Here is a 144,179-nt window from a genome sequence, read left to right as displayed (position 1 = left end):
CCCTGTTAATTTCATTAACATAGTTATAAGAGTTATAATTCGATAACATACAAAATATAAGAAAATGAGGATCTCACTCAGAGCGCAAGTGGGTCCGGTGTAGTCTCCAAAACAGGAACAAGAAAAATCATTCAACCCATCAGTACATATTCCTCCGTTTCGGCATGGCTGGTTGGCACACTCATTGATATCTAGAGAATTAAAAAATATGAAGGCACTGGATGATTTTCAATTAACCCGAAAAGATAGTGATTCAGTCCAGAATTTTCTGAAGGAACGACTTTCATTTTTCTCCTCAGACCATCCGTAGTGTCACAAAATCCCCGATTAATTTGTGTCCCAACCTAACGAAGAAGTTTCGTTGCAAAAGATTAGGTACGTACACTGTCAACTCTTCTGAGAAGTACCGTAAAAGTTATCAATCTTTCTTTACCGAAATCAATGGTCTGTCCAATACAAATGTGCAATGTAAAGGCATGGTGACTTGCATAATTTGATCATCCCTTGTGAAGCCAAAAATATATCTTAGTATATGCCATCATTTTTTCTTATCATTTTTGCTGCAGATTACTTGACTTTTATACGCCCTCTGAAGAATATAAAAATTCAGAATAAACCGCATTGAATGGTAACATCAACATGCACCACAAAACAGGGGCTAGTAGTCCTTGGTGACATACAAGTGCTTCTTTAATGGTTTCAAAATTTGTTACATTTTGTGTGCTATAATCAAAAACAAAAACAAAACCAGCACTGATGGAAATTGATCCTTCATCGTTCCAAGTAAAAGGTATGAAGGCTGATATTACTATCAATACAACGGTCTCCAGTCAGTCCGTCTATACAAGTGCATCTGTAGCCGTCCACCTCGTCAGTACAGGTTCCTCCACTAGCACAGGGGTTCGACGCACACTCGTTGATATCTTCCGACGGCATGGAAGAAAGCAGTTTTAAAGAGTGACTCGTTTAGATAAAAACTAGTTTCACTGTAATACTGACCTACAGGTAACCCAACGCTCTTCCGAGTTCTTTTGTTGCTGTTGTTTTGCAGTGTACTTCGTGACTCTGAATAAAGTTCGAATTTATGCAGGGGTGACATCCAAATACCATTCAGAAAGTAGAATCTGCGCACTACAATACATTTTCCTTGCAGATTTGTTAACATGAGTTTTCTTTGATAATACGAAAACTTGTGTACATTGTATAAAAAATGAAACTAAGACTGTTTCACATGATTTCAACAGCACTGTCCATCTTCAGGTTTCATGTGTATTTTCAACTTTCTTTGTTATTTGTTTTTTTTTTTTATCTATTACTTCTGCGTCCATACCTGAAATCTCCAACAGTTGAACAAGCTTCTTTTCATATATCCCCATTGAATGTTTTGTTTCTTTCCGATCCCAATATTATTGATCGATCATTTCTGTAACTTTTTGTTCTTCTTTGTAGTAAATGTTTGTTTGTATTTTTTTATCTTATAAATGTTATATCTGGAAGCATGAAAATAAATGAAAAAAAAAATATTTATTCTCCATGAGCATGATTGCCATGGCACCTTTTCTTTGTTTGATAAAAACAGCCAGATTGCGAATAACGTTCTATCCCTTGTATTATACGTAACGGAATTGTCCTTAGCTTTACGCTGTCAGCCTTGAGGGGGATATGAATATACAATAGAATATTTCATAATAATTTACATTCATGTGCCGTTTTACCAAAAATTGTGACTACACGAAATTGATCATTCCCGCCGGCTTCAATAATTCATGATACCCTGACCTGAGAATAACTCAAAATGTTACCTTCATTGCACGTTGCTCCGTCATAGCCAGACGCGCAAGTGCATGTGAATGAATCGACGCCGTCGCTACACGTGCCACCATTCAGACACGGATTGTTGGCGCACTCGTCAGTATCTGCGAGGTAAATAGAATAGGATACATTTTACGTTTTGTTTTGTCTAATAGGGTTCTGGGTTCCTCGTGCTAATATGAATATATTCCTCTGTTAGACGTTTATACACAGGCAAAAATTGTCGCTTCTTGTACATCAAGGCAAGATTAAAAACATCAGTAATACCTCTCAGGGTTCATGGAAGTCTGGGTCTCTTTAAAAGCTATAAAATGACATATGGATTTGGAAAAATGCTTTCCCTTTTAAGCAGGTAAAGCGCTGCAGTTCAAACCTGCCAATATTGACAACATTTAAGCGACTATGTCTCCGTCCATTCAATTGTAACTCGTATATGTACGTTTACCTTTTAATACACTAATAACAAACTCACACTCCCGTGCTATCTGAATGACTGTGTGTTGTTGTTCACTTTTAACGCTAGTTAACAAACTTACAGGTTGAATATCCATTTCGCAAACGTCATGAAATTTTGCATGGTTTAAGAATAATGTCTCGTAATATTGTGAATAAAACCTTACGGTAATAAAAATCAGAGTTTTAGCAAACGAAATGAAACCTGCCCCGTGACACTCGAGAACACGCTATACTTACGTACCAAGAATAACGGTGGGATTTTTTCGAGGTTGAAATATAATTTACTGGAAATCTAAAGTATTTGTTCCCAAGCAATCACAACCAGAAAACAAAGGTGCCAGTTTCTGTATTCTGAGTAAACATGGTAAAGGTCTGAATTACCTACCTGTACAATTTACCACCTTATTAAAGAAATCTAATTGTCAGGGCTGCAAGAGGGAAACACGAGCTTTAAGGGTAGCCATTGGTAGCTGTGAATTTGATATAGACTTCGTAACTAGCTTAGTCAGTGAGGTGTTATACTCATGAAGTCAATTTATCAATAGTCTGATGTCTAGTTGCCTACATTCCTGGTTTGCATAAGAAATGACAGCAGGTTGGGTTCTTTGAGAAAAATTCACAAACCCTTTTTCAGGAACGACTTAAGAGTTTTGATATTAGGTGATCAGAGTCGTCGATGATGGAGTACAAGGAAGAAAAAGAAAAAAAAAATCAGCGTGAGAATTTTTTAGTCTATTTCCGATGAGTAGAATCAGTTGAGTTTTACCTTATATCTAATACTAGAGGGAACGGGAAGGAGGAGGAGGAAAGGAGGAGAGAAAATAGGATAATAAGAAAACGGATAAAAGAAAATGTCTTTTGACTGAGATTTAACCCACTGACAATTCAACAACCTTAATTGCCATGGCAACAAAGTAGAAAATGGACACTGACGCTTTGTATTCCTAACATATTGACAGGTGATTGATCTACTCTTTTATTTTCAGTTTGCGTGGTTCTTTAGAAAAGTTTTTAAAAGGTATCTTTCTTTAGATACTTGTTCCACAGTTGTCGCCACTGAAACCAGCAGCACAGGTGCACATGTAAGCGTCCCTGATGTTTGGATCTGTTGTACAAGTAGCGCCGAACAAACACGGAGAACTTTGACATTCATCTATATCTGAATGTAGAGAAAAGAAATGGGAAACCAACATTACCACATGTTTAAGGACAGCATTGACACTCACCATGCTCACACGCACACTATCCCATGTAATACACGCACAGACTCTCATATTATACACGCAGAATGTGCACAACATTACATAATTTCTAGAAAACAAATGAACAATGTTATACAAATGAATGTTAACTCAATAACACTATGGGTCTAACACTTCACTAACACTGAAACACAATGGAATCTCTAGCGCGTTTTGGAATAGGTAAATAGCTATACCTTTTGTAAAAGGTAGCAGCATCATGATCATAGAATAATTCCATTTCACTTCGTAAATGTTCCGATTGTTCAAATACTATTGGGTAAACGGAAACCAACAACTCTCTGTCAAACATTGATAAGGCTATGAATTATCGGAAATAAAACAAGACATAGACCCGTAGAAACACACACACACACACACACACATACATACATACATACATACATGCACATGTGCGCATGCTTTAAAAATGTTCTGCAGTCCTTTCTTTCTTCTGTTTAAAGTTTGGTGCAAGTGAACCAAAAAAAAAAAGAAAAAAGAGAGAGAAACTCGTGTCTAGTGTTTTGATTCGATGAAAGAGTTTCCTCCACTGTGCACCAGTATCGGTATGGCGTCGAAAGTTTTAAGCAGAATGATGAAAATAATCGAACCCGTTTCACAGTTGGTCCCCTGTACGCCAGCTGGGCAGTTGCATTCGTAGGCGTTAACTAGATCCACGCATGTACCGCCATTCTGACACGGATCATTACTGCAGTCATCAACGTCTGTCAAGAGAAAAATCGGTCTGCTGTGTAAAATGGTGCCAATTCCGTTTTTTTTTTAAAGCTGTCTTCGCTAGTAAGATCTTGATTTTGATTAGAAGGTGTCATATCTTATCAGATGTAAATCTTATTGTGGTATTGATTGATTATTGTCACTTTTATGCTTTACACCGCACAGTAATTTGTTGGAAACTATGTCTATGATATGCGTTTAACTCGTTATACCACTAATTCTTATCCTACAGTCAACTACAGTGTATTCCAGACCATTTATAATTTTCGTATATGTTCTTCGGAAAAACGAAAAATGAAATAGATGAATTAAATTGAATAATGATATCATATCCACGTTATTACTTTTGGTATTATTTTCTTTTTCTTAAGAATTACAATGTTCTGCGAAAATATATTGGACTTAATACTGATAAGTGATGCTTGTGAAACTGTTCGCCCTTCGAGAAAAAAAAAAATTAAGACACTACGAAATATAGCAGTTCTGAACAAGAAAAGAAAGAACAAAATTGAAATGAAAAATAAAAGAAAGTAGAGAGAGTACAAACTTACTTGTTTCGCAGTTGACTCCGGCAAAGCCCGTTACACACTCGCATGTGTAAGACCCCACACTTTGCTGGCAAGTACCACCGTTCTGGCACGTGCTGTCTGTACACTGGTTGATTTCTTCTCCAGAAAGAAAAGTATAACATCCTTAATTGATGCAGACATGAAGATGAGCTCATGTTCTTTAGCATGTCACGTTAATCTCAATGTGTATGCCACCATAGCTTCAATTATCAAATGTGCATTTCTTGTTTATAGATATACTATGTGATTTTATAAAAATGTATGAATATTATATAAACAAGCTAATTCTGTTCTGTAACTCTGAAATATCTGCGATTGAACCTGCATAAAAACAAAGAAAATATTCAGAAAATATCAAATATATTTCTTGTCATAAAGGGATGGTACAGTATTGGTGGAGATGAGAATTGGGCTTTTAACTTTTTGCGAGATATAAAACACGTATGATATAATACAGAGCATACCATTTTAAAAGGAATTCAAACTGTATTTGATGAAAATTGGGTTCGGAATGATTGAAACATCCAAAAACAAAGTAAAACAAAGCGATCGTAATAATGTGTGGGTCCCACACTTTATTAGAAGAGCTTTTTTTTTTTTGCATATCAGCCATTTCAAAACCGATTTTCATCAAATAAACGTTGAATTCCTCATAGAATTACATGCTCTTTCATATTTCAAAAGAGGTTTCTCATTATCTTACCAAAAAATGTTAGAAACCTGAAATTAGGTCTCAACCAAAACTATACGATCCCTATAAGTTGAAGAATACTCCTTATGATACAATATAGCGATACAATATGATACAATATATCATTGGGAAGGTTTCTACCTGTTGATGAACTTCTTTAAGATGTTTAGAAATAGCACTTTACCCGCTTCTTGATCAACTCTTCTTTCATGTTGAATATTATATGTATAATAATATTATATACAGTTTCAGGGAAAAGAATATTTGGGTAAATTTATTCTGTAGAACACTAACTCAAGCCATCTATTTAACTGGAAAGATGAGAAGTAAAAACTACAATCAGACAGAAATATCATGATGCAACTTCTACTGCCTAGGGAGTGAAATGACTTCTCCTCATTTGTTCTACCCATTAAAAAGTATCCACATCAGCAGTCACCGACTGGCAATTATATAATGGCCTTGTACGCCCCCACGTGCACTGTGAAATAATATTTTGTTATGACCTTTATGAAAGGGTTACAGACCTCTATCCCAAAGTCACGCACACACTAGATTTTGACTCAGAGGAGGAGAGGAAACTACATCTTTTAAAAAGTCTATCCCCGACATTCTCCGGTGTCCGTCACTTCACCATCCTCCCCCCCCCCCCCCCCCCCCCCCCGTCCCGCCATCCCACTCCGGGCGCGTGGATTTAACAGGAGGTTTTAGGAAGAGGATGTCACAGAAAGTTCTCACCGTCTTCACACTGATCACCAGTATATAGACTCTGACACCGGCAGGTAACTCCGTTTGCATTGTCCGCCAAATCCAGACAAGTGCCACGATTGTTGCAAGACGAGCTGGTGCAGGGCGAACCTGTTAGGGTAAAAAAAAAAAGACAAACATAAAGAAATAAATGCCATCACTTTCCATGTTTTGTAGTGCTCGTTAGGGTCCCATGACGTGACATCCCTTACATGTTGACGTGTTACATGTCTATACAGATAACAAATTTACACAGTTTTTATACCAAAATGTGTAACGCAATTTTTTTAAAGATTTTATTTTTCTTCTTTTCTGCACCCAGCAAGCTATTATTTTGAAGGGTGGAGTAGTAATAATGTGTGCAGATAATACAGAAGTGCAAAATTGACATTATTGATAAACATATTATGAACATGCAATTAAACAGTGCCTTAATCATGGACACATTATTTGAATTCATTTAATTTGATTCATATGTCCCTGCGGTATCGTCGTACATGCACATCATACGTGTACATGTGTACTACACACATTGTTGGTGTCATATATATATATATATATATATATTATTTACACAAATTTATTTACAAAAAAAAGAACTTTTGTATCCACTGGCTTTACAATGTGTACAGCAAAATATTGATATCAGCGATACGGCAAATAATGCAGAAGGGCTACATGTAGCTTAATTTGCCTGCAACCCACGCACTCCTTGCACATAATACATAGAGAAAATTAAATAGAAGGGAGGAGAGACATGCGTAGAAATAGGATTGCAATAACAAAAAAGGAAAAGGGAAAGGAGAAGTATGTTGCTTTCATAAAGGTTTACACAAAGTTATACTAACTGGATAACTGATCAGCAAGGCATCGGATTAATTAAAACTTGATGCAAGGAGGCCTTTAAATTCATTTTGAGGGATGCTTTGCGCAAGTATCAAACTACTAAAAACGGGGGCATTCTAGAGCCAAAAAAAAAAATGACTTTGTTTTTTAATGACTGCCACTTATATCTCTTAAAACATCAAAATGAATAAAATTGAAAGTCACACATTTTGACAGTGCCAACATTTTGTGACTGAGTCGTCAAAGAGTACAGTCATATTTTAGTTATTCCTTTGCTTATAAAATCAGTTTTCTCGCTTTACCATTATCATTATTGTTATCTCTATCTTCACAAGATATCTCTTGGAGATTAATATCACGGCAAGTTCCATCCTGGAACCTTAGACTTCCAGTACTTTTCTCAGGATTCGTGCCGTCCCCAGCAATGCTGCTTTTTGGAGCGTTTGCACTCGATCGGGCACACCAAAGTCAGCCGAGTGCCATTGCAGCTGCTTTGGCGTCGTTCCGAGTGCTCCAACGACAATAGGGATCACCTTTGTTCTCATATTCCACGGGCGGCGAAGCTCTCTGGCAAGGTCTTGGTACTTCTCTATCTTTTCCTTCTCCTTTTCGGCTACTCTGTTGTCTCCCGGTACCGCGACATCGACGATTGTGCACATCTGTCAAGCCCTTTCTACGACGATGATATCCGGACGCCTGTGCTGGATGACATTGTCAGTTTGAACATCGAAATCCCACAGGATTTTAACTTGATCATTTTCAGAAACTTTCTGTGGTTCGTGCATATGCCATTTGCTCTCACATGGTATTTCATGTTTTCTGCAAAGCTCCCAGTGAACGACTTGTGCCAGTTTGTGATGTCGTCTTTTGTATTCTTTTTGCGCCAGTTTACTACAGCCACATACGATATGTTGCACTGTCTCGTCTCTTTCTCAACACATTTTGCATGCGGCATCCACATCTCTCTTCTATATCTTGGCTTTCAGAGCATTTGTTGACAGTGCTTGCTCTTGGGCAGCGATGATCAGTCCTTCTGTCTCCTTCTTCAGTTCTCCTTTCTTCAGCCATAACCATGTGTCATATCTGCTGATGTTCTCCGTCTCTCTGCAAAACTGCCCGTGCAGCTGCTTTTCTCTCCACTTTGCGGATCTGTCTGTTCGTTTCTGGTTTTTGAAAGTAAGTGGATCAATGACGTTTACATTATTTCCACTTTCAACCAGAACGGCTCGAAGGAGTTTTTCCTCTCTGCTGTTTATGTAATTGTTGAGGCTCATTTGCTCTATTTCGACGCAATCTGATGCACTCACGAGCCCTCGGCCTCCTTCTTTCCTTGGCAAGTGCAACCTGTCGACATCAGCAATCATTTGGTGGGTTTTGAAGATCGAGAGCATCTTTCTTGTCTGCCGATCCATAGCAGCCAGTTCCGCCTTCGTCCATTCGACCACTCCTCCTGTGTATCTCAAAACTGCTACCGCCCAGGTGGTTAGACCTGTGATCACGTGTCCGCCATTTAAGTGTGATTTTAGCACACTTTTCACACGTGAGAAGTACTCCCTTGTCACAGACACTTTGATAGCATCGTTCGAGACATCATCAGATTCCAACACTCCGAGGTACTTGTAATTCTCTCCTTCCTCCAAACTCTCTAGTATTCTTCCATCAGGGAGTGATATTCCTGCACTCTTCACTCGTCTCCCTCTCTTCATAACCAGGGTAGCGCACTTGTTGATTCCGAAGTCCATGCCGATGTCTTTGCTGACCAGACGAACCGTTTGAACTAGCTTGTCGCACTGCTTCTCGTCTTTGCAAGAGTCCATGAACAGCAGATGATTGAGAGAGCCATGATTTCCTCCGAGGTCATAACCGGCCGATACATTTCGCAGAACGCTTGTAAGTGGGATGAGTGATAAAACCTCACCAAGATCTTTGCCATTCGATGTGAGGGTTTTGCACCATGCCTTCATAGAATTTATTAGTAGAGCTCGGATATTATCTGCAAGTACGAACATTTGCAAGCAGCCGTCGATCCACGAATGAGGCACCATATCATAAGCCTCCTTATAATCGATCCAGGCTACACACAGGTTGGTCCTCCTTCTCTTGGAATTTCTCATCACCATTTTGTCAATTAGTAGTTGGTCTTTAGTTCCTCAGCACCCTCGCCGCCCATCTTTTTGCTCGACAGGGAATAAGTCCTTCCCTTCAATGAAGCTATACATCTCATTCGTTACGATGCCAGTCATTAACTTCCATATCATGTTTAAGCAAGTTATGGGTCTGTAATTTGAGGCAACATTACCTTTGGATTTGTCCTTCATGATGAGGACCGTCCTGCCTGCGGTCATTATTATCATTATAATTATCATTATTATTATTATTATTATTATTATTATTATTATTATTATTATTTTGGATTTTGTAGTACCCGGTCGAAAATCCTCAAACGATTGTACGGTTATGGCAAGCTAAATGTCCCATAAAGGCGTTAAATTCTGTTTATTGGTCGATAAACTTAGTTTAAAGAGAAACTTTGTATATTGAGGAAAAACTATTAAGTTCATAGGTAAAGTCTGTTTATTGAGTGACTAAAATAGATTTCTCAAGTGAGAAACAAGGTTTATTAGTAAACTCTGTTTATCAAGCCTCCCCCCCCCCCCAAAAAAAAGTGTATCTTGACAGACCTATTTTATCACCGAAAACTTAGTTTATCGACTGATAAAGTGAAGTTTATCGCCTTTATGGGACATTTGGCTTGCCATATCGGTTGGAAATGCAATCAATGAAACATACTTGCTTTTAGCAACTTTCCCCAGTCGCATAGACGTGTTTGAATATGCAAATATGCAAATCAATGTTGGGCCTATTAATGAGTTTGTTGGAGGAAATCTGCATCGATAGATTGAGAGATCGCACACATGGTCAGCGATGGTGATGGTTGATGGTGATGCAGCCTTTAGTGTCCTGTCCCAGAAATGACGCGTGTGCTGTGGCTTTATTCCACGGTCTCTTCCTCTAGGCTATATAACATACGAAATTGCTATTCAGTACATTGTCTACAAAAACGAATACAGAGAGTGGCGTGCACATCATGTGAGTCATGTGCACACTGCATAAACTTACCGGACGCGGTGTTTTCGATGGCGACGAAGTTTAGATCCACACCACTGTTCGACAGGACCTGGTTGTTTTGGAGGATAGGCGGCAGGGAAATCCTCAATCGTGTCTCCCCCGTCACTTTGGAAATGAAATTGAAGAAGTGGACGATGAAATAGACTATCACACTGCCGGACCTGCAAAACAAATCATAAGGAGGTAGATAACAGGGGTGCACATCAGGAGCTCGAAACCCACGAGTCATAGTATTACAGCCCATGAGTTATACAGTCCATGAGTGCACGAATCCTATAAACTGCCAACGAGTCATACAGCCCATATGAGTCATGCAGCCCACGAGTTCTGTATACTGCCCACGAGTCATACAGTCAACCAATTTTAGCTCAAGTTCGTGGGCCTTATTTGCCAAATGTCCAGTTCGTGGGCCTGCTTTATCGGTTGGTGTCTATACTGAGTATCTCGCGGGCCGTATGACTCGTGGGTGTCTAGCTCGTGGGATGACCCAAATATGAACTGGGTGGTGATTAGAAGAGCAACAGGAACGGAAGAGAAACGGGAAAAAACACGTTTCTCCACCCCTGCCCTCTTGTGTGGAGTAATGAGCAATGGCTCATGGCTAATTTGAATATTGTTAGATTAAAATGATGATAGGCCTTTCAAATGAGGGTGGCTTCAAAAGAGATGAGGATGGACACGTTATTTCACACTTACTCGAAACCCGTCACTTGAACTCCACTGTAGTCTGTGGTACTCGAGAGCCCAGAATTCAGCTGAAATAGAACAAATAATGTTGAGTAATTATCACTGTATGCTGCCATTTAAAACACCGCTGATATCCCGTTCAAATCAAAGGAAAAGTTTTACAAAAATTAATGATTTCGGTTAGAAGTGCCCTCGCCTGCGTCATTGTTACTTCAAATGAGTTGATTGGTGTTTTCTACTTTGTTCCGTTTTTGAAGGAGATATTTTGAAATATTTCATAATACAAACTTTACCGCGATTTAGTCTATATCATCCATAAGCAAGGAGTCGGTTGAGTCGTAAATTCTAAGTGTGAATGCATTGCATAATGATGCTGTCAATATTATGATAATATGAATGCAAAATGAATGCCGGACAAATGCAACGTTATGCGCTTCACAAGGAAGTCTCGACCCATTCATCACACGTCCACCTTATCCGCTCACCAGTTAGAAACAGTGTCCAGTCACAAATACCTAGGAGTTGTCTTATCAGAAAACTTAAAATGGAATAGACATATTGATATAACTACAGCCAGAGCAAGCAGCATGATTGGCTTTCTTCATCGTAATCTACATAATGCACCGAGAAATGTTAAATTACAAGCATTTAAGAGCCTAGTGCGTCCCCAATTGGAGTATTGCTGTACAGTATGGGACCCCTTCAGTCAACGTAACATCTCTAAGATTCAAGCAGTACAAAATAGAGCAGCCAGATTCATCTATAATGATTACAAGTGGCAATCTTCTGTCTCCGGAATGATAAAGGATCTCAAACTTCATCCACTCCCAGAACGACGCAAGCTTTTAAGGCTATCAACATTTCATAAAATAAAGCACGGTAATATTGATTATAAAGCTTGAGGATTATATCAACCCCGCTCAACCACCGAGAGGTATGACAACCCGAAGTTATCATCCTGATAATTACTCTTCTTCATACGGTTCTTCAACTGCTCTCGCCAACTCCTTCTTCCATAGAACAGCGAAGGATTGGAATAATCTGCCTAGTAATATAAAGCAGATTCATAAATTTGACACATTCAAAGAAGCGCTCCAGCGTCACCTCCGTTGTGATTAGCTGCACATCACACCACAGTGCTGAGTGATACTCTATCCAGAGTTTTTCAGCGTATTCATCCAGATCCAGATCCAGACTACTTTTTTTATTTCATTCTTGCCTAGTACAGAGTATTACGTTGTTTAATTTCAGTTTGTGTCAACACAGTATTCCCTTTAGTAATAAAGACACACTAGTGATATATCATTTTTGCTGTAGAGTGGAGAATGGTGAAAATTTCCACGTTTCCTGCATCCCGGATATTAACATTTAAACGACAGAACAAAAAGGAATGTAACCTGGGGTTTTTTTCCTCTTGCAGACGTTCGTTGTAAACGGGTCCGCTTCATGTCTGAAATTCGACTGAGGTCAAAGGACATCTCTTTGTTATTAAAGCGAATCAGAATTGACTTGAAAATTTTACCTCGCGCTCGATTTCTGAAGAGAGGTTCTGGTAAGCTGCACTTGAAGGATCCATCAAATCTTGGGTGAAAGTCTCCCCATTCAGGCGTATGGCAGCATTAACGGTGACAGTGTTTGCTGTTCAAAGATATGAAAGTTGGGGAAAATTTCCTCTTAATCTCTTATTCTCTTTTAATTTCTTGAATTATAATCACTGAAACCGGTTTTCATATTCAACTGATGTTTTTTTTTTTCTTGAACAAATAGCTGTGCTGGCTTTGACAGTCCGTCCTCGTCTTGTTTGCAGATCTGTACAATTCAAATCAATTCAAGTTTAATTTTCGTTATTTGACCAAACATGATAAGCGTTTGGCTCTCTTTATTTGAACAAATGAATGATATAGACGTCACGTTGTTGAATTAACAAATACAACACCAGCGAAATATTCTCGTAACACAACATTTAAAGTCATCGAAGCTAGCAATGTGTAAGGTGCAAAAAAAAGAGGAAATAATCAGTGAGTAGACGCCATAAACTTGGTGTTGTTTGTAGAGTGTGATACAACATTAGAAGCTTTGATGAAGGCCTAATGCCTTAATTAGAAGGTAACGATTAAAGCTGAGACCTTATGATAAAAAGCTACAACACATCACGGTCATTACTCGAATAATTGTCTATTATCTGATCACTGGATAAATGTTTGAATTTGAATGGCACGAGTGCCAATTTGACTGTTTGAACGCTTTATTTTCAATCGAGTAGCACCAACGATTGGCCAAAATGATGACAAGAAATGCCGATAAAGTCGTTTTTTGCACTCAAGTCGACCTACGTGTATCGCAGGTATCTCCCGTGAAGCCAAGGGCACACTGACAGGCGTTATTTTCACACGTGGCGCCGTTCAGACAGTTGGTTACTTCGCAGAAATCTGTGAAAGTAAATAGGATGTTTAATACAATGGCGTCATCATGCGACACAATTCACCCACTTATACATTTCAACTAGTCCGGTATTCTCTGAAGTGATACATTTTAAAAGACACGACATAGTGTTTTTTTTTCTTTTGATTTGTACTTGGTGCAACGAAATGTAACGATGAAAGACATCGTTTTCTCCGTAAACAAAATCGTTCTCTAGTAACCTAAGTATGCAAGATTCTATTCGATATAGGGGTCATGATAGCAACACGTTATTTCAGATTTGTTTAGTCTAGATTGCAGTCTGTCATGACAGTTTCTGGGGAACATACAGAAAATTAAGGGTAATGCCACAAGGATTGAATAATTGTAATGAGACTTCGGTATTGATACAATGATTGCAAGAAACTGAAAAACAATCCCTTACTTTGCGTAATTATGCAGATGGCGAACATGACCGTTTTAAAAACAATATTAAAAAAATGCTGAAATTGTTGAGATGAATAGGCTTAGAGATCAAAGTTTTGGTTGTTTCTGAAAATATCAGTTAGGAAGTTGAGTAAGATAATCGTCATATTTATCGGGTAAGCTTGAGGTATATATGTATTTTTCTTTCATCTATTTGTTTCGTTATACCGATTATTGTCTATGTATTATCCTATACGTTGATTGTACCACATTATGTTTTTGTTTTGTTTTTTTGTACAGTGTATATCATACGGACTTGCTGAAAAACAGCCTAACGGCTGAGTGCAAGTATTTTTACCCATGTTTAAATAAAACAAACAAACAAACAAACAAAAAACTTTTAAACTGAATACATCTCCAAAACATTTCTTGATATACGTGATGTCGATTCCATGCAGGCTAATTATGATTACCTAGTTATGTCAGATCATTTATTATTAAAAAAAAAAAGTGTTTTTCCAAGTGAAGAGTGAAAAATTTGAGCGTGAAGTTATTATGAATCTGAAAATGTAAAGAAAAAATTAGTCATTTATTCATTACAAACTGATCTTATCATGCCAAGACAATAAAACTTTGAAAGCAGGAAAATATTTACAGAGGAATTTATCCAAATAGTCAGATTTTATCTCAATGATATGAAAGTGAGAGCAGGGTAAGATCTTTAAAATATCACCCCTTTTCTCATATCGGAATAGTTCATTTTCCATTGAACACCAAAAGCATCAAGGTAGCAAAATTACTCACTTGAGTCATTGCTAGAATTCTGTCTCGGAACTGGTACGTGGAAAGGAGAGAGAGAGAGAGAGAGAGATGTGATAGAACAATTAAGATGAATTAAAGGTCTTTCGATCGACTTTATACAGAATATCTCAAAAAGTAAACTGCTGTAGGAAGATATCTGAATGACAACTTACAGTAAAGTTGTATCATCATGGTAGAGTAATTTTTAATCTTTACACGAATCAAAATATACATTCACTTTTTTAATTGGTTATTTGTATAGAACGCTAAAATGAATTAAAGCGTCTCCTAGAGAACTTGTATTATTGTAAATAAATATAGCGAGACATAGCTGCACAAAAATTGAATTTTATCAACATTTATTCAGGTTATTGTACATGGATTAGGCATATATCTCACTGCACTAACAGTGGCACAATGATTGAGCAAATCACATATATGCCGTTGAAGGCAACATCCCAGCTATTTTGCGCGGTCGTTAAAGATAATGAAACCTGATAGAGAAAATAGAACTAATTGCCATTACAGTCATTTTGGTCTTCGATACCAACGTCAGGCTCTTCATTTTAAGCTTTACGCTCCCCTATTGCCCAGATAAAATTATCTTCCCAAGTATTACTACCAGGCAACCACTTATACCACCAAGTACAGCCAATTAATGGGTTAAAGGGGTGGTCTAGATTTGTTGGACATAGTAATTCAAGTTGTAACTTTCTGCGAGATAATGAGAAACATCTTATGAAATATGAAAGAGCAGTTCAAGAAGAATTCAAAATTTATTTGATGAAAATCGGTTTTGAAATGGGAGAGATATCAAAAGATAAAATAAAACATGTCTTAGTTATCGTGATAAAAGGTAGGTCTCACCTTTTATGAGGACCTCTTTGTTTTTCGATATCTCAGCCATTTCGAACCAATTTTCTTTGGATAAACTTTGCACTCCTCTTAGAACTGGATGCTCCTTTGTATTTCATGAGAGGTTTTTAATTATCTCGCAAAAAGTTACAACTTAAATCCCTATTTCAACCAAAACTAGACCATCCCTTTTAACAACGATGTGTGCATCAGGTAAGATTGAAAACTCAGGCTTTCCTTGTGAGAGCCCAAAGCCACAAGGAATATACCTGAATTGAGCAGTCAATGAAAATTTCCCAACAGGGCCTGCGACTTTGAAGAAGAAATCCATTAAAAAAATTGTATATCATTAATGTCATAAGAAACGGGAAAAGTCCCTGCAGAATAGTGTAAAAATAATCGAAATCAGAGAAGAAATAAGGGAGTTATGACATTCTGTAATCTATTTTTTTTTTTGTCATACAGTTCTTCACCAGTCGTTATGAATATTCAAATGAGCAAGTAGATGATGTGATGCTCTCACAATTTTATACTCACTTCATATACAGAAATGACAAAAATCTCTTAAATTAGCTGTTTGATATAAAACACAAAAAATAAAGAAAGAACGAATACTACTATATGTTTTTCATGTAGGACCCTTATTATCTGAAATAATTTTTTTTTCCAAACTTCATTTTGTATCATACGTGAAATAATTGTGAAGGCGTGACATCATTAACTCGTTCAATTGAATATTCATAAGGACTGGTCAAGAAATGTTTTCCGAAAAAAAAAGACATTTTAATGTGTTAGACCTTCCTTATTTCTTATCCAATTTTGGTTATTTTTGGAACCTTCTGTAAGGCATTTTTCTATTTCCTTTGGAGTTTATTTATTTTTAGGGTGGATTTAGTCTTTAAGTTCATTCCAAAGGACTATGCATTGAGGATAAAACGCCCTGCGTATAGGCCCCCAATAGGCGTGCTCAACTTTAAGTGTAAAGCTTGTGAACCTGTTTTATTTGGTGTCTAGCTCATGGGCTGTATATGACTCCTGGGCAGTTACTGTATGTCTCGTAAGTGTCTAGCTCGTGGGATGTTAACAACTTACTGTATATGGCCAGAAGCACGGCTGCGACGACCATGAGAATGAGGAGGAGAAAGGCAATGGTAGATGCAACGAAACACAGCATCCGCGTCTTGCGTAATCCGTCCATGCGCCTCTCCGTGCCGTACATGTGGTATCCTCGGTGGTCATATCCATCGAAGCTGCCATTGTGGCCCCTCCGGAACAGTCGATCGTCGCCGTTTTGGTCGCTGTGGAAACCATCGTGCACCACGCCGAAGAACATATCCTGCCGCGCGCTTGGGGGTCGTTTCGTCAGAGGTTGACGTGGGGTGGAGCCGTTCCTCCGCGATTCGTGATAGCTGGATCCATTGTACAGATCCCGAGCAACCTATCAACATTTCAGACACATTTTTAAACATTCACATACACTATTATTTTAGGGAACATTTGTTATTGTTTTTTCTACCAGGCATGACGTGTAACGCCACAAACTATTTTGAAGTTAAAAGGTCTCAACAAGCAAATACGTACGCATTTTAATTGTAAACGTCTAGCCGTTTGGGACATATGCGACATGCACTGGTGATGTTCGTTTTTCGAAAGGTTTGCTTATCAGGAAATAAGGTTCTTTATTCCCACGGTTAGTTATCTCAAAACACAGAAATTACTCATATCTGGAAAATTGTTAATCCGAAAAAATGGAAAATTGTTAATCCGAAAATGAAAAAAAAAAGTTCTGTAGTCCAAACACTTGAGGCATTATTCCGAAGGTTCGTCATTCCGAAGGTTCGTAATTCCGAAAACGAAATAAAATTCGTTGATCCGAAAATGACTTAAGGTACGCTGTTCCGAAGTTTCGTTAATTCGAAAATGATAATATAATGTTCGGTTTTTCCAAAACTTCGTTGACATAAGGTTCGTTGACATAAGGTTCGTTGATCTGAAGATATAAAAACATTGCGTAAAAATGAACCTCCGGCATATCATTTATGTCCGGAATTCGAACCTCCGAAATTCCGAAAACAAAATAAAATTCGTTGATCCGAAAATGACTTAAGGTACGCCGTTCCGAAGTTTCGTTAATTCGAAAATGATAATATAATGTTCGGTTTTTCCAAAACTTCGTTGACATAAGGTTCGTTGACATAAGGTTCGTTGATCTGAAGATGTAAAAACATTGCGTAAGAATGAACCTCCGGCATATCATTTATGTCCGGAATTCGAACCTCATTTCGTTATCGGATTAACGAACCTTCTGAATGAACAAGCTTTATCTCTTTTTCGGATTAACGATCCTTGGGAATAACGGACCTTACTTTATTGTCAGAATGACGAACTTTCCGAATAACGAACCTTTGCAATAACGCCACAAATGTTCGGATTAACGATACTTGTTTCATTTTCTGATCAACAAACATTCGAAAAAGCGAGCCTTTGGAAAAAAAGCCAGAAATGTTCGGATGAACGAACCCTTTTCATTTTCGAACGAACTGTAACCGTCATTCAGCACATTGCTCTATTCAAAGGGAAGACACAACTCTTATCATTCTAAGTAAATTGCTGGATAACACTTTCAGTCTTTTGATGAATCGGAGTAATTGTGTACAAAGGTTTTTAAGAAAGAGGGAACTTAAATTTGTTTCCAAAGTAAAGCGATTACAAGAGGGTGAAAATCTTTTTTTTTTTTGTATTGTGTTGTGCATAACCATCGATTAATATGAAGCTCAAAATTTTATAACATTGAATTTTAATACTCTGACTCACATGCTTTCACAGCCATGCTTCGGAGTAATAGTGATAATAATAATAATAATAATTCAAAGTTATAACGCGCATAACAATTATCATTAATTCTCTGTGCGCTCGACATAACATATACATTCATTAATTTCTTAAACATATATATGTAATGATATGTCAACAAGAATAATGTGGGCATGCATTTCCGCAATTTAAGAGGGCATATCAGATACATCTCATTCACAATAAAGTTGAAAAAAGGGGTATTAACTAGTCATGGAAAGTTGTCGACGACTAACTCTTCCCTATTTGTCACCAGATATCTATAAAAACAAACTATTCATTGCGCAATATTTGGTTCAAACATTCTCAAATTGATATTATACAGATTTTGCAAACCTTATGCTACAGTCAACGCGGCATATGGAAGTTTCTCCCCGTGGCAACATACGGCATGCAAATCGATCCGTCTTTATATCGTGACATTATGAGATTCAAGGTAAGCAGACTTGATAGTGCCAATACTAACTGTCGTAACAGGAATTTAGTGTATTGCAAAATTCACATTTTAGTGTGTGACCTTCTAGGTTAATTTCGATGCATATTCATCAGATTGTAGAATCAGATTGTAGAATAACTATCGCTACTGGTCAACTTAGAAAACGTCTCCTCAAGAAAGAAAAGTTCCTGCACCGACAGTTTTTACTCCTCAGGTAACCTATGGTGAACACAACTGGGTTTTTGTCACATTTTCAACATCTTTAAAGAATATTTCGCTTTTATTGTTTATGCTGTGTTTCCTCTACAGTGGTAATCAGGAGAAGGCTGTTTACATAATCATTGTGCATTGTTGTAGTAGCTTATTGTCTTTATTCAATTTTCAAACGCGTTTTGTGAATCTCCGTATGTATTTGTGAAGGGCGTTCCACAGCTGAACTTTTCAGCTAAAGAGACATTACAATGGTGCTAACCAGATAGCTATAGAGTCATGGGTTCGTAGTTATTTTCATCAAACAACGTCATTGTGCTACATTTGCAGTGTGATCTTAAGCGCGACACTTCACGGACCTAGGCTGACCCCAAAACAGTCTGTATTGCAAGCCTCTATAACCTTAGGCTTCTACAGAAAGTCCAATTACCAACACACACACACGAGCAAAATGGTACAAATTTCATTAAATATCGATGGAAATTTAGGCGTTTTCGCAATGAAGAGGTGTTGGTCGCAATCACATGTGCAAATTAGCTATGTAAAGATGTCATTAACTCACAACTCTTCTAAATTGAAATATAAGCTTTTTGGGTCAATAATTTAGCACTAAAACAACCCTTCCTTCTTACAAGTCCCTATTGTTAGTTTACCACAACGTAACTCAGATTTTAGGCGAATGATTCTATTTATGTTTTAATTCTATGTCAATGTCAACAAAGCCAATAAGAGACTAATCAGGGTGTAATGTCATTACCTTATCTTATCTAAACTTTGATTGTTCTTAATTTCATTATTTCGCGAACATGTGTACAACTGCTCGATTCCAAACTTCTTAGAAAGTATGTAAAGCTTCGGTTGTTTTGTTGTTGTTCTTTTCTTCTTCTTTTTTTGAAGGTACTACAGTCCATCCTCTCCTATCCGGACATGTCGGGACCGGCGCTCATCCGGATAAGGGATTTGGCAACCCAATGTTAGTTGAGATATACCGGCACATGTATCAATTTTGCATGAACGTGTCACGTCGTCGTAAGCTGGTCTGCATTCAGAATTCTCCAATAGTTTGCTCAATGAACGATCGCCTGAACCGTGCCCTGATTTTTAGTAATAATGAACAGTTTTCTGTTCATGTTCTTGCGGTGATATTTGGGTAGTGATAGAATGCATGATTGTTATGTAGATGAAAATTAGATGTGAATGTAATGGACGCCTTATCACTAACGGAGCAGAGCGGAGCAGAAAACCTGACGTAAAATTTCAGCTTTACGCAACTACCTAGTATTTTGCTGCCGACTAAAGCAAGTGTATATCATTGGATCTGTCATTGACGTCAGGATAATTCTGGTGCCAGAGGAAAATATTGAATAATTTTTTGGATTTTCTGTGTTCAAAGTAATGTACTGGACCATCTTACTTGGAATGATATACCCTGCCCAGTCCCACATGTACTCTTCATCTGGACATGAAACCCCAAGGTACGTGGGAAGTGAGATTGATATGGACGTTGCATGATACTTCTCTCGATAAATAAATAGACGGTGTATACCGCAGTAAATTTGTTGTCGACATACTCTTGCTCATACTCATGCTTCTCATACTTTTGCCACCACAATGTGAAGTTAATTCTTTAAATACTACTCTTCGCGGATTTTCAACAGCTATTATACCTCCAAAACCATGCTTCCATCCTAGAGACTAAGACCCCGTTTACAGTGCGAGGCTCGGCCGCGGCCGAGCCGCGGCCGAGCCGCGGCCGAGCCGCGGCCGAGCCCAGCCCCGCTTCAGTGTAAACGCGCAAGAGGCCAAATGCGAGGCCAAAATTGGCCTCGCATTTGGCCTCGCTCTGGAGGTGGTCTCGGCCGCGGCCGAGCCGCGGCCGAGCCCTGCCTCTTCTTGGTGTAAACGCAAACTGGGCCAAATGCGCGGCCAATTGCGCGGCCAATTTTAGTCTGGCTTCCAAACCCTCTGCCTGTATCTTTCGCTATTCAGGATATTAACCCCCTCAACGTCGAAAACTAGTATATTTTAAGGTGGTTTTGTCCTGCAAAGGATTTTTCCTTCGGCAAAGGCCTTTGCCCGAACGGCGACTTCGTCGCCAATGAATATTTGGCAAAGGGTCTGAAAACCAGACAATACCAAATTGCGTTTGTTTACAAGCATGCGCCACTACGACAAAATATTGAAAGGTTTGAATCAAAAGCGCGGCCGAGCCCAGCAGTGTAAACGGACAAAATTGCGAGGCTCGGCCGCGCAATTGAGGCCGGACTCGGCCGCGGCCGAGCCGCGGCCGAGCCCGGCCCCGCACTGTAAACGGGGTCTTAAGCTGTACAAACATATCTTTTCCGGATGCCGAACGTTCGCAATTTTTAAGGAAATTCTGCCATATGATTAATCTTCTGTCACTCTAAAACGAATTTTATCATCATCTGTCACATCCAGTCTGTGCATGACTCTGAAACATTGATACTTTGTACATTGTGAACTCAACGTCATTTTCATCGTTTTGGCGCAATTGAAAGAAAAATGGCGCCAGTTCCCAGAACAGTTGACGAGGCCATTAACAAAATAATGAGCAGTGAACGCTTGACCGAAGCTATTCGACAAGCAGTCAAAGAAGCTGCGAGCCAAGCATTCGCTGAATCGATGGACCAGCTTGAAAAGCAAGAGAGCAGAATAATGGACTTGGAATCGGTTCAACAGTCCCATAAAAAAGAAATTGCGAAGCTAAACGGGTTAGTCGAAGGGTATGAATCCCGCATCTCCCGCCTGTAATGACACAAACAATCTCGAACAATATTCGAAACGAAACTGCATTCTTTTCATCGGGGTTCCCGAAACAAAAGAGGAAGACACAACTCAGCTGGTCTGTAAAATAGCGCGGGAGAAACTGCGAATCGACTTACAACCTTCTGCCATTGACAGATCGCATCGGCTTTAACGACGTAACCAAGGCAACGACGCGAACGATGCGCCACCTAGCGACCGAAGGCAGACAAGGAGCGGGCAACGAGATGGAAGCAGTCAAGGCAGCTCCCCGTCTAGAGCACCGCGACCACTATTGGTAAAGTTCGTGTCCTACCAAAGCAGACAGCTTGCTGGTCATCAAAAATCGCAAGCTCCTGAAAGGCTCACGGATGTCAATACAAGAACATCTAACGAGAAAAAATCAGGACCTACTCGCGAAAACGAGAGCGAATCCGTCAGTGAAGGAGGCTTGGACATCAGACGGCAGAATTGTTGCGCTAGTTCGAGCAACGGGTGGAAAATACATCACTCGTTGGATCCGCGGAGTAAAGGATCTCCCTACAAGCTAACTTTGAAGAAAAATAATAAAGGTTGACTGCGATATTCTGATGTTGAACACTTCTGTGTGATCTGGATATTTCAATGTTTGTTGTTTTTGTTTTTGTTTTTGCTTCTGCTTTGTAAATTAGTTTAATGATAATCAGGATTGTGTGTGTGTGTGTGTGTGTGTGTGTGTGTGTGTTAATCCGGGAATAAGGTAACGAGGGATTTTTTTTTTCTGGATAATGTTGATATCATACCCATGTGTCATATGCCAAAAGTCCGTTAAAAGAAATCAAAGAGCATTACTGTGTGTAAATTGTCATCTTTGGTGCCACTTCAGATGCACGTCTGTGTCTGAAGCTGTCTGGCTCAGATGTTGATTGGACATGTGATCCATGTCTTCTATCAGAACTTCCGTTCAGTATATGCTCAGACGAGTCTGAATATGAGCGAAATTAGTCAATTAACCATCCTTCTTTGTTACATGTAAATGTAAACGATGAAATTGATCTGCATCCCCCTGAACGCAGTGAGGTAGATGAAAAACTTCAATTTTTATCCTCAAGTAAAGTTCTTGTTATTTCACATCTAAATGTCTGTTCACTTACTAAGCATTTTGATGAGACAAAACTGTTATTATTATATTCTAAAATAGGTATTTTCACTTTAAGTGAAACTCATTTATTTGATTTGATCGGTAATAATGAGCTTAACATAAAGATATATAATTTAGAAAGATTAGATAGGAATCGGTCAGGTGGAGGCATTGCATTGTATATCAATGACAACATCAATTATCGTATGAGATATGACCTAATGCATGATAATTTGGAATGTATGGTAGCTGAAATATGCTTAGAAAGACAAAAGTCATTTCTAGTTGTAATCTTATATCGATCACCGAATGCAAGATCAGAAGTGTTTAACCTCATACAAGAATGTTTTGAAGTTCTGGAAGACACAGGCTATGAATATATTATCCTTGGAGACTTTAATTGTGACATGCTGTCGAGTCCTAAGAAGTGGCAGGCAGAAAAATTATCCGATATTGTTAATGATTTTAATTGTCAACAAATAATAAAAGATCCGACTAGAGTAACAAATTTATCTCAAACATTAATTGATATGATTATAACAAATGATTGTTCAAAAATACAAGATTCGGGGATTGTGCAATTAACAATCAGTGATCATTATATGGTTTATTACGTCAGAGGAAGGCAAAAAGAAAATCCACAAAAGCATAAGTTTAAGTATTTTCTAAATTGGAAAAAAAAAAGTGAATTGGGATGTTGTAAAACAAGAGTTTAATGAACTGAAGTAGGAGAATGTTTTGAAATGTTCTGATTGCCAGATTTCTTGTGACAATTTATATCAAGCCATTACAGATAAAATTGAAAAGCATGCTCCCCCAAAGAAATGCCGAATAACAAATTAAATTTCTCCCTGGATGACATCTGAAATGCTGGGTCTGATACGAGAGAGGGACGAAAAAAGGTGAAAGCAAAAAATTCCTGTTCAGAAAAGGATTGGTGTGAATACAAATCGCTCAGAAACAAAATCACGTCAATCATTCGCAAACGAAAACGTGAATTCATTGCATCATGTATCAAGTAATAATGGAGATCGAAATTCGATGTGGGCGTCACTCAAGCATTTACTACCAAACAAAATAACGCACTCTCTGGTCAATTCAGTCAAACTAGGTGATGGTCACTACGTCACAAACCCCTAAAAAATTGTGAATGCATTTAATACCCACTTTGTTAATGTAGGTAAGAACGTTCAGAATGAAATACCTCACGCGGAAAAGTCTGCATTGGATTTCCTTACTCAATTAGAAGATTCATTTCAGTTTCATGAGGTTTCAGTTCAGAAGGTCACTGATCTGTTGAAAAGTCTCCCCAAGGGTAAAGGTTGTGGACCAGATAATATATCAGACGAATTAATTCATGAAATATTACCATGCATAGTTGTACCTCTTCATCATATCATAAATTTATCTTTGAAGAGTGGGGATGTACCAGAAAAATGGAAAATTTCAAAAGTAACTCCCATATTTAAAAAAAGGTAGCAGAGATGTTATGGACAATTACAGACCAATTTCCCTTATGTCTGTATTAGCTAAAGTTATTGAGAAGATAACATTTGAACAAATATATAAATATGTCACGGACAAAAAAAAAAAAAAAAATCTTAATCGAAAACCAATCGGGTTTCCGACCACATCACTCCACTTACTCTGCAGTTTTGAATACAACAGAAGATGTTTTAAATAATGTGAATGAAGGATTGCTTACTGGCATGGTAATGTTAGATTTAAAACAAGTTTTTGATAGTATAGTTCATCAGATTCTTCTGGATAAACTCCATTTCATTGGCATACGGGGTACTACCCACAAGTGGTTTAAGTCATGATAATTTGTCATCTCGTTCTCAGTATGTTTACATGAATGGAATACGATCGGAGCAAGCTACAGTTGAATGTGGTATACCACAAGGGTCTGTACTCGGCCCGTTACTGTTTTCATTATACATTAATGATCTCGGTAAAGTAGTCCAAAAATCTAAATTATCATTGTATGCTGATGATACTTGCATATATTACAGTTCCAAAAATGTACCTGAAATTAAGTCAACTCTCGAAAGTGACTTACAAGCTATATCGAAATGGCTTGCTTGCAATAAACTTAAGTTGAATTTAGTAAAATGTGAATTTTTATCAATTGGTAAACGAAATCGCCTTAAGAAGGTAGATAAAACAATCACAATATCATTAGATGGTGACGTGATTAAGGGAGTAAAAACTACAAAATATCTCGGCATTGTTATCGATGAATATTTGGAATGGGGAGCACATGTCAAACACATGAAGTCCAAGATTATCAAATAATGTGTATACCTTTTAAAGAGGATTCGACCTTGTATATCTCAGAATGAAGCGCTGATACTGTATAAAACTTTGATACAATGTCATTTGGATTATTGTGATGGAGTTTGGGGAAACACTGGAAAGGGGTACATTGAACAGTTAAGCCTATTACAAAAACGAGCACTTAAGATTGTGCTTATGGTGAATAAAAGATATCCAACTGAACAACTTTTCCACCAACTCAAGATTAATAAAGTCACAGAAAGGATTAATGAAAGAATGATACTCTTCATGCATGCAATTTTACACGGGGTGGTTGCTGATTATATAAGTCGCAGATTTATTTTTCAAAATCCTCATTATGTTACACGGAAGTCAGAATATAGCATCTGTGTTCCTCGAGTCAAAACAAACTATGGGAAAAGACGATTAGGATACAGGGGAGCAGTGGCCTGGAATAATCTAACCACTGATCTCAAAAGTATAAGATTCATATCTAGTTTCAAGAAAACATTAAAAAATTATTTAGAATGGCATGACAGATAAGTCATATATATAATTTTTTGAAGTATTGATTGTAATTTTATATTGATATTTTAATGGATTTTTAGGTATAAATGGTAAATGTTTTTGGATGTCTGGAGGGGGAGTATATACATGATCTGGGATGGTAGGACGGTGATATCTTCGTTATATCTATGTTCATTCTGTGATTATTGCGTAGATTTGTGTTATGAAAATCATCATGTTAAACCTTACTTTTGTGGATGTAGTGCAACAAATGTCGATGTTTTTTGTTTGTTTTTACTTAAATCATTTCTTATCATGTTAATATGATTTTTGTACACTGATTCACGGCCCCATTGAAAAACAGCATATTTGCTGATTGGGCTTTTTATCCGTGGTAAAATAAAATGAATGAAATGAAATGAACTGAAATGTATGATAATTATGTTGGGAATAATGTGTAATTCATGTGAGTTTGTGCAGAAATTTTGTTTGAAATTGAAATCCCCGTTTCCCCGTAATTATTACATTTAAAAAACAAACAAACAAACACGCTGAGATCGTATCCGGATAAGAGAGAGATCCGGATAAAGGGAGGCCGGATATGAGAGGCCGGAATGTATTCACTTTGTTTGCTTTTACAGTGCACCCCGTCTCTCATAACCAAACTGAACGTGAAGTATTTTTTTTTTTTTGCACTTTGATCTGTTGAGTACGAGTGCGAATGAAATTCTTCTCAGAGACACGCAGGGCTCCCTTGTAAAGCAGGCCTTTGTGGCACTGAATGGGACTACCCTGCTTTTAAAGAAGACTTAATAAAATAATAAATAATAAACGCAGGGGATACCCTGAATTTTTGCACCTCCGCTCCATCAAGTTAACTCCACACAACAAAGAGAGCGGCCATGTCAGTTCTACTTCGGAGTCATCGTAGTGTCAAATAACAAAGGAGAGGCATGTTGGCTCTGTTGGTATAGGGCTCACACCTGTACATAAAATGGACTGTCCCAGACCCCTTCACAAATTCGTACCAAAGATACCAAAATAAATGAAGAAAAAAAAATTAATTAAAAATCATGCAATGATGTAGTTTGGCAAAAAAAAACTGAATAGCTGTAGATACTGAGTATGAATTAGTCTACAAACTACATATTGGTTGGAAGATGAAAGCTTCTCTGATGGAATTTGAGGGGATTATATTTCATTGGGTACGTGTACGGAAAATAGGTGTTTTTTTTTTTTTTTGAGTGACAAGAACTCGTAGTCTTGTCAGAATTTGAGCAGAAGAACCCACCCTGGAAATTTGATGGATGAAAGGGTATATCTCACTTATCCAGGTTAGTGAAGATGAAACACCTCATTTCTCCCAGCTATTTTACAGAATTTTTTTTAAATTTGAATTTTAGCACACGTCTCTATGGGGAATTATTTACCCGTGTGAGCCCTATAGAGAATGCACGCAATGCATACAAGTCTATGGGAAGTATTCATACCATACAAGCTCTGTATGTATGTTGGGTTCGGTTTCGGTTTCGGGTCCGGGTTCGTGCTCGGGTTCGAATCCCAGTGAGGTTTGTTTGTTTGTTTGTTTTGTGTGTGTGGTTTTTTTTTTTGTTTTTTTTTTTGTTTTTTTTTTATACTGAGCAATGCTGTAGGTTGTCATGCCGTGCCCTCTAGTATATAGAGGCAAAACTTATGTCCTCGCATGGGACATAAAATTGAGATTCCGTATGCGAGAAAGTTACAACCCACGCACGGAAATCATTCCTCTTTATTTATCGCAAACATCAGGGTATGTAACCTAGTCATGTGGTAAGCCTTTGACGCCCTAAGTTCATATATGGACTTCATGGAAGACCAGCTAGTGCAGCTGAATATGGGCCATCTAGCCATCTTGTCAAATGGAAAATACAAACAAACTAGGTTTGCGGTAAAGGTGTCCCAAATATCCTTGTGGAGAAGGCCATCATAGGCGAGACACAATCCTTAACACTGTAGTTGTCACTGGTAAAATATTATTTTATCGTGTAAGTAATATGTTTACCCTGATAGCAGACTGACGTCTTACAGACATCATAAGATGGTCATAAACTGGTCAATTCGTCATACTTCATGTCGATGACAACGTTATGACGTCAATATGCTCTTTATAAAACCAGTGTTTCCTCGTTATACACATGATAACAATATGACGTAATAGACGAAAATAAGATGTATTTCTTACGTCACCTTTTTCCATATGAGTTCTTTATATGACCAATCTTAACTCGTTATTTGATGACCATAATATGACATAAAATTGACTTTTAATATTTAATATATTTATTATTTCGAATTAAGACCAGAATAAGACGTCATTTTTACGTCTTATTTTTTCCACTTCTTTCATTCAAGAAGTCCATAATATGACGTGTTTTTATGTCTATTCCCACATGGCAGACTCATGTTTTTAGACGTTTTAAGTTGGTTAAAAACTGGTAAACTCGGTATACCTCATGTAGGTGACGATTTTATCACTTTCATATGGGGTCTTAAAAGGAACAATATTTTCTCGTTATTTTGATAACCATGACATACGTTAATGTCGATTACTAGTATTTAACTAGTTATATAGATACGTGTTATTAGAACCAGAATAAAACATGTTTTTTGGTCCAATATTCCACTTCTTACGTTTTTAAGTCCATAATATGTGAAGTGTTTTTACTTGAATATCCACAGAGCACACTAATGTTTTTAATACACCTAAAGCTGGTCATGAACTTGTCAACTCATTATAATTCATATAGGTGATAACTTTATTACATATTATGATATGGGGTCTTTATATGACTATTTATTTTGGTTATTTTATGACCATAATAATCATGACGTGACAGTAACGGTAAGAATTAAACAAATTAATTTCGTCTGATCGTGACAAGAGCATAGTTTTTCTACACCTTCATAATGTTTTAACGATAGGATAACGTCTTAAAACATCAAACTAGTTAACCAGTCATAGATCACGATAAATATACAAATTTCATGACGTTAACACGACAATACTTCACCCCAGTTTTCCCGTTGTTTTTTTTTGTCCTAAATATGACTTGAATTTCAAGAAAATATTTCATATTTTTGAAGACCAGAATGTATGGTTTTGTGTCAGTTATTTCATGATATAGCGTTAACGTTTCTGACGTCAATTTTCCTAAAGTAGACTTATATCTTAGCTGTCTTAGAATAGTCAATAAAAAAATAGTTAAGTAAGCTATTTGTGACGTTGATATGGCGTTTTTTTATGAATAAAATGTTCTCGTTTTTTCATGACCATAATATGACATACGTTTTTGGTAAATTATTAAGCCATACAAATAAGACGTGTAGGCCTACGTGTTTCAGGTCACTTTTGCTCCACTTGCTCCTAGTTGCTTTTCCAAAGTAGACAATAGCTTTTACGTTGCATCAACGTTCGGGTCGAAAAGCAGTTGAAATTTTAACTGGTATCAGCTGGCATCAACTGGTCACACGCCTTATATACATGACTTTAAAAAGACGGAAATATATGACGTCAATATGACGTCGACACGACTTTGAAAAGACGTAAAAATTACATATTTTTTTACCGGTCTGAATACTTGTTTTTGGTCATAGGGACGTCATAAAGATGTCATTTTTAACCTATAAGACGTGTAAAAGACGTCAAAATACAACGTCTTAATGTTTACGACATACGCTGGTGCAAACTGTAGTCTTAAAGACGTAAATATATGACGTCAATGTGACGTCCGACACGAAAAAAAAAAGACAAAAACAGGAAGTACTTTTTTACTAGTCTCCGCTACCAGGGTGTGTGTCAGTTTCAGGAAGATTACAGACTGCTACGCTTAGCTACAGGGCGCAGATTGCTTCCCCACATTAACCATATATGTGCATACATGTAGCTCGATCATATGACTGAAAAGGGGGAAATAGAATGTCCTTCCAAAATAATATGAATCGTTCTCGAGCTATTTTGCAAATTCCTGAATAGCCATTAGTTTTTACTTCACAGATTTCTTCGTTTTCAATACGCGCTTCTCACAGTGACAAACATGGCAAAGACAATAAAAGTCTTCACTGAATTTCTTTCAAATACATTAGATATGAATGGAAATTATGCTTTGTACGCAATTGACTTTGATAACTTAAAGGCACAATAATCTTATTTACCATTTGCAGATGAAACAAAAACCCCGCATTAGTGCTTTAAAATAGTTCTAAAATGTGAGTTAGGGATAGAAACAACCACTGTAAAAATTTGAATCAGTATAATTAATGTTAAGTATTGTTTAATACACAAAATGTGAACAACAATCATAATAAACATGTTTCCAGACTAAACCATCTACAGTTATGGTTTATTGAGAAAATACTGATATCTCCTTATATTTTAGGCTTTATTGCGAAAATTTTGTACGGTAGGATGTTTTGTGATACAACTGACCTACACATATGCATCAAATGAGATATCTTGAACATTCTTAAAATCACTGCTCCCAAAGGTAAACAGGACCTTTAACGAGGACACTAATACAGTGTCATTTCCAGGAAAATAAAGAAGGTAAACCATTAAAATTCCCTAATTTGAATTTATTCCATTCCGTTTATGAAGATTTTTGATTTCATACTCATATGCTCTTTATCAAAGAATGGAGGCGCACGTCGAAGGATTTTGTTCATTTTGTCCTGAAGCAAAATGTCAGAGAGTGTTCCAGCCCAGAATGAAATCTACATGACATCAACGGATATGCCACTAAAAATACAGGAACGAGTTCTTTACAAAATGCACGCACAGTGCCCATTCAGCGTACAATCACCATGATCACCGCACAACCAAAGGACGCATTTTGTTCGATTTGGTCCTTTCAAAGATTTGTGCAGGCACTTGACTTTTCCGCTATGTATACAGTGAAAGAATGTTACCTGCGAGGAAAGGAGTTGCGGAACGAGAAAAGGCCAAGACATTCATGTGAACCGAGGCGAACGAACCGAACATTATTCTCCCTTGGACGTCAATTAACAGTATCTGGCAAGATGCCACCAATATGGTCGATTTAGAACTGAGGTATTTTCTTTGCAGTCAAGCTCTGCACACGACGCTGTCGTTCTATACATCTGTCTCACCATGAAGGGAGAACAATTTATGTAACTGTATCTTGTGATATAAACTGATGAAAATTACAGCATATAAGGCCCTTGTTACATGGACCCTCAGATTAATCCCATAAACCCCAACCCCATACGCCACCAGCCTCCAAAAAGAAAAATAAAACCGCAAGTACTCGTATATCTTATATGACATAGCAACACAGCTTTTGTCAGCGTGTACAGTGTGTATAATAGGTAAGCACCCCAGCTGTGCGCCACACCCATGCATACCGAAATGTAAGGGATGGGATAAATCAGTGTTCATACTGATTCCGAACATCAGCGTCACTATTTTAGGCACAACAAATTAGGCCCATGTCATTACCATCCTTGTTGAACATTCATTGATCTTACTTGGATTACTTGGATAAGATACCGAGGGCAGTGACATTATTGGTGAACAGCTCTGTTACACATTTGAAAAGCAGGTTAACTACCGTGAGCTTCTGCGCATTGTTGGCAAAAAAAAAGAAAAAAAGATGATACAATTTACAAACTTATACGTATGAGGAGAAACAAACTTGAATTGTTATCCCTTACGGATCTCGGGTCCCTCCTGTAGTCCATTCTGCTATATCCCTGGTGTCTTCAAGTGTATTCAGGAAATTTCCGCGCTCTTACAAATCCAGACGTAGAATTCAGAGAGGGCGCATAAAGCGCTAGTCACGTTTAGGGAGAGAAATGCGAACTGTTATTAGCGAAATATCCAGCAATTTCACCACATAAAGAAGCGGCAGTGAACTACCACGGTTGCCGAAGCACTACATATGGAGGAAAACGGAGAAAAATAAACGCACACAACTTCAACTCTTTGCATGAATGACTCCATTCATGTCTCACTCTTTGGGGGTTTGTCATGCTGACAATCACCGCGGAATAAAGAAATGAATGAATGAATGAATGAATGAATGAATGAATGAATGAATGAATGAATGAATGAATGAATGAATGAATGAATGAAAAATTTGTGTGAGAAATTAATGGATATACAGCATAATATACCGCTGCATAATTGAAAAAGAGAGAGGGGGGGCAGAGAGACAGTGAGAGAGTCAAAGACTGCATGAGTTAGATTGAAACTTGATCTTGATAATAAATTAAATGCCCTATAGGATGCTGAGAATTAAACCTAAAGGCCCGAATTCACGAAGGTGGTACAAATGAAACCATGGTTTAAACCATGGACAAAAACCATGGAGCGCCAAGTGTCGCACGGAATATTTCTTTACGAAATTGGTCATTTCGTCGACAAAATGACCGTTTCGTTAACAAAATTATCATTTCGTGGACGAAATGTTCATTTAGTTACAAAATGTTGTCATTTCGTTACAAAATAATCATTTCATCGACGAAATGACTGATTTCTTAACGAAATATTCCATGCGACACTTTGCGCTTCATGGTTTTTGTCCATGGTTTAAACCATGGTTTCATTTGTACCACCTTCGTGAATTCGGGCCAAAATGTTAAGAGTTTGTAAACTACGCACGGTGCTTTAATGATTGTTTATTAGGATGTCTCTGAGAGCACCAACGTGGATGCAATTTAGCAGTAGGAATTTCAAAATGATGTTTTTCACTTTCTATACACGAATGAACTTAACCTCAAATATATTAAAAAGCAACCTCTTGTGAAATTCGTTTATTTCTCTGTTTGTTTTATTTTGATGTTATAGGGTTTATTTCCTGTCATTTAGTGTTTTCCCGTGTGTGTTCTTATCATCAATCTACTGATAATGTGAAATCATACTGTTATTAGAAGAACCATGAAAGATCTTTTTTCGGATTACACCCAATGGAATGCATTGTTCTTGCATGTTTCCAAAGCAATGTGAAAGTGTATGTGATTGTGTGTGTGTGTGTGTGTGTGTGTGTGTGTGTGTGTGTGTGTGCGTGCGTATAATTTATTATGTACATATATGTGTAGGTGTTTATGTGTAGAAGTATGTTTTGTAGACTTACTATACATGTATATCTCACCAAAGAGTAAATGTCTTCAAACTACATTGTAGTTTAACGACGGATACAATGAAAGAATTGACGGAATATATTCGCAATCTGCTGCAGGCGACCTGATGGGCAAGCAAGAAAGCTCACTACTGTAAAATGATGATATAAATATACCGCCTTATCAGAGTGCTCATTATCAGTTTAATATTTTGCTTATGAAATAAATACCTTCTACTGGCTACTTGGATAATGCTATTTCAAAGACAAGTAAAAAGTATAGTAATGATAGTATAGTTTGTTGTTTCAGCGACACAGCATATACCTCTGACAAAGTTTATACCCAATTTAAGGGAACTATGCAATGCAATTGCACGTTGATTTGTTTTGATTCATGGTATCTTCACTTACCTTCACTTCATCACTTATGTGGCCAAATGAATACCTGAACATGTGTCACATACGTTATAACAATATTCTGTTATTTTTCTTCGCATTAATTGTGTGCGCTCAAGAAAAAAGTCTTCAAAATCACGATGTTATCGATGACATCGTATAGCGATCACAATGCACCTTTTCCTAACCTGAGCACAGCTTCCATGTTTCCATGTTACTGATATAATTATAAACAAAAGTCATTGCAAGAAAGAACGAACGTTATTGTACGCTCAGCCAAGAGAAAGATGCATTCCAATGTCTTTTGTTGATAACATTAGTACTTTACCAGTGAGTGACAGATCATGTTACTGACAGAATCTTGGCTATGAAAGTTCTTAGGGGCGTATCCAAAAAATCTGAAGAAAAATAGTAGGACAATTATGATATCTATTGCTCGCATTTAAATAATTTTCTGGTGACATAAGTGATGATCAGGGTGTTATGGATCAATACTATAGTCAACATGCATTTGCATAGCATGGTTCTTTTAAAGGAGAACTCCGGATAATTTTCAGATTTTTACATTTGAACAACTACATTGTATATAAATTGGCTATACTGGTATAGAGTTTAAGTATTTATGGCAGTTGGGAAAAGGAATGAGATTCAAAATTTATAACAAAATCACAATGAACAAGATTGACCCATTTCACCTATTTTCATTCCTCACACAAAATCAGTAGGCGTGGCTTTTTGTTGGTTTTGTGGTGCACGGTCACATATGATGTGAAATTATGAAAATCGCCTGGACTTTCCCTTTAAATAAACGAATAGTGAAAGTTGTGATGAAAGAAATCTTGCCATAATCAAGTAGATAGTGTATAGTCTAACAACAATATATAGTTATGAACATATCACAGGGCAATATAACAGCAGTCCGTTCATAGTATGAAGTAATAATCACTAATCGATGGCTTTCCATTGTTTTAATATCATTGTGATGTGACAGTAACTAATCAGTTATAGTCTCGCAGTTTAAGTAGCCTTGATTTGCATATGGCTCTGGAATGAGAGAGCTCTGTCCGTCCATGGTCTGATGGTCGGTGAAGTGTCTGACTGCGCCTCAAATTGACTTCACGTTGTGCAACGACGTGTGACCAGGTAACTGGTAATACCATGCAGATCCTGCTGAGTCGTGTTTACCCAAATTTAGAGGAAGCCAAAGCCCAATTATAAATGTGGAGTGAGTAAAAGCAGCAATATTAAAAGAACACAGCTATGAAAATTGAATAAAACTCTGACAATCTGTCCAAAAAGTTTAATTTTCAAAGTTCAGGCGCCGCGTTAAAGGAGACTGCAGCTATACGCTTCGTGACGTCATTACGGACAACGATGTAAAGAAAAGAACAAATTTCACATTTTTCGTGAAAAGCGCACATTCCATCGACTTGCTACTGACATAATGTTAAGGGTAATATTTACCCCCTGCTTTCTGAAAGAGGAAAGTGAAAAACTCTGTCATGTAGCTAGGAAATTGAAAATAATTATGTTGAATTTTCTTTACACTTTCTTTATATTGTTGTGTATAATGACGACTTGAAGTGTAGTAGTCACCTCAATCGATTTTCCTCAAACTTTCATTGATGTGTATACTTGGGCTTTGGTTTCCTATAACTCCGTCCACTAGTCGCCGACTGAAATGTCGTAGTCCAGATTCAAATACCGCGGAAAAGACATCCAAACGTATGAGATTTTTTTTTTCCCCCAGACTAAGCCCTAAACTCTCACAAGTCAAAAGGTATGTCCGTAACACGGATTGTTCGAAACTTTCTAAATTGTATTTTTCTATGTGCACTCTACCAATTCGCGATTGTTTCGTCCCATTCTACAGTTGTTGTGTCGTTATCTTCTCTATTCCGACCTTTGTCGCGTACGCTTCATAGCAATGAATGAGACATCTACCAAGTCACATCCACAAACAACTTCAGGGTTCCATCCAGGTACAGAATGAAAACAACTTGAAAGACAAAGGCGCGTTGGTGCATTTTCAAAAGCCCATACCAGTATAGGTTCCCCGCACATAATCTTTATCATCTAATATAAATATGATGAATGTAACGTACTTTTTTCAATTTCACTTTCAAAATTTGTTTCGTTTTTCGACAGCACATATATATTTCACTTCCTTTGCTAACAGACAATAAGGTAAACAGAACATTGTAGAATGAAAAGACTATACCATAATTGAGGAACCTTATAGTAGTACTTAAGACTGATGTGAATTCATTTTGTGCATGTCGTATAATTACAGCCTTTACTGCATTTACAAAATATGTGTATCTTTTCATCGTCATATTTGATGGATGTTACAATTACAACACTATGTAATTTGTAAGGAATCTTAATATATAAAATATAATGAAAATAAAATGAAACGTAGCCCATAGTCATACATGCGAGTACACATAAACAACATCTGATATGAGTGTGTGTGTGTGTGTGTGTGTGCGCGCGCGCGCGTCCACTTTCTGTGTCCTCATCGTAGCAGTATTAGAAGACGACGTCATCATCTTATCTGAGTGAACGTTTTGAGCTGTTCCCGCCTGGTTCAAAGTCGAACTGTAGCAGGTGCCCACTCCCCGCCGTCAGTACACACTGGTTGGGCCCATGAATGCCTCGGTCCAGTGGAGCACAGCGAAGTAGGCCTACACCTGAGAACACCTACATACCACTCCCTCGGTATTCATTGTTGGCTATGGCAAAGAGAATCGTATATTCATTTGCACCTTAATGAAAGACCCATATCTCTGTTGTCTATAATTCTCTCTTCTTTTGTTGTCGAAGTAGAGTGCATGGCATCACAAAGGTATGAAAAAAAGGAAAACAAATTCAAGATAAATAAGCTTCAGCGTTTGCCGCAACTATACAGACTGCATATTTTTTACTGACAAATCTGTCACTGGCAATAATGTATGTGGGCGATATGAAGACGGTTAGTGCGCAACTCTCGCTGTTCGGCCGATCAAAAGAAAAAAGAAGATAAAGGCCGTGTCACACCTTTCCGGGCAAGCTACGCGGGCTTGTGGCGAGGAGGTAGTTTCCAGCACGTAGAAGATTTTCCGCGGGCGAACAAGAATGTTTGCAATTTTTACACTTGTTTCTTACCTACTAGACGCGTGCTACTTAGCTTCTACTTGCGTGCATTCCGTGTGACCTGCGTGAGAGCTTTGAAACCGGTCCGTTTTCTGTTACGAGCGACTTATGGTTACTGAGAAGTACCTGCGTTGGAGTTGCCTGCGAGGTGCTGCCGGTAAGGGTCTCCTACTGGTGTTCTGCGTGTACCTCTGCGAGCGAACCCCACGACTCACTCGGAACAAGTTTTGAGCATGCTCAAGGCCTTGTCATACCGTATCTGGGGAAGTTTTGCGGCTTGACTTGCGGGGAAACAAATTTGCTACCCGGATCTCTCCGCAGTTGGTCCGCACCTGACAGTACCTAGCGCGTATCTCGCCTGTAGTTGCCCGGAGGTGCTCACGCAAGTCCGATTTAACCGCAGCCAAGTTTTGAGCATGAACAAAACTTTTTCCGGGTGAGTCGCGGGGATGCCCGCAGAGGTCCGCGCAGAACGCCAGTAGGAGGCCCTTAGCGGCAGCACTTCGCAGGCAACTCCCACGCAGGTACTTTGCAGTCCCCGAATGCAGCCAGGATACATTCCGTGGGACTTCTGCCATTCCTTCAGAGGAATTCCTTCACTGAGTTGTCAGCCCCACGCGACTGGTACAAAGGTCACACAGTATACCCGCAAGTACTGAGAATTTAAGAAGAACGCGTCCAGCAAGTAAGACACATGCACTGAACTCGCCCAAATCCTTGTTCGCCCTCAGAAATTTCCGGTATGCTGGAAAATCCCTACACGCAACAACCCTGCATAGCTTGCCCGGAAAGGTGTGACAGGGCCTAAACATGGTTGCGGGTAAAAAGATTTGCGTGCACACCTCCGGGTGATTACTGGTGAGATACGTGCTAGGTACTGTCATGTGCGGCTCATTCCGGGGACCTCCAGGTAGTAAAAATTGTTCTTCATAAGTCGCACGCAAGGCTTGCCCGGAAAGGTGTGACACGGCCTTTAGGATGATAAGATATGGCCTAAGAGGTTTTATTCTACCTTAGTCACGTTTGATGTCTAAGCTAGGATGATATCTGTCACTTTTATTAGAGGAATGAGAGTGGTAAGCGCTCGAAATATAGCCAGCCTCTGTGTCTATTGAGATATGGAGTCCATTGTATCATCGCATTTTGTATGGAGAGATGTAGTACGAAAACTAAACTTCACAGAGTTATCGAAATAGAAATAGAAAAAACACGTGTTTATCTCACTTTTCTTTATTGTACCACTGGTACAGTTCAGCCGGGAATGTCATTCCTCATTGCATTTATATTCAGGAATATGGACATTAATGAAGTAAATATTACTTCACTTCGTTTCCGGCACTGCTGTAGGAGTGGTAGGTTATTTAACCCCCGAGTAGGAGATCCTTGATTCGAATGTCGACTGGTGGTTTCTTTCTTGAAGGAGATGTTCCAGCCACGCTATCGCTCTCGTCTCGAGGCAGGGAGGGGAATTCAATTCCAATTCAATTCAAATTCAAACTTTGTTTTCACTTTTTTTTTCAACAGAATGTACATGAAACAATATGATGAATTTGACATGCGAGTCGATGATAATCTCTGCACATCCCTGCCCAATAGGTAACTAAAAATATTCATATTTAACAATGCTTGGCCCTGTTGCATAAAATCTCAGATCAAACATAAGTCAGAAATTCAAACGTCTCTGAATACTCAATACTGATTGGCTGATAACTGACTTATGTTGATGTTCTTGTTGTTGTTATTGTTGTTATGTTGATTTTCTGACTTGATTACATCATTGTATGCAACAGGGCCCTGCTGGTGTAATTATAATGACAGAGCCCTCTGTGCTTACACTGAAGAAGTGGCTACCAAAAGAGTCTTTATCTGTCAGCCTTTATACCTCTCACATTCGCCCTTTCGATTGAAATGTGTGTATGCTGAGACGTTGTTGCTGGTAAATGTAATGGTGCAATGGAGTAATAGTGGTTAAATGTGCTTTATATGCTATCCTGAAAAGAGCGGATGGGCGGTGAATGGGATAACCAATGGACTATAAAACATTCATTACAAATTGTTGACCGCGGCAGTGTAGCGATTTACAGACCGTGGCATGCCATCTCAATTACAAGATCACACAATGTTTAGCATACCACACCCTAAAACACACAATGATATTAGCCTCTGCACCAAGCAACCACAAGTTTGAAAAGGTTTTGTCAAATTAAGAGTGGGCGACAAATTATTTAAGTCAAGGTGATCTCCATGTTTCTTTGTTGCTTTTTTGTTTATTTGTTTTTTAGGTGTCTTTTATGGGCGTTGGTCTTCGTAAATGGGGAGGGGAGGGAGCTCTGACACGTCGTCCTACATACGTTTTCAAGATTGATGTTACTGAAATTGTAAAAAAAAAAAAGCCTACCAATGACACAAATGCCAATATCTCACTTAGATATGTGAAATTTGATATACTCTTCTCCGAATAGTCAGTCAATGGTACATTGGCTGTTAGTGTTGTCGTTGTTGTTGCTGCTGCTGTTGCTGCTGTTGCTGATGATGGAGTTGCTGTTGTTGTTGTTGTTGTTGTTGTTGTTGTTGTTGTTGTTGTTGTTGTTGTTGTTGTTTTTGTTGTTTTTGTTGTTGTTGTTTCAAGCTTCAATTTGCTTTTCCAGAGGCTATCCATGCGTTTTCATACTTTTGGGCAGCAAACTCTTTTGTTAAAGGACCCGTGCAATAAAGATCATGCTGTATAGTTGTGTTGATTTACGAAACTTTGATCATCACCTATGTGGCTAAAAGAACATCTAGATTTGTGCCACATGTTTCATCACCTATGTGGCTAAAAGAATTTCTTGATTTGTGCCACATGTTTTATAATAAGTTTTGAAAGATGACTTAGTTACGGCAAGGAGGTTTTATACATGGAGTTCCAACTGGCTGTAATTATTCAAACAGATGTCAGATTTCTATTAATGTACAAAAGAATTCCACAAGTGCACTTGTGCCTTTGATGATCGATGTTCCAAGCCGCCGTCTTGCTGAGCAATCTGAAGATTCATTTCAAACGTTATCATAATGTTGGCCATATTTTGCTTATTTATTTCTTAAATAAAATGAAATTTCACTTAATGATAAAGCATGTAAAACAAAAGTCAATCTCGTCCAGAAATTTGTGCAAAAGTGTAAATCAGAGCTGTATCATGTGAAAATGTTTAAAACTGTACTATCCTGGAAAGCTGGTTTTATCACTTTTCCGCTTTATTTCCACAAATGAAACTAATATGGAATAATCTTCAAGTATAATTCTTTATTGATAGATATATCAGATTAGTGCCCGGGTATGCCCAGTCGAGTAATTTTCATCTTTATTTCAGCATTTTTTGCTCAATTTCTATTCGCGCATCCTCGTGTCAGTACCACCTACCTTTTATAAGAAGGGATAGCGAAAAGTAATTGAGGGTATCATAAATCAATACAAATCAACATGCATTTGGATTTCAGGACCCCTTTAAACAGCCTTCTAACACTCTGAGGAAGGGGTGTTTAACTTTATGTGGATGGACATCGAAAATCGTTTATTTTTCAAGCAGATTTCTTTAGAGTGTGTTCTAAGGAATTCTGGAAGAAAACCCAAGATGATACATTATACAGGCTAAATAATAGTCATTGAAATGATATTATACGACCTCTTTCGAGGGAAACATTCTTTTTTTTTTACCCCATGAACGTAGCTTTACTAAAATAGTGTAAACATATCAAAGTTTGTAAATTTTTTGATGTGCAGTAAATATGAGTTGAACGAAGTTGTCAGATATTCATGCATGCCATTCCAGTAACGATGTCAAAATCATTACTTGTTTTTGACCTCAAGAGGGAGACATCTGCATTTGATCTGTCCCTCAATACACACACACACACACACACACACACACACACACACATATATATTATATATATATATATATTGTTTTGCCAAAATTATATTCAGAGTCATTTAGTTTTTACAACTGAGTGGGGTAGAACGATTCTTGACGTAAATGACGGTTGAAATGACACTACTTTCTTTGTTCCATTTTGAATATTCCCTAGCGCTAGCTTATCGGGCCAACGTACTTGTGTAACACCGCAGTGGCCCAGCACCGTTTGCGCACACACGCCGACAGGCAGACAACTCTCCAAACAATCGCTCTTCATTAGCAAACACTGAACAAAACATAGTCAAATTATATGTCATTTCAAAGAAGAGAAAATTCCCTTGAAAATGGTATATGACATGTTGCCATTCGATTCACAGTGCAGTCATAGTACTCAGCAGAAGTGAAGTACAGTCATCCAAAAATTACGAAATAAATTTGTTTGTTTGTTTGTTTGTTTGCTTTCATTCATGGATTAAAAATAGCAAATGTTTTTGTCGTAATTTTCCACATCCAGTACCGAAATTGAAATGATCAGAGTGTCAGCTTTCTGGATATACAAATATCATGGCCAATGATACAATAATCGCAGATTCACGTTTATATTTACGACGATGAAGCCATTGCGAGTGCACGGGAAATCGATAGTATAATGTGTGCATCCTATAGTTTGTTGAAGCGAAACTCGTAACGATAGATACACTTCTACAGCTTGTCAGTTTCGACTGAATTATACAATTGTTGTACATACATGTGGATGTACATGTGGGACTATTATCACAGTCGAATCATCGCCCGACAAGTGTCTAAACCTCCTCAAAAACTGCAGCAGAAAATCCAAAATCGAGCATTCCGTACAGCTGTAGATAGCACCCACTGATGCTTCTTGGTTATTCGCGTTATTCCATGTAAACACACATTTTTCTCGATGATTTTTACGATATTGTTGGGGTTCGACTGACAAATCCTTCTTGAATTATAGCAGACAGTGTAGCAAAGCATTCTGGGATATGTTGTCAAAGGTTAGAAGGTGAAAGAACTTTGGAATGACGTCGTTTATATGTCATTTCTTTTACTACGGGATATTCCGTATATGGCCCCTGCGGCGTTTGGACGAACTACGGAGTATCCCGTAGATGGCCCGATATGGTATTGACAACGGTCAAAATAGGTTGTCCAAGGTATATGGAGTAAAATATCATCTCACTTTTAGTGACAGTGTACAATCATGAGAGCAGAAAATAACTATCAGAACGCAGAGAAATGTCATGTACATTGCGTGTGTCAATAGACAAGTTAAGAAATATACACACATCATACCGCTCTCTGTACAGACTCCTCCATATTAAATGGTTCATTAAACATTGGCGGGAATAATTTGTTGTGCACAAATTTTTCAGGTGTAAAGGTTCTACTCACCTCACTTCGCACGATAACTGTTTCATACTGACACATAAGTCTCAGACTGACATCGTTTTCTATAATAAAATCTAAATTATAGTTTCTCAAGAACAGCCTATTGGCTGCTGACCCGGGGGATGTTGAGGCTGAACACCCCCCCCCCCCCCCCCTCTTTATCATCAAAATAGTTAAAGCATGATACTAAAAGATAAACTGAGGAACACACGTGCGGCACAGTTGACTGGTATGCCTCCTCTTATGAAGTAATCACGATTTGCGGCATTTGCATTTTAAATTTTAACACATTTACAATTTAATGAAGTTGATTGATCTCATTTTCTACCAAGGATGGATCTTTCTTTAACCCTTCTGTACAAAGGGAACATTTTTTCATTCTATCTCTATCCATTACATTTAAAGGGATGGTATAGTTGTGGTTGAGTCCTGGCTTCATGTTTCTAACATTTTTTTTTTTTGTGAGATAATGAAAACCTCTCAAGAAATATGAACGAGCATGTAATTCCAAAAGGAATTCAACGTTTATTTGACAAAAATTTAGTTTTGAAATGGCTGAGATATCCAAAACAAAGCAATACAATTGTACTAATAAAAAGTAGGACCCACCTTTAATGTGCGTTTGGATATCTCGGCCATTTAACTTCGAATTCCGCTAAGTTTGTTTCTTGGTATCTTGCACAAAGTCAAAGCTCAATCCTCATATCTACCAATACTATTCAATCCCTTTAAAACTAGAAAATGACGCCTTGCTCCTTGACCCTAACCAGAAGCAGTAGAACGCATCCTCCCCTCCCCCAATTATTTTGGGTCGTCTATCATCCCATACTCTTCACCTTGATCAGCTTGATCATACTCATTAATGCTGCTTTATTGCACAAAATGCATTCATGCCTGGATAACTTTACACATACATTCATACGAACCTCGGACCAAACATACGTCAAAAAGGAGTTTCAAGCCCCTTAAAAGTGGAAATGGTCTGACCCAGTTTTTTTTTTCTTTGCTTGAATTATTATTATTTTCCGTCAAAGCAGCAAGTTGCAACCTAATGCGAGTTTGTTCCGTTCCGTTTGGAAAACAGAAAATAATGGCAGACAATTTCAATTACGCTGGTCACAATTCGGCGATTGCCTTTGTACTTGTGGTATGCCCTATGAAAGAAACGGTGACCTGAATTACTAGAGATAGATAGACAGATAGATAGATAGATAAATAAATAGATAAATAAATAAATAAATAGAGAGAGAGAGAGAGAGGTAAAGAAATATAAATAAGGATATGAGGGATAAATAGATAGATAGATAGATAGATAGATAGATAGATAGATAGATAGATAGATAGATAGATAGATAGATAGATAGATAGATAGATAGAAAGAGAGAAATAGAACGGTAGTGTCGCTGGGGCGACAAGACCTCGTATCTACAAAATGTCAAATGTTCAGGAGAGCCAAAAAACATGGCGGACAAAGCAGTGCGGCGAATGGGATAGCCTTTCCTTTAACATGCCGTGGTGGCTTCATTTTTGAAGTAAGACAGTTGGAATTTGGACAGGACATCACTTAACCCATTATTTGACCAATAATCAAAAAAAAAGTCATTTTCACCAAAATTGCAGATACAAGGTCTTGTCGCCCCAGCGACGATAGATAGGTATATACAGATAAAGAAATACAAAGAAGGATTAGAAGGATAAATAAATAGATGGATAAATAGATAGATACAAAGGTACATGGATACATAGATAGATAGATAGATAGATAGATAGATAGATAGATAGATAGATAAATGGATAGATAGATGAATAGATAGTTAGATAAATAGATCGTCAGATAGATTGATAGATAGATAGATAGATAGATAGGTATATAGATAGATAGATAGATAGATATAAAGAAATATGCTACAAGGATTACAAGGATAAATAGATAGATAGACAGATAGAGATAGATAGAGAGAGAGATAGATAGATAGATAGATATATATAGAGAGAGATAGATACATACATACATACATAGAAAAGGAGAGAGAGAGAAGGAGACACATAGAGGGAGAGATACAAAAGAGAGAAAGAGAGAGAGGGAGATAGAGAAGATATGTTAACTAATTACTGATTATAACGGGAGAGAAGCCCGTAATAACTCAGAGTTGTTTTATGCAACCGAGTTGCTTTGATATTCAATTCAATTCAATTCAATTCAATTCAATTCAATTCAATTCAATTCAATTCAATTCAATTCAATTCAATTCAATTTTTATTCTTAAGTTTTCAGGGTGAATAGTTACAATTTGATTTATTGCATTGAGATTTATACAATCAATACGTAAGTGATTCGAGATGTGGAATGAATAAGTTTATTGACATGAACAGAGAAAGGTTGTTGTTATCATTTTCGTTATCAGACACTGGAAAGGACCATACCAGCTGCAATATTTGACTCTGGTTAGTGAGAGTAATGGGGGAGGGGGGGGGGGGGTCCTCAGGCCTGCATAGTGATAACGTCACTTTAAAACATTGTCAGATTGCCATTATCTAAACTGCGAGCGATTTTGCATAAAGCTCAAAAGATGGCTCATTGCTCTGTTGGGTCCGTGTCATTTGTACATAGATCTAGTCATGGAAACAACGCATTCGACAAAGGATCTGCTGCCTCGCTCTGATTCATGGGACTATCTACGTACAGCGAGGTCGTTGATTCGGGTATGTTGTCCTGTAGTGGTGAATGCGCAATCTGATGAAAGCACTGTGTTATCAGCGTAAGGGGCACCGCGGCGCGCTGAGGGTGGAGCGGACGTGTGTGATAAGTCGATCATGGCGCCTCGATATCTCCTGGTAGCGCATATGCCAGCGTTTTCCATATCATAGTGCCAGCTCGTACTCAGCGAAGGGTCCGCATTTCATAAAGAATTCATCGTTTGTATTGGCAAGGACGCTAATCGAGTATTTCAACAGGTTGTAGGTAAGCATATATCAAACGCACGTTGCGGAGATACATGAGCCGTAACTGCTGTTTCAGTGGCATGTCACCCTGTGTAAAAAAGCGCATGAGATATTCCGTATTGTTTGAGGTGCATTGTTATTGTATTTGTGCAGATTTACAGGTTGTTGTGCCGCATAGTAATCATATCAGCCGCATGCACTGTAGAGTACTGATAATGCATTATTTGCCACGTCGTACACGCCTAGCTGAAAGTGCAATTTACCTGGCTACAAAATGCGCTGAAATACGCATTTTCATCAGTAAAAAAAAAAAAAAAAAAAAAAAAAAAAAAACACAATGACCAGGGTCTGAATGCTCTATTACATATTCATGAGAAATTCCACTTCCACAGCTAGTCTTTACTCATCCTGAAATGTAGTATATGCAAGCACATGAAAACATGTGCTTTTTCTTTTCATGTGCATGCATTTTACCCTTTACAGTAGGCGTTTTCACATCAGCCCGATGTTTCAAAATAGCGCGCTATTTTCTGACTTGGGAAATTTTCCCGATAGCGAAATAGCGCGCTATTTGATAATGTGAACACAAATTAACGCGCTAGTTGTATCGCTCTGATCGAGAAAAATTCTCGAGTCCAACTCGGGAAATTTCTGAAATAGCGGGATAGTAGCGCGCTATTTGATAATGTGAAAACGACTCGAGAATCTGCCTGAAAACGGGCAAACACTGCGTTTTTCATCATGCGCTGTCTTCATCCCTTAAGAGGAAGAGAAAATGTATACTTTCACCGATTTTGAAGAAGAGAAATTTTCTTGTACAATAGTTGTAGAGCACCTATAGACGTCGAAGGTCTCACAAACTTTCATTGGGGGAGTATGGAACCACGGTTTTCTAGTAAGCACATTGAATGAATAAGCCAGTTCGTAATTAGCTCATGTACACACGGTACAAATGACCTTTCTTTTTTCTCAGTTGGTTAGGCACTTCATTCGTTTTCAAAGCGGCATAATGCATAAGCTTGCCCGACGTAACAATTTATAGAATTCATGTTCAAACAACTGAAAGAGCGTGCGTTTAGAGCAGGTGATCAGAAATTCAGAATACTCCATCAGTTGAAGCTAGCAGGCACCCATTTCATTGTTTTGTATTGAATGCAATAACAGCCTATTTCCTTTTATATTGCGAAATACCATTCTTGCTGTCAGGTGGATGTGCTGGCAAGCACCATTTAGATAAGGATCACATGAATAATCATCACATCACAGATGCTTATCTCAGTGAATTTACAAACCAAAATGCCTATAAAATTGGTACAAATGACCTTTTTCTGCTCATGCGCAAAGTGGAATTACGAACTCTTCTATAGAGTGCGTTTTGTGAGCTGTCCTTTGAGACTGCACGAAGGTAGAAAATACACTTACCACGGGCTGTTTACCGGTGTCATTCCAAGATCACCTCTTGTACAATCTTCTTGTATGGAAGGTCGAAGATATCAATGAGTGGGGCCTCTTCGCAATATACTGTCTTCGTAATGTGTTCAAATTTCTGGATGTTTCATTCCCGGGAACATAGAGACGAGCTATTTTACCAAGGAGGTTCAAGAGAATGGAGTCACAACCATCTTATTTCCTTTGCTAGATGTTCGATGCCGCCGCTCAAAAATATTTGAAGCATGTGTCAAACAGGATCTGCAGCACAAATACGAAGACAATTGACTCGTGTCTCATTGCATAATCACCAGCCACTCTCAAAGGAAGATATGTCTTTGTGATGGTAAATACTTTTCGCTATCCCTTCTTATAAAAGGTAGGTGGTACTGACACGAGGATGCGCGGATAGAAATTGAGCAAAAAATGCTGGAATAAAAATGAAAATTACTCGACTGGGCATACCCGGGCACTAATCTGATACATCTAGCAATAAAGAATTATATTTGAAGATTATTCCATATTAGTTTCATCTGTGGAAATTAAGCGGAAAAGTGATAAAACCAGCTTTCCAGGATGGTATAGTTTTAAACATTTTCACATGATACAGCTCTGACTTACACTTTTGCGCAAATTTCTGGACGGAATTGACTTCTGTTTTACATGCTTTATCATTAACTGAAATTTCATTTCATTTAATAAATAGATAAGCAAAATATGGCCAACATTATGATAACGTTCAAAATTAATCTTCAGATTGCTCAGCAAGACGGCGGCTTGGAACATCGATCATCAAAGGCACAAGTGCACCTGTGGAATTCTTTTGTACATCAATAGAAATCTGACAACTGTTTGAATAATTACAGCCAGTTGGAACTCGCAACTCTTAAACCTCCTTGATTCTACTAACCAGCTCTTCTTAAATGAAATTTGTTTCTGTGATATTAATGTGACTAACAAAAGACATGGCGAGGGAACATGCAAGTTATGCTGAGTCGAGGGGAAGGTGCATTCCAATGTCTTTTGTTAAACATTTCAGTACTTTAGCAATGATTGACAGATGAGGTCATCTCAAGAGTATTGGTTTGGAAGGATTTTTTGTGGGCGTTCCCAAGTAATCTGAAGAAAAATAGAAGAAAAAAAATCGTTAATTACATATGGAATGTTTTTAGATATTCGTTTCATCGCAAAAGTGATGTTGAGGGTATCATAAATCAACACAAATCAACATGCATTTGGATTTCAGGGCCCCTTTAATATTCTTTTGGCGCCGTCAAGTCGACCCAGTACACCATCACCCGCACCATCAACTCCCTATCCCATGCAGGGAGGATTTCCTCCTCCTACACGACCATCCCAGTAATCTTATTATCAGTTTCTTAATTGAGATTACATTGGAATGCACCGTTTTTGCTACAAGAAAGCTATAAATTGAGTATATGAATAAAAAACTGACCCAACTCCACTGGGGGTCGTTTTGGTAAATCAATTAAAACTGATTATTTTTAATTTGTTTGATAGCATTATATTTGATCATGATACACAACACCGCATCAGAATATCAGTCTACATGCTTATTTTTGCTAAAAGGCAAATCCAGACCAAAATTTTCATTTCATAAACAAGAGATGGTATACGCTGCACTAAAACTGAACAAGCACGATTCCCACTATACTACACTATACGCAGCTGTACGGCATTTTCGAATAGTGCCCTCTTATGTGACCCGGTATTAGGAAATCATATTGTTCGATTCAAGCTATTCGCGTGCCCTCGAAAACGTGCACCGTATACCCGAATAGTATACTTCTATGTGAACTTATGCACTTCACTCGTTTTTTAAAGTAGCGTGATGTATAAGCATGCCCACAATTCATGGAATTCACGTTCAAACAATGAAAGAACAGGACAAGAATGGTCTGTCAATTGACACTTCGAGCCAGCCATTCATTCCATTGTTTTGTGTTGAATGCATCAAAAACAACGTCTTTCTACCAACATCGCTAAATACCGGGCTTGCTGTCAGGTGGATGTGCTATTAAGCACCAATTATCATTACATCAGGGATGCTTATATCAGTGAGTTCAAAAACAGATATCTGATTGTACAAAATGACCTTTTTCTGCTCATGCGCAAAGTGGAACTGTAAACTGGCTTATTTATCAACACATGTGATAAGGCGCATAACTTCTCCGCAGCACGGAGCATTTGGTAAAAAGGAGAGGACTCTTGTTTCTTCTCCATCTCTCACGACCGCGAAGCGAAATCGAGACAAAAGCGTCACTTTTCCGTTGACATCGTCGTCGTCGATAATTTGGTGTACTCTCTCTACCTTTTCCACAACTTTGACCTATGACTTGTTGTTAGATCGTAACTGCTGATCTGTGATTTAACAAACATTTCGGGGGGGGGGAGAACCACGGGACTCGAAACTGTTATCTACTGCTTTCCGGACTTGCAGCGAGACTACCACCAGGCTATCCCTGGTAATTGCGATCTTACACATTTTATTTGAAGAGGGAGACAAATTGAGAACATTTACACCTCAACCGTCACTTACCGTATTAGTTTTCTCTTGCTTTTATTAATGCCTTGTGCGCCTTGGACTACTCAGGGAGGTGATTGTCTCACCTCCCTGGACTACTTAACATAACAATGTTGGAATTTGGAGCGTAAGTATTTGTGTCACTGCCGGCAACTAGGGATAGCCTGGTGGTAGTGTCGCTGCCCGGTTAGCAGTAGATGACAGGTTCGAGTCCCGTGGTTCCTTTTTTCCGACATGTTTGTTAAATATCAGATCAGCAGTTGAGATCTTACAATTTCAATTGTAGAGGGAGACAAAATGAAGAAAATACATAACCTCAACCTTCACCCCTCTGATTAATATTCTCTTGCTTTCAAGATGATTATCTCTTTTGGAAATTGCCCTTTATCTTCTATAAGATGAAATCAGATACTTCTATTACCCTGTTCTCTGTTCTGTCTCCCTATCCATATTGTAGCAATTTCGCAGTGTTATCGACGATGGCGCAGTCGGGCAAGCTTCGAACAATCTTCGCCATTTCACTCATCGTCTTCCTCGGCATTGGTTCTTGGGTCTCTGTGGCGGGGATCTGGTGCGAGTTGCCCATCCTCATTCTTTCAGGAATCCCCGAGCAGTACAGAATCAACTCCTACGTCGTAACCGTCACCAATTTGGCTGTGGTGGCGCCCTTGTCTCTCCTGCTCATCAGTAAGCGCGTATCTCCTGGATCTCTTAGGGTTGAGATTCCAGTGAACCACCTTCTAGGTATCCTTGGGACGCTCTCATCTCTCCTCTTGATATTCTTCTGGAATCGCTTCACAGAATGGCGATCCATCGAACAGCAGCACAGCACTGCGTTCTTGTGTCTATTGTTTGTGATGGCGGCGGTATGCGCCACGTCCGAATCCACTTCCTTGCGCTTCGCGTCCGTGGTCAAACCCGGTTACTTGAACTGGTTCTGGATCGGACAGGGACTCGGATCGTTCCTACCGGCCCTGTTAGTCCTCGTCCAAGGATTCGGGATTTCTTGCACCACAGTGCAGCCATACACTGTGGAAGCAACCACGCAATTTGACAACATCACATGCTTACACGAAGATTGTGTTTATTCTTTCAACTTTAGTCCAGCTTGCTACTTCTCCTTGCTCCTCGCGTTCGTCGTGTTATCGCAACTTTCTTTCATATTTCTCAACACCCTGCCATGTGTGGAGCACGAGTATAATTCGTCTCTGAATTACAGGCGGTACCACGGCTGCACTGGGGTAGTCCTAGACGAGTCATCAAGCCCAGAAGATCGCGGATGGCAGCTGGATCTCCCGCTCGGCCGCGAATCCCGTCGTGCGCTGCTGAACCCCTCAGAAGTACTCGACGAGGAAGAAGAAACGGGAAAGTTCAGGCCGGGACCACCTTCCTTTGATATCACCGTCCTATACCTGACACAGTTTCTCATCTCATTCATCTCCTGCGGGATCATGGACACGGTGGAGAGCTATTCGGCTGCTGCCTACGGCCACGGCACGTTCGTGGTGATCGTGCCCCTGAGAGCCATGGTTGCGGCAGTCTCTATTCTCTTCTTCCTCTTGAGACCACGCAACAGCCTGAGGGTCGTTTACACCTGTCTCTTCTTCGGTATTTTGGCGTCTGCCTACTGCATGTACGTAGCGTCGAGTCCAGTGCCACCACTACGTGGAACTCTGGCTGGAAGGATAGTAATTGTAAGTACAGTACATGACAGTAACCACGGAACTGGAAGGGGGCTGATGTGGCTTCATTCCCACCCCCTCCCCTACACACACACACACACACACACACTTGCAGAAACGAGCTTTAAAGATTGTTTTAAGAAAAAGACAAGAAACATTTGACTGGTGAGACTTCCTCCCAAAGATTCTTTGCATCGTAAGGGTGGGGCCAAGGGTTAGAGAGCATTGGCCCTTGACCCAACTGAGCATTGTATGGATATCACGGATTCCCAGCCTTGATTACTCACTTTACAGACGTATGTATTACAATCTGTTAACCTCTTGTAATATACATATGTGTAGTGTCATAGTGTTATTTGTACCTATAGTTAACACTCACATTGTCTTTTTGTACAGTAGTGTCATAGATCCAAAGCTTGTTTAATCGTAAACTTATAAAGACAAACACTCTTTCAGTGTTACATGTTTGATCAAGACTGGAAAGTTTGGCCGTTTTTGATATGTTACGGTTGTTGCTGTTCTTCATCATCATCATCTTCTTCTTCTCTTCCCTCCTCCTCCGCCTCCTCGTCCTCCTTCTATTCTTCATCATCATCATTTTCTCATTCTTATTAGTCTTCCTTTTTATCTTTATAACGTCCTCTTTAATCGCAGACAATCGCTTGGCTATTGGAAGGACTGTTCCTAAATTACTGCCGAGTTGCCGTCCTGTGGATGCTGCGAGTAACCGACACCAGTCTGACTTCGCTCATCCGCGGGGGCGTGGTCGGGCAGCTAGGAGGGCTGGGCGGATCCCTCATCATGTTCGTGCTCATTAACGCCCTTGGTCTCTTCCACACCCCACAGGACCAAGGGGCCTGGATTGTGGAACACTCCTACCGGACCCTTGATCTACCACATGGGTGTGTCTTGTAGTGGTAGCCATCGATGATGATTTACATCCTAAAATCTGATCGAACTGGTATCAGTTGATCGCCTTGATCGCAGTAAGATATACACAATGACGTTTAAAAGTTGTCCACACGGATGATCTTCTCCATCAATCATCTGTAAAGGAAACCATCACGACTGAAAAGCATTGTCCAGGGACATATTCCTTTTGTTTCCGCCTTTAGAATGGGGACGCTGTAGGTTTCATCAGTAGCTTTACTGATCTGATACGAAGTTAAAACGTGGGTATTCCTGATGTTTATTTATGTTAAGTGCTGATTGGCATAAGTATGATCTTGTGAATGCCGACAGTCTGTCTCATTAGCATTACCTTCTTCTTGATGCTTACAGTATACATGTATATATACAACAACATAAAATTTACAAGACGTATACTTGTATGAAAAGAAGGTCCTATACTAGTATATCTTTCCATGCATACGAACAGAAGCTTAAGTATGAGCATTATGTCTACAATATGTATGCATTATACATACATTTGATAATATGAAAAGTCTGATCGCAAAACGATATGACTTAATTCATTGAAAGCCCCCCCCCCCCAAAAAAAAAAAGAGAAAAATAATAAGAAAAGCAAGTTTTATAACTTCAAGATTTTTCTTAGCATGAGACAAGCGAGGTATCCCTGGAAAGGTTTTACCTGCTCTATCTGATGATGGACATACAGTGTGCAGAAATGGCGCCTAGCCCATTGCATAATATGATGGGCCTATACTTCAGAATAAGATCTGTTCCTATTAGTTACGTTTCTTCCTATGCACATAGACAGAAGCGTAACATAAGTGTAATGCAAAGATATGTATATATATATATTATATATTTATATTTATATATGATATGTATATATATAATATATATAATTATATATACGTGTATATATATATATATATATATATATATATATATATATATATATAATTATATATAATATAATATAATATTAATAATAATAATAATAATAATAATAATAATAATATATAATTATATATATATAATTGTAAAGGGTACGCACTCTCATAGCAACCAATTCTGTGTATATGGGTGCGCGCTCTTCATGTTCAATTTATGTTTTGGTATTGACATTCCGCGTCGAGACTCCTGAAGAAGGTGGAGGCCACCGAAATTTGAGTTGTTCAATAAACTCATTCTTATTGGCGAAATAATGCATTACTAGTTTATTTCTTGATTCTTCGCTATATATATAATTATATATACGTGTATATATATATATATATATATACATATATATACGTATATAGACGGAGAGAGAGCGAGAGAGAGAGAGAGAGAAATCAGTTCTCTGGGAGATAATGCGACCTGATATGATGCGTGCAAAACATGATTGTGTTTAGGTTTCCAACTTGTGACCTTGCGGTTTATGCATTCCCGCCTTGGAAGGAGTATTCTTATTGTATATAATCATATTTGCCAGTGACAACGAACATTTCATCATTGTTCTCTGTAATAACAGTTCACCTCTGTACACTGCACAAAGGATCTATATGTTTGTTGGGGAGTTAGGTTATCAAGGATGAAAGCGATTGGAGATTTAAGGCTCTTTATATTAAATGATTTTGGCAAAAACTACAAATCAACAACCGCAATGGTGCATGTACCCTGTATTGGTAACCTTGCTAGCAATTGTATTGTTAACAACATAACATAACATTTGTATTTTAAAGTTCATTATTATGTCAAGTAGTCAACAACTTGCCGAGAACGCGAGAATAACGTTCAAATCAGCGCCACAGCTAAACTTCACTCAGCAGCGCTAAACACACATCGGATCGCTTCAGTGGTTCGCCTTCCACCGCCGCAGTCAACAATGGCATTGTGAATTGTACATAAAAGTATGCTGTGTATTCATGGCAGCATTGAGCATATCAACAAGAAATACTTGTGGTTTATATGTGAATAACTATGGAATTGTGACCTCTTCGAAAACAGGTATACGCCATGCTGAGCACTAACCAGCGGCAGTGAAATGGGGGAGGGTGTGCTGCGGGGCTAATGACGTTATAATTTTCACTTCGAGATCACTCCCATAAAGGGTGGTAGAAGGGAACAGTTAGCCTTAAAGGGATGGTATAGCTTTGGCTAAGACGGGGCTTCAGGTTTCCAACTTTTTCAGTGAGGTAATGAGAAACCACTTATAAGCCAACAGATCTAAGCGAAATTCAAAAATGTTTTGTTGAAAATTTATTTTGAAATGAGAGATATCCAAAAAAGTGACCCTAACTAAAGGTGGGATCAATCTCTATCAGGATCACTTTGTTTTACCTTTTTTAACATCTCAGCCATTTCAAAACCGATTTCATCAAGTAAAGTTTGAATTTCCATTAGAATTCTATGCTCATTTTTATATATATTTCAGAAATGGTTTCACTATCTCACAAAAAATTTAAAAGCGGAATCCCCATCTCAACCAAAACTCTACCATCCTTCAACACAACCATCTACGAGCATTACCCCCCCCCCCCCCCCCACACTTAACTTTTCCTTTGATGGGCATTTTATTTGGTGTTTCGTTCATTTGTGTATTTTTCTTTGCCATATTGCATTTCTATTATGAGTTTTGCGATGGTATTAAAATGTAATTTTATAACAAGACAAGCAAGCAGATGTGGCCGTTATGAGGGATAGAGAATAAAAGCCTGTTTTAAGTGTGTCAGGTTCTAATGTGTGGCATCTTTAATGAACAGTCGTACAAAATGGCTATCTTGCATTTCAGAGACTACGCCTACATGCACACACCACAACGAATACACACACACACGCACGCACACACACACATCCATGTACACATATGATTACTTGATTGTTTGACAAAAGAGAGCCCGTTTCAGTTTTGTTTTCATGTTGCAAATACAGTTAAAAAATTATAAATAGAAAGGTAGATTATATAGATCGATTGATATATATATATATATATATATATAGATAGATAGACGGATAGATAGATAGATGGAGTGTGTTTGTGTGTGTGTGTGTGTGTGTGTGTGTGTGTGTGTGTGTGTGTGTGTGTACGTGGGTCTTTACACTTTATATGTCTTTCTCTCTTTTGCTCTGACTTTTCTTCTTCTTTTTGCCATAGTTTTATGTCTGATAATCAAACCGGAAATTCATTTCAAAGCGATGCCCACAACAGATTGATAGTGAGTTTTAGTAGTCTCTACTTGAAGACACCCATCCGTAGCAATGCCTTGACTGCTCAACGCTGATTGGTTGCTTCTGTGCTGTTACCATAGCACTACACGGTGCAATATTATCAGTGCATGGTTCATTAAATAGCAAAGAGGTCCCGGATTAAAGACGTCTGACACAAAGACAGAAATTAAACCAAAAACAACACAAACAAGAACTCTTGCATTCACGCACGCCCTCTTTCATTTTTAGAATGCATTCTACTCGTCTTTTCTTTTTCTTTTCTGAGTGCAGTTCCAGTACTCCACGAGTTTTGCAGCCTTTATTCACACAAATTAAGGATTGTAAACCTTCAGAAATATCGATTCATATTGACAACACGAAGAGCACTATCTATTCATATAAAATGGACCGGCCAATGAGAGAGAAGTATATCCAAAAAGGCCAATCAATGTGCTACATCCTACATCAGCGTGCAGCATTATCTAACTTTACGATAAGACAGAGAGACAATTTTGGCTAATGGGTGTATTTGAGAGGTTACAAGAAAATACAGCTTTGAAAAAAAAAATAGTATGTGATGAAAAAAGGTGAGGTATGGGGAACTCTTTTACCCAATTTCACTTGAAAAACAAACCAAAAAAAAAAAGAACATGCCGGGCCTCTAAATTTTCAATAAGAATATCTTTTGTTGGTCCGATCGGGTAGCTACAATTCAAAATTATTTTTTCAATGATTCCTCTTATTTTGGGCCAGCAAAATTTCTAATTCATAGATTTTAGTGGTCATCGAAGATGGCCACTAAAATTTGTGTCGAACCCTGCATATATATTGTACACACAAACACGCACACACACTAAAATGGCTAAAGAGTCAGTCATTTCCATTATTATCGATGGAGCCAGTATGAGCTACATTAACAAACACTGCTCTTGAAAATGTGGCAACTTCAAACAACTTGCAAAGTTTCATTTTAAGATATTACCACTTGTTAAGAAATAAGTGATGCTCATCAGTATATTTCTCACTTCCTTTGATTTCTTTGACGCTTCCTCGGTCTTCCCGTTTTGACAAACTTTTCAAAAATTTGATCGCCGATCTGTGACCATTTATCATGGCTCTGAGAATTGCGTAACTGGAATAGTATACTTTCGCAGTTTATATAATGTCCTTTGATATCCATAGTGGTAGAATCTCCGTCACATCCCTCTATGTCAAACAGTAGCAAAAGAATGGGGTGTCCTATAGAGTGCTGACGTGATAAAGTCACAGTCGTTTCATACAGCTTCAGAGACTCCAACTCTCCCGTTTTCGACGGGAGATCTCCCGCCGAAAACCCATTTTTGCGAAATCTCCCGTTCTCCCGCTGGAGATTTGATTTCTCCCGCCCTGGCTCTGTGTCTCCCGGTGGAAAGGATTTCTTACTTATTGCTATCGTATGTTGAAAAAATAGGCCTTAGATAGCACCAGAGAACATCTAGAACCCTAGGAACTTCGTGCTTTGCACACATCAACTTGGAGTCTCCCGTTTGCTTGGGGTTTCGGGCGGGAGAATCTCCAGATCAGAAGGTGCTTGGGGTTGGAGCATCTGCAGCTTGGGTAGGAACAAGGTGCATGCGAAAACACTTGGGCCAGGCAAGGTTGCTTAGAGCCAGGTTTCACGGTGATGAATGGCTATGATATCACAATGAATGATACTCTATACGGTTGTGCCAAGTCCAAGTGCGTCGTTTAAGTCGGCTATGACCAACTCCAGGTGGTCGAAACAGTTCGCTTTGTCTTGGTCGTTGTCGCTGCGGGCGCTGTCACATGACAGCAACAAAGATCCTTTCCATTTGCAGGTTTTCTTAAAAAGCGGAGGATGAAGAAAATAAAATGTCATTCCAAATAACAGGAGAGAACAAAATGTTAACAGCTCATGCGGAGAACATCATACGTTATCATTAAAAAAAGAAATGCAATATGAAATAGTACTTGTGGAAACCCCTGCCATTTTCACATTTTATGAGAAATTTGAAGTCTTTATATTGCTAGATAAGGCATAATATCTCTAAAGAATACGATAGAAATATCACCTACTTCTTTTTGTCATGTATAATATGCCTTTCACAAACCACGTAACGATATCCCATTTAGATTTAAATTATGATGATATCATACTAGGACGCGATGAAACGATGAATTTTCTTTAAATTTACTCTTCAAAATCTCTGCCATGTCCATTAATTTTTATGTATATCTCTAGGTATGATTTTTGTATTGCTAATGAGAGTGAAAAGAAGTATTTGTTTGTATAGGCAGGTATGTATGTATACATGTACGTACGTATGTGTGTGTGTGTGTGTGTGTGTATCTACGTACGCATGTATGCATGTGTATTATAATCATGTAGTATATATCATGATGATGAGTCTTCAAGTACAGTGCACTCCAGTTATAACGAACGCGGCTAGAACAAAATTCTCAGTGCAACGAAGAAAAATTCAAGTCACCAGAATTATTATCTATCTTTATGTACATTACTATTCGGTTACAAGAAAATTTCAATATAATGAAAGAAAACTGTCGGTCCTGCTAACTTCGTTATAACGAGAGTGCACTGTATAGGGGCATGTGTCATGATTCACACCCATGTTTTTAGGCGATGTCCGGCGAATCCCATAATTATTACCTCGGTTTTCTCAATGATTATATTGTCAGCGCTAACGATGTATCCTATCGAGCAAGAGTTGAAGACTTCGAGCATTCTGTGTAGATCGGTTGTTACTGTGGATACGTCACTGGCCTCAAGAGTGAGCTTTTTCGCTTTGACCAGCCTGATTGCCTCTGACAGGAATAGTCGTATGGGAGCGTCCTGCTTTGTTTTCCGAGGACTTGTGGAATCTTGACAAAAAGGCATAAAGATGTGACAGGCATCATGTTTTCATATAGAATATATTATAACGTTATTTGAAAGAAGTCAAAGATCAACAAAAGTATGTCAGAATTATTTCTGTGACCATAGTGACACACATGTCTCTTGGTAGAGTCTTTATAGGCTTTCAAATAAACATAACTTATAACAGACTAAATTAAACAAGCAGTGATCTATTTTGCATAATTTAGAAAGTTGTCGAAATGAGAGTAATATTGCTGTACCTTCTACAGTTCAAGGGAACAATAAGCCATTATGTACGGAATCTTTAGTTGCTAAAGGGTTAACTCCTCTCACACCATGCATATCATTATCGGTATATCACTTCATTTCTTCAATGTAGAATTTTTATTGTAATTGAAATCAATCAAGAATTCTAAATCGTCGGTAAGTTTTCAGTGCTGGGTTTGAGGTTCTGGGTGTGTCACTGTCGTTGTTTGTTTTGTTTGTTTTTGTTTTGTTTTTTGCCATTGTCCTTTTCAGCAGTATTACCGAACCATTGGCATAATCGTTAATTAAGGCATTGTTTTTCTCTCCAGTCCTCCTGTAGTAACCCCTATCTCATAGGTTTCCACTAGTTTGTCTTCTCTTTTTTTTTTTCAGCAGATCTAGTTTGTCTCGTGAGAGGCGCAGATTCGCCATGTCGCCACGACGCAGAATGTGTCGTAGCAGTCCCGCAACAGCAGGACCTGATGCAAGTAACTTACTTTGATTCTCAGCCCGCGCGCCGTTGAGCGACATGTCCCGCCGCAGCAGCGACACGTCCGTCGAATTGTGGTTCCCGTTCCCGCTCGATATCGTCGACATGAACGTGCCCCTGAACGACTTCATCTTCGCTCGCACGTCGATGGCGGAGATGGTGTACAGGTAAGGGTTGATGGACGAGTTGATCGGGAGGATGAAGACAGCGGTCCAGGCGTAGACGCTCGGCGGGATGACGGCCGCGTTGGTGAGAGCCAGGAAAGCCATGACCACGATGGGTAACCAGCAGCACATGTCTGTCGCCACGATGACCACCGTTCGCATTGCCAGCTTCATCTAAATTGACACAATGATAATGATGATGACCATTATAATAACAATGATGATGATAATCATCACGATTAGCATCATCACCTTCTTCTTTCCCAACGACAATGTATAAGAAATCGGTCGTAATCAGAAAGCAAGCTAAAGGGCCTACTGTTACAAATCTGATAAAAAATAAACCTTCCATCATTTTCCGAACAAGAGGCCCTGACTCAAACCATATTTAGTGTATACAGCACAATCAGTTTACAATTCAGATTACCTAACAAGTTTCCGTTTCACAGCTTTTCATCTTTAATACGCTCCAGATAACTCGCTGACCAATTTTCTGAATTTGAACAAAATTATCATCGTTTCATAATGTTTCGACTATACTCATTGATAGGCTGTGAAGTGGCTCAATCTGCCTTGTATAGTTAAACGACCAGGGGTGTTTCATAAAGTTGTTCGTAAAGTTACGAACGACTTACGAACGACTGGTGATCAGTTCTTGTGCTGAATTATTGAAATTCTGATAAGTATAGCACACTGGCAGAACTAATCACCAGTCGTTCTTCAGTCGTTCGTAACTTTACGAACAGCTTTATGAAACATGGCCCTGGGTTCGAATTCCACAGAGTCTACCTGTGTGAAGATTTGTGTAATCATTCAGATAGTCGTCTCCTCTAGTTAAAGCCACACACCCTACCACTCCCAATGGAACCTGAAAATGTAGGTTCCTTTCGTAAAAAGTTGCACCTCACTGTACTTTCCTATAGCTAGTAAGATAAAAACCCACCAGCGGTCCCATAAAAGCAGTTGAATGCTACCGACCTCTTGTGTTTCGTCCCAGGTGCACGCAGCTACTAACTGGTATCAACCCTCGGCATGTTGCAATGCGAAATGACTGAACACTTGCAGCTTGTCTTTTGCGGAATATTGTAAATTCGGACTTTTCAATAGATCTCTTGATAAAGCCACAATTTCAGGATTATTACCTCAACTGACATTTTTCTGCTGTTTCTGATGGCCATGGTGGATCGTTTGGCAGTGCTGTAGATGGCAGCGTAGCAGACGATGATAGTCAAAAGTGCAGCAAAATTTAGTCCAACGAAAAGACCGGTTGCGTACTCCCAACCAGGAGGCCTAGTGTTCGTCAAGGGCAGAGCGAGACACACCCCGGACCGCCCGTAGAATTCGTCGCGGAAGTAGGAACTTGGCAGCGCGGGAACGGCGCTGAGAATCAGAGCCACTAGCCAAACCACTCCAGCAACATAGCGCACGGACTTTCGCCCGAGGTGGTGCTCCGAAAATGGGAAAGTAACGCAGAGAAAGCGATCCACGCTGATTACAGTCAGTATCAGCACCGACGCCTCGCTCGAGAGATTGGCTAGAATTCCGGCAAGTTTGCACATTCCACCAGATCTCCAGGCCTGGGCGTGATAGACGTACACATCTCTGTAATGCGCGTCCGCACTGGCTATGACGATCATGTACATCCCCATTAGGCAATCGGACAGGGCCAAGTTGAAGATGAGGAAAGACTGGACCCGGAATTTCTCGTGCGACTTCAGTCGCCAAACAATGACGAAAGCGTTGCCGATGAGCGCACTAAAGCCAAGGATCCACATGAACGCGCGCAAGACATCTGAGCGCATCAAGTCTTTGCACGACGAGAATTCATCCTCGGGCGGACTGCAGTCTTCCAAGTCAGGAACGATGCAGCAGAACAGGAACAACTCGGAGGACCTGATGATGTCATAAGGAAATGAATGACGTAAATTTGTTGAGGAAACTGTTCGAATACACAATCGCGGAGACATTTCAGGAAAAGTGCAGAGTACTTTAAGAGGTTTAAAAAAATCAAATCCCTATTAGATTTCTAACAATTTTGCGTCATCTCGGTAATGGGAACATAATGAAAGGCAACTTTTGATACCCTTTAGACTTCAAGATTTTTGATATCCCATTTCCATTTCTAGAATCAATATTTTCAGTCCATAAATTCGAGCAACTTATTATTACGTCAAATTTTCCAGATTATCATTGCCTTGTGAGTTGGTGCTGATTCACATTGTGTAGACAGACAGAAACCGTTCTGAAAGGAAAACTATAACGCATGTAATCATGTCACAAATGTAATGTGTTATTTGTGTAAAGAACGTTGTAGGAAATAGCCATGGTGTGTAGTACCTTAGATGTATATCATGTTTGATGACATTATACTGAAAATAAGGAATTGTAAAGTGATGTCGTAAAGACTAAGTTTGATATATTATATAAAATCTTTATGACATCACTTTACATGCATTTACAATGCATTCTATAATTTGCATGGAGTGATTCGATTGTATTTAAAATCAAATCAAATCGAATCATTTCATGCAAATATTCATACGTAACATATTACAAAATATTTCCAATCATGTTTGGCCTCGTGCCTCACCAAAGTCAGAGTGAAAACTCTTCTTGTTTTTTACTACTCACAGAGTCTGCAAACTGGTCAGGTCTTCAAAGATGTCAAGATCAAAGTTGATGACGTCATTTCCATCCAAGATCCTAGAAAAAAAAAATGAAGTTCGTCAAAAGAGTGTGAAGAGAATGATAGCAACTGTACGAGTGTCATTATGCGCAAACACAATGTCAGGCAAGAAACGAAATAAAGAACACAAACATACATCTCTCTCTCACATAGATATATATATATATACATATACATATAATTTATACATATCTTTATGTGATCATTTCAGAATTTTTGAAAATCTTTACAGTAAGTGCCAGGTTTTTTTTTTTTTCGAATTTCCTCTGAACATACTTTTAACTGAGAGGGGGAGGGGGTATATGCCAATTTCTTTGGGTATAAACAAAGTTTCTGGTCACTTTTTTTTTACCTACATGCATTTGCAACGATGTGAATCATGAAATGTGAAATTACTTTATTTGTTATGTATTCTACCAGTGCTCCATAGTGTAACGACGTCACTGAAAAGATAGTGGATTGACATAAGAGAAAGGTTTTTCTTATCTTTCAAACAATACTTACAGAGTGTGGGTTTTAACGAGTCCCTCAAAGGCACCAGACTCAATATTTCGTATGTCGTTTCTTGTGAGATTCCTACATGCAGAAAACCGTGTGAAATCGATCAAAATGACAACAGCGAAAGGTGAAAATGAAGTGTGATACTTGAATTTAAAGCAGTATAGAGTTATGATTTGGGTGTGTGCATTTGTGTATGCGTGTTTGTGTGTATCTTCGTGTGCTTGTGGGAAATCATTTAGCACTCATTGTATTTACACTGGGAAATCCATTGCATTCATCATAGTGTACTATACAACCACAATTCTTACACAGAAGAATTTCAACTTTAATGGTTCTCTGACGTCCATAACACGTACACGTTGACTTCTTTTGATGTAAAACGATAATGTTATCCACAGTTTAGTCAGCTAAAATAACCATAATAATGCCTATTTTTATGTCCCCTTCATACACTTCATACACTGTATTATTACAAATGGCGCGTGCTATGTCATGCAATATTCTATAGACTACATGCACCCGAAATGCATAAGTCCGTCCTCATACAATAAACTTCTATGCACCTCAGCCTCGACGAAGTACACCAATAATTGAGCTGTATGAATATGTCGTGCCAATATTCTGGAACAGTGCATTCGAAATAATACACCATTTCGAAGTCATGAAAAGCTCATTAAAATGTATTCAATGTGATACAAAGGAAGGAATGTACATTGTCTTTTGGGCTTACAAAAGTTCCACAGATTGCAGTCCAACAAAAGTCCCTGCTTTTAAAGCGGATAAACGAAGATGCTGCAGATTCCTAGAGGTGGAAATAAATGAAATGAAGTTAAAAAAAAAAAAGTGAATATCTCTTAGTAAAATCCTGCGCGGGTTGATATAATGTGACGTACTCTCTGAGCATTGCCTATGGAAATATTTAAAATAAGCTTTAATCAGCAACGAACATCGTCATGAAATATTGTTAAAGACACCTCAGACTACTTATTAAAGTGATATATGTCTAACACTGTACATTTTTTACTCCTGAGTTGTGTGTACAAGGAGTACTAGTAAAAAGAGATGCGATTTTCCTATTAGGCCTATACGCTCCAAATTGTTGCAGCACAAATTCAAGCAAAGATTTTTCTTAATCCGAATTATCAGTAACGACAATGTTAGTTTGTTAGTCGTTTGTTAGTTAGTCGTTAGTGTTAGTTAGTTAGTGTTTGTTAGTTAGTGTTTGTTAGTTAGTTAGTCGTACCATCACCGAGATGGTACGATCTCAGTACTCACGTAGAGTGAGTCAACATTTTGATGTTTGAATATTCTACAAACGTCTTGAAAATATATTTGAGAGTCCTTGTAGCATTCCCCATTCGAGTTTTTTTTTTTATTCTAATTTTACATTTAATGAAGTGCACATACACATAAAATATGTATATAATTATATGTATATATATGCATATATATATGTATATTATAGATAGATAAATAAATGGATAGATAAATAGACAGATAAACATTATATCAAATGTTATTTTAGATTACCACATACCATTAATGATCACTTGGCATTTTCATATTACATGTCATATCATATCATATCATATTATATGATACCACATTATGTTATATCATTGTTATATCCTTTTATCATATATATTTTTTTTTTCTAGGGGTTTTCTTTTCAGGTATGTGAAACGTACATTTGTGGTAGTCTGTTGAGTGATACGAATGCTTGTGGCTCGATGGTCACCAAAGGGTTCGAAGACAGGTCCCTGTGAAGTCAGTCGAGGAGAAAAAAAAAATCACATGAGGTTTCGACTGTGTTTCAGATGAGCTTGAATCAACCTTGTGAAGTTACACCGAAAATGCATCATTGTCAAAGTTTTTTTTTTCCACTAATATTCTTTCATGATAACTACGAGAGCGTTCTAACTACTGATACCATCACTGGCGGAGATCTGCTTTGAGGCAAAGTGGAGCAGATACCCTTAAGAATTAAGTGCACAGATTCCAAGTCAACGGGCCGCTCTTGAGTTTATCACAGAAAGAGTGGTTGTTCAGATCTCTCTTTTTGAGCTCACTTTGATTCTTATCAATGCGACGTTGTCCAACGATGAAGTTCGACCTTAGTTGTCCGGATAATTGCTATGGCCGAATAAGAGACAACTGATTTCTAAGATGGCTCCCTCTCTCCCTCTTTCTCTCCCCCCCCCCCCCCTCCGTCTCTTCCATCACCCTGATCATACAATAAGACGATATGTATAAATATGCACTTCACATGATTATCTAATGACAAAACTTTCCAAATATTATATCACCAATATTCCGTGAAGTGTTAAGTATTCGTCGATTTGTAATCACCTATACCGGTTGTACGTTTTTGTTCTTCGTTACGGTGACAGCAGTCTGCTTTATCTGGGTTATGACAATCGCCGTAAACGTGACGTGTCCCCTGTGAAACTCGGCCCAGGATACCATTCCCATAACCTATCGAGGGGTAGTCCACACGACCTGTACTGTATTCATAGCAGTGTGCCTACCATTGACGTTGGTGGTGTCCGAATCACACAAAATTGCAGATCAGTCGAGGGGTGCAATGTAATGACAAAGTAAAAGTACTTACAACGAAGTAAGGCGACTCAGTCCACTGAATGTATCGCCATGAAGAGTGGAAATTTCATTTCTTGAGAGGTCCCTACGAGAACAAAAAAGATAACACACAAAAATTATTACTGTCTACACAGTTCACACACCTTGTCACTAATGATATTGCATCTCATGAAGCTTCAGTAAAAAATATTCCAAAAGACCTATATTAGCCGTTGATCAGTGACATCAACATCTTTAAAAACCTAGGTTCACAACGTGAATATGATTATTGAGCAAACAAAACAGGGGAGTATCTCATAACACTAACATATCAGTATTCAATGCATATCTTTGTCAAAAACATTGTTCCTGGCAACTGGGAAGCTTCATGCCGGAAGGATGCCTGACAAAGCAACAACGAATTAATAACCAATGCAAACTGGATTCCAAGTGCTGTGCATCTAGCTCATGCCAGTGGTTGGAATAGACTGTAACTAGCTAGGTCCAAGAAGGAAAAGTCATCCATACATTGCAAACCATTGATGAAACGGTAAAGTATTCCATTGACTCCGTGATACATGAAGAGGACCTTTGGCAGTTTGGTGTTCTGTCGCTTAAACTCCAAGTATGTTATCGAGCAATTGTACATCATCACTTACAGGGTCATTAGGTTGAGAGAATGAGCGAATGTCCCCGGCACCACGAGTTCAATCCCGTCTCCCGACAGGTGTCTGTATATTTGGGGAAGAATGAAACAGAGTAGATGAAGAAAATTATAACATTCCTCTTCAAAATGTTATACTGTGACGTAATTACTATTCACAGAATCTCCTTAGAAGTACAGTACCGGCGTGTAGACCACAAGAGACGGTCCTTAAGATGCAGCAATGTCTTCAACTCAATCAGTATTTATCACACTTTCATGTTCATTCTACAAACGAACACGTAAATGGAGAGATTTTCGAACAACCTCAGACATTGAGGTATGGAGCTCTGTTGGCAATAATCCCTGACATGCAATGCATGTCACGACCCCTATGAGAATTCTAATGCATGTGGAATTCAAAAAGGGCTGATATCTGGAAACCCTCGCTGGTAATTTACAGTAAGATTGCTTTACAAAAGTTATTTTCGTGCATGCTGCTTACAGCGAGAGCAAGAGTCTGTAGCTTGACATATTCAGGTAAACAGCGTCCTCTATCGTCGTCTGATTTAAAGTTGGTGCCAAGTCGCGTCTTTTGCGCCGACTGCCGCGGGCAACGTCGTTGATGACTCTGGAATAAAAGGAGAGAAATCTTACAAAAAATCAAATAAACACTGTGAAGAACGTAAGAATACGTGGTCTTATAATCGGCACATTTTGACGATTGAATTCTCTACAAAAATAACTTACATCCACATCCATAACATTTTTAATGGTGTTTGATTTGTCTTGCCTCTGCAAGCACTTGGAAGTCGAACGTGCATGACTCTAATCTGTCAAAAGCTTTGGTACTGTCTTCACAGGATAACCAAATCTGAAGACGGCTCTGCTTTCATAATATGGTTCAATTCTTGATATTCTGTAACAGAAGATCACCTGACAGGCATGAAACTATTGCTGTAGATTAAAAAGTTCTTGTAACTGCTTAACACCGGTCGTCGAAATATGCGGGGTTTTTTTTCATCAGCTGAGAATGAGACCCATTGCGAACATCTCTCCACTTACATCTGACGGGAGTTGGGCGAAATTTCCGCCGCAAGCTCTGGGGTCCATGCTCCAACCGACGTGCATTCAAAGTTGAACCCGTCGCAAGTGCAGCCAGACGGACACGACACGTCTTAGTATTCGGGAGAAACGGCAAAATATTTACTTTACGACAAGAATTTCAATCAAAGAAAGATCGCACCATGTAACAACTTGCACTTGAAAATCAGAAGAATACATTGATTTTGCCAACACGAGCGTAAATCTTTAATGATTGACAGCAAGACGAAGCACTTAACAGACAATTGTACTGAGGACCAGTTGAAAATGTCTTCAAGAACGATTTACTACTTCTTTTGTATTTCAGTTGTGCTTTATCTCCATCTAACATCAAAGGGGAATACAAATACAAAGTAAACATGTTAAAGGGTGTGTACAGTTCTGGTCGAGGTGAGGATTTAGCTTTGAATGTTTTGTGAGATATTCAGAAACCACTCTATGAGATGTCATAGAGCATGCAATTCTAAGGGGTATCAAAAGTTTATTTGATGAAAATCGGTTTTGAAGTGGCCGAGATATCAAAAAACAAGGTGAAATAAAGAGATCCTAATAAAGTTGTGGCCTGTAGTCTTTTATTATTTTCACTTTTTTGATATCTCAGCCATTTGAACACCAATTTTCATCAAATAAACGTTGAATCCTTCTTAAAATTACATGCTCTTTCATATTTCATAAGAGATTTCTCATTATCTCACTTAGGAATGTAAAAAAACATGAATCCCTACCTCAACCAGTACTGTACAGCCCCTTTAATCTATTTTCATATTCTTCTCCTTGAACAGAAGAGTAGGTATTCTCAATATTCTAACTATGGCAGAAGGTTATCGTAATATTTCATTAAATCGACAGTTAGAAATGGTAAACGGAGACTCTCTAGCTCACTCACCACAGAACATTTCATCGTCTCCATCCGGGCAGTCGGCTATTCCATCGCAGATCTGAGCATGCGTGACGCAGTAGCCCGCCAAGTGGCACTTGAGAAAACCCGGACATGAGAACGACTCTACAGATAGACAGAAAATCAGGCGGTTACAATTTGATATATTCTCAGAAAATTTAGACATAAAGCAACACACGGAACAACATTTATACACGCCGAGGACTTAGTAATGTCACAATCATTACAAGATTTACTACATGGCAATGACGATAATCTAATTCTTTTCTTATATCAAAACCACTCATCTTAGCCGCCTTTTTTTTTTTTTTTTTTGTAGATTAACTCGTATACTCAGTATGTATATAAACCGTATACATACATACGCATGTGATAATAGCCTAAGTTTATTCATCTCTCTAAAGTCAAGTCAAGGCATCATTGTATATACCGGTGCATAAAGCGTTGCTAGCGGTAGTAAAATCTAACGTTGTTTTATCATACAGACACGTACGAAAAACGGTCTCTCACACTTCTAACTTGGGTTTTAACATCTTCTCCCTACCATAGGGGAAAAGGGATAAGAGGGAAAGAGAAACAAAAAAAAGGTTGCGCCAACAAATCACGTGACAACGTACCACAAGATGATTCGTCCTCCCCTCCGGGGCAATCGACGATCCCATCACATCTCCGACGCAGCGGCAAGCAATAGGAATTCGGGCACTTGAACGTGTTCCCCACGCAGTCAAATTCAGCTATACACAATAAGAACATACGACTTCAAGGAGAACAGTAACATTTCCGCATCGTTAATTCGACAACAATGAACATATTGGTCCGAATTCACGAAGGTGGTACAAATGAAACCATGGTTTAAACCATGGTTTAAACCATGGAGCGCCAAGTGTCGCAGGGAATATTTCGTTACGAAATCAGTCATTTCGTCGATGGAATGATTATTTTGTAACGAAATGACAACATTTTGTAACTAAATGAACATTTCGTCCACGAAATGAACATTTCGTTAACGAAACGGTCATTTTGTCGACGAAATGAACAATTTCGTAACGAAATATTCCGTGCGACGGAGCGAATAACATATTATTATATTGTCCTGGAGTTGGGCAAACAGCTAAGTCATGTGGTGCTGTTTCAGGTGCATACTTTAAGATAAAAAAAGAAGAATTTGTAAAATGAATGAACACTCTATGGAAAGGGCATAGAGATAACAGCTGCTGTCATGATAGCTATTTTTAGCTAATTCATAGATAAGCACAGAGACAGACTGACAGACAGATAAATATATGTATTCATTGAACGAATGATTACGGGATGGAAATCCTGACAGACAGTTTGATATTATATTAATATGTATGTATATAATAATGTATGTATGTATGTATGTATGTATGTATGTATATGTATGTATGTATGTATATATGTATGTATGTATGTATATGTATGTATGTATGTATGTATGTATGTATATATATATATATGTATGTATGTATGTATGTATGTATGAATGTATGTAAGTATATGTATCATAATGTATTTTGATATGGTTCTACAGAGAAAACATGATTGAAAAAGCGTTCTAGCAAATACACTGGAGTCTGCTTGTGTTTTATTCGTCTTTATACTGAAGGATATCCATCACAACTTAGCGTTTTATCATACTGTGCGAATAACATCAAACATCTATAAACAATAAGTTGAAAAGAGATAAAGAGTTGACCTACCACAGTCTCTCAAGTGTGTGACGTCACGGCAGCCCTGCTGAATCCCGTACGCGTCAAAGTCGTATAAACAGCGCCATCTCGTGTCGACTCTGTCACTGTTAAGGCATTTCAGACTGCTTGTAGTTTCATCTTCATTTTCGTCATCTTGGAAACCGAAATAAAATTATGCAACAGATTTCCACATAATTTCGTACAAAAACGGATGGATGAATATTGTTTATATGAAATTGAGACCATGTTGTTGTTTTTTTTTCTTCATGTATGTTTGACACAAGTCAGCCCAGTTACAAAGAAATGAAATTTTAGTAACCAAAAAGACAAGCCGAACTGTTGGAGAGATATCTTTCTTTGTTAATGCGTGGCCATATGATGAAGCACTCAAGTGAATCCATCTGTTAGCCTCATCATAACAATCGGCCTGACTTAAAAGAACATCCTTTGAGAAAAAAAAATCCACCATTAAGATAAAGAATTGCGACTTAGGAAATGGAATACCACAAAATGGCTGGCAGTGCGGCCTAATGATTATATTTAACAGTTTTATGGTGTCACTTTTATTCCTTGATATACAGCTATGTTGGCAGCAAAATTATGTCCCACAGACACACATAGCGTATTATCAAAATAAGTTATGACAATGGTGCCTGAGTAATAAGCTGAAAAATATGCGATAACTTTCAACACAGAATGATGAAATACATCATCGTATGATCATTAAAGTGTGAAACAGCGTGATGTTTATATGCCAAGTCAATTATACATTTCTCACACGAGATTTCCTAGCAACGAAACCATCACTTAATGTAGTAGTGAACTGACCGTTGCGATACATTCATTCTGATAAGAATTTCTTCGCTCTTGAATATAACCACAGTCTGTCGATACTGCCTATCATGAACTGTTTGTTTGCTTTGAGTGCTGATTGTTACAGAAAACCCAATGGCATTGTATACAACGTATAAAGTTCCTGTTTGTTTGTTTGTTTGTTTGTTCATTTTCCATCTGTGAAGATGGCTGGAGAGCCCATATTCAGCTATGTTAAGCTGGTCTTCCATGGGGTCCAGTTGGCTGTGAGGTGGGACCACTTCACCGGGTTAAACACCCTGCTCTTTGCGATGAACGAATGAAGCGGGATCTTTTACGTGCATAATACTCTCATACACGGGACCTCCATTTTATGTCCTATCCGAGGGACAGAGTGTATTGCCTCTTGCTAGAGGGGACGGTATGCTTACACACAACATTGCTCAGTCCAGATTCGGGTTCGAACCCGGGCCGCGTGGTCGTGAGGCAGACGCGCTACCGACTGAGCCAACTCACCGCCCTGGCACAGAAGGAGTTAACAAGAATCGGTGATGATGACGTGTAAACTGTCAAACCATTTAGTGTCTTACCGCACATTATCTCGTCCTCCATAGTGAGACCCTGGCAGTCCTTGAAGCCGTCACACACTGCCTTGTGAGGGATGCACGTCCCGTCGTAACACTGGAAGAAGCCCTCTGAACAGAATTCTGCCACTTTAATCAAAAGGAAATGATTAATGGTAATAATGATGATGTTGATGATGATGGTGGTGATGATGGTGATGATGTTGATTGTGATGATAGTGATGGTAATGACGATGATGACGGTGATGATGATGACGACAGAGTTAATGATGGTTAAAATGATGATGTTGAAGATGATGGTGATGATGATGATGATGATGATGGTGATGGTGATGATGATGATGATGATGGTGGTGGTTGTGGTGGTGATGATGATGATGATGGTGGTGGTGGTGGTGATGATGATGATAATGGTAGTGATGATGACAATGCCATAATAACAATCAGTCATATCAGACATTAATTTGCATTGATACCATGAATCATGTTTTTATCTGTCTCCCGTCTTTGTACCTTGTGTAAATATTGTTATAACTATAATGAAAAGGAGGAAAAGAAGAATTAACACACGCGGTAATATGACAATGATTCAAACAAGAGAATTAGGGAAAAGACGAACAATGGCAAAATGAATAGAAATGACCCTCATTTTGTATTCTCAAACCAAATATCTGGTAAGAAAATAAATGTAAATAATCTTTGATTACTTTAATCGCCGAAATATCTTTCTTCCTACACATTATCCCTCCTTTCTTATGTGTTGCAATTATCATAATGCCCTGATGACATATTGCTGTCATTCTCATTATCTTTTCTTTATAATCCTCCTTATTGTTATTCCTTTGTCATGCTGATTATCATGGCACGAAAACGAGACTCACGACATCGGTCCTCGTCACTGCCGTCAACGCAGTCCTGGACGATGTCGCACTGCTTCTCGGTGGGGATGCACTGCCCGTTGGCGCACTCGAATTCGTCTTCCTCGCATGACGGATAGCCTATATGACCAAAAACAGATAGTCCCACATGCAACAAAATGTGATGGGCGAGGGAAGAAAACGCGAAGTGTAATACACAATATTTGAATGCAATATCGTCATGATAATATATACCTCTGCTAAGATTACTATACAGCGCTCGCTTCAAGTGAGGAGCTCAGCTCATTTATCTGGTATCACAAAGCTTTCTTTACATGCCTGTAGTGTTCTCTGTAGGGTAATTGCACAATTTTCCTACAATTAAATATTTACTTGCTGCTGGTCGGTCGCTCTCCATTCTTCCATTTAACACTGATTAAGCAGAAAATCATATCAAAAAATATGAATTCCATAAAACTTCACTCTCACCTTTCAATGATTCAAACTTCCTTTTCATTTTCTTGAATAGTGCTAAACGTTAAACTATTTAAGCCTCAAGTTTTTGTATGTTATTTTTTTATACTTGGTTAATTCATATTCGATATGTTATGTCTCATCAAGGATAACAACAAATTTCCATTCCTCCTTTCATCTTTGTCCAATTCTTTAACGTCCTTCTCTTTCTTCCACATCAGATTGTTCATTTTCATTTTTATTACTCAAAGTCATGAGAAATTAAATCTAAAAGAGCGAAACTCCTGTTAAGATATAAAATAGGGCACCGACCTAATTACTGAAAGGGCTCAATATCCCAAAAGCAATCTCACATTTCTCACTTTGAGTGAAAAAAAAATAATTAAATAAAGGTCCATATATAGATTAGGAGCTGATGCTTTTACACCGGACAAACAGTGTTGGAAACATGCATTGACGGAACAACGTTGCTATCCAGTGTTTCCTATCAACAACCATCCCTGAACGAAGAACTCCGCGATCTATTCGTCTAATTAGTCAGCTGGGAACAAAGCGCGTGATGATCTTCTGACTACAACGATCAAGTAATCATCACCCGGCATAGAATGCCTAATTACCCCTAATTGACATACCAGCACCTGGACTACTTTCAGTCTTTTCAGCGCGCACAACCGTAGCCATTGAAAACGCTCTTAATCCGCCATTTTGAAAACGCGATTCTCCTACCGAAGCTTGAATGAATAGCCCTTACTATATCTTTGTCTTATTTGATTGACTGACCCTTGACACAGGACTGACAGTTTCCCTTTGATACTGAAAAGCAGCATTTACGTCGTGTTATGACGAAACTGCGTTGATTATGGCTTCTCCAGCGAGTAGGTATAACATATTCGAACTCATCACGCACTTATCATCTTCTTTTTACTTGCACTGTCAACAGCAGTGATATGTAGAAAATCTCTTTATATGCTTTGGCATCCACACAGACCATGAAATGTTATATCGAAGAAATGTGTTAGCAAACAGCGGGCGATATAGTCACTCGTTCGTAACAGCATGAATGAAAACATCAAATTCAATATAATAATGGCAGTGAAACTATATTTTATTTATATGTCAGGATTATGCTTGTGGGTAGAATTCATGCTTGACTCAGCGTGCAGATATTTCATGGGAGAAAGTGTCGCAGGAGTAAATGTCATCATGGAACAGGTTTGCGGATATCTTCTTGTCCCATGGGGTGAACCACAGGGATTTGGATTTACTCACTGCAGTCCGCCTCGTCCGAGCCGTCGGGGCAGTGCAGGATGAAATCACAGTAGAAGGAAGCCGAGATACATTCGCCCGTCTCACACGTAAAACTTGACGGGGAACAGCTTCTTGTTTCAGACTCCACCGTGCCACTGGGAGAATCTAGTTGAAAAAAAAAAGAAGAAGAAAAAGAATAGAAAAAGGATAACTAGATTTATACATTTTACGAACAATGTAGTAGGGATACAGAATGAGTTTGTGTGAAGAAATTGGTAATACCCAAATGATAAATCGCCCCTCCCCCATACACAAACACAAGCACACACACTTCTGGCTTTTGAAAAAAGTACACAAGACCAGAAGGCCTAAATGTAATTGGCAAGTGTATTGTACAATGTGTCAATACAATAACAGTGGAGGAGGTGGTGGTGTTGGTGGTAGTAGTAGTAGTAGTAGTAGTAGTAGTAGTAGTAGTAGTAGTAGTAGTAGTAGTAGTAGTAGTAATAGTAGTAGTAGTAGTGGTAGTAGTAGTAGTAGTAGTAGTAGTAGTAGTAGTAGTAGTAGTAGTAGTAGTAGTAGTAGTAGTAGTAGTAGTAGTAGTAGTAGTATAGTAGTATAGTAGGCCTTCTATATCATGGTGATGGCACATGGTGGTTATGAACTAATGGGAAGCAAGAGAAAAGAGTTGAAAAGAATAACCCTCGGTTTTTTAAACTCAAACTGAAATCCAACACATCAGCAAAGCAAATCCTCACCCTATTTCTTCCTTTCATTTTTTGCTTCATAATTTGATATTGTCGATGAAAGGAAATTCAAATAGTGAGAGATTAACAGATATGATATATTTACTTGAGCACGATCTCTCATCGGCACCATCAAGGCAGTCGGCGTGCGCGTCACACACGTACACGGATTGAATGCACTCGCCATTGGGGCACACAAACATATCTTCCGGACAGTAACTCGGACTTTCTGTTTGAGGTATGATAAAGAGTTAAAAAGTAATACAAAGCACGATGTAAGAATTAATGAAGAAAGCTTTACATCCACTTGTCGTGTTGTCCAGCTGCACACTTCTTTTATAGCGAACAAAAAAAAAATTATGCTTATTCTAAATAAACAGTAAGTATCTTTGGACAGAACAATACCACAATAATTATGTTTACTATTCATAGTGCCGGTTAATTGATACTATGATATGAAATGCAAATGCCAAACTTTCTTTTGTGAGAAATGCTATTCACATTTACGAGGTGAGTACGCGATGTCACAAACAAAAGTTCGCTTCTCTTGCTAAACGACTAACAAAAATTACATACTTTATACTTTGTTACCGAAGTCCATGTTTGGGTTAGTGAATGTGCCACACATTCAATAAGATGGCGTCGAATCTTAGTAGGCATATATTACCTGTTTCAAATATTTCTCTGGAGGTGAGATAGTTGAATTAGGACGTCTACAACAACAAGTACGATGCTGATTACTTTGACACTGGTTTATTTTATGCGCATTCTCTATATCATTGTTCACACGAAAACAACCACGAAGAAACAAATTATTAGCATTGCAATACTTCAAAGAATTATTATAACGCAATCATTTTGAATTCGCTGGGCTTAATTACTTTTTTGTTTGCATGAATTCTCAGGTATGCAATATCATGAAACTTAGTACCATTTCAGAAGGAAGTACAAGAAAAATATATGCCAGAGACCGCCATCATAAGCAGAAATTGACTGAGATGGCAGTCTTGCTGCTGGTATTATCCTCTAGCAGCATTATTAAAATCTTCAATTTTATAACGTTTATGATAACTATTGAAGTGACCGCCAGTATGACAGTAACGATTGATATGGCCGTGTCGTTTGTGTTTAAAGTGTTGGGTTGATGAAGATCTGGGCCCCGTTTCATAAAACTTGTTATCACTGACAAGTTGTCATAGTTGTTATAAGCTACTGAAATCATTGCATCTCATTGACTAAGAGCAAATTTGTCATAGAGATGTGGCAGTCGTCACTGATAACAAGTTTTATGAAACGGGACCCTGATGTCACAACAATCCAATTCAAAATTTGTATATTGATACTGTGACAGAGACAGAAAGTTTGGTAATGGGATCGGCGAGGAAAAGATATCCTGTCAGTTCTTTCATTAACAATTTTAGTTTTCATTTTAACTTTGCCTGTTCTTTTTTTTTCAGTCATGCTACCATTCAGCTGAAACTGAAATAATTATCAATTCAATTCAGTTCAAACTTCATTTTCACTTTTTCAACGGAATGTATAATGAAAAACGTGGCTCTGACATGTATTTCGTGGAATGATACACAGCTGGCAGAGGATAACATGTTCCTGTTTGTAGTCATTACAATATGAGGCTCAAACTTATGCAAACATATTTATACATTCTGCGAAAAGAAAGTGGAGGCAGCGACTCAAACGAATATGCTTGTAGTATGTGGGTACCTCGCAGGGAAGAGGAAAAGCTGGTGGTCTTCAAATGTCATCCTCACTTGAACGTTTCAGACATTTTATTTCTCGAATGAGGCTTTTTTTGGCGAAATCGTAAGATATTTTCAATGAAGCTTTAAAAGAGGGAGAAGTCTTTGATATCGGAGGATGTGACAGCTTGTTGAGTGAGATCAACGCAGCAAGTCTTGTAGAAAAGCCAGAGTGAAGTGGGTCGTTTATATTGTCATGAAAACTTTGAACAATGTTCCACCTGTTTCGTTGAATTAAGCGGAAAAAGTTTTGTCACTCACGGCTAATCCGCTTGCTTTGATTAATGAGAGAAAAAGCTGGCGTGAAGAAAAAGGGAAGAGACAATTTCTGCACAATTAGCAATCACTTACCAGACACAACTTGGTAACACACGCTCCCATTGTACTCCGGTGAGCACGACTCGTTAACTACCTGCCAATCATCGTCGACGTATGTCATCACGTGACAAGGGCCGGTCGAGGCGCCGCCGTTGCTACGAGACAGCAGCGTTTCGTTCTCCTCACTGTACACACCCTGTAGATTGATTCTGACACCGAACTCCGTAGCTCCGCCGCCGGACCAGAGGAGGTCTACGGTATCTCGAACGCGCCGTACGGGAAGGGTGTGGGATGCGGGTAAGGGTGGACATAATGTGGCTGGGTATGGAGATCCGGCGTGCTCGTGGAGCCAGAGGCATAGATTGCCTACACGAACACTCTCTTGTGGACATTCTAGAAACATGATTTGTATAAAAAAAAAAAAAAAAAGGCATCCACATTGCTGGAAAAATAAAATTCACAAAGATTAATGCGTTGAGCATAACGTCACATTAAATAATTATTCTTGTTGTTTTTGTATAATGGTCATTATGACTTGACCTCTTCAACTAACAGATGTTTGAAAAAAAAGGAGATCACTGCTATATTGCATTTCACCAAAGATTGTCTTTTTTTCAAAATATTTCACAAGAACAAGGCCAGTATTTTTCAGTCACAAAATCTTTTCCGGAAATATAAATGTTAGAGCATTGTCTCGCTCCTGAATAGCTCCATCATATTTTACGAAGAAACATGCTAATATCTGTATCAATATGAAATAATCAAGTGTATAACTGAGTATCTGAATCCCACGGAATTGTATTCCTTTTCTAACATCCATCTGTTAGTGGAGCCAAGATATTTTGGTATAAACATACTTGCCGATAAAGAAATGATTATTAGTACTTGAATCCATTTCATAAAGTATCTTTGCAAGCCACAAATTACGGTATAATGTAGCGAGATCAGTCTAACAACAACCAATCATCTCTTCTGTATGTTTTTGATAAGGTAGCTGCAGTGATCTTTACTTAGAATTTATAAAACCTCCAAGACGTTTTCCCCTGATATGCGGTTAAGTTACAAATATCAAACGGACTAACATACACTATTATGATTTCTTGATTTGTATTTTAAAATCAAAATTCTGATGTACCTCGAGAGTCGAGACCCTACATCATCAGAAAGAAATCGTTGTGCTCTTACAAAACAGAACAACTGCTGTTTTTTCACCGTACCTTCGGTTATCAAATCACCAATGCTCAGAATGACGCGATCTGTGTAGGAAAGATTGAGAGAAAAGACATTTGCTGAGTGGACGGTGATCGACGAACGGGCAATGGAAAAGAACAAGTTTGTGGAAATAAGGAAATGGAAATTCTCAAGCAGTAATTCATAAATAAAATCAATTGATAATCATGACTCATGCTAATGCGCTCATTTGTAATAGAATTTTGTTCCCACATTCATGGTAAGAAGTTTTTCCCCCAATACAAAGCCTCTATCATTCATAGTTATTATAAAATTTTATCTATCGTTTGATAACATAAAACCATGCAAGTATCCTACCATGACCACATTGAAATAATGATCGGATTTTGATTCTTTTTGAACAACATACCGTTAAATACGATAGTGCCAGAAGTTAAAAATCTGACGTGAATATAAAGAGTTAATTCGGAATGAAATGTGACAGTCATGTTCGCATTCATCGGCGTGATGGAAGTTGAAAAGATTTATTATTGTTCTATTAGATATAAATATATATATAATATTATATTGTTTGTCAAGGGCGTTTGTAAATTTGCACAATAGAAGGCTTACGATTGCATTGATTGATTTGGTTTCGTTTGTCTTCTTTCAAGATTTTTGTTTTATGAGAAACATTGATAAGACATTTCTCAAAATCCTTAATCTCTCAGGACGTTTCAAATGCACATTATTGAATTAGTCATTACTCTGTTTTCAAATTGATTATTTCGGTTTAAAAAGCATAGATACTGTAAGAAATACACGCATTGTGGGTTCATGTTTAGTATCTAAGTGATATAAAAAAACAACAACAAAACAGTTCAGAAGAACATAACAAAAAGACTTTGACATTAATTCATGTGTCAGATATTTCCAGAAGGAAAAGGAAAACCGAACACAGTTTCAAAATGTTGTTCGTGTAGTTTAAAGATTTATTTCTTCAGAAGTGGTTTTGTTTACACGACTAGACCTTTATTAGGACAGTAAGATGGTCATATCACTGGACAACAACGCGTATTTGTGTCTCTGTCTCTTCCTCTGCCTGACGACATTTTAGTAAGTGCGCCATTTGTGAGGTGACATGAATTTTGACAAAATCAAATTTTATCATTATCAATTGATGCACTACTACGAATATCACTTCATTAGATTAGTACTTCAACAAACCGAAAGCAGAAATAAGTAAATTCCAAAAAAAAAATCATTCAAAGTAGAAAAAAGGATAAATAAATAAAATCATTCCTGTTTCAAACTCCAAACTTTCGCTGCCTGGCTTCAGCCTCCCTCCGTCAATATTAATTAGATCGTCTGAGGTTATACAGGCGTGATGTGAAAACAACGACCACAGCCATATAGCCACTGGACGTCACACAATTCACACTCAAGTATCCTCTTTTATTTGCAATTTGTCCATCAAATTCTCAGAACTTCACATAGCAGAACATAATAGGACGGATTTCTATTGGGGTCAGCCTCTTTAAATGGCGTGACTGACAAGCGTGATAAATGCTTGACTTCAATCCAAATGACTCGTAAACTTTTGTCCAAGTTTGGTCCAAGAACAGAAGGGTTTGATCCAAGCCACGCCTATGAAAAGCGTGATCACACGTCAGTCAACTTAATGACTAGGCCATGATTCCCATTGAGTAATGCTCCAACAAGTAACAATAGAGTACACTTTAAGCTCCTCCCACGTGCACACGTGACACGCGTCGATCACTCCGCGATTCTATAGGTTGCCAAGACAATGGACTTGACCCTCTGAGCTGATTGACAGGTAGGGCTTCTTCTTCAGTGTATAGCTCAATTAAGCAATGATCCTATTTGAAAACTCCTTGATTGGTCTTACTCGTGGGTAAGAATACTGGTGTTACTATTGTTGACTGACAATGATCGATGATTACATTCTTTTCAGGGAAACAGTGAGATCGCTGAAGGATCAGTGTTCGTGAGATTACCTTAGCTGCCTGGCTGGTTCTCGAGTATAAATAAGGATCATCGAGGTTGTTCGGGATCATACTTTTTAGCGTCAGCTCTCTCTGCAACATCTCTCGTCACACAACTCAATACTCTCTAGTTACCATCATGACCTTGTTCAGCATCGATCATCTGGCTCAGAGTGACTGTAGGTCCAAACGTTCCAGTCCGATACTAGGAGCACAGGCAGAGTTCGGGATAGTGCCCCGTCCCCAGCTGCAGGCGGCGATGCCAATGTCACCCGCAGCAGACGGTCACCCGGTCAGTCCCATAAGCCCTTCAGAGAGCAACAGTTCCGAGGCCTCTTCCAGCGATGACGGCTCGACATCGGCGAAGAAGCCACCACATTCCTACATCGCCCTCATCGCCATGGCCATTCTCAACTCGCCCGAGAAGCGGCTGCTGCTGTGCGACATCTACGAGTACATCATGAAACGCTTCCCTTTCTTCAAGGACAACGAGCGCAGCTGGCGAAACAGCATACGCCACAACCTCTCGCTCAACGAGTGCTTCATCAAGGCGGGCCGCAGCGGCGACGGCAGAGGACACTTTTGGGCCATCCATCCCGCCAATGTCGACGACTTCGCCAGAGGAGACTACCGACGTCGTCAGGCGCGCCGCCGAGTTCGTGCATCGGGCATCTCACCATATGCCTACCCGATTGGTATCCCCAGTCCTCATCCCATGGGATACATGCCAATGGCCGCTTACCCTCAATTGGTCACCGGCTCTCACTTAGCTATGCTACCGGGACTTCCCCCATACAACTTCGCCGCGACACCGCACCATAGCGAAGCGACTCTTCTTGCAACCGCGGGCGTCACTTCCGTTCCCGTCGGCGGCCATGCGTTCATCCCAACACCAGCCATGCCTTCGAGACTGCCCACCACGGTTCCGAGCCCAGCATTCGTCCGGCCCGTGTCGTCCGTGCCGCCGCTCACCAGCTCCGCAGCCAGCTTCGACGCCGCCGCTCTTTGCAGCCTAGCTACTCACACAAGTTCACCGAGTCTGCATCCGAGACATGCCAAGACCACACTCAAGTCATCCGTTTTCCCAGTGACGTCACTGTGGAACCCTGTGGGTGTTAGTCCTCCTCCAGTTTAACTCTCAGATTCCAGAGCACCAAAAATTGACTCTTACTTCTTCACAGAACTTACTTCTTGTAGTGAAATTTCCTGAACTTCGATGGAATTGGTTTCCAGTGATGATATGCGACAATCATTTTCAGTATGTTTCACTTTGTTGTAAAACAACATTCTGTTCTGGAAATAAATTGTACTGTTTTCCAGGAGAATTCTTTGATTTCCTCGCATTTCATTTCTCATATATCAATGTTCAAAAATGTAAGTCGTGCGTGTGATCTCAGATGAGTGTGTATGAGTGTGTGTGTGTGCATGTGTGTGTTTAGCGGCTGTATGGCATTTACATCATGTCTCAGTATTCGTTTATATATTAACACGCGCACACACACACAAACACACACACAAATATCCATATGTGTATATGTACATATGATATATATATATATATATATATATATATATATATATATATATATATTTATATATATATATATATATTCATGTATCTATTTGTCTGTGTGCATTAGAAAGCAGAGATAAGAGATAAGATAATTGATTGAAAAAGACTTCCCAAAATATATGACAGAGTGTCCTGTCCTCATATTAACGCATCGCCCGAGTTAGTCTTTCCAAATTTTAAAGTAAAAAGAAAAAAAAAAAAGGTCATTTAACCCATCGAGTTTATTTGTCCTGAATTTCAGGCTCACCTTTTGCACCTTGTTTGCAGACGTATTGCCTCGCCTGCAGCGACGCGCACGCGATGTCGTGCCAGTTTGCGGACGAGAGCAGACTCTGTTGGTAGATCATCGTGCAGTCTTCCTGCTCGCCTCCGTTCGGCTGTGACATGTCCAGCGAACTGTTACGTGACGATGTGAGAGGGCACGAAGATTTTAATCCACAAAAATAATTATGCTGTTGACACTGTCCCGTATTCATTTCTTCTTCCCCAGGCCCGTAACCGGGATTTCATGGGAGGGTGCAGAATTAGAAAAAGTGGATTTATTCCGGGTATAATCAGCTGACAAGCAAAAAAAAAAAAAAAATTAACCCTCCCGTGCAATTTTTCGTTTCTCTTGCCACTTCCGTGTTTCGTCGGCTGACAAGCAAAAAAATAAAAAAAATAAAAATCTTCAAGCCCCCTTTCATTTTGTAAGAGGGGGGTCCTCGCTATTTTTTCTTTTATTTCTTTTATTTTGGGGGACTGCTAGTTGCAGGCCTGTTCCCCTCTATCTTTCAGTCTTCCTTGTCTTTATCTATCTATCTATCTATCTATCTGTCTATCTATAAAATTGTCTGTCTATCTTTTATCTATCTCTCCATCACTGTATTCACTTATGTCCTAGAAATCGACAGTTATTTGAGTAGTTGCAGTGTTTAAATTAGATCGATAGATCTACTGTATATCATATCAATATTACCATATCTTACACCCTTCAAACATGAAATTTCCTATCACACTTACTCTGCGTCAAAGAACCAATCAGCGTAGCTCAGCGGACTGCCGTCCATCCATCGGAATTGACCTTCCTTGGCCACATCGGTCAGACCTGAAAAAAAAAAAAACACATTAAAGCACGGATATAATCTATGAATTCATTTATCTTAAACCAACCCTTACCTAGGTGCCATGCAATTACTATTTCATCAATCCTTTAGCAACTGAATATTCCGTACACAGTGGCCTATTGTTACCAATGAAGTTACAGCAATATAGTAATCTCATTTCCATAACTTTCTAAATTATGCAAAATAGATCACTGCATGTTCATTTTGTCTATTATAAGTTATGTTTACTTGAAAGCCTATTGAGACTTTACCAAGAGACTTGTGTGTGGAAAGAATTCTAAAATACTTTTGTCGGCCTTGACCTCTTTCAAATTACGTAATTATTATATTCTGTATGAAAACAAATTTATAGTAAAGCACAAAACTATCATTAAAAAAAGCGTACGGGAGCTTTCGGACGTTTTAGGGAGTAATAGTAACTAGTAGGTTAATTAATTAATTTTGTGTGCATGTGTGTGGATATTTCAATTAGTTCTTCCCTTGCGTCTTTCCTACTACAGCTTACCACTGAATAATAACATTGGAGACAATAACACTTCCATGAATTGAAGAAAGGGGCAAGGTATAATGGTTTCATGCTTGTCTTAATGGAAGTTCTACAACAAGAGTCCTTAACCCGTTGAATACTACTTTCAATCATACTTGGGCAGATGTCTAAGGAAAGTCGGGGTTTTAGGAAAATCTGCTCGATGGGTTAAAGAGAGTAGATGTTAGAATAATTCATTTCGTACAATGAACATCAGAGAAGAACCCGAAAATTAAGCACAAGAAATTGCGTAAAAATATCGAAGGGTATCGGACTGCAAAGCAGCAGAATATAAGTGAATATGTGTTACTTGCCGATGTACGTCTTTTCGTCGTTTCCTGTAAACCAAGATGACGTCAGCATGAAGTGGATATAGCTCATTTCTACCGAATCCCTGATGCTCACGAGATGTGCGCCCTCTTCGTGGCATGCAAGAGAGGCATCGTTCCACCTGAGGGTACGGTTGAGTGAAGTGAAGCGGTAGCAGTTACCTCCGAATTCTTCCCAGCCATCGGGACACGTGTACTCTGCACGAATCAAAACGCAGGAATAAACTTGGCGAATTCTATAAAGCTCGTAAATAACATGTGAAACAATCCAGTGTATCACATGATAATGATGTCATAACAAGTCTACTTAAATCTACCTATTTTTTTTTAAACCAACATCAAACTAATAATTCTCACAAGCATTACTGTGACACACAGGAATCTTATGACTTGAGCAATCGGATAAATTGGGCTAATAGAAATCAATCTTTTCTACATTTCACTAGAACCTAGTAGTGCCAAAGATGTACAAACCTCTGTCGGTAATTGCCCGGATACGTCTCTGTCTAATTGGCAGATTTTGAAGGCTGCGCATTCAGATTTTATCGAAAGAAGGGAACTGTTCGCTTGCGTGAACTCTACATGTTGCCTTATATGCTAATCTTGACGCTGCTTGATGGGATTTACTAAGAGCGAGCACTCCAGAGCTATGACATAATAATAATGATGATGATAATAATAATAATAATAATAATAATAATAATAATAATAATAATAATAATAATAATAATAATAATGTCTTATTTACCCAGGGTAGCCTCTTCAGTGTTGCCACTGCTTTACCAGAGGGCCCTGCTATTATTATTACCCTAGCGTTGCCAGGTACCCATTTATACACCTGGGTAGAGAGGGACACAGTGGGTAAAAAGAACTTGTCCATGGACGTAAGCACTGGGCGGGATTCGAACTCTGGTCCTCCCATCGGGAGTCGGGAGTCTTGTCCACTATGCCACAGCGCCCCCATAATCATCATTGCCCGAGCAAAGTGCCGAGGGTAGCACAAAACAAAGTGGTCACATCTTTTCTGATGGCATTCATTTTTGTATTCTTCTTGTACAGTCTTATCGAATGTGTCGTGACTACCCATTGTAATTGATAAAAGCTTTACAATTTGTGGAATGACGCTACGAAGCACTGCAATGTAACTGAAATGAAAATAAGACATGCTTTAAAATAATGCTCATGTGGTGTTTCTAAAGAGCGTAGTTGGTACCCACACATCAAAGCAATGGTGACACATTCAAGAATATGATTGACATACATCATAATTCTTCAGTGCTCTTAGCAAACTTTTACCATTCGGAGACACCTCGATGTCCAGTTCGGTGTAGGACGAGCGATATTCGGCGTAAAACCCTTGGCCTTCGATACCGTCATCGTTCGATCTAAATTCGACGGCCGCGGTATTCGAGCTGCTCCTCACCGCACTTGGCGGCGGCATGGCATCGCAGAACCTCCCCAGTTTCGTCCTGTCAGGTCCCTTCGTTTCCCAACCGTCGATGATCTCGACGAAGTCGGAATCTCGGCAAGCGGTGTCTTCGACGTCGGACCAGACGCTGAAATTCAGGAAGGTGATGGTGACGAAGGAGCCCTCGGGGGTGCTGATGTACCACAAGCACTTGGAGTTTCCCTCGTAGGGGTACGGGTAGTTGACGGAGACGAAGACCGCAGACGGGAGGGTGCAGAATTCATCACCTGTGCAGGTGTCCCGGCCGAATCCACAGCCACCGATATCTGTAATATGATTGAAATCGGCACGCTTTATCGATTGCAATAATTGCATTCTCAATCAATGACATTATTTACCACTGACAACTGAGCGAGTAAATTACATACCCAAACGGAATGTGAACAGGTGTTCTTTGGTGTCGCCACCTAGGCCTACATTCATCTGTCGTTATTCTTCAAATATTTTTCACTACAGAGCTTTAAATCTGCGACACGCAGATGACGACGCTAAGTAGGCAAAAAAACGGTGTTCTGCGCATGCACGAGACAGGTGTTTCCATTGTCCTACCCGACGACTGCGTCGCCTTCGCGTTCGCGTCACACCACTAACAGTAGAATATTGTAGTAGTGGTGGTATTTGTATAAGTGGTATCACTATCATTAGTACAGTCGTCATATAGCGCCATTTTGCTCTTTCTCTCATACTGCTGTTTTACATGTCCTTGACAGTGCTAGACTTTTAGGAATTCATATCATTTTTTTTTCAAGTGAAGAGATTCAGTTCAATTTGCTTGAACTGAGTTGACGTCAATTGGTACAATACATTTGTTATGTGAACACTGAGCATGGGGATGCTGCTCTATTTCAGAAGGTTACCTGTGGTGCGGTAGGATGCGTTAAACCCCTGCGACATGCCCGCCAAACCCGTGTCCAGAGAAACGACCACGGTGGAGGAATTCGAGACGAAGAGGGGCGGAGCCTCGTGCCCGCACATCGACTCCTTCAGCGCGCCCTCATACGTCCACACTGACACCTCGTCCACACACTCTTCGTTGTTTGGGAACTGCATGATATCGAAGGAGGGGAATTGCAGCTCGACGAAGCGGCCTTTTCCCGCTGACACCTTCCACTGACAAGAGGTGAAGGGCGGAATGGCCGACGGGAAATTCCTAGTGCTGAAATAACCACTGGTGTCGTTAAACGTCTTATGGCCACTCCCACAAGCTTTGTTACAGTCAATTTGTTTACAATCTGTCATATGGCAGGATAACAGAAATTATGGCGATTATGACAATTATGAAAATTACGAAACGATAGTATTCATAGTGATAGTTTGCTTGTTTGTTTTAATTGCTTGTTTGTTCATTTCCATTTTTTTTTTCATTTCACATTAAAATTACACAGAAAACTTAAATCATACATGAATAATTAAAGATTACAAAATGAATGGATTGCCCATTTCATATTCATTATTAGAAGGATTCTGTTCTTTCATGGCGTCCAGTTGTAGTAAGGATATTGACACTTGTATGATATTGAAAACCATTATCTCGTCTGTAAATGCAATGGAACTGAAGCAAATATAACCAATAACAAACGAAATAATAATATCAGTGATGATGATAATGATGATGATAATAATAATGATAATAATAATAATAATAATAATAATAATAATAATAATAATAATAATAATAATAATAATATTAATAATAATAACATAATAACTATGGTAAGAAGAAGAAAAAGAAAAACTGAAGAAGAAAATGAGATGAGCAAAAAGCTGGATATAGAAAAAATAGAGATATAGATATATATAGATATGTGCGTGACATTGATATCATCAATAACAGCACTGTAGATTGCATAATAGAAATTCAAATGATTCGTTCGACCACTCACCGACCATGTCGTATTGAGCCTCAAAGCCCAGCTCGAAGGGCATGTCCACGGTCAGTTCGTCCATTCGCACCTCCAGCCGCATGGCGTTGGACTTACCGATGACCTCCACGTCTTCAATGTTGCCACAGTAACCCCCACGCTGATGAAAAGCGGTACGGTTGCCAAGGGAGATAACATCCTCTATGTCGAGAATATCGAGGCAGGCGATGTCATTGGTCATGCGCAGACTGAGCCAACTGATATGTAACCTTTTTTTATTGATGAAAGAGGCGCAATTCAATCAGACAAGTATTCCAAAGAAATGCAATCGCGTCGAGTTGTTACCATTTTCATGACGGAAATGTACCACTTAATTGACAGTACGTCTCGCTACAATTACCTTTATTTCGTACCCTACGTTTTTCAATGCCTTTGCTTGAATCTCTCCTTTCGGTGTATTACGTTTATCCTAAACTTTTTTTTTCTTCTACCATCTTTTTACGAACTTTCAACCTGGAATCTGCGCCAACGCCCCTTTTCCCCGAAACTAAATAACAATGGCGATACGACATTATACAAAAATAAGTTTCATGACATTGGAAATCTGAGTTGACTTCATATTAGAGTGTGGATGGCTGGATGCCCTACCCTACACCCGCCTCACCTGACGTTAAGTCCCTTTGGACCGTTGACATGGAAACGGCACGACGACAGCTGGTTGTACCACGGTGGGTAGCTCATCGCCTGCAAATGGCCGAACGGTGCTGACGTCACGTGATCGGCCACACCCTCTGACCAGCTACCATGGCAACGCAGATCGGCGAATTCTTTGGAACGCATAAATAGTTTTGCAGAGGAAGGAATTGAATGATTAAGACTCTCATGTTTTCAGTGGTCAGGTTTTCGTCAAAATATACAAGAAAATTGCAATAATTACTTGAAGTTTATAGCTTATCCACCACTCCCCATCTACTTTTCTCTTCCTTTCTTTTCCCAAAGTGTACCATGTTAAATAATGTCTGATGATGCCATCATACATTTCCCAAATGAAATTCAGTTTCTTATAATGTGAGTTAAAGAGGAAATCCACCCCAAAAAATGCATCAACTTTAAAAGAAGAAGAAAAATATTCCCGACAAAATGATACAAAAATGATAAAAATTGGATAAGAGATAGAAGATATGACATTTTGAAATTTCACATTTTTTCGGAAAACATTTCTTGACCAGTCGCTATGAATATTAAAATGAGCGAGTTGATGATGTCATACCTTTAAAATTTTTCATGTATGTTATATATGAAAAATTCGGAAAATAGTAATTTTTAGCTAATACAATTAAAGACATGTTCCTATACCAAGATAAATCAGAGTTAGCATTTGCTATTTTATATTTCGGGTGGTTTCAAGACAAGTTTTGTATTTACACACATTTCTGTAAATGAAATGAATAAGAAATTGTGAGAGCATGGCATCGTCAACTCGCTGATTTGAATACTCATAAGGACTGGTCAAGAAATTTTTTCCCCAAAATTGTGAAATTTCAAAATGTCATATCTTCCTTACTTCTTATCCCATTCTTGTCATTTTTGTATCATTCTGCAGGGAATATTTTTTCTATTTCGTTTGAGGTTTATTTATTTTTGGGGTGGATTTCCTCTTTAAAACAACTACAGAATATCTGTTGCTCTGTATCATACTAAAAAAGAGTTCACTTTCTAAAAGTGATGAACTATCAAAGTCGAGAAGTGAAACTAACCAACTTCACAGACAAATTTTGTCACAGTGCCACAGTCGTCAATAGTGTCAGTGAGGTCACTTGTGTTCCGTCTGATCGAGTGACAATTGCCGTCCTGGGAAGGCAGCGTGACGAGTACTTCCGGGTCGTCTCGGCTTATGAGTCTGACGTCATTAGCATCTGCTAATATCTGAGAAGGAAAAGAGACCATGTGCGATATTAACGCATCACTTACGAGCACCTCGTGTATCCTGTGTGTATGCTCGATGGGAAATTGCAATAGTTTATATACGTGTCATGCCCAAATCATAAAGATATCGTAGGCATTTAATATGTTTGATGAAATCTTTGATCAGTTAGTGTGCGACGAAATCACGTGTGACCCTTTAAGTAACACTGAAGTGTGCTTCCTGACGTAATGTGTACTTCATGGAACGTTAATTTCTAAACGCGGATCAACTTCATCTGATTTGCCAGAGTTTATCTTTACCCAAGTCCCTTAGTTGTCATGCTATTCTTACACCTGATGTTCAAATAACAGTGATTTGTTATTCTTTTTTTTTTGTAGATGTCCCTATCTGTCCGTCTGTCTGTTTGTTATTTCTGTTTATATCCACAAGATTGTTTGCGATGCAAAAAAAAAAACAACAACAAACAAAAACAAGACAATAGCTTACCTGCAATGTTACAAGGTCATCTATATTTGGGAAGTGGCCCAAGATTTCCGAGCACTGATTGGTTGCCTCGGACCACGTGAACGCATCCGAATCGATGACGTAGAAGCATGAATAGGCACTCTGGGTAATCGTTGAGTTTGTTGGCGTGGCGATGTTGTCGTAACATATATCTGCAACACCATTCAACAGAATATGCAACACAGTAAGAAAAATACATTTGTTAGTGATTGCAATTGATTTTTGTTTGTTTCAGCGAATCCATTGCTGATTAGAAACAAAGGAAAGCATGTTTCCAAATTCCCGTCTAAATTACTACGTCCAACATATCAAAAATAATATTTAAAAAATGACAAAAAATATATATATATACATTTATATATATATATATATATATATATATATATATATATACATTTATATATATATATATATATATATATATATATATATATATATATACATTTATATATATATATATATATATATATATATATATATATATATATATTCATATATATATAATCGTTAAGTTGAGAGACATGGAAAGGGTGATGGAGAAGATTTCATGCTTTCAAAGATACAATAAATTTGTCTAAAGAGAAATAGTATGAAACAAGAATCATGTCCATGGTGATGGATTACCCACTATTCTTTTCAATTAATAATTCCTCATACTCATATGCTTTTATTGAAAAAGGTAAACAGAAACTGAATGAAACTCAGAAAAGATATGAATAAAAAGAAAGCACACTGAATTACAGCAAGGCCTATCATAGCGTTGCTTTCTTCCTTAACCAAAATCCGAGAAGAAGCTTTTATCATAGTTCCAAATGAATTGAACTGAACTTATTACAATTTGTCTTACTTCGTCTTTAATACCGACCCATGCAATTGTGCTTCGTGGAGTCCAGCCTACTCCCGTGCGGGCATCTGCAATAATAGCCGCCTGGAACATTGGCGCAGTCGTTGGAGCACCCCGTCTCACTCCGCAGACACTCGTTCATATCTTCGTGTGAGAGAACGTGCCATCGAATAGATGATTAGGGCAGTTTGTCTTTCTTAATCATGGCTTGAAGAACTGATCAACGCGAGGTTGTCAAGTAGACTAGCGTATAAACACAATGCTCATCAAAAGATATCGTTGATGTAATTTAGTTATGGCTATACAGTCGATCTGAACGTATAGTGTCGCGTTCTCGATGTTTCGAGTATTTGATTTCTATGTGCGGGAATAGAGGTTTTCCCCATCATAACAAAAGACCATAATAGAATGAAGATTTCCATGACGCATATAGACACTGTTCTTAGAAGACGTCATTGATAAGGCAGCCGTGGTTTGCAGATTACATTATTTTTTTGTTTTTAGAAATGATTTTGAGTAGCTGCATTATTTTATATAGGTAGTATAATCAAAGGCCAGAATTGCACGCTATTGATGTGATTGTCTACTTGAAATAGTACGGCATTCTGTACTGCATAAAGACGTCATCATTCCACTTGGATTTTAAGGGTTTGAAGTAAGTTTCACTTCGCACCATAGAGAGTACGATGTTGTAGTAACAAGAAACCTTTAAATCAATTGTGAATAACACGACAAAATAATCTGCTTTATGGTCTACACATTGTTGCGGGTCTATTCGACATAATCTAAGAAATTCTCAGCAAACTTACCGAGTTCGCACAAGGTTCCGCGCAGTATGGTACTGTCACATTCGAATGGCATCCAGCGGAAGTTGGACATGCCGTCCACTGCGGCGCACAGCTCCACCCCCGACTTTTCGGGAGGGTCGACGAGAAAGTCCTGGTATATCATCGGCGTTCCGTCGTCCCAAACGAAAGGGACATCGTCTCCCGCCTTGGTGGCGCCGATGACCAGCTGCGTCTTGGCGAGAAAGACCAGGTCCTTTTGGCGGGAGAGCAGCTCCGCCGTCAACGCAGACGATTTGATCAGAGCGCGCGAACTCTCCTCGGAGAATATATCTTGGCACGCCGTTGCCTCGTTGCTGCTTACGGAGCTGTAGCAGTGGCCTGCGTGGAGGAAGGACCTCCCACGCCTGCAGACGTTACCGGTCCCTGAAGGAAGGAACGAAAGTATAGGTCTGGAAATGGTGTTGTTTGATACTCATCATCTTGTCGCTGGACAAATTTCAAATACCTTTCGTTATTTTGTATTTGCTTTTTAAAGTTTGATCCATGAAAAAGGTCATCCTTTTCCAGTACTCAATCGATTACAGGTGAACCACTTCGTGTGGGAAGCTTCTTTTATTGCCGCTTTGTGTAGGGTCTGTGCATTGTGAACTATTTTTTTTAACCGGAAATTTTGATAGCAGCTTTATTGGTAACAATATCAAAATGCTCCCTGTCTTTATGAATTGACTAGAAAGGCAATAACACGTCAAATGAAGGAGACACTAAGTCATATTTTGTCCTCACCTCGAAGGGGACAGCCGACCAGCTCCGCCCGGATGACGATCTTGGGTCCGTACCATTCGTAGGGCATGATGCGTACTTTTCTCGTCACTATAGGTCTGTCCAGATTGCTGCGCGACTCCGTGTTGTGGTCACTGTTCCCTTCTAGAATCTACGAGAAGAAAAAGTCAAAATTAAAGGAGAATGAACTCCAATTATACTCTAAAAATTCATAACTTTTGAAGGGAGAATCCGATCTCCCTTAAACTTCACTGATGTATTCTACTAATATTATCCCCATGTACTACATGCTACTAATATTGTCCCAATTTCTCAAATCACTTATATTTTCATGTGGATTTCAGTCCCCTTAAAACGCTTAGAATTAATTCGTAGGCAACAAACGAACGGGGGAGGTGTGATTACATAAACATAACCAGGTCATTGAGGGAGCTACTCTGTTTTCGTTTTCAATACAGTTCAAACATTGATTTCGGTTTCGATTTGAGCTTAACATGGTAAACATATGACGACCTGCAACGAGGAGAAATATTTTTTCCTCTGCCATTCTAAGTGAGCTTAGAGCAACTGTTTCCAACGAACGCAGACTTAGTGACATGATAATGATATAATAAGATGAGATGAAAAATGAAAGAAAATATCACATTGATGACGATAATGACGACAATGACGACAGTGCCAGCAGGACACAACCATCTGCATCATCCACTAGCTAGATCCAAAGCAATGTTACGATCATGCTTGAGAGTGCCTTGCCTTTTCCACGGTGACACACAGAGGTACACGAATAAGCTTTTCCACTTCATATTCATATCATTTGGTTTTACGATCATTGACGATAGCAAAAATAAACACATCTATTGATTTCACAGTGACAAATCTATGTTGTACAGGGTGATTCAGGGTCCTACCTGAGGTTTATGACCAAGGAAGATTGAACCAAGGATCTACAACAAAATGTTAGGACTGACACATTGCGTAAACAATCGAGCTGCCTTTCATTCCTTACCATCTGCCGTCCTTCGATGTCACGGTAGAACAGCCAGGCGTCATCATCGGACTCGTTTGTGGCGCGTACGCTCCAGTAGGCCAGCCGATAGGCCGTCACCCAGCGCACGGCTTTTTGGTCGCCGGGACCTTGTGTGATGACGGCCGTGATCGTATACAGCTCTGGTAAATTGACCTCGAATCATCGGTGGAGAAATCAACCATGCAAAATTAGTTTCTTTTACTTCCTATATAACCATTATGTCAATCGCCAGTTCTTGTGTTGACAAACATACACATTAGCTGTTTCGTTTTCACACGTTTTCACACGTGCTTCAGATATAATAAAAAGTGATCACACACATTGTCGAATCTACGATTCATCCACCATCCGAGGAATCCTGAGTTCCTGACCTGAAAAGTGCGAAAAAAAGTTGTCGTGTTTTTCTTAACCAGACATTCTTTGATTAATGTATTTCATAAATCATTACGTCGGGCAAGCTCATGCCGATTTGGCGACGAGTGAAGTGCCTAACCAACTGAGAAACAAAATGAAGTGTCAATTGTAACAATGTGCACATGAGTTGATAGTGAACTGACTTATGAACACTGGAGGAAGCAACCGTACATCTGCTGATGGTCTTTACCTGTAGCCATTCATTCCTGGCGAAAGTCCCCCTGGCGCCCCAGAAGCCATGTGGGCTTGGCGTCCCTTCGTTTCGCTCAAGATGCAGCCGACCGTTGAATCCAGGAGACGCGTAATAAAAAGTGCTGGCGCTCATAGCTTCGTCGGGGATCTTTTGGCGGGATTCCAGCCCAACGCGCTGGTTGCAAACTGTCGAAAATTGTTAAGCGGTCATCAGAATCAAGATTATTTTGCTCGATTTCCCAATGATATTAATTCGAGTAATAATGCTCGACGATTTCGTTCGGTTTTGACCATTTGTGGGAAAAAAAAATTGCAATGGAGCCTTGGCCAAGAGTGAAAAGTCAGTATTGATCCGTTTTTGTTGTTGTTGTTTTTTTTTTTTGTTGCCTCTTAATATTTATGATCATGATAATATATTTTTTTATCGACTGTATTCTGTATTTTCTGAAAGTGAGAATATGACAAGTGATCAAACAGCCTGAAAATGATAGGGATATCATCTTTAAACCTACATTTTAAAGAGGTTAATCTAAATAAGGCCAAACAGTGCCAAATGAAAAAGAAAGCTTTTGGCATCTTCACTGAAGAAAAGTTCAAAGCTGTAATCACGGCGTTTGTATGGCCCAGAGAATCGTTGAAAATGATGGGTCTTATATTTACCTAGATTTTGGCAGCCAGTGAATTCCGTTCTCATGCAGATGCTACCGTGCCAGGCAACAGGGTTGAGTCTGATCCGTGGCGTAATTATGGGTGGGTCCAACGTTTGGCGCAAAAGAGTCATCCTGTCCCGGTTTCCGATGAATCGCTGTAGTACGAGCAGTGTCGGGGAAAAGTTACGGAAGTGCACTTAGTATCTCTCTATTGATAACTGTGTATGGTAATGATTCATTATGATAATTGCAATTATGAAAGTAAAAGATAAGGGGTCTTCTCACATGCTCGACACCCACGAGTCATATGGACCACGAGCTAGACATTGTGAAAAGGTCACGGGAAGGTTCACGAGTCATACAACCCACAAGCTAGATACCAAGTAAAAACATACCTATGGGCTCGTCACTAGCAGGCAAAAAGGCCCATGAGTTCGACACCACGTGCATTGATGGCTCGGTCACAAATACCATTAAGAACTGCTACGAACGCAGTACAAACGATTTTTGGTGTTTTAGACAATTCCGTAAGATCTTCTTAAGAAGGCCGTACGAAACCAGCGTTCGTAGACGGTTCGTAAGTTCGTAGCCTGGTCGATGGTCTTGTCCAAGATTTTTTTTTAACTTCGTACGAAACCCTCTCTTCGTAAGGCGGCCGTACGAACTCCAGAATTCGTACGAGCGCATCGTTCGTACGAACCTTTGTGACCGTAGCTTGAGCCCCATGATGTAATGCTTAGCTCGTGGGCCTTGTTTGCCTAGTGTCGATCTCAAGGACCGCATAACTCATGGGCCTATTTCTGTTAATGTTCACTTAGTGTCTAGCTCGTTGGTTATATAGCTCGTGGGCAGTATGACTCGTGGGTTGTATGACTCGTGGGCAGTATGACTCGTGGGTTGTATGACTCGTGGGCTGTGAGACTCGTGGGCTGCATGACTGCGTGGGTGTCGAGCTGGTGATGTGCTCACACAAATGATATTATGATAACGATTGCAATGATTACATTTTATATCCATCTGCTGGATACCGGGATCACTGGTAACATCTCATTGTTCGGTCTCACCTTCCTACAATATCTTTCTTTAAATCAGTCCCATACATCACAAAATACAAACTTATAACTAGGACTTTCAGTAGATTTTGATAGCTGAGTTACGCTTAATGTATGGTGCCTCGAGCGAAACTGAAAAAGAAAGAGAAACCATCAAAGATTCACTAGATCGAATAAGATAAATAAGAATTTGAGCTCCAGTTCAGGTTTTGGGATTTTTATGACACAAGCGTACTAATTCCATATTCAATTTGTTGTTCTTGTTTGTGTTGTTGTTACCTCTACACATTTTAATATCATGCTTGATAGGTTGTCGCGGTTCCGCTTCTCAATATTTACTATAATCATTCAAGCTATGCTGTAATGCGGTCAGAGGCAGATCGTAGGGTTTCTTATTCACCGTTATTTTCATCTAAAATGATTGTTGTCTAAATCATTATTTTTTTTTCCTAATGTACACATATGTTATCAAAGATCATTGTTTAGAAACTAAAATATCTGTAGAAATCGTAGAAGAAAAAATTAGATATAACTCTGTATTTCAAAATATTCTAGTTAGTCCTGGACGGTGATGCACTTTATCGTTTTAAAAACTCACTCTCCTTCCATTGCTATCGCGATAGGGAATCAGAGCACCATTCTCTGCGTCCGTTGTGTCTAGATAGGAGATGGTGTACGCCTTGACCCACGCCTCCCGGTCGAGACAACCCTGTGTGATGACGCTTTGAATCCGCATGACGTTGACCAGGCCGAAATCGATCTGCAAAGAGCGGAAACGCAGTGAGAATATTGTATTCTTTCAACACTCTGCGGTAGTGTGAATAAGAGGCTTGACTTATCCACGTACAGGATGTTTAACCCATTACATTCCATCTTGGTGCAGGAGTACAAATGGGTAACAGGCTAAGATGATTAAGCAGCGATACAGCAGAGGCCTCCACGGGTGAATAAGACCGTGATATTTCCACTATTTTCTTACCACTTATCAAAGCTTCTCTGAAGAAGAAGAAAAAAGAATAGGAAATATCAAATTTTTGTCAGCTCGAACTAGGTACTCCATAAGTTTTCTTTTGCAGTCCAACTTTATATCAGCTAATGAGCCTAGCTTCAAGTTGTTGTCATTACAATTTGTCGATAAATGATCATTAATTGATCTGAATAATCACCGACTATTCAATGTTTGATGCAGTACACTAGCCGTCGCATGTATATAGCCCATGATATTTCTTATCATGGATACTACTCAAAACACCGGAAAAAATCCATGTTTATTTAGGTCGACGAAGGGGAATTTGTCAATCAGTCCGAGTTCACACGAGTTCACACGATGTTCAATTCCATCAACTCCATGTAATTACTGCCCATAGAATCTTCAGTCCCCTAGAATCTTCAGAAGAGTGACTGACCGGAATATCTGTTCAAAATCATTTAACAAAATCGATTGTAATATGTCTTGGATGGATTCATCAAATTAATAGTATCGACTGCACAAACTTTGGCCGCACGATCAAAATTGCACTTCAGCTCCGATCTGTTATCTTATTCCATTTTATGATGACATTCTCAGTGATCTTGAAATTTAAAAACACCGTTTGTGATTGGCATATACAGATTCATCAAAGAGACAGAAATGTTATTGCTCATTTCGGGACTTTATAGAACGAGGAAACTTCGCTTCAAGACCGTTTTATAGATATACAGAGAAGATTGTTGTCTTCTCTGTACAATTGTATGCATTGTTTTTGTCACTTAAGAAAGTGAGATTTATGTTTGTATATTGTGGAAAAAAACGAATAAATATGAACTTGAACTTGAACTATAACTATAAGTTATGAGATCAAGAAAGTATCTGGAAACCTGAATCCATTCTGCGGTGGAAACACCTGAGGCCATCCAGCCATATGCCCTCTGGGTGAGGAAGCCGACACGCCCGGCTCTCGGAGTATGGTCTTCGTCGCTCCATGATGATGCAGTGATTTGGTTGTCATGGATGCCATCTAAGGAGACCCCAACAACCTCATCACAATCTGGTAGTCCAAGGGTTGCGTACATGTGAGCAAAAATAGAATATCAACATTGAGAATAATGCAATACACAACTAAGAAAAATATGGTGAGAAAATGCTGAGAGGAAATTATGAAAATTGTCTGTTTCGTTAAGTTACCTGTTGGGACTGACTAGTCATCAGTTTTCAAAACGGGCAAATTTTGGGGTGTTGATTCAAACGCTACAGCAATTTGCTCACGTGGACGTTAGAGATGTGCTTCAGCATACGGCTGGATGTAAGTACAATGTCTTTCGATACGCTATCCTCGTACTCCTGAACTTTCTCTGAAGCATATGCATGAAATCACATGCAAATGCGAGGGTATTGTTCATACTAATAAAATAAATAAAATAAAATACTTAATTATGCATTACTTTAATGGAAACAGCATTTCGCGCTTGCATCTTGCCATGGCTTGATATATTATCGGTCTTCACAGTGATGTATCCGAAGTTTCTACCGGCTCATTACCAGTTATGCGTCTTTTCCCCGTATTTATTGATCTGAAGTACGTCGCGGAGGGGGTGTTGTCGTTGTGGTTAGATGTTTGCTCTTCGTTATTCGTATTATGTTGGGTTTTTTGTATTTTATCTACATGCGATAAAGCCTAAATGGCTTTAGAGGAGAAGGAAACCCAAATATACATGTGGTTTGAGCAGATGCAACAATATTAGTAGAACACACCGGTGAATGGTGAAATCTTGACCAAAATTTGACAATCCGTTCAAAAGTTACGGATTTTTAAAATTTCGGGGCGACCGCCGCTGGATGAGAAGACTAGCACAGTTTGCAGAACGATAGAAGAAAATATCAAGAAAATGCGACAAAATCTTATTTGTACGAAAAATACTCATTCCTTCAATTTGATTGACACAGTGTTAAGAGCTTTATCATCCCACCTGCTTTCTGAAAGAGGTAGATCAAGTGATCTTTGATTATGCTAGAAAAAGGAACACATATTATGTTGATTCTTTTTTTTTTTCTTCATATCATTCTTCGTATATGAAGCCACAAACTGTAGTATAGCCTTCACTTCACTTTGACTGTACTTAAGCTTTAAAGATCCATAACTTTCGTTTGGATTGTCCGATTTTTCAGAGATTTTCACGGATGTGTTTTAGATTCATTCAATACACATGCACATTTGTTTTTCTTTCCCTTTAAACACCGCCAAGTCTGGAAGGGATCACGATGATACATGCAGCGCTATTGGCTGGAGCTATGTTGGCTGACTCTCAATCAGCCACTCACCGTTGTCGAGACATCCCAAGACGGTGACGGAGAGGCAGATTTGTTCTTGCCATACCTGAGGTAACACGCGCAGACATTTAGCACGGAGTGGAGAAGGCATGAACGACGTGGCGTTACACGTTGACTCGCTGTTGGCCAGAAACGTCTGTCCGCAGACGTGCAAAGAGGACGAAGAAAACCATATCAATTCAATTCGATTCCAATCATTTCAATTCAATTTGATTTAGTTTAATTCAGTTGAATTCAGTTCTATTCAATTCAATTCAATTCAATTTTATTCAATTCAATTCAGTTCAAATCAATTCATTTCCATTTTATTCCTCATATGACATTTCTGGAGAATAGGTTGTTAGTATTTCAGACAAGCAACCGGCATGGTTAACGTTTCTCATGGCATGTTTTGTTGTTGTTGTTTATTTTTTATCCGAAAATGGTATTTTCCAAAACAGGAATTCCATGATTATGACACAGTTCTATCATAGGTAGATTAGACATTGAGCAGAATTGGCTAAGGAAAAACATGTTTTAGTTTATTGAGGGTACCAGTGTTTTAAGAATGAATACTACTTAGATAATTAACTAGGGATTTCCAAGATAAGTCACTATCAATGAAAAGCCCCGAATCCATCAATATATACTACCATCAACTTTTACTATCAACTTTCTTGATTTTATGTCATTAATCTTAATACGATAAGGAAGTATTTTCAAAGAGTTGCTGAAGACGTAAGGTGAGTTGTGTCTATGATGAGTTATCTATGTAAAGAAAAATTGAAATACTGCTAATTATACCGTAGTACCATATCATCTTTTTTTTTCAGATTCATTATAGCAGGTAATATCATTAGACCATGTATCCATTTTCGTAAGTAGTTCGGTGAAAAAAAAAAACAAAAAAAAAAAACAAACAGCTATTCATTTGGACTCGTCACTTGGTGTGATTAGCTTGGCAACTGATGAACTTTCAGGTAAACCAGGCCCGTAGCCAGGGGGGGTGCGTCGGGTGCGTACGCACCCCCCCCCCCCCAAAAAAAAAAAAAAAAAATTCTGAAAGGTCCACTTTTTCATAATAACGGTTTTTAGCAATTCTCAAGATAACAATCCAAATAAATATAAAGACACATTATATGCTACGTAAATGTGGAAGAGTACGTTTAACAATGTTAAAAATAATTGTACGAAACCCTTTTGTTGTATGAACCATCGGATCGTCCCCATGCACACAAACACAAATGTTATGTATCAATTTGTGCGAGCTATTATTATATTGGCACTGCATGCCATGGCCCTTGGCGCGTGTGACCGGTGTTTTTTTTTTTCCACTGGCCGCCCGAGTACGTGCGATTCGTGGATGACATTGAGGTTGACACTTGCATTTTTTCACCCGAACAGAGGTAAGTGGATGAAAATCTAATAGCCTCAAGTTTACATATATGATAAAAATTAAAGAAATTTCCTCGAAATTACTATAATCAAAAACCTGAGACATTTTATATCTACGTCTCACAAAGATATAGTACATGTATATATAAGTACATGTTGGCATGATAATGCCTGGGGATAGATTATTATGTCAACTATTTTCCATTATGAATGCATGCTCCAATCAAATTGCGAAAAGGTGGTCATGAATTAGCATTTCTTACGAACGATCAAGAGAGACAAAACAAAATGAAAGGCCTGTATTACTCCAGTTCTCTTGTAACACTCATTGGGCCATTATGCATGCCTAACGAATTATAATAGCTGCTTTTTCTATCGATAGCCCTTTTGCTAGTACCAACATTCGAGAAAAGATCATCTATCAAGTAACTGTACGATCTCCGTGCATAATCTAATGCTTTTAAACACACACTTATTCATATTTTTCATAAAAAAACACAGGTAATGAGCCGGATTGGGTTAAAATTCTCACTTACAGCTTTGTAGAAGTCTGAGTCAACAGTATCACACAGTACTTCAAGACGTATTATAGTACAAACGATTTCTTGAGGCTGCACCGTTTCAGGCTCTGTTCTGGATACGGCGGTAGAAACTCATTCTTTTTTGTTGTTTATTTTATCATTATTTACTAATCTCTTTTCTAACTTACAGGTAGCGGATTTCTTTGCAGGCCAAATTCGGAAATGTACTGTTGATTATTACTTATACATTTTCTCATGTTGTGACAGTTCTATTGGTTCTCATTTTAAAGTGAGCCAAAACCTAAGAACATTCTCACTTATAATTTCCAAAGAGTATTATGCAGGCACGCAAACTCATTTTAGTTGTATTTCATTTAAATGTAATGGGTAGGAGGGTATGAGATGGAAAGTGCTGAGCTATGAAGTAAAATGGTAAAGTAAAAAGTTTGTCAGATAGTATTACAAAAGCCTGAATATTGCAAGAGCTCCGGAATAAAAACAGTCAGTGAAAAACCCTATCTATGATAGCATTGTGAGAGCGTTAGACTGCGTTGTGACGCATCGTTATTCAATTTACATTCTTTATTGATATTTTCATAAGTATCTCAGATAATGAGTCGGATTGGATTACAATTCTCACTTACAGCTTTGTAGAAGTCTGAGTCAACAGTATCACACAGTACTTCAAGACGTATTATAGTACAAACGATTTCTTGAGCCTGCACCGTTTCAGGCTCTGTTCTGGATACGGCAGTAGAAACTCATTCTTTTTTGTTGTTTATTTTATCATTATTTACTAATTTCTTTTCTAACTTACAGGTAGCGGATTTCTTTGCAGGCCAAATTCGGAAATGTACTGTTGATTATTACTTATACATTTTCTCATATTGTGACAGTTCTATTGGTTCTCATTTTAAAGTGAGCCAAAACCTAAGAACATTCTCACTTATAATTTCCAAAGAGTATTGTGCAGGCACGCAAACTCATTTTAGTTGTATTTCATTTAAATGTAATGGGTAGGAAGGTATGAGAGAGAATGGAAAGTGCTGAGCTATGAAGTAAAATGGTAAAGTAAAAAGTTTGTCAGATAGTATTACAAAAGAAACTCATTCTTTTTTGTTTGTTTATTTTATCATTATTTACTTATCTCTCTTCTAACTTAAAGGTAGTGGATCTCTTTGCAGCCCAAATTCGAAAATGCCTAGAGACAGCTAGTAACCAAATATGCTACTATAAAGTTAAAGAAATAACCATTCCAGCATGTATCTTAGTGTGCACAGTAAGACAGATCAAATCAAATAGGAAAACATCTGAGCACTAAGCCTGAGGTCTGAATTTACACTCAACTTCTTCCAATGGCTAACGGATGTTTAATTTTTGAATTTCACTGACCTCCAAATTTCACAAAGAAAACCTTTTTAGCACGATGGTTAATATGACATTTGACTGATATTGGAGATGTTTGCGAATCGGATCTACTACCTTTAATATTATTAAATCTAAAATGATTATTTGAAAGTTCGGAAATGCTGGAAATATCCTACCACAAGGAGGCAAAATATAAATGGTTCACATTTACAATTCATTTTGTTTTAAAAATTTTATTTATTTTCGTTTTTGACAAACTCGCATACCAACGGCTGATATACTGTATAGTAAAGTGAATGTTTCATCTTCCAAACAGCATCCAGTGGGATGGAAAACTCCAACTGAAAGGTGGACACCGTGACCATACTCGCTAAAGAAAACGCGTAATAGGGGTCGTTTTTTCTCACGGATTAGATGGAAAGTGTGATGTACGAGCGTATATAATCAAAGGGTATCAAAAAGGCCAAAATTTGGGAAAATGGTATATTGTTCAATCATGATGAAGTACTTCTTTAGGGTGCAGGAAACATTTAAGGAATACTTGTTCTTAAGGCCCGAAAAAATCATATGATCATTACTCGTTTAGGGGCCATTTTGAAAGTCCATGTATGAGCATGGTGTCCACCTTTTAATTGTCGCTACCCCTCCCGGGACAGTATCAAAGGACCGTTTTGTTAATTAACGCAATCCCCCCTTCCTTTAAAAATCCTGGCTTCAGGCATGCTAACGCGGGTATACAATAGAAAAAATAAAAGTTAAAACAACACCAGGAAAATCACTGTTCTCAATTTTGCGGCGCGCTACGCGCGCAGAGTCTCGAACACAATTAAACTTTGCAACTTCCTGGCAAAATGAGTTTTTACTATTTCCTAGATGAAATACCGTAACGCGATTGCATGCAACAGACAAAAATACAAATTTCCTCGAGACTTTAAAACGTCATAAAAACAGTCAAAATTCACAATTTGCGGCGCGCTTCGCGCGCAAATTCTTACACAACTTTTGTAGTTCGGTCGTCCAAAGAATATATATATATATCTATATATATATATATCTATATATATATATATATATATATATATATATATATATATATATAATTGTGTGTGTGTGTGTGTGTGTCAACATTGGTATTGGTACCGAAGGTCCGTTTTTTTAGTGACCGCACCCCCCCTTGAAAAATCCTGGCTACGGGCCTGTAAACCAAACTATTCTTTTTGCTCTGTACTGCAAGATTACGATCAGTACTTAGCGGAAGAGAATTGGTAAATTATGAATGGGTCCTTGTGGAATACAACCAAACAATAGGGCGGAACAAATACTCGTGTGTCAGTGAATAGGCCTACATCGCTTTGTTGGCAAATCCCCTTTGGCCTTGTCGTCAATAATTCAGGTGGAGGACGGTGATAATATACGTCCGCGTCTACTACTTAGTATTATGTTTGCGAAACTTCCCCATATTAAAGGACAAGTTCACCTTCATAAACATGAGAATTGAGAGAATGTAGCAATATTAGTAGAACACATCATTGAAAGTTTGAGGAAAATCAGACAATCCGTTCAAAAATTATGAATTTTTGAAGTTTTTGTGTAGTCACCGCTGGATGAGAAGACTACTGCAGCGTATGATGTCATATGAGTACAACAATATAAGGAAAATATAAAGAGAATTTCACAAAAGTTCATCTTTTGAAAAAAGTACACATTCCCTTGACTCGTTACTGACATATGTTATGGGTAATATTATTCCCCCTGCCTTTGGAAAGAGGCAAGTCAAGTGCTCTTTTATTATGCCACAAAAATGAAAATATGTTGAATTTTCTTTACATTTTCTTTACACTGTTGTACGCATATGACATCACAAGCTGTAGTAGTCTCCTCATCCAGCAGTTCCAACTCAAAAAATTTAAAAATTCATAACTTTTGCATCGATTGTCTAATTTTCCCCAAACTTTCACTGATGTGTTCTACTAATATTGCTGCATTCTCTCAATCCTAATGTTTATGAAGGTGAACTTGTCCTTTAATGATATCCACTCTTAATTACAGCGTATAACGTGTCAAGCCTTTACTTTATACACAAAGACTACACAAGCACACACACGAACACACACATGCACACACACACACAAACGAATTCATACAAGCACACTATCCACCTGTTTTATACCGTATGTGGAAATGATGAAACAAGTGTATGAGGAATGTTAACCATGGTCTACAGTAATAAAAGTTAGTGATTGATAACAGTCATTTTCTTCATTTCTTTTCTTTCATCTGGAGTCCGCTAGTTTGCAGATAGCCCTGATTCTCTGTGTTATGATTATTTTATTCCCTCTTCTTCTTTTTTCTGGCGGGGGGGGGGGTGGGGAATTCGCATCCCACACATAATCAATTATTAACTGATTAACGATGAGTACCATCATGTCTTACCCATAGGGCCTATACAGTTCTTCAGAAAACTGTTTGTTATACATAACAATTGTATGGCAATGGCTGTAATGGGCAGTATCAGTTATTATGGTGGAGTGGACACTAATGGGGAAAAAACACTTGTTAGAATGAAATACAAAATGTAGTAAAGTCTACATTTCATCAATTTCAGATTTTAATACGACGTAGTGTAATTCTTTTCATATAAAGTTATTGAATTAACAAATTGTGTATGACAGAATAAGATAATATTTGATGGTAATTCAATCAATTTTTTATGATTCTAATAAGTTCAGGAACTTTGAAAAAGAAATGATAAACTCTTCAAAATACGTAGAAGGAAATGATATTTATCAATAATGAGATTTTTTTATAGATAGATAGATAGGTTGATTGATAGATAGATGGATAGATAGAGATATACAAAGAAAAAATATATATTCTGCTTTTAGACCAACACCGCAAAAACTAATGCGCTCCAGATTTCTCATATAAAAAGCCCGCGTTTTTTATACAATAAAAGCTTTGGTTAATCAGTCGGTGTAGTAGATAAAAGGAAAAGAACTGTGATCACCAGGGGGTACTACAGACACTTACCAGTTTACGCTTTTTATCGGGAGACGTGTAATCCAATAAATTCCACCACCTCTCGCCGTCGAGACTATAGTCGACCCTGAAGGAATCCACCCAACATCCGGCGAGTTGCGAGGTGTGTCCGCTGCCCCTGGTCACGAGACCCGTGACGATGACGCGCTCGCTGTAGCACACCTGCGAGTGTGGCAGAAAGGGAGCAAGTGAAAGGTATGTAAGGGTACTCTAGTATAATGATAAAACATAGTTTTACATAACTGCAGAAACTGTCAATTTGTGTCCTTATTATCATTTTTACACATAAACTCATGCATAAAAATGTACGAAATAGCGCTGTGATAACATTTCAGTTGGGCACATTAGTTGGGCATTGTTTAACAACGAAAATGAGAAATTTCAGTAAAAAAAAAAAGTATTGCAGTCTGAGAACATATTATCCGATCGTGGTTACCAGGTATGCTTCATTAATGATTATCGACAATCGACATATCGGGATACAGAAGTACACATAATCATCCCTCTTCCGCGTTAAAGTGAATCGCATGCAGCTTGTTGGGATAATTGGTGTGACACGATGTAATATCGTCACCTAATGTTTTACCTATGTATCCATTACTGAACTAGGACGGCTCTTAAGGAATAAAAGTCGGATACACCGACTTCTATTATACTACACTTTTGATCCCAAGATTCTACAAAACAACTCATCATCCTAGAAAATTGCTTCAGTCTGACAGGTTTAGCGATAGACCTTTCAGATATATATTAACCAACTTACAAATGGTGGAAGATGAATTTTTAGTCATTCTGAGAGTCATCTTTTAACTTTAATTAAGGCTCGTTTCACTCCCCAATACCTGGAGCAATTTTGCTTAAAAGAAATTGTAATGTTGTCCTCATCAAATTGTTAACTTCGAATTTTGCTGCATATCCTAGACTAGAAAAAAAAATCAGAAAGAACTTATCAAATTCACTACATCTGCACTATATAACAAACAAACATTCACATTAACATCAATAATCTGACATATAGGGGCCTAATTTCAGGTTCCATTACGAGTTCAGTCAATTTAGAGACTTTTGATTATTCTCCGATCAATGGCCAAAGAAATTCCGCCATACAAATTTGGGGAGGAGAAGAAGAAGAAGAAGAAGAAGAAGAAGAAGAAGAAGAAGAAGAAGAAGGAATCTTTACACGCTGTTGGAATACATTATACCGTCAACTTCGTGTTGCTCAATCAAGATGTTGCATGATCCAGAAATATGCGAAATTGAGTAACTAATGAGCTTGTTTGTGCTAGATCACTTTTCTCGTCATACAGAGAGCAGCAATTCGCGGATTCATCTGTACGCGACTGAAGCGACGCTTTCGTGACATGAAACATGATCAAAACGTCAATCACCTGATGGTCCATTGTTTACCCACAAAATGGTTTCATTGCAACCGTTATGATGACTCGGACGGCATGATATTGCTATAAGTGGTTTCGCGCAGACGGAAAGCAACGCAAACTATAACCCAAATTCGTATATCTTATACTAGATTCCTTCAGCTAATTAAAACAGTAAAATAGTGAACGCCAGGTTCGTATAGGCTGATTCTATCGAATTATTACCCGAGGGGAGATAATTCCACGGAGACTGACATGTCTAATTTCCGCCCATGTCGTAGAGGCGAGGACGTACATGCTCAAAAACAGCGATTCTCATACAGTGAGGGTTCATTTTGTGAAAGCCACTCGCGTACAGTCACTTTTGACAGTGCGTCACTTAAAGTCAGTGTCTTCATTACCTCCCATTACACCACTCTTCAAGAGAAGTGTCAATATCAAAGCCAGCTCGTATACTAGCCCCTGTGCACATTTCCCTGCTGAATTATCAATCTCTTCTCTCTGATGTTCAAGTGGGTCCTACTTTACTCGTTTATCAGCGAAAAAAATGCAGTGATTTTCAGGACATAGCAATCCAAGGCATTCATGTTCAAACAGAGAATAAACCTGCGTAGACTAGGTGTCCAGAATAGCCCGACAATTTTAACGCTTTGGGAAGCGCATCTATTTGATTATTTTGCATTGAAAGCGTGTTTTTTTTTTTTTCTATTCATATTTTAGACTTTGATAAACACTGTTGCTGTCACGTGAATGTGCTGGCAAGTACAATTTATATGGATTACATGAATATTCTGTTGCATCACAGAATGTTTATCACAGTGAATTCAAATTCTCTCTCCCTCTATCTATTTATCTATCTATCTCATCCCTTCTCTGCACAAAGTTTTCCCAAAACTCTCACATCAGATTCTGCATATTTACAATCTTCTTTTCGGTGCTTAGGTACTTAATAAGGCTTTAATACCTGCCACCACTCATCGGTGCTGCTAGCGGAGGGTATCCAGTTTATGCCCCCTTCCACATCGGCTTGATCGGGTGGATGGCCTTCGATGTGACTGGACGCAGAATATGTCGCGTTGAGTCCTCCCGTAGACACCACAGTAGACATCGGCAACGGACATTGGGCATGAGCTATGTTGGAAAAAGAAATAGCAGTCATAAAGCTTTTTCAGTTCTCTCTCTATCAACCCAAGTTAATCGGCAATAGACCTTTTAAAAACACCATTCAATCTCTTTACATTCTTATATGAAAAGTTTCTCCTGAAACCAAAATGTCCACCTCCCGTAGAAACAGCTGGATGGGATAGCTCGCCGCGCTGAAAACAGGGGCCATATATTTGAACTCATGCTCATTACTGTAACGAGTAATTCATGTGAATCTGTGTTCGACATTCACCATGATTCAACCTTAAAGGCCCGGTCCCACTGGCCGACGGACACAAAGCGTATGCAGAAAGGACACAGCGGACGAGCAAAATTTCGGGGATGGCTTCATCCGCTTTCATCCGCTCCAGAAATTGACAAGATTGGCGAAAATTGGCGGTAACAGAACGGAAATAGAACGGACGTGGGTAGTATGTAGCGGGGATGTTAAACGGATGTTCATCGGAAGCCTAGCGGATGAAAGCGGATGGAAGGGGGTGACAGCTCCGAAGGGGTTACCGGAGATAATTGCGAAACGGACGCATAGCAGAAAAGCGGATGCAGAGGGGATGCTTTCGAAATGCTTTATATACGACATCCTTACATCCTTTCTATTAACGTGCTATTAACGATGTAAAGACGTTCCACGTACCATATCTTTCCTCCCTCTTTCCGTTTTTAGCTGCAGCGGATGTGAGTTGCGAGGATGCCCAGAGGATGCAGAGAGGATGCAGCGGACGTTTAAGGGATGCCGCACGGACATACAACGTTTGTTGCTCGTGTGTCGCGGATTTACATCGTACACAGCGGAAAGTTCATCCGTTCTAAAAGTTTTAAGCAGCTTAAAACTTTTTGCACGGATGAAATCACAGTGGACGGATGCTCGATGGATAGAGCGGATGAAACACGTATGCGATGGGTACACAGCGGATTCGTAGCGTTTTCCAACGGATGGCAAGATTTTTTGTACGCTTTACATCCTCTTTGCATCCGTAAGTGCAGTGGGACCGGGCCTTAATTCCTGTTACCACTGCATCTGCTCCGACGACAACAACGCCGATCTCATCACAGCTTATTACTGTGATGAAACACGTAGGTCATCACGAAAGGACTCAACAGATGGAGGAGAATGATAACGCAAGAGATCAGGAGGCGGGAAAAGAGGAAGCAGACGGTGACGACGAAAAGGAGGTAGTAAGAAGAGATAGAGGAACTCAATATGATATTAGTACCCGCCAATTTGTCATTTCCTTTTCTTGAGCGAATAGTAACTGAAGCAACATGCAATATATGAATATTTCATGGTTGCATCGTTGGCATCAATATGACATTGATAATTAATAATCATTGCTAGGAAAACTAGTGCCTAGAAAATGACATGCCGTGATTGCTATCAATCAAAAAACAATCTAATCAAGTTTCACATCACCTATACACAGTGTCATCGGGGTGCTTAGTCATTAAAAAAATATACCACACAGAGAGAAGAGTAGGAAAATGTTGTGTTTGTTTGGTTGTTTTTTTTAACAATATTTAAAAATGGAAAAGAAATAGATATGGTATGTAAAAATGTCTTACCGGGCATTTGCTTCATATCCGGTTGGAAGGCATCGCAGACTGTTTGGAAAATTAAGATGGGAGAGAAAATTTACTTTAACTCATTTATTTCAAGTTATGATCTGACGATATATTGGTTTCAAATGCCTCAGTATTAGACTGCCTTGTTAGGGCTGTGGTGAATGATATGTGAATAGTCAAGTACTCAAATGAAAATGATCACAGATTATTGAGAAAAGTCTTCTTTTTCGCTAAACATGAGTGGTCAGTAATGTTAGTTCATGTTCAATGTTGTTGGTTTATGCGTCAGTTCGATGTAGGCAATCTCATTTGGGAATGCGTGTACGTGACAACTCGATTTATGTACTAAGAGGCAAAGAAAACTTTGAAGTTCTCTGGATCGTCATTTTGCGTTGCTTCTTACCTTTCATTGTTTCATTTTTCTTGCTGAAGTTCACCTTCATTAACATAAGGATTGAGAGAATGTAGCAATATTAGTAGAACACATCATTGAAAGTTTTAGGAAAATCGGACAATCCGTTCAAAAGTTATAATTTTTTGAAGTTTTTGTGCAGTCACCGCTGGATGAGAAGGCTACTGCAGTGTATGATGTCACATGCGTCCAACAATATAAGGGAAATATAAAGAGAATTTCACAAAATTTCATCTTTTGAAAAAAGTACACATTCCCTTGACTCGTTACTGACATATGTTATGGGTAATATTATTCCCATTGCCTTTACAAAGAGGCAAGTCAAGTGCTCTTTTATTATGCCAAAAAAGTGAAAATATGTTGAATTTTCTTTACATTTTCTTTATACTGTTGTAGTCATATGACATCACGAGCCTTAGAAGTAGTAGTCTCCTCATCCAGCGGTTCCAACACAAAAGTTTTAAAAATTCATAACTTTTGCATCGATTGTCCAATTTTCCTCAAACTTTCACTGATGTGTTCTGTTAATATTGCTGCATTCTCTCAATCCTTACGTTAATGAAGATGAACTTGTCCTTTAATGTGTACAGTGTGATCGTATTAACTCTTTCATTTCAATTCAATTCAGTTTAAGTTCATATGATCTATAGGGGTTACATTGTATATGATATGAGCACAAATTATATTCTGTTAATTTTATTGTAAACACACAAAACAAAACCCACATCTATTACCATGATATCATATAACATACTTATCGATATCAAAATCATTGTTTAGGTTGTACAAATGTTAGAGAAATCATGACGGGACCTCTACATAAAAAGCAAGCTTGTGTGACTGTAAGAGCCGAATCATCGTACGTACTGAAACAAGGGGAGGGGATAGAAATTAAAAAAAAAAAAAGTTTAGACCAGCCGAATGATAATACCAAAAAATACAAGTGGAAGGTCGGATGCAGCATGAAGTAAGGGAAGGGTTTTTTTTTTAAGCAACGATAACGAAAACAAACAAACAAACAAACGATCAAATTATATTAAACAAGTTAAAAAAAAAGTACTCTTGTCTATTCTGGTGAACGTGTCTGTGTCGGGGGAGTACAGTTGCGGTAGACGCCGCGCTCCGTTTAGAGTATAGATGCTTTCGGCGGATAGGATGCACGCCCTGTCGTTGTACGTGTACACATCACGGTACTTGAAGGAGCGGCACACGAACGTCTTCTCCCGCAGGCACGCAATGGCGCACTTCTCGGCAGTGATGTTGGCGTTGCCGATGGCGCGGTTCTCATAGTGAAAGAATCTTGTGCTGGGCAGGTGGTGGAAAGCCTGGAGCGAGTCAGTTTCACCTGCAGATAATGCAATAAGATTACATACTAAACATTGGATACTATATTAGTAGTAAGATTCTAGTTACGTTCAGACGGTGATAACTTCGAGGATCGGCTCGTAGTTAAGTATGGGGCGCCCAGTGTCTCATGGTCTCTTTCGTCACGAAATGACAATTTCATTGACAAGTGACAACGTCAATTTCCTCTATGAAATTACTGTTTCGTCGACAAAATTGTATTTTCGTTGAAGAAAGTGTAATCTCGTAACGAAATGACCGATTCATCTTGACGAAAGAGACCTTGCCACACTTGGCACCCCATATTTAACTACGAGCTTATCCTCAAAGTTCGCTTATCTGAACGTAACTATAGATAATAATCGTAATGATAATATTTATTTGTTCACTTATTTATTTATTCATTCATTCATTCACTCATTTGTTCACTCACTAACACATTCAGTCATGCATTCATTCATTTATCTGTAAAACTTATTTAATCATACATGGCATGATCAGCATGAGCAGTTTTTCATAAAGGTCCTGCGACATTATATAAAACACAATCCAAACAAGACCGTGATCCAATCTTAACACAATAACCATCAGCAAACAATCCCAGGTCAGCTGCAGTAACAGAACAAAAGAATCAGACAGATGAAATTATCAACAGAGTAAAAAAATCTAGGGTTATCTTCAGATTTTTGCACCTCTCTCTCTCTCTCTCTCTCGGATTGATAGTAACTCTGCTAACGGAAATGCTAATGACGATGACATTAATAGTCTTCAATTACGAATACCCAACCAACATCATTGTTTCTCGTTTTTATACATACGTACTTTATTATAGAGTGTGTGAATATTACTTTGGGTAAAGAGGCAAGGCACGAGTAGACAATGCAAGGAAATGTGCTCACTGAATCCCAACACCTCAGTGTAGATATCAGTGATAGTGCCTTATTTGACTGAGTAAAAACATCACTCTCATAGACGGATCTGTTTCTATGCATCGCGATGGAGACTAGCAGGAAATAAACCGAATAATATTTCAACCCAGTCTATCAATCTATGATTGCACTGTACTCTTCGCAGCGACATTGTAAAGTGCACCCCATCCTAGGAATGATAGAATGTTGAAATCCACCTAATCCCAGCATTCAGGTCAAGATGTAGATTTATGTGGATTGTAAATCAAGAAATGAATATCCATACGAGTTATTAACGCGCTGACGCCAGCTGCTTAGTGCGTGAAGACAAGTCGGTGATTATCATCTACTTACAGACGTCAATCTGGCAGTAATCCCACAATATTTCGCTGCTCCATGGCGGTCTGTAGTAGCACCACGGACTGTCTCGTCCGTCGGGGTTGCGGCAAAAGTTCTGCTCCAAATCTGGCAAAATGCCAAACATGAGAGTGACAGTGAAGCATAATGACATGGCTCTTAGATATTTCTCATTGACAATGCAAAATAGCACGCTAATATTAAACCGCGGTAAGACGCAACCATTCTTTTTGCCAGTCAACTATAGTCAAGCATTCTTAGCAGAAAGTTATTCACATTTCATCCTCCTAGCTCACAAAAGAAAAAAGTGTAATAAAATAACACTATCGAAGATCAAATCATCGCAAAAGAAATACCAAACCAAACCAAAACAAGACGATACCTGAATCAGGAAATGTACTGTCATTCACGTCTTCGTCGTAAGTTTCGTTCCAGTAAAGACATCGATAACCCGATTCCGTGTATTCGGCAAATCCTCGGTAGTCATCACCCGTGTCGTTCGACCTACAACCAGCGTGTGCTATCACATCGAGAGTATGGAAACACACGTATTTAAATTGAAATTCCAACAGGGGAAGCACAAACGGACATAGCTGAAATACCTTGTAAGAATATGAGATACCAACTTGAGCATGATACGTCTTATCAGAGGAATGCAATAATATCTTCATGTGATTTTGTATTTGAGACGAAATCGTGCACTGCTATAATAAAAGCTGTCCAATCTCTCTTCACTTCAAAAAGAATGCCAAAACTATATGGTCGGATGGGGGAGTCCTTCCCCAGACTGATGAACTTTTGGTTCGTGAATGTGTAGAAGTAATCATCTAACCGAAGCTTCCTCCTATGGCATAGACATAAAATGTACAGAGTCTTCCAACAAGTTAACTTTGGATAGTTGGACAGATGAAGAGTCTGTCCCTATGCGGTCACCTCAAAGAGGTAACATTTCTTTAGCGTAATCATGTAGACACGACACTTCAGAGCTGACTTTCTTCACAGATTCAGACAGTTAATATGACACCTACAAGACAGGAAAACATCATTCTGTGGCCGAGCTGAGCCGAGCTCAAGATGAGCAGTTTCATCACGATAGGGCATAACAAGGATGCCGACGAAATTTCTATCTCATAAAAATGTTTCCAAGAAAAACTGATAATTCAATTCAATTCATTTCATTTCTTCTCATTTTTCCTCTAACAAAAATAACACAGAGAAAATCAGGAATTATATCATACAAAGCACATTTACATTAGAAAGTGCGAATATATACGATAGTCAACAAATAGAGATATGGATACATAACAGAAAATACTAAGTTATGTTTACATGGGAAAAAGAGAACTGAGAGGTCCAATAAAAAGCAATGTTTGTATAATGTGAACCACTGAAGAGTTTCTTTAAAAATACTTACTGTAGTTACAAATACATAACACAAAAAAGAAATGATTGAGACAGAATGGAACAAACACCAAAGTAACAGACAAAATTGATGATTAAAGGGAACCAAAACCTTCGTGTGAAGTTATTCTTATTCAAATGCGTAATATGTTCAAATTAATCGCTGCAAGTTAGAGCCAAATCGGGCAAGGAATATTAAAGGGAATCCCGGCTTTTCAAAGTTCAGCAATCAGTAGAGGACAACAGACAACTTGTGACGTATTTGTGGACATGTCTCCAAAGGTTCACTAAAAAAAAAAATCACATTTTTAGCTTCTTCTCAACAATGAGTGTAACTCCAAATATGGCACAAGGGAATGTATTTTGCAAGCACATATTTGAAGTTAAACATTGTGTTGATAAGTTTCATTAAACATTGTGTTGATAAGTTTCATTCTTTTTCATCCAGACGTAGAGCTACACCAGAAAATTTGGCTAGTCTTGGTGCTAACCTAGACAGGGCTGATTGGTCTAGTGTTTATGATAATGATGATATAAATGTATCGTTTGAGAATTTTTCAGGGATAGTTAATAGACATTTAGATGAATATATTCCCAGATTAAAAGAAAAGTCAGTTAATTATAAAACGTCCCCCAAATTACCATGGATTACAAAATCTCTTCTTCGTTCAATAAATAGGAAAAATAAGTTATATTATAAATTCAAAATGAAAAAAAAAACTGAGAAGTTAAAATATAAATACACTTCGTATAAAAATATTTTAACGAAGATTATACGGTTGGAAAAGAGAAAATATTATATGATTCAGTTAGAAAAATATAAACATGATATGAAAAATACATGGAAGGTGTTGAAGCAGGCTATGAATATATCAAAAAAGAGATCAGAAATTATAAAAATAAGACATGATAATAAAGTTTTTGAAGATCCTAATGATATAGTCAATATTTTTAACTCTTATTTTTCAATGATTGGAGAGAATTTGGCAGAAAAAATACCGCAGTCAAATGTACATTTTTCTGAATTTTTAGGTCAATCCAATTCCAGTTCTATTTTTTTTGTTCCAACAACAAAATATGAAATAATAGATATTGTTACCGCAATGAATAACAAGCGAAGTGCCGGTTATGACGATATCAGTAATTTTATTTTAAAGGGGATTATATCTTCAATTGCTGACCCACTTTCATATATTTTCAATAAATCCTTATCAAGTGGTGTTTTTCCTGATTTTATGAAAATAGCTAAGGTTTTCCCTTTATTTAAAAAAGGAGATGATTCTGATATATGTAATTATAGACCTATTTCTTTGCTTTCATCTTTATCTAAAATATTGGAAAAATTGATATTTACAAGAACAATTAATTTTTTGAATTTGCATAATGTTTTTACAAATTCTCAATTTGGGTTCCGTCAGAAACATAGCACCATTCATGCTCTTTTAAAGTTTATTGACCACGCTGCGCACACTATTGATAATCATTCTCATCTTATTGGTATCTTCCTGGACTTCTCCATGGCCTTCGATACAATTAATCATGAAATATTACTTTATAAACTGTCTCATTATGGAATACGCGGGAAGGCCTTGGAGTGGTTCAGGAGTTACCTACAAAACCGAAAACAATATGTATCTCTGAACGAGTACAGCTCGAGTTTAGAATTCATTAAATGTGGCGTCCCACAGGGTAGTTTATTAGGACCTTTACTTTTTATCATTTATATCAATGACTTTTGTAGATCATCTGACATACTCTCATTTATACTTTTTGCTGACGATTCAAATATTTTCTTTTCTCACCAAAATCCAGATACTCTTGTACGCATAGTTAATTCCGAATTGAAAAAAGTAACTCAGTGGATAAGAGCTAATAAATTATCTCTTAATCTTCAGAAAACTAAGTATATGTTTTTTAGTAATTCTTTAGAAGATTTAGACACAGGTATTGTTCTTGATAACACTTTGTTAGAACGAGTTCCTCATATAAAATTCCTTGGTATCACAGTGGATGATAAACTTTTGTGGAGGCCGCATATTACTAACATTAGTACAATAATTTCACGCAATATTGGTATTATTAATAGACTCAAGTTTCATATTCCATTGTCCTCTTTGTTGACGTTGTATTTTTCTTTAATTTTACCTTATCTTAATTACGGACTCCTAGCGTGGGGTAGTGCCCATCAAAACTTACTAGATAAATTACTTTTGTTACAAAAAAGGTTATTCGTATTATTTGTGGCGTCCCGCCACGTTCCCATACAGAGCCATTATTTATTAAACATGAGATTTTGAAAATTAAAGATTTGTATTTTTTTCAACTTGGTCAGTTTATGTTTAATTACAATGTAAATGCACTTCCCAGTATTTTTAATTCAATGTTCCCACGGAACCAGTCTTTTCATGATTATCCCACTAGACAATCTAATGAGTTTCATTTACCCCTCCTGAGAACTTTATTGGCTCAGAATACATTTATATACACTGGTCCTAGATTTTGGAACTCACTGAGCTGTGAAATAAAAAATTCCCTATCTTTGTATTCTTTTAAGCGCAAGTTGAAACTTTTTTTTATTAAATCCTCCCTGACATGTTTTTTTTTCCATTAACAGCTATAGTTTTTGTTAACCTCAGAGTTCATCATCCACCCACCAATCATTCAAACACTGAATTTATTATTACGTAAAGAAGTAGCCATTACAATCCTTGCTCAGCTGCATGCAGCACCAACTCTATGAAGCACATTCTCTACCATCCTCTGTTCCATTTCCCATATTCAGCGTGTAGGTATTCTCTCATTCTCTCTTTTCTTCTTTCTTTCCTTCCATACTTTTCATCTATTCTGGCAAGTTGTGTCATGTTGTTGCGTTTCTTCTGTTTTGTCCCGTCCTGTCGTATATTATATTCGTCACAAGTGTTTGTAAATAAGTAATTTATAGGTTTTATGAGTGGTTCACAATCTACAAGCTTTGCTTTTTAGTGGACCTCTCTATTCTTTCTTCCTTTTTTTTTTCAACTGAAGCATGACTTTGTATTATTTTTTTTTTTGCCAGTATGCGCTCCTATGTTTATTGATACCATTTATTAATTAAGAGAAATGTTCTTTGTTTATGATGTAAAACCTGATTTATCTTGTGTTATGTTTTTGTTGAAAAAGAAAAAAGAAGAAGAATGAAAATAAATGAATTGAATTGAATTGAATTGAATTGAATTGAATTGAATTGAATTGAAGTTGAACCATGTTTATATGTGAATCAAGAGAAAACTGTATGATAGTGAAACTGAATGGAAAAGAGAAAATGCTTTAATACAGTGAAAATGAATGGAAAGTTGTCCACAAGTCAGCAGTTCCATCAGGAGTTAATTAATTTTGTCGCCCTCTATACAGTTCATTTATTCAAACGGCTGTAGCTTCCTTATTCCTTATCCGATTTAACTCAAATTTGCAATGCACAGTGATGAATGACTCAAATATTCAAATAAGAGAAATTTCATTTGAAAGTGTTGGTTCCCTTTAAGTGCTGATGGCATTGGCCCCACACCTCTTGTACTCTCTTAGGTACGAGAATAAAATGACCTAGCGCTAATGATTCGATAACTACGACCTTCTTGCAAAAGTCATTACTGCTAAATCATTATAATCGCCAAATAATTCGACGCCCAACGATATTTTAATCATCTTTCATTAACTTTATTCAAAATGAACGAAAATGAAAATAATGAATACTGAATGGTGTGCATCCCTTGAATTTCTGTTCACATGTAGCTTTCATTTTTTCTGTTCATTATATACTAGACCATCAATCAATGTCATCTCTGCCCTAGAATAGGTTTCTACTTTGAATGGTTTGAACTCTGCCCAAGTGTCGGCGAGACTCGGCTTAAGATCCCGCCATTTTATTTCACGCTGACTGTGGCAATCCCCATTATGTGTTTTAAATCCTGGCGGAAATACCAAGTGGTCACCTGACGAAACTTTAACCTCGAAAGGTAAATCACTTCATATCACGACGACATGTCAATGACTTTGTGTAGAAATTTCTTGATTGGATAAGGCTGATTAAGTTTCCCTACTTCTGACCCACCCAAGGTGAAAAAGAACGATCTACTTAAGGGCGACCCTCTACCGACACTCAAGGGGAAAATTGCTCGAACGTGGCCACGATATAACCAATTACCGTACATGTACGTATCATGCGTATGACACATAAAGCAGATGTACTTCATCCCGTAACTGTTCGTATATAATATGTGTAGGCCCCTTTGAAGTGTGTGTGTAAAACTACTTTGAAAAAGATTTGAATTATTTACATTGATTCATTTAAAGATGCATATAAATAATGCACTTGTAAATAACTCACATTTAAATAACTATCTTTCCTTTTATCATTCATCTTTTTTAAGCATAGGGCATTCCCTAGTCCCATTCAGAGCCACAGAGGCCTGCTTTACAAGGGAGCCCTGCATTAATGCACGTTACAAAATGTACACAACCAATAGCAAAACGAGCGAAGTATGATCCAGTTAACAGAAAATAAATTTCATTGAACAACAAAAGAAACACGTAAACAATGACAAATACGTATGAAAAGGTTAAGCGAAAAGATAGGAGATAATGAAAGAGGTTTACGTGTGTACTTTTGCGTGGATGTGCATATACCACCATTATGAACCATTGCCTTTCGTTTCGTTTCTTTCTTTTTCTCTCTTTAGGTACCACTTTTGCACATTCATCATGCAGGATTACGAGTATACGGTTACAGTCGGGATTTTTTTTTTTTTTGTGAGTAGCACTTTCATTAAAGCTCGAGGTATTATTTGAGAGTCACTTGGGCGGAAGGGATTAAGCTCTATCTACCAGTAAAAGTGCATGGTGATGTGGTCAGTAAAAGCGGAGTCACTATAACACAGCCAGAGAGGTTTTCTTATTGTGTTGATCGATGTCACTGCAGCCTAGTTCATGGTGTTTTCTCATTTACCCCAATTCAAACGCTTTGCGCTTTCGCGTTTATCGTCATTGATATGCCGTCATTACCTGATTACTACATAAAAGAGAGTGATTTGGATCACAATGTTGGCTATTAATGATTTCACCCTTTTCCTTTGTGGTAATTACAGATATGTGTGTGTTGTCAGGTTGTCAGGTTGTTGTTGTTGTTGTTGTTGTTGTTGTTGTTGTTGTTGTTGTTGTTGTTGTTGTTGTTGTTTTCTGATGTCAGTGGGTGGATGTGTACGTACGCATTTCCAGCAAGTCATTGCCGCATATTTAATATTGTCATTGTTGCACAAAGACATATAGAATCCAGCTTCTTGATTGGCTGATGTCAGAAGAAGTTTCCATTGTAGCGAAAATTGCTATCTTAACTTAAAAGATGTTAAGATGGCAATTTACGCTACTTCTTCTGACAATAGCCAATCAGGAAGCGGGATTCTTACAATTACCATGACATATGTCATTGCAACAAGATTGCTATCATAGCAAAGTCATAGCAACGTTTTTTTCTCTTTGCTTGCTTGTTTTTGTTTTGATGTGGGGGGGGGGATTGCGAATTGCAAGTGGAGCCCACTGATCTCTAAAGGATGTATCTGGATACCTCAGTGGCACATTCATGCTGTACAAACAAAGAAGCCGTCGCGCCGCCATATTGATAGGCACGCTCTAATGCACGACCTTTCCAGCAGCGATTGTCTCCATGATCACGTGATGTCTTGAGTTCCGTGCACAAACGCATGGACGATGTGCGTGGTAAGATGGCGGCGCGATGGCTTCAAAGCGATTGGTCAATAAAATGTCTGGATACTCCCTGTAAAGGTACTGATATCAGGCCCTAATGTTGTTTTCTTTGATCTCCGAAGTTATTGTTACGTCATCTTTGATGTACAGCGAAATGTACATCGACGCTTTCAGATGGCGCCAACTGTAAATGGCGCCCTGAAAATGGCGCCACATTCGCATCAATTGTCTGCTTCGTCTTACCTCTACAGGGCTCAACGCGACAAACGCTGGGCCGAACATCGCCGTTCATGTCCGTGAAGTAGCACCATGGCGAAGTTGTGTTTTGCATGATGCGACAGTGATTGTCTTGCAGATCTGCATAAAAAAAAAAGTAATGACGTCACAACAGAAGTTACATGCCACTAATGATAATGGTGTACACTCTACAGCAGTACATTCCACCGCTTGATGTTCGTGTGGTGACATAAAGCCGTAGCGTCGTATCGCAATCATAACATACATTCTCTTTCATGGACGTCCGTCGTGTCGGCGAAGACTCTTCACCATCAGGAAGTTAGGAATCTAATGCTGTTGTTGTTGTCGTTATCGTTGTTGTTGTTGTTGTTGTTGTTGTTGTTGTTGTTGTTGTTGTTGTTGTTGTTGTTGTTGTTTCCATCTTCAGACAGAATATACACAAGTTGCATTTACATTGCATATACATATCAGGCCTACCGCATGAAGAAGTTAATGGAGATTGCTTGTTCTTCCACATGGTCCCATATTTACAATGCGAAAATAATAAACTGTATACACAAAACATGAAAGGAAAAATAATCCTTAATGAAAATAATTTACAGGACTGGTACAGTGAAAGTCAACAATAATCACTGATAAGTAAAAATGGTTTGTGCGATGGTGGCTGTAGAGACCCATATATTCTGGAGTAACAGCGTCTGTCACGCACAGTACAGTATTGTAGCCATTGTTTGCGGGATATGCCGGGAACTGGTTGCTTGCTACTGCTGTTGACGCAGGTGGCGCGGAACGTAGCCCTATATACATACAACACATATAGTACATGCACTATGAATTTACCGTTTTTGAATATTTTACATTTTGTACATCATAAGGTACCCACCATTGAATCATTATTCACTTTAGGGGAGCAAACAATATTCACATCACTTTCCTTTTCCCGTCATTCATAGAATGCATGATATCTAAATATGTCCTGTTCCTCATTGTTATTCTAGTGAGTAACACAATATAATCATAACGGGACAAACTCTGGTCATTTCGTTTCTACTCAATATACATTGCAATGTTGCCTCAAGAGACAATTCCTGATATTCACAGTTTTTCCTGTCTGAAATATGCTTACTTCTATATTCCCTCTTATTTCTTTCGGTTTACTCTGGCACAACATTTTGCACCTCAGCCTTTATCTTGTTTACAATTCATTAGGTTTGCTTTTCCTTTTTTACTCCCTGTATCTTTGGTCAATATTCTGCAAAAATTAAGAAAATCGATAGAGAACAAGCTACTAGTATTCTGACTGGTAAAACTTTCCAGAAAAAAAGGCACCCTCGTTGGTCTGCGTGATTAAGAAGTGGTGAAATATATAGTATAATTGATTAAAAAAAGAAAAATCATTGCATTTTTATGTCGTCAAAGATGAAGACAATTATATGACGCTACAAACTGTCAGCATGAATATACAGATGTTTCGGTGAGAATGGAGCAATTCATTGCAATTAATAACATAAATGACAACCTGTTTACTGTAGCTTACGCTCTTAGTATTACGTGCCCTGTTACTTGTGTGTGCATGAGTGGGTGTGTGTATAAGTATACTTATGCGCATGCGTACCCAATCAATTCCATGTTTGTTTTTTTCTTCTCCGTTAACTCATCTTCTGATAAAGCAATGAAATGCACCAATCACTCCCTGTGTAGATGAACTATCATACCCTCATTAAATCCGGAGACCACTAATTCCTTTTCACCACTGAATGGCGAGCTCGGGTAATAATTTCCTAAAAGCTTCTCGGATCCCCTTCATACAATTTGATGACAATCCACCTTGTACGCATGAACGGCCAACTGGCCTTCAATTTTCCAGTACTATGGTTATCAATTAATTTGCTACATGTAAATAAAAAGCAGTCGGAAGCGGCAAATCAATTAAGTAAACAAGTCGGGTTTGTTTTTCCTCTCTCTTTCGATAGGCTGAATTTGAACGGACGATTGTTCTCACACAGGAGGTTTGTTGCATTTTCTTTTTAATGATAAGTCCATGACCCTTTGAAAGCGGGAATCTAGTAAATTGATTTTATCATGCCTTTCCAGGATATTGCCATCGCAAATGATGGTCGAGATGATGTAAACACGAACCGAATTATTCCAGCTTTTCCAACAACCATGATTAGTCTCAATTGTACATGACGCTAACAGGTCTTTCGCGAAGAGCATGCACTCATCCTAGGTGGGAAACGAAAGTCATTGATGAGTTGTCCATTCATTATTCTTTGCTGGCGGACCCACGACTCCTGCCGCTTGTACAATTTCCACAAGTACAGCCAGATATTATTGGGAGGCAGACGTATACTGGCGGAGATGTTGCAAAGAGGAAGGTAGCAATCAAACAGAAAATAATTGTCAGGGTCCTTCTGTTCCACCATAGTTTTGGTGGCCATATACTCATAGTGACGTTACAGCCTTAACTTTCTATAGAATAGCCGCTTGTCAGAGTGACATTCGATTTCGAGATCAGGGGGGCGTTTCATGAAGGAACTTGTCGGACAAAATGTCCGACAAGTCAATTATATCCGACAAGTTCAGAGAAATCAGCCAATCAGACTAAAGAATTTCTCAAAACTTGTCGGATGTAATTGACTTGTCAGATATTTTATCCGACAAGTTCCTTCATGAAACGCCCCCCAGGTCCCTATTACGAGATTTAGTGTTATGCTTTTGATACATTTCAAAGGGAAATCTGCTCTTGATCAAGGTGGTTTGACGAAACGCAACAAAGTCAAGCAAATCGAAAATGAGCAGTTGACATTTCTGAAATTAATTAACACTGATCAAATTCCATTCAAATGTGGCGTGTAGTTTCTGATAAAGAGACACGCTCGCCTGTCTAATTACCCTAAATACACCTCCTACCACCACTTTAACCACCACCACCATCATCATCATCACCCTTTACAATTCCTTCCGATCTGATTCCGTTTAACCCTTTGTGCACTCTGAATACTGATTGGTACAGATATACTCATAGCGTTGCACACACTGTACAAAGTCACTGGCGTGCAAAGGATTAATCTTGGCGTTATTTCTGCTCGTTCATGGCCATCAAGCTCCAATACAGCTAACTGACCCCGGATTTCATGGAAACTACTTTGCTACGATCAGCTGACAATATAATCAAGTCGAACTCCAATTAAATGGATAATCGAGATAAGCACAATTATATACAATTAGGACGTCAGTAAAAAGCGTGGAAAATAGACTTATTTGAAGGTCTCTTTCTTCTCCTGAAATTACGTCAGTTGTAATCATTAGAAAGACTCTGATTGACAAGATGATAATAATATTACAAGCCCTTTCGGTTTAGCAATGGAAACGTCTGGTTTGATGGACAAAGATTAGAAATATACAATGATAGTCACAGAACAGTTGCAATCAAACTATAGAATCTTCGAATAACACTTTTGACACTTTATTTTCTAGAATGGCACTCTGTGTTGACTTACGACTAATCACAAGCTCCATATTCGTCGATGAAATTATTTCGCATATCTGCATGTCGCTATTCAGTTTGTGCCGAGAATTCTTCGTAACTGAAAGCTTGTGTAAGACGTAAACAAACGAAAACAAATATCAGCGCTCTGGATACAAGCGTATGTCAACTTTTATGCGATGACTAACCTGTTTGGTGTCTTGTTTCTAAAACATGCGCTTTCCTCGCCAGGATAAAGCGTTTTAATGCCATTTTAGGTTTCTGTCATACACATATATCATATATATATATATATATATATATATATATATATATATATATATGTGCAAGGCTCGACACTAACGGTGGCCACCAAAATTAATTTTTGAAAAGTAGGTCAATGAATTCGTAACTTTTTGCGCCGGAAATTAGCAGTTAAATTTGTTTGAAGGATGGATGAAAAGGACTGAATGAGTGCCTGAGAGTGAGTGTTGTGAGTTTGTTAAGGTTTATTTATGAGTAGAATATGTCCAACTTACAATTCTTACTATGATAAAACTTAAATATTTGACTCATGGAAAAAAAAGGACTTTTAATGTTTTTTATTGGGTTTTTTTCGGGCCACCAAACAAAAAAGATAGTGTGGAGCCCTTATGAGTAAATAGATATAAATATATATATATATATATATATATATATATATATATATATATATATACATATATGTATATATATATATATATATATATATATCCCTAGTTGGCACCTTAGGGAGACATGTTGGGGGGAAGTGTCTTCATTAGGGAGACAACTGGTCATTAAGGAGACAATTTTCGTGTCTCCATTGCGTAAACTGCCATTGAACATGTATTAATAAATTTGCATATAAAACAAATGGAAATGTCTTCCAAATGACCCATCTAGGAGTATATATATATATATATATATATATGTGTGTGTGTGTGTGTGTGTGTGTGTGTTTATGTATGTATGTGTATACATACATGGTGTCATAGTATCTGATATATCTGATCATTTCCCGATATACGCCAAGGTTCCTCTTGCGAAAAGCTGTTGACTCAGGGAGAGATGGTTGACTGCTAATTGGGAAGAAGTTTTTGGTATTGACAACGATGTAGAAACTGCATTTCATTTTTTTTTTTGATAAATTTTCTAGGTTTTATGATGAAATTATTCCATTACGACAATCCACCCGTTCTACCTATAAAAAAGCACCAAGAATGCCTTGATCAACAAATCTCTCTCAATCATAAGAATAATTTATTTTTTAAATACAAGAGGAATCCGAATGAAAATACGAAAGGTAAATATGCTCGTTATCGTAATATTCTTACAACAACTTTGAGACTTGCTAAGAGGAGTTATTTCACGAGGCAGTTTGACCTTTACAAAAATGATACCAAGAATACGTGGAGGGTGATTAATGAAGTTCTCAGAGTTAAAGATAAATCGGAACAAGTGGAGGAAATATTTCAGCATGGTTTCTCGATCCAAAATCCGGTACATGTTGCTAATGCGTTTAATTATTTTTTTTTTTTTTGGTAGATTTAGGCCCCAGTCTTGGTAGTAATATCCCAGTAACAGATAAAGAATTTCATTATTTTCTAACTGATCCAAATCCTCAATCTGTGTTTTATACTCCCATCCAAGAATACGAGGTGAGGGATGTAGTTCTCAAGTTGAAAGCAAAAAAGAGTGCTGGACATGATGGTATTACAAATTTTTTACTGAAAAATATCATATCCGCAATATTGTCTCCTTTAACGTATATATTTAATTTGTCCCTTGTTACTGGCGTAGTGCCTAGTCAAATGAAAATTGAGTTGTTCCGATTTATAAAAAAAAAAGTAATAAGCAAGATGTAAGTAACTATCGTCCAATTTCTGCTTTGACGGCGATGTCTAAGATTCTCGAAGAATTGATATATTCTCGTGTAATTAAGTTCTTAAACGAATGCAATATTTTTTTGTGAGTCTCGATTTGCATCATTTCATTCAAAATGTGCCATCATAAAAAGAGCCTAATTTTCTTTATAACGACAACTCACTTGTTTACATTATGCATTCCTGGAATGCACAGTACAACTGAGTGTGAGGAAAGGTCGAATGTGAAATGTTGCAAAATAGAGCAAACGTGTTATGTCAAACAGTGTAATTACCATTTGCTTTGTCGTTTCAGGGAAGGGATGTGCTTGAAAAGAATGCATTGTGAGATTATCATTAGATTCCAGGCTTCATCCACGAATTAAAAACTGCAGTAGTATCTGCAGATCAAAACTAAACATAAAGGTTGACCAAACAGTCATCTAATGTCTGGGAGATGGGAGTTTTTGCAAGTGTTCTCATTTCGGCATTGCTTATTCCAGTGGCCTTTTCTTCATCAAAACTGTACATTATCAACATCAGTAGCAGAATTGTTGCGATTTTTCACTTTTGATCTGTCCCCATACTCAGCTGTTTTTCATATTCCAAGAACACCCAATGCCGAGCAAGTGAGGTGTCATTTTAAAGATAATTAATCAGGTTTTCTTATGATGTCATATTTAATGAAGATAATGCGGGTGAAAGAGTTTATGGTGTATCAAACTTTAATTGCAGAAATTATTTTGAGGAGTTTATATCAACACGATCAAGATGCTATGAATCTATAACGGTTTTCTAAGGTAGCAGATGTGATTGAACACAATCTAACTCAGCACAGCATGAGGAAACACACACACACACTCAAGACAAGAATGAATAGATGACTCTTTCGGAAATTTGACCTAAAATTTTACACAAAATTAATGTCACTCTGGTAGGAAATGTGTCTGCATTTTACGCTGATATGTGCAATCAGTTCAGGTCAATAGACATTTATCATATACTCTTTATAGTTACACGGGTAACAACCAAATTGCATGAATCTGGTGGGTTGTTCTCCAGTTGCAGCCATGGAAACTGTAGCTGCTGTACGTTGCAATTGATGCAAACCTGCTGTATGATTAGGAAAAAGGGAGGTGGGGTCATACATTCATTTTGAGGTAATTGGGGAGTTTGCATGGCGCCCTTAACTCGCCAAGGCGAAACCTTCTACACACTCAAAGAGAGATCGGTCTTTTTGATAGTCGCTTAAAATTGATGGCAGTTTAAAATGTAGGTGTCGTCCAAACAGTTCGTGTGAGTTCTGATTAGACATGTCACCCATGGGTGACAGGTGACAAAATTGCCGTGTAAATGAGAGGCACAAACTGAATGATTCATACTTTACTGCATATCACACGTTCTCATGGATGTTCCTGACATTTATCGAGCCATTAGAGTGATGAAATAAATGATGCATTAAAATTGGAAGGAAGAAGTATGCCAGGAAGACCTTGTACCACACTGAGACGGGTCATTAGCAAGCTCTCGCATGTCACAATGTTCTCCCGTGTAGGTATGTAATAAACGATGCACTCATAAAAGAATCACTGCATCATGAACCGCGAACGTGACCTGGTCGTTTCATTCGCAGGTAATAATGATGTTCATGTTTCCGTCGTCACGGATACGTGCCCGACATTTTATTCTTTTTTGTTCCCAAACTAAAGGTTTTCATGGCTATTTTATGTGTTTAAACTACTAACAACATACAGGCTTTCATGACTCTTGTGTGTGAAGAAGCAATAAAGAGCGATCGCGTGTAAGTCACACACAAATTTCAACGAGATTTCTTATCGGTAACATTGTATGGAAAATTATACACCCCCCCCCCCACACACACACACAAGCACATACACGTCCTCTCACACACTAGCACTACCGTCAGACATTGTGCATAAAAGGGACGGTACAGTTTAGGTTGAGATAGGGCTTCAGGTTTCCAGCGTTTTTTGATGATTTTTTTTTTTAGATAATGAGAAACCTGTTGTAAAATATGAAAGAACATAATTCTGAAAGGAGTTACGGCTTATTTGATGAAAATTGGTTTTGAAATGGCTGATATCCCAAGCAGAGCAATCCTAATGAAAGGTGGGATCCACCTTGAATTATAGGATCGCTTTGATTTACTTATATATATATATATATATATATATATATATATATATATATATATCTCAGCCATTTCAAAACAAATTTTCATCAAATAAAGTTTGAATTCATTTTAGACTTGTATGCTCTTTAACATTTCATAAAGTGGTTACTAAGTAGCTTACAAAGAGTTAAAGCGAAATGTCTATGTTCTCGTCGAAAAATGAAATAAATTTGAATTGAAATGAACTGAATTGAATCTTGTCAGATGACATATCAGATGTTTCTGCTAGAAAGAACACAGTATCCCACAGTGTGAAACACAGTGTGAACGCATTGTGAACAAAGTGTGGATTCTCTTCACACTGTTAAATTCGACCGTTTTAACATTGTGAACGCACTGTAAATCATCCATTCACAGCGTGAAACAGAACATCACTACTTAAACACTGTGTGAAAAACCCTATCACAGTGTGAAATTATCTTCACACTGTTAAATTCGAGAGTTTTCACATAGTCGATTATGTAAGCACATTGTGAACACAACGTGGGACACTGTGTTCTTTCCAGCAGGGAAAATTGATCCGGCCTCGCAAAATAATTTCTTGAAGACTTTCTTGAAGGACTCTTTCTCAACTCACAATCAAAGTAACTGTCTGCATGAGGAACACCCCCGAAATCCACATTCATTGTATGCACTGACATTACATTCATTACAAAAATTGCACATAAGGCTTTCTTCTTCTTCACCGAGAAAGGAGTGGATTCGATAGGCAGCAGTTCAATGTTTCCAACAATTCGAATAGAGATACTGCATTTTGACGAATTGACTGACCCACGTGGGGGAAAAAATTGATCCAGTTGGTAAGAGTGTGTTGTATAAGTCCTTAATTACATGTCATATAATTGTTATATTAAATGAAAAGAAAATTATTTCAATATTTGTATTATACATCTTATCAACTACAATTTACTTTCATATTCATCTTAATTGCCACCACTGCGTAAATATGTTACGCTCCATTTGGCACATCAGTAATCACACTTTCAAATTTACCTGGAAGAACGCATGAAAATATTACATTTTACATCTTTATTAAGTTATTGATAGTATAGAGTATCACACATTTCAATTCATTGATTATTCACGTGTCAATGTCTTGAATGCGAGTTTACACACAGCCCTTATTGAAATAGATTATTTCCCAATTTACTACTGATAAAATTATCGTAATTTGCTATACTTGTTCTATTAATATTACAGCAGTTTCGCTTAATACCGTGTTCTCCTATTTTAAAACATATTACGATGTAATCAAGAATTCCTCATATTTCAGATATCCCTACACTGTTGTCAAGGGTGTTGTTTGTTTGTTTGCTTGCTTGTTAAGATCAAAGGAATCTCCTCAAGTAGATGATGCGTGCATGAGATTTTAACCTATAGTTTCTCCCGGTGCATGGGTGCTTCATAAACAAATGCTTTTTGGGAGCTATCAACCCGAAGGCTCATTAGAAAGTTGTCAATAGTTACCGATAAATTCGATGATCCCTTGTACTCACTATATTGCTCCAATATCTCTGACTGGTTGCCGAGAACGGAAGTCCAGTTCTCACAGCGGTTGCAGTCCAGAGCACTTCCGGTCAGCATACATCCATGATGGTAGGTTCCGTTATATTCCCAAGTACGTCTGTTGAAGCAGTCCCATTGCCCTGTATCAAATAAAATGCAGGATAGAAAATTCATCAAAAGAGCGGAGTAAATGATTGAAGTCATCTTCATTAACCTACTCTTCTTCAGCCACGTCATCCTCCGCATCCCTACTGTTACCACCAGTTCATCTTCCTCCCAGCCCTCCTTTCTTCCTTTCTCCTCCTCTTCTTCCTCCAGCACCACTAGTTTACTCCTCCTCTTCCTCTTTCCCGTCCTCTTTTTCCTCCACGTCCTCTTCTTCTTTCTTCTTCTTCTCTTCCCCTCTTCTTCTCCCTCCCTTCTCCTCCTCCTCCTCATCTTCTTCCTCATCTTCTTCTTCTCCCTCCTCCTTCTCCTCTTCTTCCTCCTCCTCCTTTCTTCTCTCTTTGAATAGCATTACTGCCTTGACCACGTGGTGCTTTAGAAAAGTTGTGGTTCTTGTTAATTGTTGTTGTTTTTGTTGTTGGTTTGTGATATGTTCAGTGTAGCTTTTTGTTTTATCGTGTGGCAAAGGTAGCTCTGAAAAAGTAAGAAGGATAAAGGGTAGATGAAGAGGAGATTCAGAGAGATCAGTCGGGAATGGAAATCCTCCATTATTCCATGGAGCTATTCCATCACCCGAACCGATCACAGTTTGTTATTCCGAAGTTTCGTTGATTCGAAAACGAAACAATTAAAGGTTCGTTAATCCGAAAATAAAAAGAAGGTGGATACTAACGAACCTTTGGAATTACCAAACTTGTTTCATTTTTGGAATAACAAACCTTTTGAATTACGAACTTTATGTCAGTTTTGGAATAATGAACTTTCGGAATAACGCCACAAATATTCGGATAAACGATAATTTTATTTCAGGATTAATTACATCATACAGGTATGATACATACAGATATAGGGACTTTGTGTGCTTCGAAATAATGAATTTTCGGAATAGCAAATCTTACTTCATTTTTGGATTAACGAACCTTTGAACCGACATCACCCCTCGAAACAACCCTTCCACATGCAGAATTACATCAGAATTACAAACTGCTGACAAATTAATGTAATGAAATGTCTTCTGTAATCCTGAGGGTGCTGTGCAAATAGTAGATTATTCCATTCCGGATTTTTTTTTTCTTATCAAAAAAATAATAAGCTAAGTTAATTCCTTTAAAAACGTTTGCAAAGCTCGTTATTCCCATTTTTATCCCTCAACCCCTCTCTTTTTTTCTCCTGTCATTATCATCTCTTTATTAGTTTAGTTTTACCGTTTGTTTTATTTATCCACTTGTCAAGTGAGTCATATGACTAATCAACAACGTTCTCATCAAGATATGAATAGCATCACTTAAAGGAATTGATATAATTACGCCCATACAAGAACATAACAGGTGGAGGAGATCGTTTCAATAAGCATTTTGCTTGACTTGGATAATGGCCACAGGGCTGAGGGCGATATGGTATCTTAAATTGTTATTCTCTTCTTCCACTTTTTTTTTAAAACTGACGTAAAAAAAAAATGGAATAAAAAACTTGAACATCGAATACATACAATAACGTTAAGCCAAGGAGGATAACCATAGAGGTATAATATAACTAGACAGAGACGTATTCGAGGGGACATAGAAGAAGATAGCTCGATAGGGAGAAGTTGACAGAAGACAAGGAATAGTAGAACTGTCTATCAAGTAGTTTGGAGCTTTTATAATCGTTTACAACAGCAAAAAATGAATGTATTTTATGTTATGAATGTGTATATAGAGTTCATCATCCTGTTTGTCATCCTATTTGGATGGCCTTGCCCGATGGTATAATAGCCTTATATCCATTTTGTCCATTGTCATCTAGATCACCGAGTTTTCAGTTTTTCATACTGCGGATGGACAATGCTCAAAGATGCTTTAGAAATCGACTATACAGACTGCAGACATTATTAGATCTTTGAATGCATAGAGCATAAGTGACTCGCCCATTCAATTTTCATATTATTTACTTCCTTCTCAAGGAAAGAGTATATCATAATTTTCTTTTTCATTTATCGAGTCCGGAAAATGACAAGTCTTTAAAAAAAAAATGAAAACGATATAGAGTATATTGAATAGAGTATTTCATCGAAGAAATGCCGATCAGGTATGACGGTTCTTTACAACACATTAAAACCATGACTATACCTTTTTTGTATCTCCCAGATGAACGAGCGTACCGAAGGACTAAAAAGAAAAAAGTTTTTTTCACTATGTTTTGATGTTAAGAACACGCCGCAGGATTTTATTGATCGGACAATTAGCTTTTATCGCAAAATCTATATTATTACATATATCAAAGCCGCAACTCAGCCAGTTTCAGCTAAGTAGTATATTTGCGCATCAGGTAAAACCTTTTAAAATTGACACAGAACAACTGTGATGTGCTATAAAAAAAATGTGTATGTGTATATCAATTATGCAATACTATGACGATTTTCATGTGAGACGGGAATGCACCCTACGTTACAAACATTGCCTTTTTACCATTTCTCCCCATTTACTGCATTTTTACATACTCACAAAAATGTTTTTTGTATTTCTCATCAATTGCAGACTTATAAACTTCGATTATTGTACAGCTGATATCGATATTTACATTTTTTTTTCCTGTGAAACTTCGTATAAGATTGTGGACGGCAAAAAGATCGGTGATAGATTTAAAAGCACGGGTGTTAAATCTAACACAAAGTAGTGTTATTACAGGACCACACAGACAGGTGTAGAAAGTATATTGTGATTGTGTTGGAAAGTGTTCGCCTGGCACTTCGTGGTGTTAATTTGACACTGTAGCTGGTGACATTTTTGACACTGTGTTGGTGTTAATTCAACAATGACACTACATGGTGTGAACAGTGTGAATAGGAGACCACATCCTATAGTGGTACTGCGGTGTAAATGGGTTCCTTTTTTTCAAAAGTCAGTTTCATTATAGGGAAGTTCTTGCTCGTCTTGTGCAAACCAACAAGAAGAACAGGAACTAATTACCTATAAAAAAAAAAAAAAAATATATATATATATATATATATATATATATATATATATATTTCTTTTTTTTTTTTTTTTTGAAGTGACTCCCTTGTGTGTTAATGTAACACCACAAATAAGCCCCGGAAATTTAACACCAGCTTGGTGATTGATATACATGTAACACCCGGCTTTTTTGCAGTGTATGTCTCGGTTGGAGCTGGAGAACAATAAGAATGAAATATATGGAAGGTATATTACTCCCCAACTCAATCCATCCTTTTTTATCTCCTCCTCGTATAATTCAGGGATATATGGTAGCCCTACTATATTGATCACAATAATAGCATTCAGACAGAAAAAAAAAAGCTGGACAGTGTTAAATCACCAAGGAATAACGGGGATAGAGTGTATTTATTGTCACAAATATCTTACAAACCTACCTCCGCAACGAAGAGATAATTCAGCGACTGCCCCCGAGAAAAGGCGATTGTCGACAGATTTAGTGGATGGCATTACCTGCATCGCATCAAGCAAGCGGCTTAGTACAAACGGATGGAACATTTTTACTATGTTGCAACTTTGTTTTAAAATCTTGCAGGGCAGTGGGTTTAAAAGAAGAAGAGTAACAAAATCTTTCTTACACATAATGCTAATAGTTTTGATGGATTTCTATCCTTTTGTTGATATGACCTTACTTCCACATCAAGAGAATGCTGTACTCTGAAACTTAAAAAATTCATGGACAAAACATACATACAAACACAACAAACACACGACAAATACAAATGAATGCTGAAATTCACCAAGGAGTATAAAAAAGAAAACACAATTACGAAGCGTTATTTTACACGTTAGTTACAGTATATATTAACGTTTATATATGTATACTTTGAATATAAACATATCGAAGATGATATGAAATATCACTGGGTACCGCATACCCATTGCAGCATGTCTATGAAAAGCAAATTCATGATTAAAATCAATGTCATTTGAATATTTCAGGTTCAAGGAGTGCAAACATCTGCTTACTTCAGATACGTCCACGAGGGTCTTCCTCACAAACAGTCGGTAATATGCATTCATAATTTCAAGGACGAAGTAAAGTTGTAGGACAATTTTCTGTTTGACCTGAAGTGTACTTTCCAATCACATTTAAAGTAATACATCAGAATATCAAACAAGTTCGTAGGTATGATTTTTATGGGGGCTTTAAAATTGGAAAAATGGAACCTTTCTATTAGCATATATATATATATATATATATATATATATATATATATATATATATATATATATATATATATATATATATGTATATATATATATATATATATATATATATATATGTATGTATGTATACATATATATATATATATATATATATATATATATATATATATATATATATATAAACATGTATATATCTCCCAGACGGTACCCGCCTAACCAAAGGAAATTACGAGTTATTCAAATTTCTGAACTATACGCTGACTTGAAGAATGAGTAACATAGTCATTAGGATCGACATTATACATGTATAGCATTATATAGCTCTGGCCCGGGGCTAGCTGAAATAGATGTCGGGCCACCACTTAAGAAAAATATGTTCTGGCCATATCGATACTTATATTAATTTGTCATCCATCCAAAGTAGGTCCAATGCATTGTTTCTCTCATTATGCATTCATTCGTTCATATATTGTATTATACTAATCTGTATGACTTGTACTTTTACAAGTTGTCAAGCAATAAATTGTAAAATCTATGCAAGTGTACTTTGTATTATGTCATTTGTTATTGCCTTTTGTTGGATGGAAATAAAGTATTATTGAAATGAATTGAATTGAATTGAATTGAATTCAGTTGAATTGAATTGAATTGAACTGAACTGAACTGAATTGACGTCGTTTGCTGTTTCATTATCATTTTCTCCATATCGGGTGATTCAGAATAGCCCTTTATCTTCCGAACATCCGTCTGGTTTGCTACATTAATGTCGATCACTTAAGTTGTATTACTACTTTCACAGAATGTATGGAAATGTTTTGATGAACTTAACAATCAAATAATATAGCGCAGTGAAATTTCGAGCAAAACGGCAGTGTATGATAAACTATTCCTCATTAAGACATAATATGCTTGTATGTAAGCCATTAGACGATAAATTTTTATGTTCAAAAAGTAACTACTATTTGCTTTCGTGCCTCACATCTTACAAATGTTAACACAAGGTCGCCTTTGTTTTCAGACAGCATCATTCTGAGCATCGTTGCCAAAGTGTTTGAAATGTCCTCCTGACAATACTAATGTTAATATAGAAAGTTCGCTTGCCCTGGGCCTCCTTCCTTAAACTCCGAGATCTGCCACAATGTATGATTTCTTTTTTTGTTTACCCCATTGCACTTGACATCCCCATTTTAAAATCAAGCAGGCTATCACATTACCGTACACGAAAAATGATACGTGGATGCCTACTTCTCGCCCGTGTAAAGAGCCATTGTAAGCATCATATTTTGTACTGTAATTAATTCGTGGGATGTACGCGTGGATGTGCTGGTAGGATCTGTAACCGCATTCTCTGTACAAAGAATCTAGCGCACTTTCTGTGTATCGCGGTTGGGGACTGATTCTTCGGACCTCTCATTGATAACGTAGGCCTAGTATACAACATTCTTTGAGCAACGAAGTAATAAAAATCTTACACGTCGATTTACTGAAGTCCCCTGTAGGATCGCATATTGAAAATTCAATTGACATTCTTTGCGAACGAGATTACGACATTTTTACTACAGAGTTAATCGGACTGGAAGTATCAAAGCAATTTAAACATTTTAATTTCACAGTCGTAAAAATTCACAGCTGAGATTTCTTGGTATAATGTCATATGACAAGTTAGGATCGCTGTTATTTCTTGACCAAAGTACATAAGGCAGTCAAAAATACGACGGCTGAGAGAAATTTTGGGTGTAGAAATGTTGGTGTATCTTCAATAAAAGATCCAAGATGAGATTTACAGTTTAATAGATGTAGTTAGTTAGATAGATATAGGTAGATAGATAGATAGATGGATAGATAGGTATATAGATAAATAGGTAGGTAGGTAGGTAGGTAGGTAGGTAGGTAGGTAGGTAGGTAGATATATATATATATATATATATATATATATATATATAGATATAGATGGGAGTATTGTGTTATGACCTTAAAAACTGAAGTGAGCACTTACAAGACGCTGGAGCTTTCTCATCGCGGAAGAATCCAAAAAGTGATTAAGCTCGCGAGAACACGATAAGATTGTCGAGTGAAGGTACTACAAGTTGATATATGTTTGACAACACCAACAAAAAGGAAACACCACCCACCCGCACACACACACACATACACACCCACACACACACACACACACACACACAGGGAGAGAGAGAAAAAAAGCAGCAAGTATCATATTTATATAGTAGTTTCAGTGCAAACGCAGCATGTTCAACCGAGCTGTGATGAATCAAATACATTCAGAGAAACAGAAGAATATAGATTTCATGAAAGAATAAAACAATCAAATGAAACTTGCAGAATTATGAAATTTAAGATGTTTTCACTGAATAATAAGAGTCATGTTGTTTGCAAATGTCTATACAAATTAGATAGGGCGATGAAGTCATGATGTCACAAGTCTCTCCTAATACCCAAGGCAAAAATATTTACTAAGCTTTCTGTTTGATATGAAATTGAAATATGATACTTCACCTCAAAATTTTAATGCGTTGCAATAATCTGCTACGGTTTAATGGCGACTTCTCGGGAAAGGTTTGTTTGTTTTTGTGTTTGTTTTGTTTTGTTTGTTTGTTTGTTTGTTTGTTTGTTTGTTTGTTTGTTTTTGAAAGATTATGAACCGGAAACATGGCTCTGTGATCATTGTGCTACTAATGTTACCATATACAGTTAAACATATGACACTTTAAGATTTCTTAACTTTCATACTTAAGGTCCACTTTTGAGGAAACGTTTATTGTACTTGTTGTCAGATATACAGTAAACATATGAAACTTTAAGATTCCGTAACTTTCATATTATCTAAGGTCCACTTGTGATGAAACTTTTATTCTTCTTGTTGTCAGATGTTACCCTCTGTTTATGAGTCCTATTGAGCATTTACAGTGCGAATTGGCACTTTTGTTTTGGTACGTCTTGCGTCTTCTCCCGTACAACGTGAACAAAAAATAAAAACGCGGAATATTCATGCACAATAATTCGTGGAGCACCAGTCAATTCTGAAATTTCAGAAGGCGCATGCAGATCTGATATACAACGGAATGATGTCACACTTTTTTTTTTTTGTTTATTTGTTTACATTCGATCCCAATTGAACTTTGTTCGTTGTTGTCTTTTGACTGTTGTTACGCTGCAAGATGATTTTTATACTTAATGGATTTCCTGGTCAAAATATTTTTTTTCATCACATTTTTACAATGCAAGTATAACCGTGTATTAACCACAGTTTAGCATAGACAGATACTGACAATGTCAACCAAACTCGCTTTGACAAATTTCGATAACACTTTATTAGCTTACCTTCAGACACTGATAGGAGGTAGGTAACCATGGAGACCCATAGAATAATCAGATTCTTTCCAACCACCATAGTTACAGTCCTTCCTCGCAGAAATCGTCAAATGGCAGATTACAGCTTCCGTTTTCACTTTTATCGCGACCAGACTGTTCTGAAATACTGAGTAACTAGCGCGTTCCCAGCGCTGTTGTCACGGCAGTATATCTATGCTGTCAGTTTTATCGTTGTTCTTTATGTGATAGCATGCACGTTTCATGAATTTACAGAAGACAATATTATTTGATAAGTAACCGAAGACGAACAATCAGAAAGCTATAAAAAAATGCATCCCATGAACATAGAAACGGGCCATAAACATTACTTGTAATATGACCCTGAGTTAAAAGACAGGGTCTTCGGCGTACCGGCAGAAAAAAAAAAAAAAAAAAGTAAGTAAATTCCTCGACAACCTAAGAATTTTATACCGAGCCAGCATACAAATGAATCGATGGTGGTGTGCTCATAAGTGTATTCGTGTAAAGATACAGACGCTTTCCGAAGAGCACTTTCGAAAGTACCCTTTCTCCTTCCCCTCCTCCTGCAGACTGGGTCGTATAAATGCGTTTATGGGTTTCATTGGCATAGCCGCAAACCAACAGGGTAGATCGCAAACACGGTGGAAAACGCAAACACGGTGGAAAGCGTAAACACGCCCTCACTGGGGAGACGTCATGGGCTGTCAATGGAAGCACGTGACGACATTATGTAAAGTATCGTAATTTTCCCAACAAAACCAGTCCATGGCAAGGGAGGGAGCGAAATATAGCTTCCATGAGTGGTTATCTCCGTTTCTTCTATTAGCTAATATCGAAATGATATACGTGAAGTTTTTACTCTTTGTTGCTGAATAGTTGCGATGTTTGTAAACGTAATCGACTTCGGTGTCACTGTGGTCTTTTTTCATTGTGAATCTTTGTATCTTTTTCTCACATCAGCCGCTTACACGATATCTGTGGTCTGAGATCTGTGGGTTTAGAATCTTAACCATTGTTAAGAAATCGGATTAGTGGCTGTAAGTAAGGTCACAGCACAATTATTGGAGGACTTACATTTTTGGCTGTGTTTAGGTCTGAGGACAAACGGACGCATAGTGGAAGAAATGTAAAGTAATCTATAGATCAACTGGCATAGGAACCTCGCACTATTATAGGCAAAACACTGCGAAAAGCTACCACTCAAAAGGGTTTCCCGAAAGTTTGAACGATCCCGCATTGTTTGAGAGCATCTCAGTATTTTCATTCCGGTTGTTTTTCTATTTGTTTTGGTCAAGTTAGCACTCAACTATAAGCTATACAGCTATATAAAAGGATCATTTCCTGAAAAAAGATCGAGTTCGGTAAAAGAAAAGAAGCTGTCCAATTTCTCTTCAAACCATCAGGGGTAATGTAGTGAGGATTATTTCGCCCGAGAAGACACAATAATACAAGTATAATGTAGCTCGACTCGTGTCTGCTTGACCGTAAGGTAAACGTATTACCGCCATTCATTCACTTAGATAGCCTAAATCGTATTACAATTTATATAACTTCGCTTAGATATCACTTATACAATTCTTTCAGTTTTCTCTTTTGAAGCGTCCTGAAAGTAATGTACTTTTTTTTTCGTGCCAATGTATGAATGCATGTAAGAAAGCAGTTTGAATATCAGTATAGCCGTGGAAATAAGATTGCAATTTCGAACTATTCTCTCCCTCTCTCTCTCTCTCTCTCTCTCTCTCTCTCTCTCTCTCTCATATATCATGTCTACATATACATGTCATGTGTGTATATATATATATATATATATATATATATATATATATATATATATATATATATATCATATATACATATATATAAATATATATATATATATATACATATATATACATATATATATATATATATTTATATATATATATATATATATATATATATATATATATATATATATATATATATATATATATATATATATATATATATATATATATATATAAAGCATGTGTGTGTGTGTGTGTATCAATCAAACTGTATCCACTTGTACACTGTATACATCCCTGCCAAAGGTGACTCAACAGCCTGGCGAACGTAGATCAATTAAACAATAAAGGATAGTTGTTTTGGTCATTGTTTACGTGAACAAAATCCCAGCTCATCTTGCGAATCTACAGTATGTATACATACTGTAGATTCGCAAGATGAGCTGGGATTTTACATACTGTAGATTCGAAAGATGAGCTGGGATTTTGTTCACCTAGGCAATAATTTGCTGCTGTTTTATTTTTGATATCCATCTGAAGGCTCCAGTAAAATTTGGCTGTGCACAAAATAATGAACTTATTGCTCGTGTGCATGGGCGTTGGACTTCTCCCTTGTTTTAAAAACTTGCACAAAGTCCTGTACAATCATCTTGGCATATTTCGGAGGGTTTTTTATTATCATTATTGTACCCTTCTTGCACTGTATCATTAGATCTAGGACAACCTCGCTGTGTAATGGAGACCCCGTGATTTAATCTTGACATAGTAAACCAGGAAATATATCAACATAATACGTTCAAGTGAATCTTCTGTAGTGAGATCCTTATGCTTCAAGGATCTTTCCGACTAATTTAGGCCTACAGCTTCAAACATGTGGACAACTTTGAAGTACAATTTCGGTCACTTTGAAAAATGTAACTGGCGAACATTTCTCACGGCTATCAAAATACTCTTAGCAAACAATAATTATTCGCTATTTCAACGGCACCCCACTGCATATCAGTACAATTGTAGCAGTGAAGGTACGAAGGAAGCTGCACAAATTCTTGACTGACAAAAAAAAAAGCGCAATGTAATTCTGAATGTAGCGATGTTATTCCCTTTTAACCTCAGGAAAATTCCAAAAGTAAAAGGGCAGACGCAATAGCCCCCTTTGTTTTCTTTGCAACCTTGTTTGTTAGGTCACATTAGTTTTGTAGGTAGCAACCTACAGCAATCCGTTTTAACGGGATTTTATTACAACGAGATTTCTTTTCTTTCCTCGTAGTCCCGAATATCTCGTTATAGCGAGGTTCGCATGTATACATGTTATGTTTATTTGAAACATATATTACACCCATTCCAGTTTTGCTCATTTCAATTATTTCATATCAATCCCAACTTATGAAAGCATGTTATGTTCCATTTTATACTTACGATACAGACGGGTAAAACTGATATGTCGAAAGCTTCTTTTTAAAAAAATGGCCTCCTACAACATCCTTATCATCAGGAGGGGGCCCTAGGGGCCCTGAGGCGTGCATCCTCCCGCACTTTCCGAGAGTTCTACCTGCAGATTCTTCCCATCAAAGCAATAAAGGAGGTATATTACACATTGACCCCCCCCCCCCCCCCCCCAACCATCAAAACCGTGCAGGCTCCCCGGACGTGGCCCTTACGTGCTTTTTTTCTTCTTATTGGTGCAGATGTACATGTAAATCAGTGCGTGAAAGGTCAATACAATGTCAAAAAGCAGTTCGTCGGGGTTCCCTTCCATCAAGGACACGGCGGCCTACAATACGAAAAATACACCGTGCTATTTGATACCAAAACTTGTCTTGAGAAGGTGGTACAGAGGAACAAAAGTTGAGAACGCTAAACGAAGTGAGATCTGTTTCATCCAAATTGTATTTGATACGGACATGCTGGTCATCTCTCGCTATCAAAAAAACAAGGGCATCTTTCAACTTTTGTCAAACTTGCCCGAACAGATCATAGAAAAGCTCGAGAGGATTCGTACACGTATATATCGTATTGCCGTTTTTACCTCTCAAGTGCACACAAATCTGCACAATATTTGAGATTATAAGAGAGGGAAAGGGAAGTAAACAATACGAGTGTATACAGACCAGTATATTTATAAATTTGATACAACAACTATATTTAGGAGAGATGGATGTAGGAGATCCCTTCGACTTTTGAACATGACTCGTGCTCCTGGCCACCTTACTCAAGCATTACTCAACCATTCACATGATATTAATGGTTGTTCTAGATTCTTAGAAATACCCTCTTTGAGGATGGCAATGGGATAGACCCCCTATTACGACCTTTCTAAAGGGAAGCCAGCAAAATTACCCCCATCGAGTTTTATTTTTCTTTTGAAGGGAAACTAGCAAAGTAGAATGATGTATGTGCAGTGCATGTGGCAAATGCTAAGAGAAGGCCGACCCGGCATGCTTTGCAGCAAAACATGCACATCAGTATAAGCACACTCGGAAATCTGGCTCACATCAAGAGGTGCTACTATACGCCTATTTCGGAATTTTCGGAATTTTGGAACTAGTTCAATTCAGAACCCTTATATGAGAACTATTTGGGAAAGATTTGAAAACCACCCCTATTTAAAAACATTTCGGGAAAAAATACTAAAAGTACTGAAAGACCCCCTACTTCAGTAATTTGTCGGGACTTTTCCCCCCAAATTGAGCCCCTAAAATATACCCCATTCCCGAAAAATTGGGAACGCGCAAGCGGTAAAGATAACCACTTGGTGGGGGGGGGGGCGGTATCGTGCTCAACTGCCTTTTATGTGGCAGCAAACTATAAAACACATCAAAATTTTTCTTTTTTATAGTGTGTGTGTGTGTGTGTGTGTGTGTGTGTGTGCGCGCGTGTGTGTGTGTGTGTGAGGGACGGTCCTTGCATGCCAAACAACAAAGAAGTTGCTTCAAAAAGACTAGGTAATCAAATAATGTGAGCTAGGGCAATCATTTCAAGTATATTTAATTATTATGATATGTTCATGTCACTTCATGGCAAAATCGAAAATTTCTCGCTTCCGTGTTCGAGCATCAAAGGGCTCTTGTAAAGTCAGAAAGTGGCGCAAGCGTCGTAATCCGATAATCTCCTACTTACAGTCTGTATACATGGAGATTTGATCGTTGTTTTTATTCTAGGACACCTTGTAACATGACCTGCTGCAGGAAATATGCGGGTACAGAGGCATAGAAAGGGGGGGGGGGGAATGAGAACGCTTCGGCGACAGGTATTACATACAAAAGGAGAATGACTCTTAACTTGTAACCAATGTGGTAAGTATATAAATAGTCGAATAAAATGATATGGTGATAAAAGATATGACCTTCATCTCCAAGATGTGTTGTCTTGCTTCATGCAGTTTCTTGACTTTATGTCGTTCTTGTTAAATGGTAATATATGCAATAAACAGGAGTCATGGAATGTAAAATCATCGATGTTCTGCGTCATCATCACGTGATAGAATGATTGGCATTTCTACAGGACAAGCGGTGAACTACGTATCCATAATTATATCGATTGCCATATTCCCCCTCGATTATTCCCCAAACCGACATGTTAGGCCCTTATAGTACTTCAGTTCAGTTTTCACTTCTCATAACCTTCTGATCTCTCGTGATTTCATTGTCCGTCTGTCTGTCTATCTTTCTCCCTCTCTCTTTCCTACCCGAAATCTGAATCCTGCTGTGAATTGGGTTTATTACTAGAAATGTCGCTACGGCGACTGGTATGCCTCCGCCATCATGCATGGTTCTCCTAACGGGTCTATAGTACAATGTCTTGACAATGTATGGTGACAGTTTCACATATTGTAATTGGCAAAATATTAAAATGACAGGTTTGTCACAAACGTGCTGAATGTTCCACTTTCCTTGAACTACATTTCTAGGTTCAATTTGATGAATGACTAAATTGTCAGAGTGCAGGTATTTGGGGATTTGAGGTTTTTTACTTGACTATTGACCCTTTTATATGTTTATGAATTGAGTAATTTTCAAGGTATGGAGAAAAAGTGTAATTTCAGTACTATATGGTAAAATATTAGCATTTAAACCTGGCGTTTGACCCTTGACCTTTGACCTCAAAGTTCCAAAGACAAATCCCTATTAGGTAGAACATGCATAAATATGTCACGAGTTTCATACCTTGAGTTACTTTCGAGATATGGAGGAAGAAATGAAATTTAGCACTTTCACTTGACCTTTGACCTTTTGACCTTTGGGCAAAAAAATTCTCACAGAATATCTATCGGGTAAAACATGCATATATCAAGCTTCAAGAAAAATTCTGCAGGCATTGCATAAATGAGGGATGTAGTGACATTTTGAGGAGTTGACCTTTGACCTTTGACCCCCAACTTCCCTAGATAATCACTGCTCGTCAGTACATGCATATATACTAAGTTCCAGGAAGATAACTTGAACCATTTGCCAGATATGGAGAAAAACATGAAATTTCCATCCTTTAACTTGACCTTTGACCTTTGACCTCATGACCCAAAACTCCCTCTGGAGAATCTTTATTTGGTAGTTCATATATACACTAAGTTTCAAGAAAATTGCTTTAGGCATTGCATGGATATGGGGGAAATAGTGAAATTGTAAGCATTTGACCTTGACCTTTGCCCTTGAGCATGTGAACTTAAAAGTTAACATATCCATGCCAAGTTTCATTAGGATACCTCTAACAGTTTTTTAGTTACCCTGCCCACAAAATTGATTACGGAAGGACGGACAACCCGAAAACATAATGCCTCCGGTGACACTTCGTGGCGGAGGCATAAAAACTGCCTGCTTGCACTGCATAGAAGAAAGAGATCGAGAGGGAAGGAGGTATTACGGTACGTATATATGTAGGTATGTATGTATGTATATTATACACTCAGTAGGCCTATCCGATATATACACTTGTAGGTAGATAGATAGATAGACATAGATATAGTAGATATGTATATAGACACGGATACAAGATTTCGTTGAATACATCCCGAGATTTCATTAGAATGAGGATTTGTATGTAAAACTGTCACTACATCTATGTACAATGTATTTCACTTCCTGTATTTACTTCATTTGTTACTATATTACAAGATTTCTTTACAAGGAAATTCTTTGTGTATTCTTTGGAAAGAAGTAATAAGTGAAGCATCTGTGATCATGCATACTTTCATTACAGCAATGACAATCATACTACGTGTAAAAGTTGCTTTAAATTGCACTTGGTTTCTTTGTGTGACACAATGTCTAAAAGCAGTGGCGGATCCAGAGGGGGGCACAATCGGCGCACACCCCCTCCCCCTTTAATTTTCATTTCAAAAAAACAAAAGAAATAAAAAGAAAAAATGAAATGAAACCCGGAAATGGCACCAGAAATATTAGTTGCGCACCCACTTTACAGAATTCCTGGATCCGGCCCTGAAAAGCATCAACTGAACAGCACAGAGACAAATATGACTTTGCCAGAAAATGCCAATAAGCGTTTATTTTAAGATAAAAACAGGACAAGCAAAGCAAACGAGTCAGAAACATGTGATAACACAGGACACTGCCTATTAGACTCGCTTCCATGTGGTGTCACAGTATCTCATCACAGTACATGTACTACCAGCTTTCAGGATCCTTGTGTTCACAGATATGTTTGAGCGGTAGCCGTTTTCTACAAATACAGTCGACAGACAGCATTCCCTACAGGCGACTTATAATAGCTGTTAAATTTATTTCTATTCTACAATAAAAGGGACGACTACAATTTAATCTTTTCATGGAGTAATTGGATGAACATCTTTGCACTTTCAATTCTTTTATAAGACAGGACATGTCACACAACAATCCACTACAGATCTTGGGTAAACGTACAGAATCTATACAATAAAACCTGTTGGTGATATCAGGTGTAAACTGTATCTTTATTTGACATAAATTGTGCTCATTTTAACCGATTGTCCACCTCACTACTCCCAGTACCGTTTGCACCCAGTATATTAACCCTAACTAGGCCGGGCTATTTAGGTAGATCATAGAGCCGGGGGGGGGGGGCCTCCCAGGCCCCCCCTCCAGATCTCGGCCGTCGACCGCGCAATCGCGACGAAAATTGGCACACACATTGCCTATGATGTAATCTAGAGTACCACGAAGTTAAATAAAGAAAAAAAAAATGATTTATGCTAAATTATGCTAATTTATGCATAATGATGCATGAAATCAAGACAATTTAGTATAAATCACTAAATAAAGCTCAAAATGGGCACATTTTTAGTGTAAATATTCTTTTTAGTGTCCTGAGCAAATATAAGAGAAAAAATTGTACCATCAGAAAAAATTTCTTAAGTATTTTATTGTTTTTTTAATTTCTTGTGTATTTCTTTGTTTTTTCGACTTTATGTTTTCCATTGTTTTTTCGATGAAACTTGTCCGCGACATTGTTTCGAACAAGAAAATATGTTATTAATTGATTTTAATCAATAAAATCCCCAAATAATCATGCTTTTATGAAATTTGCCTGTAAGCACAGTTTGCATTGAAATTGTACACGAATTCACGTTTTTGAGCAGTTTTTGGTCTGACATGCACATACATATTTATGCGCAACTTCGGAACCGCGCACCCGGGCATCGCAAATTTGGTGTCAAAAGATGCGGGAGACTTGAAAGAAAAAAGTCATGAAACGTCGCGGCGATAGCTTTTCGCGTTAGCGATACATCGCGCAAAACGTCGAGGGGGGGGGGGGCCTCGGAGGCCCTCCCCCGGCCTAGTTAGGGTTAAGAGATAAAGTAAAGAGGGGGAAAATGTCCTACTGGGGATTAAGAACTCAGAGGAAAGTGTACAACCATTGCACTGCAACTCAAAGCTGTGCTAAAACTCTATGCCATACCCAGGAATCAACACTTGTCGCTCTTCCATGGGGGTCTTGTCGGGGGAAGGTTTTGGTTTTTTTTTTTTTTTGGTGTGAGACGTTTTGACTTCCTGCTGCACAAGAGACGTAGGCAGCCTCCAAATTTTTCCACTGATATATACTGTATATTTTTTAAACGGGCAGGCGACGGCTACAAGTAGAAGTCGGTGGTAATGACTGCGTCTTTGACTACTTCAAGGTGAAACAGAATGTAGACAATCAACGAACTATTGAGATGTAACAAAGTCAAACAAGTTCTCAATTTGCTAAATTGACATCTACTCAGTAACTTTCTGGAGCTACATTGTACAATCAAAGCAAATTTCGAAGACTGTGCCTTCTCCGTGATTATACAGGGGAACCTCGTTATAACGATGACCTCAACACCATGGCAATTTGGATGATCTTGTTGTATCAGGATTTTAAGAGTATCAGGGTCCAAAAACAAGGAATTATATAAAGAGATTGGACCTTCATAACCAGTAACCTCTATGAGGTTTCGTTACACAACATACATGTATATCACCTCTTTATAACAAGGTTCAAGTGTACAATGATTTCCAGCTCCTGGTCTAGATGGTGGGGAAATGTTAGGATGAGATTGTACTCTCATCAGCTTGCTGTAGCAATGGAAGTGCCTGCTAACAGCTTGAAGTCCAATACAGACCCACCAAAGAATGGCTTTCAAGATAATAATTTTAACAGCTATCGGGCAAAGGGAGGCAACATATAGGATGTACTCATAGGGAGATATATCCAGGGAGGTATCCACGATTTGCTATGCTACAGCACATGCCATTCTGTATCTACAGTCATGTGAATCTTTACTAGCAAAGGCAGTATGTCTCTTCCATTGATCCATTACAGTAAAACCAGAAATGTTTGTATACATTTTAATTGCGTAAATTTTGCGTGTGCCCGATTCCCAAAACTGAAATGGCCATAAAAGTTCTTGTCTACGCTCGAATGCATTGGATGCCAGTGGCAATTTGCGAAAATTTCATGCCACAAATATTTCTTGCTTTACAGTATGCTTGTGTGCAACTGTCTTTAACTTTCTTCACTATCAAACCTGTCTAGTGTCACAACCGTCTAAACTTACCAAGATGAGAAATACACATTATCATATTACTTCTCTTTCACATAAATAGATACCAAAACTATACAGAGGCTCTACATAAACTTCTTAACAAATACAAATTTAAGAAAAAAAAAGAAGAAAAAATGAAGAAAAACAAATAAAACACACCACAGATGTGGGAGGTTTTAGACTTTCTGATTAACAAAAAATATGAAACAATAAATGGATGGGATTTTTTTCTCACCCTACAAAAAAATATTATTCACTGCTTGCTATTAAGTACACCTATTTTACAGGAGACATCAAACACAAGGTCATGAAATTCCTTTTGGTCAGTGCTAAACATTGCTGCTTCAAAGATGTTCAGGGTGGAGTAATCTACTCATAATGACTATCATGGCAACTCTTAATAAAGAGATCTGGTGTACCCAAATAAGTGATGTAATTAAGTCTAAACTTCCATCC

The 144,179-nt window shown here is 38.2% G+C and overlaps 2 protein-coding genes across 2 annotated transcripts; one reads left to right on the top strand and one right to left on the bottom strand.

Annotated features, from left to right (window-relative positions):
- Positions 1-44,148: 44,148 nt before the first annotated feature.
- Positions 44,149-51,029, top strand: LOC140232227 (solute carrier family 52, riboflavin transporter, member 3-A-like). The gene is made up of 3 exons (XM_072312360.1): positions 44,149-44,219; positions 48,890-50,126; positions 50,769-51,029. Exons 2-3 carry the CDS (start codon positions 48,912-48,914, stop codon positions 51,027-51,029), a joined length of 1,476 nt encoding a protein of 491 aa, XP_072168461.1. The 5' UTR covers positions 44,149-44,219; positions 48,890-48,911.
- A 4,879-nt stretch (positions 51,030-55,908) lies between these two features.
- Positions 55,909-133,977, bottom strand: LOC140232225 (uncharacterized). Its single transcript, XM_072312359.1, has 49 exons — positions 133,947-133,977; positions 126,270-126,419; positions 117,234-117,347; positions 110,236-110,373; positions 109,851-109,961; positions 108,305-108,589; positions 106,833-106,871; positions 105,076-105,242; positions 102,727-102,897; positions 96,425-96,569; positions 94,984-95,153; positions 93,725-93,886; positions 92,085-92,229; positions 91,423-91,610; positions 90,798-90,971; positions 89,792-89,939; positions 89,030-89,431; positions 88,242-88,364; positions 87,359-87,528; positions 86,703-86,871; positions 85,610-85,772; positions 84,967-85,214; positions 83,941-84,315; positions 82,906-83,349; positions 81,601-81,813; positions 80,657-80,741; positions 79,902-80,050; positions 78,861-79,097; positions 76,123-76,161; positions 74,939-75,298; positions 72,937-73,059; positions 72,106-72,249; positions 70,387-70,503; positions 69,512-69,628; positions 68,118-68,261; positions 67,014-67,130; positions 66,385-66,501; positions 65,460-65,571; positions 64,900-65,025; positions 64,411-64,482; positions 63,786-63,857; positions 62,863-62,934; positions 61,905-61,976; positions 61,178-61,249; positions 60,619-60,690; positions 59,130-59,880; positions 57,831-58,161; positions 56,881-57,092; positions 55,909-56,055 (listed from the first exon to the last, which is right to left on the bottom strand). Exons 1-49 carry the CDS (start codon positions 133,975-133,977, stop codon positions 55,909-55,911), a joined length of 8,505 nt encoding a protein of 2,834 aa, XP_072168460.1.
- Positions 133,978-144,179: the final 10,202 nt, after the last annotated feature.

This window comes from Diadema setosum, chromosome 8 (assembly GCF_964275005.1).
Source record: "Diadema setosum chromosome 8, eeDiaSeto1, whole genome shotgun sequence".
NCBI classification, from domain to species: domain Eukaryota; kingdom Metazoa; phylum Echinodermata; class Echinoidea; order Diadematoida; family Diadematidae; genus Diadema; species Diadema setosum.
The sequence above is the reverse complement of the archived record's forward strand: the minus strand, read 5'-3'. Positions and strand labels throughout refer to the sequence as shown.

Coding starts and splice junctions, on each gene's coding strand:
- LOC140232227 (XM_072312360.1), top strand. CDS start 48,912: ATGGCGCAGTCGGGCAAGCTTCGAACAATCTTCGCCATTTCACTCATC. Junction 50,127..50,768: donor TGGCTGGAAGGATAGTAATT/GTAAGTACAGTA, acceptor CTTTAATCGCAG/ACAATCGCTTGGCTATTGGA.
- LOC140232225 (XM_072312359.1), bottom strand. CDS start 133,977: ATGGTTACCTACCTCCTATCAGTGTCTGAAG. Junction 96,570..102,726: donor CCGATAAAAAGCGTAAACTG/GTAAGTGTCTGT, acceptor GTCTGCGGACAG/ACGTTTCTGGCCAACAGCGA. Junction 90,972..91,422: donor CCAGGAATGAATGGCTACAG/GTAAAGACCATC, acceptor CGATGATTCGAG/GTCAATTTACCAGAGCTGTA.